Source organism: Phragmites australis, chromosome 8 (assembly GCF_958298935.1).
Source record: "Phragmites australis chromosome 8, lpPhrAust1.1, whole genome shotgun sequence".
Classification (NCBI taxonomy): Eukaryota; Viridiplantae; Streptophyta; class Magnoliopsida; order Poales; family Poaceae; genus Phragmites; species Phragmites australis.
In genome coordinates, this window is record NC_084928.1 from 6,006,190 (window position 1) to 6,148,538 (window position 142,349).

Here is a 142,349-nt window from a genome sequence, read left to right on the forward strand (position 1 = left end):
ATTCACGGTGGTGAATCCAAATTTCGGGAAACAAATTTTGTGTCTCCTCTTTTGTTCCTCTACTTTTGAGTTCTTACTCAATATTTGTGCATATTGCTCGATCTACTTGTTTGTGTGCATTTGCTTGTAGGTTCTCTGTGGATCTACGTGGAATCATCACTTCGAACACACGACATCACTTGGTTTGAGCTAGAACTCTCTACCCATCCTTTATATTCAGTTTCAGGCCCGAAGAATCCAGACTTTACCGGAAATTCCGGACCAGCACAACCCGGAGTACTATGGATGAACAGTGATTTCAGGCGTGTGAACAGTGTATTCAGCTTTTTTCATTTAATGTTTTCCTGCATATCTTTTGCTAGAATTGAATAATTTTTGTCACCTTAGGATTGTAACTTCCACACTTATTAGGGTGATTGTGCACTAATTGAGCCTAGGATATTTAGGTTTTTCACTTGTGAAAAATTCGTTAATTTATATTCCGCTGCAAGTTTAGGCCAACAGTAAAAGGGGATGATTTTTTGTAAAAAAACGCCTATTCACCCCCCCCCCCCTCTAGGCGACATCATTGTCCTTTCACTAGGTTGAAAGATGCCTATTTTCAACATTTTAGTCACCTATTTTTTAATTTCATCTTTAAGGGTTGGTGCATACTTGTATTGCCTAATCTTCACTGGTCTTGCACCTGAAATCGGTGGGATATGATGATCACAAGCTCTTCTTGGAGGCAACTTAGTTAGTTCCTCAAACACTGCAGAGAACTCCTGAAGAATAGCCTGGATAATCTCAGGTATTGCAGCTAGACTGGTAGCAATGTGTTGAGCACTGATATGGTATAATTCAATTATGTCACATTCTGGAATATCAAGTGTGATTCCTTATAAAATTATTGACTGCCCTTGATAAGGAATGAACAACCACTTGTGACCCCAATGCTCCTTCATAGGAGAGAATATCTCGAGCCAATCCATACCAAGAATTGGATCATAACTCTTTAATGGTAATATTTTCAGAGTAGAGTGAAATTTATATGTGTGAATATACCAATCAATAATGGACAAGTTCAGAGGTGCATATAAGAATATCCCCATTTGCCACATGTACTTGCATTGGTTAAGTGATAGCAAAAATACCTTGAAATTGAGAAGCTATTGCTGCACTGAGAAAGGGATGGGAGTTACCTGAGTCAATCAATATGAGAATAGGTTGGTGCTGAATATGACCATGGAGTTTCATATTTCTTGGAGCATCCTGTCCAGTGTTAGCAGCATCTGACAGAGCCATGAAAAGTTGTTCTTCAGGAGAAGTGGGTATGGGGTCATTTGATTGATCAAACTCGTCCTCTTGGAATAAATCCCACACTTCCTGCAGAACATGCAATTGCACAATGGGACCACATTTTTGCTCACGATTCCATCGTCCAACACACTGATGGCAAAGGCCCTTGGCACGTCGATATGCTCTCAGTGAGGCCATTATCCTCACTGCTGCTTGCACTACTTCAGTACCTCTTTTTTCATCAGCATTTGCTGATAGTTTAGGCACCGGTGGCACAAGAGGAAGAGGAAGTGGTTGTGGTCCTCTGGTGTTTGGCTTGGACCACAAGAATTCCTGTTTGCGGTAATCTCTATTGCATGTAGAGTCTGCCACTTCTTCCTGCAATGCAGCAAGCACAAAAGCAGAGTCAAGGTCTTGTGGATGTTGAATCAAAATAGTAGTTCTAATGTCCTCTTTTAAACCATCCATAAACCTCATTGTGTAATAGCATGGGTCAATGATCAACTCGTATGCATTGAGTTGATCAATTAGTTCAAAGAACTATTCCACGTATTCATGAACTGACCCTGTTTGTCTAATGTGAAATAGCTGGTGAATGAGTAGGTCATACTGATCTCTATCAAAGCAATCATGAACTAACATGCAAAATTGGTGCCAGTTTAACTATCTAACGCGGGGCTCAACTGATTGCAGCCAACGAGCAACTGTGCTTGAAAAGTGCATGGTCACCACTTAGATCCATATATCGAGGGGAATGTTATACAGATCAAAGTAATCCTCACTCCTAGATTGCTACAATTTTGGTGTCGAGCCATCAAATTTAAGGAAATGCAGTTTGGGCAATTTGTTCAAGAAATCGTGGCTAGGTGAGTAACGACGAACAACCGGTTGACTAGTGATATGAGATCCCAAAACGTGATCATCAAGAACAAGTGGCTAGGAGTGGTGAGAGTCATGCGTACCCGTGACCGAGAGATAAGAAAGGGTGGTGACACACCCAAACCCACGCTCCAAGTGGTGTGTGTCGCAGCGGTGCCCGCTAGGGTTGATGACCGTTTGCTCGGCAGGTGAAGAAGCCGCAGCCGTCTCTGGTGTTACGAGAAGACCTGGTGAAGGAGAATCTTACACGAGCAACACCCGATCGAGGTGCTTGCGGATCACCGATAGTGGCATCCGTTCGAGGCTTCCAGAGACCAATGGACCCCAAGTGTTTGTCAAATTGTTTAAACCGTTCTTCGTGCTTTATATCGGACTAGCTTCTGCTGCAAATGAGTGAAGTGGTCGTGGGACTCCAAGCACATTAGATCGTGTCTCTGACCAGTTGTTAGCACCTTCGATCGATCGGAATCACATAGCAAGATTAGGAATTGGGAGAAGGAGATCGAGATAGTATTAACCAAAACATGTTTCGAGTTCAGCAAGAGGAGGAGGTTGGATAAGAAGAAAGAGTTGGCAATTCTGTTACAGCTTGCTCGTCTCAGCCAATTGACACCGTTTATATCGCACCCAGCTACTCACGCATGCCAACCCCCTTTCTCACTCGGGCCTGCTACGTTGCACACATTGCACAACCATTTTGGCCCACTCACATGGTAGTTGGGTCGCTAGGCCCGTTTTCCGTGCATGCTGTCTGGTGCTCAATCTCCTCCCGCTTCTTTGTCCCGTTTGCCTCCAGTTGTCAGTTGATGGACAGCAGTGTTGACAATCCCCTAGCTCTCTGGCATTTCGTCGAACACCCCGCTAGGGAGGGGAGCTAGGTTGCTAAGAGGAGGCGATGGTCTAGGAGGAGCTACCGCTAGGAGACCCCCAACTCTAATCACCGCTGTTGGGAGTGGTCGAATGGCTGCAAGCTGCGGCTCAGGATGGGAATGGATTTGGTAGAAGCAGCCCAGAAGCAAGCCATTTGAGGGACAAAATGCGCTTTTTTTTTTCACCGTAAGATGGTGAGAAGCAATTCTAAACAGGGCCTAAAAATAGGGCAGTGTGTAGTTTGCCCAGATTTAAGAGTTGTGATGTATAATTTTTGGTTTTTTAGTCCAGGGAGGAAATCAATTTCTAGTTTTTTACTGACATATACTATGTGACATCTTCAGTGAATCTGCAGATGCTAATGTCAGTTCTGATGCCCAACCACACGCGGAGAGGAGCGGGCCAATGTTCTTTCAACGTTCTTTGCGTGTGCAGGAGTATGACAATGACGTTGAGCTCATCTATATGCATCTTTTGCAGTTTCTACAAGAATGGACTTCTTTGCTGGTGTGGTTTGTGGCCTTAGGTTCTAGATCTGGTGCTCCTCTTTGGCCAACATTGCGCCGTGGGGAGCAGCGGATGTTGTCAAACCTAAAGAAGATCGAAGAGAGTTCATGATGTGTGATGATATAAAGATAACTATATGATGATTTCTTTTTTCATCATAGACAAGCAATGGCTGTAGGAATTTTAGCGATGAAACACGAGCTAATAATGGCGTTTAATCTCGCATATTGCATGACAAATAAAATGTCAGCGAATAGTCTCTCTTCCAGGATGATACTATAATCATCCTAAAATGTAAGACATTTTATGATTATTTCGTCGACTTTATCACTAAGTACATTCTACGACACAGATTCTGTAACGAAGCAAGTGACAAAGAAAATACGTCATTATTATTATTTTGTGACAAAAATATCGTTATACTACGACGATAACATGTCATCATCGATGGTTATATTTTTTATAGTGAAAATAGAGATTTGTATATACGAAATTCAGAACATAATCATATAATTTTAGGAGAGAGAAGAATGATCAGTATTTAGATAAGAGAGTAGATAGAGACCGTATTGCCTAGAGTTGGCCATCTATAATAATGATATGAGGAGGATTAAGATAGTGATCGATTTGTGTGGGGATAAAAATAATTCTCGCTTAGTGTCTTAGGGTAAAGATAACGCAACGGATGCGATATCTGTGGTAGATGACGGTGAAGGTGACGTGCCAACGATGGCACACCCTCTCCAGAAAGGTGACATTGTAGACGAAGTGTGGGAGGTGGTGCAACTTCTGGAGAAACCCAAAGGTGGATGTATGAAAGATAAATATTAAACGTCTAGGTATGAAAGATAAATAATATAATATTTAATATATTTTAAATATATGAAAGAAAAATATTGGACGTCTTAGGTATGGAAGATAAATAATATAAAATATTATATTTATTTTTAAAAGAAGAAACATGATCTAATTTTAACCGATAATTATTTGATCAATTTAAATAAATAATAAAGATCAATCAAATCTACTGCAACCTACGTATTTTACGAGGATATAAATATAGATATAGATGAGAAGATCATTTGCTTCCCTCGTCATAGAGGGACAGGCGTTCCGTGCAACGGTGCAAGTACGTTCTCTTCAAGGCTGAAAGGCCAGAAGGCTCACAAATACGACATCTACCAGGCCCATAAAGCCCGCTCTGGTCATTCTAAGCAAGCCGCAGATGTGCAAAATTGCGCCCCGCAAATTAACCGAATCCCTCTCGAGTCCGGCCGTCCCCCTTTGCACGCCGAACCCACCAAAACCCGCACGCAGAGATGGCGGACGTCAGCGGCGGCGCGGGGGGCCGGCGGCCGCTGGGGCTTCTGGCGAACGCTGCGAAGCGCAAGGACGGGTTCGTGCAGCTGTTGCTGATGGCGGGCGTCTTCATGATGAGCCTGCGGTCCCTGGGCCAGAAGCACCGCCTCCGCGACCTCGCCGACGACGCCGCCGACCTCCGCCGCGAGCGCGACCACCTCTCTCTCCGCATGCGGGACCTCCAGGACGCGCTACGCCGCGAGGCCGACGCGGACGCGTCGGGCGCCCTCGCCGCCCACCTCCGCCGAATCTTCGCCGCCCACCCCGCCGCCGCCGCCGCGGAGGACCAGTAGATGGATCGCCGGAGGAATCTTCTCCTCGTTTTGGTTCACTGATGATGCGCTCGCCTGTTTAGCCGTGACATCTTTGCATGTGGGCGGTGTGGCCTGTTGCCGCAGCCTGGCGAGCCATGGTCGTGCACGCGATGTGTTTGTGGAAATGCCGCAGAGGCTGCCGGATTGCAGCGCGCTTGCAAAAAAAAAATGTTATTACCTGGAGCCACTACTCGTTTGAGACTTAAATAAAATACTTCTTCCTGATTTTATTGATCAGTACTCTTCTCCTGCTTGTTAAGTTGCTGTGTTTGAGTATTATGATGGGTTCTTGTGCTGGCTTAGAATTTTTTCGAGAAGGCGCAAAAGAGCTACGCCTCATTTTATTAAAGAAGATTAAAGAAGGGAAGAAAAAGTTTGTTAAATTACGGCCCTAACTACCTACGAAAACAAGTAACAAACGCGCCACAAACATTAAAAGGTACGACAAAAAACTACCTGCTCCTCGAGATCTTTGGCTCCGGCTGTGCACCACAAGGAGCCTTCGTTCTTCACAGCCTGCAACAGTTTGATCGGGTTAGGCGACGCAGCATTGAAAACACAATTGTTATGTGCCACTCCAGCTAGAGAAGGTGTCCCGCTGTGGCAATAGAGTCAGGAGATTGATCCCTTGGAGGACTGAGAACCAGACCTCTTGAGACGTGCTGGCTCAAAATTGAATTGCTGTTGCATCGGCTATCATGTTTTGTTAACAATACATGGCATATTACTAGTGCAGACAAGAATTGGGACCCATTAGCTTGCACAATAATCACACGAGATCTTGTTTGCACTCCCACTGTATGCCGTTAGTTAAAATGGATGATTCAGCCTCACAATTGATCACAAAAAAAACCATTTTTATCGCACATTTTAATTGCAATTGAAAATTCTGGCCTGATAAAGACTACCATTACATCAGGCAACACCAGCAAGGAAAACTACACGGCAAAACCCTTCCCCTACAACTAAGTGAGGATATTTTTTTCGAAACAAAGTGAGGATATAGTTGAAGGCTTATTGTGCTTCTAAATCAACCTAGACAATATGATGAAGGGCATCATCCATCTTGACCGGAGAGATAATTATCCAGTTGAAATATCTTCGGCCTCTGATGTTGTCAATCCCAGACAGCAGAGATATTATCCAGTTGAAAATTTGAAATGTCTTTGGCATCTGATGTTGTCAATCCCATGCAGCATCGTAGTTGGTCTGATGATTCACGACATCCCTTGGCCCTTGCATAGTTGTACTCATGATAGTTGCTTTCTCTTTAATTTTTCCTTGGTACATTTTGGGGTCAGCTACCAGTGGACTTCACTAACATAGCCCGTAGCAAATAGCAAGAATAGCAAAAAATCTAACTGCACAAGAATAGCACCGCAGTAGTATCGCAGTTAAGGAAAAAGAAAAAGAAAAAGAAAAGGATGAACAGTATGGAGCTTGGGAAGATATCATATCAACTCACAGTCATAGATGAATGACAAGAGTTTTGCTTGATCACTTTATAATAGTTACCAGTACTTAAATACCTATATGTTGCTAAGCATGAAAATAGTTCCAGCAAGATTGTAGAAGTACAAATAGCTTATCCAGTTACACCAGCTGGCTCCTTGGTTCGGTTCAAGAAACTGATGGAACCACAGTTCATTCATTATGATGTATGGATGCAAATTTAACATAACTTACGTCCTAGATTCTACAAGCTAATTTGAGGCCAGAGCTTGTTTTTCTTAGACATGACTAGTCATCCTGCTCAACCTTCAGGTTCTGCATCTTCAAGTCCAGCTCACTGTCATTTTCATTCCTGTCCTCTTCCTCATCTTCAACCTCCCCTTAGCATCATTGCCATCCAATGGGCGGAGCACATCCGCTGAGTTCCAACCACCCTTCATTTTTTTTTCGCCTCATCTATCCCTTCATCGGAGATGGCATTCTCATCGATGTTCAGTTGCACAAAGCCTGGCTTACCAGCGACTGTTTGGGCAAAACACAGAGCTCCAACCCTCTGCAACATATTTGAGCTCACATCAAGCTCATTCGGATTCGGGTGGCTTTCTTTCAATAATTTTGCAATCACCACGGCACCATCATCCTTCAGTTCATTCTCAGCCAAGCTCAGCTTCTTGAGTGATTCCATTGCAGCAGTCGGCTAAAGCTCAGGCTGCCTTCACAGTTATTTCATTTCTAACATAGTTGAGTCGATATGACTAACATGTTCGTCAAAAATATATATTAGTATATCTTATAGATGTAATATATGAAAAATCTACCGAACTAGTGACAAAGTTTGGTTGAATTGTAGAAGTCCCAGGAGTTTTGTTCTCATCGGATGGTCTGGTGTTGAATATGTTGCACACACCGGACAATAAACAGTGCATATAGACAGAAGCAATTTTGCCTCACCGAATGTCCGGTGTCAAATGGGTAGAAGCATCAGAGCAATTCCAGCAGAGGCAATTTCAAGAGTTGAAGTTAAAGATCAACTGGCCGAATGGTCCGGTGTTCGACAAGCCATATACACCAGAGCATTTTGTTTTAGGCAGAAGATTTTGAAGGCATTAGATAGTCCGGTGATGAAGCAAGAGTACAGCGGAAAAATACATCGGACAATGAACAGTACAAAGAAGCAGGCGAAGCTCAAACCATCGGATGGTCCGGTGATGAAGTTATGTATATACCGGAGCATATTTTCCCGAGAGGGTTGCATTTGGCTTGGATGGCTGAGGATTGCTCACCAGATTATCCGGTGATAGATTGATAAACACCGGAGAAGGCATCGGAGCAATTTACACGGAGAAGATATTGGCTCGGATAACTAACGTATACTTACTGGAATATCTGATGATGATGTTGCGGTATACACCAGAGTGTCCGGAGTTCACAATAGCTTGAGTGGGGTTTCAACGGCTAGTTTGTGAGAATGTATTCACCGGATGATCCAGTGTTAGTACTACTGTTCTCACCGGAGCATCTGGTGTTAATAACTTTTCAGAGTTGTTGGGTTAATAGCTAGTGCATGGGTTTAAGGCTATAATATCCCTCCACTCAGTCATTTGAAGGTGTGGCGTGCATCTGAAATCTAGAAAAGTCCTTATACATTTGAGAAGACATACAAGCCACCAAAGTGCTTAAAGTGATCATCCAAGATAATTAAGCACAAGATTATAGAGTGATTAATGCTTATACGCCTAGAGAGTGTGTTGCTAAGTGATTGCTGCCTAGAGAGTGGATCAAAGAGCAATCTAAGCTTGTACCTCCTGGTACGCCGGCGTCTTGGAGTCTTAGTGACTTGCTGACAACTTGAGCCAGAGTTGCTCAAACTTGTTGACCCTCCAACTTGGTGTGGAGCTGCTACGAGAATAGTGTATGGGGACGCGGAGACCCTTGCCTTGGTGATTCAAGCTCCGAAGTGATCACGGCGGCAAGGAACTGTAAGAGAGGATAGTGATGAGATCTTGCCTTGGTAGTTTGGTGGCTCATTTGGGTGGAGGTCTTGTCTTTGTGACTTGTTGCTCAAGAGCCATAACCGGATGCCGATCGGGAGCATATCCTTTGTGGAGCTCCAACGTGAACTAAGGGTGACATTCATGCTAACGATACCACAGAAAAAAATCCTTGTGTCGAGTCTTCTCTCTCTATCTTATTTATGTTTCTACATTTACTTACTTGCAATTTACCTTTTTAGATAGGTTGCAAGCACTTTGATCAATAAAGTAGACACATTAGATAAACTTAGGGCACATTTAGATAGAAATTGATATATGTTTATCTTGTGTTATTTTTAGAGCCGAAATAGTTCTAAATGTCCTAATTCACCCCCCTCCCTCTTAGGACATCACTGATCCCTTCACCTAGGAACTAGGAAGATGCTCCACACATCCCCTCCCTTATCGCACATATGTGGACTCATACATGGGTTGGTGGAACCCGCCAAACTTTACCAGGCATATAAATGGACTTGTGGTAGGCCGCAAATGCTTCACTGGGTAGCCTACACCTTACTTTCAGCGCCACCTACTATTTTGAGTGTTTCGCCAGCATCAACAGCATCCATGATAACGCCGACGTCATCGTCTTGAGCCAGCCAAAGAAGGTTTGCACTCGTCACCAACTGTCACGTCGTTAGCTTCCTCTTTCCAGCTGTGCTTTCCTCATCCCCAGCGAGCAGTAGCGATGTTACCTTGCCGTTACACCACCTCCGCACCCATGCTCACGTCATCGTTCCTGGCGAGCAGCAATAATGGTAGTTCCTTGCTGTCTCATCCACCTTAGCACCGCTGTCGGCTGGTGTGACACTATGATCTCCAGCATCAGTGTATCGATCCCCCTATACCTAGCTTCCACGTGCAGCAATCATGCTAGCAACATGCACAGCAGCCAGTTCGACTCGACTGAAATAACCGACAACTTCTGGAACACCAGCGAGCCGCCCTTGTTGTTGATGATGCAAAAGCTCGGTTCATCTTCATGGCGAAGCAACATGACTGTGCACAAAACCTAAATAAGTCAACAGTAGTAGATATCAGATGCAAAAATCTCAATTTAGATGACATACGTAATGATATGCCAGTCAAGCACATTGTTTTTCCTATCAAGTACCTGGGTCTACCACTCTCCACCCATCGACCAAAACAGATGGATTTCTAGCCTCTTATAGACAAAGCCATGGCCAAGTTTGCACCGTGGAAAGGAAAACTCATCGCCCCTAGCAGACACCTTACCGTTATCAAGCCGGTGCTTACCTCCTAGCCAATCTGCTACCTCACAGTAATTAAAAGCACCAAAAAGCATCCTAAAGGTCGTGGACAACAATACGAATCATTTCCTTTGGGAGGGAATGGAGGCTTTAACAAGAGGCAAATGCAATGTTAATTGGAGCAGGATTTGCCAGCCGACAAACGATGGGTCCTTAACCTCGCCAACTTCTCGAGAGCCCTCTATTTGTGTTAGCTATTGTAAGAATGGAAAGCACGACACAAGCCTTGGGTGGTATCGGAAGTACCATATGACGAATTGGATAGACTGTTGTTTGCGGCCTCTACCACCATCGCTATTGGAAATGGTGAAAGGATTTTCTTTTGGCACTCTGCATGGCATCATGGATAGTGACCACATGACTTTGCTCCCCATATATTCTGAGCATCAAGAGTGAAAAATCAATCACTAAGGTAAGCTACCGAAAACAACTCACGGGTATGGAGTGTCACTAGAATCATGCGACGCCACCTTGCGGAATTTGTGCGACTATGGCTAATAGTTCAACCGATTGAACTAAAGGACAACAATCAAGATGACATCTCCTGGAAATTCACCTGCATGGCGAGTACACGATGGGCTCGGCATATAGGGTGCAATTCCTTGGATTAGCATAAACAAATTTCTAGCTGTTGTTTTGGAAGGTGTGGGCTCCACCTAAATGCAAAATTTTCACTTGGCTCGCAACCCAGAATAGGCTGCGGACCTAAGATAGATTGGCATGCAGAGGGCTATGTGTTATGAAGGCACTCAACAGAGTCTGGACATCACCTCTTCGCTAAATGTAGATTCACAAAATGCATCTGGTCCAACCTATTGCAATGGGTGGGACAACCGGCTCTTCAGCCGAATTACTGGCTAATAACTTTAACAGTTCACCAATTGTGGACATTGATGGCCACAAGACCCAAGATTCCAAAAGGAGAGCTTAAATCGCTTATTATCCTGGTGTGCTGGGAAATATAGAAATAGCGCAATGTCAGGACGTTTCATCGCATGGAGCACCTGAAGAATTAGAAAAGGTGGCAATTTGGAATTTTGCTAGAGCATGGCCCCTAAGCAACCTAATTAAGAGAGAGTAGTTCTTCTTGTCACCCCGTTTTATTTGTTTTTTCTTTCTCGGACCATCCTATTGTCCGTCATGCTTTCTCTAATCAATATAATAGGCAACTCTCTTTCCAGTTCATTTCAAAAACAACTTAGATAAGACCCAATATACATACAACTAGCAAGATTAGACTTGTCTACTAAAAAATAACTTAAGCAAGGGCCCAAAAGAAGAAAAAGTGGGAATACGAAAGAATGTTTCGTATTCTTGATAAGCAAATCACATTAAAAGGCATGAAACCGAAAGGGCCATTAAACACCTAGAGAAATCCTTAAATAAAAAAAATTAGTATAGCCGGGGGACCTCTATGGTCTTAAATAAAAGAATCAAAGTAAAAAAGAAAAAGGGGACGACTTGTACTTATTTGGTAGAGCTATATTATAATTTTGTAAATGAATTAGAGCGGTTAAATTTGCATGGCAAATTTATGTTCAATTATAAATATTAGAATTGTATAATATGAATTAGAATTGTGTAACCAAAGATAATATACTCGAGTCTAGCTGTGCAATCGTGTGGGCTAATTAGCTAGTTGATTAAGAAGGCAATGCAGGCGAATAAGTTCTTTTATTTTTAGGGGAAGGGGAATAGGTTCTTTGATACGAGTACGTCGTAAAGAACTCTTTATCGTGCATGAGCCCGTTCCATCAGCATGGTGGATGGGCCAAAAGCAATGATGTTCCCTGCACCGTTTCTTATAGGCTTTTAAGCCTCTACCGTCCACTAACCATCCACCATTCCAATCAGAGGAGAGAATCCTAGCACCGACGCTATTATATCTCCAAGTTTCTTTGAGTATCTTTTTTAAATGGCCGACGGTTATAATTCTTTTTTAGAAATTTTTCTCAAATGTCTAAGGATTTTCCAGTCTAGTATTTAGATATTTCTCAAGTGTTATCTACTAAATGGCCGATTGTTGTTGGGAATTACTTATCAGTGACTTTTTTTCGCTAATTCGTTTTCACCGTCGTACGAACTAGCAAGACGATTGTCTTTGCTTTTTCGAATGGCCGTTCATTTGCAGTTTCTCACGCTTCCACCAACCATTCTCAGCCTTGTAAGTTGTCAGTACCCGTGGCTTCGTCCGTCACGATCCAGGCCAGGGTCCACCTAATTTTACTGGCTCGTGGTCTTCTAGAAGACCCCGGGCCCACCCACCAGCTCACGACAGGACGGCCATAGTTTTAGTCCATACCAATTGTTAGTGTGTATGGTTTGAGTGTTAACCCTAATGAGATTGGGCTATTTTTGTTTTTAGATAGATTAATTTTTTATTTGGTTGGATAGATGAGATGAATCGGTTTTCGGTTTGGTTGGATAGATGAGATAAGTTAGTTTTTTTTATTATAGTGAATAGAATGAGACAGTTCTTTTTTCTAAATTAGTATATCATATGCGAAGAATATTAGTGAATTTTTTAGATTTTTAGAATTTTTTAAAGTATTAAAAATTGCTAAAATTTATAAAAGTAGGTTTATTTGGAGAATTTTAGTTAAATATTGGTTTGGCTTTTTGAATCAAACCAATTAAAACGATTTGTCAGTGAGTTCTAGTTTACTCGTAAAATGTTTAGAATTTTTTGTCCACTTTTGTACTCTAAATAAAATCGAGAGTTAAATAAAAAACATAAACACATGTACAATAGCTTCTAGCTAGCTAGCTTTGCTACAAGCGCGGCGCACAACAACGGGTAGGTGTCTCGGTGCGGATGTGGATGGCCTCGTCCGCCTCTTTTCCCTGGCTCGATCCATCTAGAATCTGAACAAATATTTGGATGACTTACTATCCATGAACTAAACATGGCAAAAAAAAAACTTGGACGGGCCATCCCATCCACCCCTTACCATCTCCAAGGGGTTCCCTTTGCGGTTCTCGTTCCCTTCGCGATGGGAACGAGACCGTGAAGGGAACGAGACCAACGTTCCAGTAGCTTTCCGTCAAAGGCTTGCACGGGACTGGAGAGGAGAGAGGTTTCCAAGGCACACGAATCTCTCTCCTATCCCTTTGCGAGCTCCTGCGCGCGCGGGGTGCAGAAGGAGACGAGCTATAGGAGCAAGGGGAGCGCGCCCTCGTCGCTTAATGATGGGAGGAAGTCCATGAACACCACGATGTTTTGGAGCACGCCTATCGCGGCTGCCTGGGTTGCTGGTGTGTCGGTGACACACGAACCATGAAGTGCGGCCACCCCGCCGCGCGTCATGACGGGTAGCGGAAGCAGCACCACGGACATGTAGGGAGATACAACGAGCAGGATGAGGAGCATGAAGGCGTCGTGGTGGATGAGGTAGCATCAGTTAAGGAAGACGAAGAGCGTGGTGAGATGGTGCGCGATGAAGAGGTAGTTCCCAGGCAGGAAGGTGATGTAGTGGAGCAGGTCTGTGGACGGACACGTGGAGGTGGACATGCTGCAGCGACGAGCCACGGCGTGCCCGTCCTCATCCCTCGTAGTGACATCAAAATTGAATGTTTCGATTTTTGTCACACTAAATCCTTCATTTCAACGGAATTTGTGTCACACAAGCAAGGGGAGGGGGCCATGGCTAGGAGAAGTCAAGGAGATGTATAAGAAGGAGAGGAAGCTAAGGAATCATGGCAGGGTTCACCGTATTGCGTGCATTTTGCCGACAGAGCTATGGGTGCTGGTCGTTGACCGTGAGGAAGATGAGCCTTGGCGATGCTTTTTCGGTGGGGAGACGAGCAAAGAAGCAAGGGAATCGGCAAATGTGATCACGATAGAGCTTCCTCGAGCTCCAGTAGCTGGACGACATCGGAGGAGGTTGAGCGGTGGTGGATTTGCTCGTGTCCGCGAGGTGTGTGATGAGGTGGGAACAAAATAGTAAAAACAAATGGTGTTGTTTTATGTTTTTAAGTTGACAAAGTGTATTGTATGTGTCGTAACAGTTATGTAGAAATAATATAATATTAAAAATTTACTGTGGAAGAGAATAAGAAAGAGAATGTAGTTAGAGTGCAAAAACTAACAGTCTAGTAAGAAATACTTCCGGGAAGAAATTTTGGGTTAGAAAGAAAATAAATAAAAGGAAGCTGTTGGGATCCTCTTAGTACGGTGAACCAAAACTGCCTCACACTCCTTCGCACAGACACATCCAACGCTACTACGCTACAGCATCGCCACTCGCCACTCCTCGAATTTTTTTTAACCTATTTAATACTAATATTTTAATAAAAATAAGTGGGGATCTAAATTTTCAGGAACTAGTCTCTTTTGTCACGCCAAGAGCTTTAGCGTGACTCACTACTTAGTCATGCCAAGTAGCCTGGCGTGACCGAGGTGCCACGCTGGCGCTCGTCCGGCCCCGTGCCATGCGGCGTGCCGACGTGGCAGACATGTGTCGCGCCAGGGGGGCTGACGCGACTCTAGTCGCGCCACCCGGTTTGGCGTGACAGAGCGCCATACAGGGGGCACCCTGACCCTTCTCTCCCCACCGAACATTCTTCCTCCTCACCCGAGCGCGAGCAACAGAGACTCCAAACACCCCGCCGGCACCCCCTCCCTCCATTCCCAGCCGATTGTGGGTCCGATTTGAAGAGGATTTGAGGGGAAAGTGTCCTAGAAAGGTAGCTCCTCTAATCCCTCCAATTATTTTTGGTTATTTCGGTTTGCATTGCTAGTTCTTGGGTAGTTAGGGTTTAGACTTTGATTTTATTGATCTATGAAATTTGTACGTTTCGGTCTAAATCGGAGGTCATATATCGTGCTATATATGTATAGTAACGCATATGTATCGTGTGAAATTTGTTGCATGCAATTGTTTGAGCGTAGGAAATTGAAATACATATAGCTATACTTAATGTATATGAGCAATGCATGGTTTTGTGCGTATACAAGCGGTTTTACATTGTAGAGATTAATTTTAGTCATATTGAAACGTATAATGTGTAGGTTTTGTATTCGTGCAGTTTTCCGGTATGACTTCGAATTTATGGCATAAGCAAAAGTGGGCACATATCGGTAAGAAGTATCCCGATGTCAGTTGCAAAGATGCCCCTGTTCCCCCCGCCTTCCCCATCCCGACTTGTGACTGTGGTAAGCCAGCCGTGGTTCTTCAGTCGCTACACGAAGATACTACTGGTTGTGCTTACTACATGTGCCCGGACTATCGTGTGAGTGTATTTTTGTTATGGATTAGGGTAGAAGCATATGGCATTACTTTTACTGATGTGATGTTTTAATAATTTGCAGGAGTGGGAGATGTGCTACTTCTTCCAATGGATTGATGGGCTCGAGATGTATGATCAGAAGATTCTGAAGGTGAAACGGTTTAGTCAGTATCCGAAGCCATATGACAAATTTGTTCATTGGGTTCCTCCTCCACCAAATCCGCCAAAATTGACGGATAAAGAGAAGTGGCAATTGAGGAGTACACGTGTTGCAGATCCTCCGTTGTGCAACTGCGGAAAGCGAAGCGTACTTTGTGAACCTTCTGGGGGGTCCCCTTACTTCCGTTGCGAAGGGATGACAAGGGTAAGAATTGGGCATGGTTGCTTGTTTACAATTTGAATGAGGAAGAGTTATATGTCATGTAACATGTATCATGAATTGTAATGCAGCGCTATGGTGTTACTTGTGGCTTTCGAGATCTATTGTACGGTCCTGATGGTCAATGGATAGATGAGGAAAAAGATCAAGTGAAGGGGAAAATGGTGATAGAACCATGTCCTCCAAGAAAGTGCCCTTGTGGTGTGAATGCACAATACGGGATAGTGCCATCCGAACTTGGTGTGGGGTACTACTGCGGGCATGTGGTTAGCAAGGATATGGTTTGGTTTATGCGTATTATCTATATTTTCTGTTTCGCTATCGTATTGTTAATTGTTGTGCATATGTATTTTTTTTTAATAGAGTACGCGGAGATGTTCATGGGAGGAGTACCTCGATAAAGGTGTGGTTGATCATGAGATTGCATGGCGGAGTAAGCATCATCTAAATGTGCTGTCAAGCTATTTGGAGCATCGTAAGAAGAAAACTCGTGATTACTACCGTGCTTTGTACCCCCAACTGAAAAGGATCACCGTGGAGGGTCAAGATGTTGTGGCTACAATGGTGCAAATAGAGAAAATGAAGGCGCTAGTTGCTAATTTGCCCGTGGTTATCCCGGACGACGATGACGACGTGGTGCTCTATGATGGGCCTGACGATTAGTACTAGGGGCATATGGGTAGATGAATTAATTGTACTATGTGAACTATTTGTAAACGTGATGTGTAATCATCGTCGATGAACAATGAATATTTGGTATTTCAATCAAATTGGAATATGCCAACAAATTTGCTCCTCTTGGGGTCATATGTTTTAATGGATTTTATAGCATTATTATTACATAATGTCATAATGTAGCATAAAATTTGTAGAGTAAATCAACAACCAAGGAAACAATACACATGAGGAGTATCCTAGTTAACTACCAATTGAGTTTGATTTAAGAGTTCGAAACAAGTAGTTGTTGCTCTTCTCTCTCCCTCTCTGGGTGACTGTTAGTCACGCCAAAGACCCTGGCGTGACTAGTAGTGTTGTCACGCCAGGCCTTCGCAATTTCCAACACCCCCCGGGATCGTGGTGGGGGGGGGGGCAATGGGATCGGCGTGACCTAGTTGATGTGTCATGCCAAGGCTCCTGGCGTGACTAACAGTTTAGTCGCGCCAGGGCGTTACAATTTGCAGCACACGACCGGGGCCGAGGTGGGGGGGAGTTGGCCGGCGTGACTCAAACTTGTGTCTCGCCGAAGTTCTTGGCGTGATTAGGTACTGTGTCACGACAGCCATCCGGGCGTGACTAAGTGTTTAGTCACGCCAGCGGACATGGCATGACTAACTGGACAGAGCAGTTTTGCAAAACTAGTAAACTTTGTGTACAAACCACGGCACAAATACAAGACTGTGTTTAGCAGGATTTGCAAAAATATGAACAGGGTCTGCTAATATATCTTCTTCCTCTATCTCCCTTCATTATCAAATGCGAACTTGTAAATTCAAAGCTTAACATTATGCAACGTGGTAATGTCGGAATAGTACATATTAGGCATACAAAAGCAACACACGCAACTCACCGAGCCTAAAGTGTCATCATTCACAACCCTGGTGTGTATGGCTTCTTCTTCCTCCTTTCGCGGCCCGGATTGGACGGAAGGACATTGCCACTCGCAATGTCGGTCCTGTCTCGGCGACGTCGCGGTGGCTGTGAATGCTGTGTCACGGGGGGGGGGGGGCGCCTGCTAGCTGTGAGGTCCCCATCACATCCGTGTCATACGATGGGTCACCACCGTCCGAGCTGTGTTCCTCGCTCTCGGAGGTTTCCTCTCGTGGGGCCTTACCTCGTGCAGCCATGCCAACGGAAGTAGAGGCGGCTCCTGACCTACTACGCGACGACGTCCGCGCAACACTGGTACTGCGCTTGCGGGTTCGGGTACCGTAGTGCACCGGCGTCTGCTGGGTCGAAGCAGCCGTGTGGCCGGCAGATGGCTCCGAAGAAGGACCACCGTGTGCAAGCTCCACATCCAGGGTCGTCATGCAGCTCATCTTGTACGCAAGATGGCGACAACTCCTACGAACCCTCTGCAAACAAGTAGGTGAAACTATCAGAATATTTAAACAAGTAGGTGAAACTTTGCACAATTGAATATTTGTCAACTATTACCTCTACAAAAGCGCGAAGATGGCCGACCTCCTCCGCAGAACCCAAAGGGACAAGCAAAGCTTGCCCAGCCTCATTTGCAAGGCGTCCGAGCTGCTGTCCCTGCAAACACGACGCAATGCGTAAAATATGGTACAAACCTTGAATCAATACAATGTTGCTATCACAAATTACAAATACCATGTAGTTGTGAAGCGAGGCACGCTCAGGCTGGCGACTGTGTCAAGTGATCTGATCGTACTCATCTACCAGGTCATCCTCGTCATTGGAGTCCAGCAAATCCTCCGCTCCAATTGCAACTCAAGGTGGCTTGATTGTCAACCTGGAGTTATCGTGCAGCCACCTCAAGTACTCACGGTACGGACACGAGCGGTGGGCGGCAGCACCGTGCACGATTGTCTGTGCCCGGTTGCTCCACTGCACCAAGTAGCTGTGGTGGACGTCCCGCCAATCTCTAGCACCCCTTTGCTTCCTCTTGTCAATCCTGCAAGATGGAAAAATCAGAAACAAATGTAACCTCACATAAACGATACCTGGAACCATGCAACAAGTATTTGTACTCACTTGTGCAAAGCCACGGACGTGGGGGTCGTGTCTGGAGGCGTACACTGTAACCTCCCAAACGGACCGCCAATACTCACTGTCATGTGTGCACAATGGGCTAAGACCCATGGCAAAGATCTCATGCCGGTCATATGGCTCCCACATCACCTGAAAATGAACGACAATGTCAATTGACATATGCAAGTGTGTGAAAGAAATAATGCATAACCAATTGCACTCATGTGGCTTTGCATGATGCAGTCTAGCTCGTTGGTGTAGAAGAGGTACCGCCTGCATGCATTTTCAGTCACGGCCCGGACGTTCCTCCAAAGGAAAGCAACGGTCGACAGCGAACCCTCATCCTCGAACTGTCAAACCTACAGTGCAAACGCATCATATCACATTTGAAAATAACGACTAACAATATGAATTTAAGCATAAATAAAAATGCGTACCCTGGGAGAGAATCGGTTGGGTCTACCAACCGGCAGCCGCTCCCACATCCACATCTGCAGCAGGTACGCACATCCCCTAAGGTTGACATGGTCCCCACTACGCCTGCAAGCATCACATAGCTGCCGATACAGCCATGCGAGCGTGGCCGACCAAAAGCTTATGTTACAATACATGGTACCAGTCCAATTTATAGACTCTAGCAAACCGACACAAAGTCATTATCTATCTTCCTTTCTTTTTCTTTTGATCCAATTTCCTGAGCTTGGTTGGCTCAAGAGATGGATTGAAGGGTTGAACCTTTTGTGACCCTATTTATGTCGCTAATATCTCTGTTCGAGGAAGCAGAGAAGGGCGGCAAACAAAGCCGCAACTGTAAAGTCCGATGTTCTCCCATTGCTCACCAAGTATCGGCAAGTACATCTACGAGACTGTGTTCCCACTCCCGTCCGGAAACAAGTAGCCACCCACAAGATGCCACAACCACGCGCGAGTGTACCTCTCGACGACATGCTCCGCTGCATCGTCAGGACACTCCGTGAAGTTCTGAGCCAACCAGGCAGAGCTGACGCCAGAAGGTTTCTTGTCCTTCACGTCCTGCGCTGGCTTAGGTGGCCTACTGCCAACAACTTGCTCCACCATGTCTCTCCATCCTACAGGCTGCACATTCCCACACACAGGCTGCCCGTCCACTGGAAGCCCGAGAATCATGACCACATCCTGTAGAGTGACCGTGAGCTCGCCGCAAGGGAGGTGTAAGGTGTGTGTCTCCGGCCTCCAGCGGTCGACTAGCGCAGTCAGAGCTGCGTTGTCGAACATCGGCAACCCCGCTGTCGGAGGATTAACTCCTATTGCAGGGATCCCGAGAGACCCCTTTTAGAGATTCGGCCGGGGGGATGATCCTGAATAAGTTCATCGGAGAAATAAATGGAAGTGGATGTAGATGCGACGGCCGGTGATGGGGGATGATTGACCTAGTGCAAAAAGGAATAAATGCACCAGAGTTTAGACAGGTTCGGGCCGCACGGGGGCGTAATACCCTACTCCTGTATGGATGAATTAACTCTCCTGAGGGAGATCCCCCGAGGATGTATCTGGTTACAAGAATATCGTGTCTAACTAAAAGCTTGAGGCTCTTTGTTTTTCGGCAGAAGCTCTGCTCAGGCTAGCTCACAATGTCTTCGTTTGTTGGCTTGGTTCGTTATGGGGTTCGTCTTCTCTGTTTTTCCTCTTCTCCGCCCTCTTCTTGTCCCTCTGGTGTGTCGACTCTTTTATGCATTCGCCGGCTATGACATACCCCGAACGGGAAGGAAGGGGCACAAGTTCCAAGACGCCACGACTGAGAAAGGCGTCATCATTTCCTCTGGGCGAAGTGATAGGGGCGGTGGAAAAAAGCGCGGCGCGCGTCTGGTCACTCGTCACTGCGGACGCCCTGTCAACGGGCGCCGTTGAGAGGGTCCACCGGGCAGCAACAGAGGCACCCGGCGTGCCCGTCCTGTCTTGTTCATCTGCCACGGCAGGGTGGTAGGCGGAACACCTTGATCCTGACAATGCTATCTCAGGACCCAACGGGAGATACGGGACGGGACCCGCGCAATTAATAGCCCCACGCCCCTCCGCCAAAGCATGGCAGGAGCTGACGCTGCGGCGGGAGCAGTTGGATATGTCAGGCCACGCGTGCCCATTTAATGCGGCCTTGGACTTCTGACGGGCAGACACTTCATCGGTGGGCCCCTCGGGGGCCTCCCAGGGTCGTCGGAGAACCGAGTGCTCGGGGGTACCGTTGACCTCCCCGAGCACTCTCTCCCGAGCACTCCCGCACGTACCTTCGAGGAACCGAGTGCTCGGGGGCTGCCACGTGCAACCCCGAGCACTCTCTCCCGAGCACTTTTGCACTGACCCTTCGGGGAACCGAGTGCTCGGGGGCTGCCACGTGCAGCCCCGAGCACTCTCTCCCAGAATCTAGCTCTTCTGATCGTCGGGGGACTAGGGTGCTCGGGGGCGACCGAGCACTTTCTCTCCGGTACTTGGACTCTGCGGGTCATCGGGGAATTGGGGTGCTCGGAGACCAGAGGCTGTGGCCCCGAGCACCTTCTCCCGGAACTCATATTTTTCTCATCCCGCAGGAGGGACCTCGCGGGATGGTGACGCGTGACGGACGGCTGGCCTGGCCTCGGGACTCAGGGACCCCCGGTTCCTAATACACCGACACCCACCGTGACCAACCGGGCCAACGGTAGGAATCCTGCACGCCCAATGTATGGGGCGTACCTCTCATACCACCTGAGAGGACTGTGAGTGCGAATCCGAAGGGGTGATAGCACCTGAAAGGAACATTGTGATTCGAAAATGTTACTTACACCTGCATTTTACCTAGCACTTAGATGTAACAAGTACAGATAAATCTTACCTCACCGTCGTCGACCATCAGGTGTGCTCGGTGCTCCCTGTCGTAAAACGTCTCAAGGAGCGGGTAGTCGGGGTGCACCATCGCCCTGCAATGTAAGTAGTGAGAGAGTCATTAGATAACGAAAAAATATATATAATGGATGGCACATATAAAAATTTAAACATAGAACAAATAAACGATAGTGAATAGTTCACCTCTAGCAAACTGCGATTTACTTCCCCCTACCATAATTCCCCTTTTTCCTACGATTTGGCTTATTCTTTGGGCCCTTCTTGTGTTGTTCCATCCTGTGCCTGAACCGGTGGCATATAGAGCAACGAATTTTAATAGGCGCCTCATCAAAGTCGTCAGCTCCATACATGTCTTCACCGTAACCTTTACTGCTATCATCCATCTCATTCCGGAGACGTTTTCTCTTCCTTCTCCCCGCCTTTTGTTTCAGTAGACCACAATCGGACACATATTCGTCGCCATTGTAATCAGGCCATTGTGAAGCATCAAGTAAAGGCTCGAAGGTGGACTCCCAAGTCTTTAGAGCCATCCTTTTAGAGTACACTAGGGTCAAGTAGTCGGGACATGTGTGATCCACTCTTCTCATCCGGCATGCTGTGATAATATGAGAGCATGGGATATGCAGCAATTGCGGGGTCCTACACGTGCACTGAGCTGTAGTTAAGTCTACTCTATAGATTCTGCCGCTGGAGCCCTCACCCCCCACGCAGGTCCAAAAAGCAGATCTCACGCTGTAAACATAGCTCATTAGATCAAAGAGCTGAGCCTCCTGTGTAGCAAATATTTCCCCTTGCTTCGTGAGGTGCTTAGCGATAGCTTTTCCCCACACCTCACCAGCATCAATACCTGAATGTGCTTTCTTCCACCGATCGACAAAATAGTAGTTGCATTTGTGAAAGGTGTACTCAACGATGGCAGAAATCGGCATTGCACGGATGCCTTTGAGGACTCCGTGATATTTGTGGTCATGGTTCCATACCTACAGCCACCCGCATCATACGCTAGCGCCCATTTGGACTTATTAGCCATTGCGCTCTTCAACCACTCTGTCGCAGGCTCGTTCAATATCTTCTCCAATTCTATGAGCTTTTTGTCGAACTGTCTCTCCTCTTTAACTTTGCAAAGTATCTTCAGTTTGTTAAGTACCTCCTTGCTCTTCTGTCTTCTCCAAATGTTCACAGCAAAATGACGCATGCACCACCGGTGCACGAGAGGAGGGTAACCTTCTATTTGTTCCCTTACTGCATTAAGGAGACCCTGGTGCCGATCCGATATCATACAGACTTGGCGCCCCGCGCCAATTACGTGACGGCGAACCAGGAACAAAAACAAAGACCAACTACTATTCCTCTCTCCCTCCGTCAGCGCAAATGCTAGGGGGATCAACTGATCCTCTGCATCGATGCCAACAGTAATCATCAGTGCACCCTTGTACTTTCCTGTCAAGAAAGTGGCGTCAACACTAACCATGAGCCGACAATGCTTGAAGGCCTCCACGCATTAAGGAAAGCACCAAAACACACGCTGCATGACCGGCTTAATGACACCGCCATCGCTGCCCATCATGCCACCAGTTGAAATGAACTACTTTGTCCCAGAGCTCAAATGTGAAATTGCATCCAAGATCCTAGGGACTCTCACGTATGCCTCCTTCCAATCTCCCCATAGTAATGCCATGGCATGTTGCTTCGCTCTCTATGCCTTGTCGTACAACACGCGGTAATTTGTAAACTCAACTATAGACTCAATTAGAGAGGCCACAGTCGTGTCCGGGTCTGCCCAAACAATTGGGGCGATGCGCCGACCAAGGTACCTCGCCGTGCACTGGGAGTGCACTTGTTCCGGCCTCGCAGACCCGCAAATGTGAGGTTGTTTCACATTTGTGACCTTCCATCGTCTGCTGTCACCTGGGATAGACGGACCCATACACCCCATCCACAACCTTTCTGGCATTTTAAAGTGTACCTCTCCTTCGCATAAGAATGAACCACGTCGTACGACCTGTGGTGCCGAACTGAGTAGTCCCTAAACCAGAACTTCACTTCATCAAGACTATCAAATAACATCCATTTCTTAATCAACTCCTTCTCACTATCTCGTTCCTCCTCCGTCGACATTAAGCCATTATCACAAAGAGCATTCTTGGTCAATGAAATATCCTCGTAGCCCGGTACCTCGGGCACATCCACATGTACCGCATTGAGTGTCCTTATCTCCTGCTCCGTGTAAATTCCTTCCCACCAAGCTGCCTCCTCATCCTCTCCCGCTTCTCCTCCCACCTCAACACCCTCGTGTCGTTGCTTAACACCAGACACATGTTCCACTTCTTCGGCCTCATCATCTTCAACTTTATCCTCACTGTCCGAGGAAAATACTGTTGTTTCCTTGACATTTCCCTGAGCCTCCTCATCCTCAAAATAACCATCGTCGAAGTCATTACATACAACAGCCAGATCAAAGTTATTGGAACTACCGGCATATACCTCCTTAACAAATGCACGAGTTACTCTGCAACTATAACATCTGTGACTTTGGCGGCACCAACAACCTCTGCGACAATACATGGAGTTTCCTAGGTTAAATGCTTAACAGGCTCCACTTCCTGGCTACTACTGCCCAGCACATCCTGAACCGATGGCATCGAGCTTCCTCCGACACCGACATCAACTACCAACTCCGCGCAACAAACTTGAGAACCATTCACACATTCCTTGTACAGCTTCCAATCAATTTCTGACGCTAACTCCATAACAACATAGTAAGCCCTACCACCCCTGCCGGCATCAAACCTTTCCCGTACGGTTATATTACTTACATCCGCATCAACATTCAAAACCGCCCTAACCCGAGCAACAATTTCGTCGAAGCAAGGAGGGTTCCCAAATTTCAACACTTCATCCCTCATCTTATCGAACTCCCCATTTGTACTAACCGTGCCACCATAAAACATACGGACAATCCGTTCTATCTACACAAACCATCCAAACATTACACGTGTACACAAATATCATGCTATAACACATGAAAAACCTACACATTATACGTTTCAATATGACTAAAATTAATCTCTACAATGCAAAACCGCTTGTATACGCACAAAAACATGCATTGCTCATATACATTAAGTATAGCTATATGTATTTCAATTTCCTACGCTCAAACAATTGCATGCAACAAATTTCACACGATACATATGCGTTACTATACATACATGGCACGATATATGACCTCCGATCTAAACCAAAACGTACAAATTTCATAGATCAACAAAATCAAAGTCTAAACCCTAACTACCTAAGAACTAGCAATGCAAACTGAAATAACAAAAATACTTGAAGGGATTAGAGGAGCTACCTTCCTAGGACTCTTTCCCCTCAAATCCCCTTCGAATCGGGCCCGAAATCAGTGGAGAATGGAGTGAAGGAGGGCGTCGGTGGCATTGGAGACGCTCCTGCTCGCGGCTGACTGAGGAAGAAAGAGCTCGGTGCGGGAGAGAAGGGCTAGTGCGCGGCATGCATGCACCTATGTCACGCCCAAGGGGGTGGCGTGACTTCGGTCACGCCAGCCCCCTTGGCACGACACAGGTGGGGACAAACGACCCGAGCGCCCACCTGTATGATGCTCTGTCATGCCAAATCGGGTGGCGCGACTGGAGTCGCGTCAGCCCCCCTAGCACGACACATGTCTGCCACGTCGGCACGCCGCGTGGCATAGGGCCGGATGAGCGCTAGCGTGGCACCTTAGTCACGCCAGATTGCTTGACGTGACTAAATAGTGAGTCACGCCAAAACTCTTAACGTAACAAAAAGGATCGGCTCATAAAAATTTAAATCTCACATATTTTTATTAAAATATTAATATTAAATAGGCTAAAAAAATTCCCACTCCTCACACCCAACTACACGGCTACACCAACCGTTTGGTCTGCTCCACCCACCCCCCAGATTCCCTCGTGTCCTCCGACGCTACATAGCGCCGCGCGGTGAGCCTCGAAGCGACGCCAAGAACGAGGGTGAGGAAGGCGCCGACACGACGTCGCAATGGCAGGGACGGACGCGGACACGGAGGTGCAGTTCGAGTTCTTCCCCATCATCCGCCAGTACAAGAGCGGCCGCGTGGAGCGGTTCATGAACCCGGACCCGCTCCCGGCCGGCACCGACCCCGCCACGGGCGTCGCCTCCAAGGACGTCGTCATCGACCCGGCCACCGGCCTCTGGGCGCGCCTCTTCCTCCCGCCTGGCACCCACGGCAAGAAGCTCCCCGTCGTCGTCTACTACCACGGCGGGGCCTACGTGATCGGTTCGGCGGCCGACCCGTTCACGCACCACTACCTCAACGCGCTCGTCGCGGAGGCCGGCGTCCTCGCGGTCGCGCTCGAGTACCGCCTCGCGCCGGAGCACCCGCTCCCGGCCGCGTACGACGACTCGTGGGAGGGGCTTAAGTGGGTGGCGTCCCACGCCGCGGGCGGCGGCAGCGGCTCGGAGCCGTCGCTGGCCGAGCACGGGGACTTTTCCCGCGTGTTCCTGGCCGGGGCCAGCGCGGGGGGCACCATCGCTCACAACATGGCCGTGCGCGCCGGGGAGCAGGGCCTCGGGTTGGCCATCAAAGGGCTGCTCGTGGTGCATCCCTACTTCAGTGGCGCGGCGGACATCGGGAACGAGGGGACGACGGGGAAGGCGGCCAAGGCGCGGGCCGACGCGTTCTGGCGGTTCCTGTACCCGGGCTCGCCGGGGCTGGACGACCCGCTGTCCAACCCGTTCTCAGAGGCCGCGGGAGGGAGCGCGGCGCGCGTCGCCGCCGAGCGCATGCTCGTCTGCGTCGCCGAGAAGGATGACCTCAGGGACAGGGGCGTCTGGTACTACGAGAGCCTCAAGGCCAGCGGCTACCGCGGCGAGGTGGAGCTGCTCGAATCCATGGGCGAGGGGCACGTCTTCTACTGCATCAAGGCGCGGTGCGACAAGGCGCGGGAGATGCAGGAGCACATCCTCAGTTTCCTACGCAAGTGAGTGCGCGCCCGTGCAAGCAAGCAACTACGCAAGTGAGATAAAATAATTTTACTGCCCGCCATGTGGGCGTGTTTGAGCCTGAGGGCTCGTGTAATTTGTGGTCAAATTGATTGGTATTTTGCATCGTCAAGAACACCATGGCCAGCCTTCCAAGCTGCAAATCAGTATGCCATTCGTGTCACAGAATGAAACGATCCGATAGACTGAGAATTTCAATTAGGATCATGAATCAATGACCATACAACGTACGGCGCATTACAGATGACGCATCAAAATGATCAAGGACAGCATAAAAATCTTTGAAACAATCTTGAAGCCATCACCATCTCCTTGCCAACATCACCGGTCAAGGTCATTTCTTGATGAAAGCCACGATCCGCTCCTGCAGCGCGACACCCTGCTCGGAGTCTAGCATGTCGAAGTGGAACGCGTGGCCGACGTCCTTGGACTCGAAGAGCTCCACCTCGCCGCCGTAGCCGCTGGCCTTGAGCTCCCGGTAGTACCACAGCGCGCGCTCCTTGAGCAGGAAGTCGTTCTCAGCCACGCACACCAGCACGCGCTCGCACGGGATCCCAGCGGCGGCCGCGCGCGCCGCGTCGTCCACGAACGGGTTCACGCGCGGGTCGTCCAGCCCGGACGTCTCCGAGACCACGAACCGCCACGTGCGGTCCATGAACTCCCGGATCTCGGGGCCGAACGCGGTCTCGCTGCCCACGGCCTCCTTCCCGGTGAAGTACGGGTGCACCAACGCGAGAGCGCGGACGATCACGCCGTCGGGGAGCGCGCCGGAGGCCGAGGCGCGGACGGTCATGTTGTGCGCGAGGTTGGCGCCGGCGCTGCACCCCGCCAGGAACACGCGGGACAGGTCAGCGTGGTCGAGCAGCCACGGATCCGCGCTGTCGCCGAGGGTCGCCACCCAACGCAAGGCTGCCCACCCGTCCTCGTGCGCGGCCGGGAGCTTTATCTCCAGCGCGAGGCGGTAGTAGACGGACACGCCGATGGCACAGGAGCGGGCGACGAGGTCGTTGAGGTACGCGTGGGTGCTCGGCCGCGCCGGCGAGCCGACGGCGAAGCCACCGCCGTGGAAGTAGACGATGACTGGGATCTTGCCCGTGGCTCCGGGAGAATCATTTTAAGAGTTGAAAACTGTAGTTTAACAAAACTTCTGCTGATTCCACTCTAAGAGTTAGTCTAGAAGCTCTACCAAACCGGTTCTTAATTTTGTTCGCCAAGAGAAATTACAGGCCTATGAGCTCATCTATCTTAACAAAAGAAGATGCACGAATTTATGTGTAATTCTAAAAGCAGGTCTTGCCCATTTTATTTTTTGAGGGCTGTAACGGTGTTACCCAGTTTTATTGGAAAGCCCAAGTCTAGCCGGGGAAGCGAGTAAGAAATATCGAAAATAATATTGGCCAATTGCAACGGTTTATAAGGGTCGCCTCTGCAAATATCGTAGTTCTTCACTTGTACAAATGCTTACTCTAGGAGAATAGCAGCTTAATTGAAAAGTATGCTACAACTATTTGACAAGATCTTCAAATGCTTACATAGTATCGATCTCAATTTGTTCTCAGTTCACTCGATTCTGGAATTGACAGGTCAAATACACCCGACAGCCGTACATTATGAGCTTGTGAGCATGTTACTTACTGCATTTTGCAGAGGCAAGTGAATCGATAGCAGTCTTTGTGAACCAGCTGATTCCAACCTTCACCCGGTGTTCATCTGTGGGCATTCTGAGGCAGTACACAAGCTTCCTAGCTGTAGAGAAAAGTTCAATTTTATTCGTGCACGAAGCGTAGGCGAAAGTGAAAGAATATGCTTGGAAGTGTTCATACCAGCATGTCCTAGAGGTCCTTCCAATGTCAGTCCCTCAATGAAACTTGCTGTTATTGCAACGTCATTTCTACCAAGTGTCATCATCTCATCGAGATTTTGGAACCTGCAAAACATAAAGTAAGTTTCAGGTCACCTATGGAGTTCAATCCTTTCTACTTAGATGATGGAATATTGGCAAGAAAATGAACAAAATAGCAATGCTTAGAATAAATGAACAAAGGCAAAGGTGTTGCCAGATTTGAACCTGAATGGCAAAAGAGGTCGATCATTGATTGCTGCCCAGAGATTCCATCCAACAAAATCTGCTTCTTGAAAAGCAACCTGGGAATGAGAGTTTCATTTGTGACATAACTACCAATGTAGCATCGGCCTCAAGCAAATCCAGCAAATCTCTTACCTGTGCAGTGGCTGGGAGGAGTTTGCCTGATGAATCTCTTAAAGCTGCTGAATCACCAATTGCAAATGTTCTGGGATGGCCTTTTACTTGAAGGGTTTCCTCTGTCTCTACCTGCCCCTGCCCGTTCAAAGGAATCACATAGGGAGCATCAGGAGGCTGTAACAGAGGAATCTGAGATGTTGAACCCACTGTCCACAGCACCAAATCAGCCTCCAAAATCTGGCCCTGGAGGCCTCTTTCAGCAGGTTGAAGGTCCAAAATTAGTTTCTTATGATCACCGTCAACTTCTGAATCTGTAACCGTGCTACTTGAATCATCAGATGTAGAAGCCTCTCTAATGCACGTCACAAAATATCCCAGGAAAAGTTGAATATTTCGAGACTCAAGAACCTGTTGCGAAAGCAGTGGAACCAAAATTTCTTTGGTGATTAGCTGCTAGCTCAGAATATAGGATTTCCTCAACTGATGGAGTTCAGATATGAAAACAATACCATCATGGGCCAACACTACTACGTGAAATAGTAAAGCAATAACATGACTTCTCCATGTTGTATTACAAAGGATCCATAAATAACCCAGTGGAAATGTACTGTTTGGTGACACGTTACAAATGGATGAAGGATTTGCATCATAAGGATAGCAATGTTACATTAAAGCTGCAGCAGTCCTTCAACATGATCAAACAGGAGACAACCCCAGAGCATAGTTTAAATGAATTCGAGTCTCATATAGTTATACTGCACTCATATAGTTGTACTGCACCAGCACCTCTATGCCAAGAGGAAACAAAGTTAACATTAAAAAACTTATATTATGTTCATATCCTCTACTCAAGAGGATCTCCTCTCTTTCAATTACAATTTTTAGATGAAGCTGATTAAAACAGTTTGTTATGTATAAATTCTTAGTTTCTCGCCTTCAGGGAAGAATCACAATTTCCTGGCGGGGCAGTGGGGCATATGGTTGCTTGAACATTTATTGCCTTTACAGTACCAGTGTTCTTTAATCTCTCAGATATAGTAGCAGCTAATTCAACACCAGAATAACCCAATCCCACTATTGCTACCTCAATAGTAGGGGAGCTCTTACCAAACCTTTTCCTCTAGCATTTTCAACTTGCTTTCAACTCTCTGCAAAATAACATTTTAGAAAGGACAATAGGACAAAATTGATGGTCATGGACTCATGGTTGAGCAATTAAGCTATATGTGCACAACAGGACTTATAACCCTAAAAACAGCTAAGAGCAGCCACAATGTGGTCATTTTTAGCCTCCAAGTAGGAGAGAGAATCCTTAAAGGCTGCCTCCAACCACTGCTGCCTCAGCCTCAGTTTTTTTTGCTAGAAGCGCTGTTTGGGTTGGACAGTTGGAGGCTGCTGCCAACCATTAAAAAAATATTTTTTCATGTGACCGTTGCTTTATCTGATGCTCTCTCCAACCTTTGCTATAAAGCACATATATAGAGCATCCAAGAACAAAGTTGAGCATACAAAATATTGCCATTATGCGTGGTCCAGTTCGTCTTTGGAAGAGGCAAAATATTGCTGACATAATGTATGCATGTGTTATATTGCACAACATGATAGTTGAAGGCGAGCGGGATTCCTATGAGATTCGCCATGATTTTGACTATGACCAGGGGCCATCTTCTGAGCCAATAACAAGATTGAGGCAAGGGCCAATCCATGAGTTTGCTAAGGTGCTTGAGATAAACAAGGCTATTTGTGATCGAGCTACACATCAGCGTCTGAAGGCTAACTTGGTCAAGCATATATGGCAACGATTTGGGGGTGGATAGCCTTAACATGTATTAAAATGTCAAAAAAAAAATATTGTATTCCAAGTTTTAGACTAAGGAGGTCTAATATTCTTGTATTCCAGGATGTGCGAAGGCGAGAAAGCCACCATCTTGCAGCTAATCGAACCCGTCTAATGCAATCTACATATAAATTAAGTAAAGAGAGACAGATTTGACTAAGACAAGTAACTACTATATGATTGTATTTTTTTCTAGAATTCAACGCAATGAGCCCCAGATCCGACGCGCCATGAGCCCCAGGATGTGATTGGCAATCAAAGCAACGCTATCGAAATCCAACAACCGAAGTAGGGGCGTCCTCACCTTACTCGTTGGCCTGGTCCGACGCGCAGTTGGCGCCATGCTTCTCGCGGTTGATGATCAGGTTGCTCATGGCGAGTGCCAGCCCAGATTGCGAGGGATGCGAGGATCTACTGAGGCCTGGCGGTGAGAGCGCATCTGGCGACGGATCCGATTCGAGAGGCGGTGGCCGACAGATTTGATTTGGGGCGGAGAAATTGATTCGAGAGGCGGCAACAGGTTCGATTCCAGAGGGGGCAAGTGGCAGATTCTACAGCTAGGAGGATTGGGGATCGCGGGAACGATTGGGGATCGGTTGAGGAAGTATTGTCCGTGGGGCCAAGGTTTAGAGACAACACATTGCAAAGAAAGGTGATAAGGTTAGAGGTTAAAGGTGGGTCCCAGTTTAGAGGCAGAATTGCCTCTACACATTGCGGATGCCCTAATAAGGCCAGCTCTAGCAGCGGCGTTATTCAATCGGCAAAACACTGTGCCGCCAGGAATTGCCGATCGGGAGCCCACATCGTCACTCCAGCAAAGGCCGTATCTAGCGCTACAGTGATGAGGGCGAGTCACTGTAGCGCCAAGAGAACAACAAATTTGCCGATGGAAATAAAGATCCGTATTACTATTCGCAGTGTATGCCTGTGGGTCCGGAGAGAGAAGGAGAGTAATAGAAGGTAAGAAATAAGTTAGTTGTTGGAGATGAAAAAAATAGAGGATGATGTAATAGTGTTAGGAGATACTGTAATAGTATTATACGGGATGAATTTTTAGAGTATCTGCTGGAGATGGCCTAAGAGCTGTTAGGGGAATGGCCCAATAACTTGGTTAGAGGCCCATGAATGAAAACAGCCCAACTATATACTATGGCAGCATTGTAATTCTTGTATCCCACCAGAGGGCAAGATATATGTATGACCCCCAACAGGTATTGAGCCCTCAAGCTCATGCATTTCCTCCACTTCCATTCCCTCTCTTTGCATAGGTCCCACAACCCTAACTTTGGGGCTTCACATAGGTGAAGCCTCAAGAGTAGGGATGACAATTTAACCCGATTACCTGTTTACTCACGGGTAAATACCCTAATAGGACCAGGTATGGGTAGCATTTGATACCCGTGGGTACGTTCGTGGGCGAAATATACTACCGACGGATATACAGGTACGGGTATGGGTAAGACATACCCATACCCGTGACACCTGCTTACCCGTATAGATCTATAACAGGTGGGCATTTTGCTCCAAATCCTAATCTCTCATAAACATATCCACATCCAATGCCCAGATCAGATCACCCCCCCCCCCGGCTGCCTTGCCCCGCCCGGCCCCATTGCGCCACTGCCCGCGGGTAAACAGGTATACCCATGGGCGAGGGGTTTGGTGTCGGGCCTTCGCTCACAGGCGTTCGCGGGTAAAAAACCAGCAGGTATGAGTATGGGTGAGCAATACCTGTACCCACCATACCCGATTACCATCCCTACTCAAGGCCCATTCTATTCGAGGCAATTCCTCCTACCCCAACAAGAGCTATAATCACCAATTCATGATACATATCAAATAGTGGCCCCTAATTCTTTTAATAAAGAATATTGAATTAGTTCAAAAGGTACTATTCATGTGTTACATAGATTGTCAGAGCATGTTGATAAAATATATCACTAAATATTAATGAGAAGCATATAAGAATGTAGATGCAACTGTCTTTTCAATTTTACTGGTGTACTGGCTAATATTAGTAGTTCAATAGCAGATAATTTTGAATGCGTATCTTTAAACAATTTCACAAGGTGATGTATGCTTACCAAAGCATCCTCTAATGTTGTGAAAGGAAGTGCATATTCGGCAGATCCTGGAACGACATCAATTTTAGCTTCAGCCCCTAAAGCTAGAACGAGCCTGGCTGCCCATTCCAAAACAAATGTCAACAGGAAGCTTATTTTAACTAAACCGTTAAATTCGAACAGCAAGAAATCTTAATCTAGCCTTGTACACATTTCAATTCCACTAGCTAAACAAAGTAGTTATACATGTTACGATTGTGTTCTAAGGTTCCATCTTATGAATTTCTGACATAATATCACTCTTGAAATATTCAGGAATGGCCTGCCCTGAAGGAATGAACCAATGCTACATGACAATCAGGAAAGACGGGCATAGTACAGGTAATTCCAGGCTTACAACATGGGTCTCTGCACCCACATGTTAGTGAGACACGCGCTGGTATTTACACAATCTCAAGACTTTGTGGCAGCATATAACAACTTGCTTCTATGTTTCACAATATTATTTAACATTAAATTATATGAGAAAATTGAACGATAGCAAACTACTCTAAATTTGTTCCTTAAAGAAAGCCTTGACCCCTAGAACTTGATAGCCATTGAAATTCTGTAGAATTTGTTATTCTTACCAATCATACTCAATGACAGTGCCACTTTCCAGATGAACAACTCCGCCAGTGCATGATTCTCCAGGTGCTCTTCTGAAGTGATCAGAAGGGTGCAGAAGCTTTACACAGTCCCTCACGAATTGAATACTAGTGTTTTTCAGCAACTCTGTAAAAGATGGAGCTATCTCCCAAACATCCACTTCTGGCAACAAAATCAAACAAAAACCGTTGAAAACATGAGATCATGTGAGAAGGACAATAAATTATACACTAGCAAAAGCATTGTACACTTGAACAATATTACCTCCTGATAAGAGCTCATACAACATGGGCTTAAGTACAAATCTATCAGATTGATCAACCAGCACAACATGAGAATTTGTTTTTCACTATAAGTAAAATGCCACTCCCTCCGGTCATAAATACTTGTCGCTTTGACCATGATCCGGTCAAACTTTTAAAACTTTGACCGTTAATAACTTCCAAAATATTTAGTTTGGAAACATAAAAATCACACATGTAGATTTGTCTTGAAAAATACTTTCATAATATTATATTTTTATTAGATAGTATAACTATATTTTAATAGAAAATAATGGTCAAAGTTGCACATCGAAAACTATGAAAAGTCAAAAGCGACAAGTATTTATGACCAGAGGGAGTATATTTTAATAATGAATATAGAATATTGCAGAAGATGAAACTATAATATGGGGTTACATCGAATCCCCTAAAGGAAAATTGTGTAATTTATAAGGGGGCAATATCCACCACTTCATCTAAAAGAATAGGATATATATAGGAGTGCAGTATCCACCACTTCAAGTTAAAAGAATATCACATAGCAAGTTTGAAAGAGCACCCTTGCACAAGAGCATCATCATTTACCTGAGGCTTTTTATCACTGGGCCATACAAGAGAGTCTAATCTTAGAGCAGTGTACAAACCACCAAAGCCACCACCCAAAATGCACACTCGTGGTCGCTGAAAAAAAGAGAGCATGTTCAGTAACAACAAAATAGAAGTTATAGCATAAGCATATTATGAGTCTAATATTCCTAACACTCAACTATCCTGTTTGACTGGCGCATATAAATGAAAGCAACATATGAAAGCACTTGAACCCTCCTAAAGAGAAACATAGATACATGCACTTTCATGCAGATGCAGAATGTCTGTAGATTATCAGAACAGACAGTTAGTGTATAGAGCTTAGTGTACATCAAAACCATATTTTGTAAGTTATCTATGCATGAGAACTAAAAAAATACAAGATCCACCTCAATTTGTGTCTGAATGAAGTATGCCTAAGTCTATTTTCTTGTGATTCAAACACTTCCCCTAAAAGTAGCAAACACTAAGATAAGTCAAAAAAGTCAAACTGCAGCTCATCCCATAAATATATACTATGTTGTGAAACAGATGAAACAAATATCAGCAAACAGCAAGGGAAATTAAGTTGTGGATGGTCCAAATTCAGTTGACCTGCTTATCTGGCCAAGAGTATAACGGCAATGGTGCTACTGCTTCCTCAGTCGATGTAGGCCGAGCAAAACTGTCCCCAGATCCACTTGAAGCCATGCACCTGATCAGTCTTGATGGCAGTCCAAACATTATTGGTACACCACCAAAAAGTCTCCATGAATTCTTAAGGATTGGATTCTTCCACAACTTCCTACTTCCTGTAAAAAATCAAGGCTAATCAATTATCCTGACGAACAATATTCACCTAGCTAATCCACCACTTCCTACCATTTCAAATTGGTACACAAAAGTACCACAAAATGCGAGTGTATTGTACCAGGGGATGTCCTGCCCTATGAATGTGCAACAAAGGTACCACAAGAGAAAAACTACACTGCAGCTCTAAAATTACCAGTCGTGCCCATTTAATTCAAATATTTCAAATCATATTCTTCCAGTTAGTTTGAGATTGGGGATATTGTTTGCACATGCTTCAGAAACTTCATTGCCAAACAGGATAAGGTGGCATCAAACCCAAACTGTTCTGATAACTAAGCTATGCAGTGGTCCGTTGTCCGCACAGAAGGTATTTCTTACTGTTAGATTTGAACCATCCGACGTAAGCCCTATCCAAGCAGCACGAGACTAGGCGGTAGCTAAATCAAATAATCACGATTGTTAGACGCGAGCGAGAGGAGCTCGTGTGCCTCACCGGATGCAGGGCGCGGCCGCGGCCGAGGCGGGGAAGGACGGGACGCCGGGGAGTCGCGACAGGCGGCCCCACGGCGCCGTGCGGCAGCTCATCGGCGGCGAGGGGAGGGGACGAGCGCGCGAGACGTGGCGCTTCTCCGGTCGCAGAAGCTAGAGGGAAGGCGAGCAAGGAGAGCCGAGCCGAGAGGGGAGTGGTAAAAGAAGAAATTTTTTATATTTTAAATTTCAAATTTAGTATTTTTAGACGACAGTTTGAAAAAAAAAATTAGCACGGATAGGTGTTCCTATGATATTTTCAGTTGAGTACGTACTAATTTCATCATCCTTAAAATTTATCATTTTTTCTCGTTGTATAAATAATTTTTGAAGTTGAAATTTTTGTAAGAATTAGATAATAGCATTCTTATCAGAATTTTTCATAATTATTTACATAGTATTTTGAATTTAAAAAATAATAAATTTTATATTTTTATTTTTGAACATGTCGATAGTTACTATTTTTTCATAATACCACTAAAATTGTTAAATTTAAAAAAATTGAAATTAAAAAATAAACCTGGGACTGATTCGCCGGGACTGATGGGCTTGTTGGGCCTCACCAGAAGCTACAGATGAGAAACCTCAACTCTGGGTGGAGGCCCATTTGTCAATTGGAAATTTCCATGGTTCGCCAGTAGCCAGAGGTGGAGGCCTGGAGGGGAGAGAAGCTCACCAGTCACCAGTGTCCTTATGCTCAACCTTTTGTTTATGTTCTTCTTTGAGTTACAGTTCTTTTTAGAGAGTGTAAGTTAGATGTACACATATACTTATACACGTATATTATATTCATATTCACACATTTATATAAATATATTCTAATAAACATTTTAACAAGATGAGAGATATAATCTCACACAGTGCGGACACATACTTTTAACTACGGAGCATACTCATATGTGTATATACTATTTTTTTAGAATTTAATTTAAAAAATTATGAACATCCCTGCCGAATCTACAGTTCTTCGTTCTGCAATCCGAATATGAAGCTGGGTTGGTTGCTGATCTTCACGTTCGTTAAAACTCAAAAGAAATGTGGCCTGCAATGCATAAGAAACTCGTAGCAGATTAGGTGCTTATCTAAGCTGTCTTAATCCGCCTTGGAAACACCTTGGAAGCAGGCATGACGAGAACAAAAGAAAAGGACACCGACACGTCAACGCTTCGCAGTCTTCCTCCACGCGCTCACGCAGGACACTTGGACGGGACTGAGTACAGCCTTCCAGGACAAATGCTGCGCGATGCGATCGTTAGCTTCCGTTGGACCACCGGGAGGGAAAATTCCACTCCTGACGTGCAAACCGTTTATTTACATTAAAATTTATATTAAAAATAAAAAATATTAAATAGATAAAAAATCAATAAAAATAGATATTAAATAAAAAAATGAACAGATAAAATAAGCCGTGTATTCATACCAATCGTGGGTTGTCTTTCCTCGGGCCAACTTGTCTTGCCGACTCCCCTCTACGTGCAGGCGAGCTAAGGCAGGTGCAGACATGACGGCGCATTAATGCATGCCGGCGCGTTAATGCTTTGGCACTTGAAACGTACTGTTTTTTTAATCAACCGAAAATTAACACGACATGTGTTCAGAAAATGCGCAAAAGGATTAGTTAGAAATTTTTAATTTTTAAAAAGAAACGAAAAACTTTAACATCTCCCTTTTGAGTAGACAGGAAGTCAAGAACCAGACACAATGCAGTACAGCTTTAGCTCAGAAAGTTATGAGGCTAGGACCAGTGTTAGATGAAACAACTAGAAGATTAGTATTATGTCTGCACAATGTTTCGGCAAAAACATCATGTGTTAGATGAGAAGTTAAGCAGTCGTCTTGGTCCCCTGTTATTCATCATGTAGGCAGATTCACGAAAATTCTACTATTGAAGCAGTCTTCAGTTGCAGTTGCACGGGATACTATTTTCAGCTAAAAAAAGGCTGCAATTTTCAGCTAAAATAGGCTGCAATTTGCATGACATTAGCTGTGCCCATGTATAAAAACATTTTATTTTGTCAAATATTCAACAGCCCTATTTTATTTGTCAACTCCTCAAATTCGAGCAATACCTTTTCCTTCAAGCAAAGGTCGAAATGCTTAGTCATCTTTAGAACCTTCCGTTTTCAGATCATGTTGATCTGTATGCCACTAGCACTAATATCTTGTTGTATTTATATTCAGTCTGAACAAACTAAAGCTTTTAACGATTCTTGCTCCACGGAATGAAAATTTTGCTCAATAGAAAGCAGGATATCGTTAACTAATAAAGGTTGTAAAATGCCTTCGACGCAGGGGAAAGTCTTGTGCTCAATTTATTCAAGCAAAAGGTTGCATGAAGATATGACAGCGAAGTACGCAAATTTTTTTGTGAACTTCCAAAGGGAACAGGCGATTTTGTTCGGCCAAAAGTATTTCATTTTCCTTGACGTACCCACGAAGTTTACTTCTGCTCTTGCCGTTTCAACGGATCAGTGGCTTCAACTGTATCCAAAAAGAAGACACAGATTGACCCTTGAGTTTAAACATAGGGCTTTTTTTTCTGTTCTACAAGAACTTCATACAAAACAATTTGAAATCCCTAGGAATCAAGAAAAATTCCCGTATTCTAAACTAGGTTCGTAGAATTCTTATCTCGCAAAATTCCCCGAAAGTGCTGCGTTACAAACAGGTTCGTAACAGCATAACAGCGAACTAATGATTGAAGCTAATGTTGATTCAAATTAGCATTGCGTCATTAGCACACCAAATCAGACGTTATCTGTGTAGTACAGAGCACGAGTTTTCTTTGACGAGAAAGGGGCCATCTGTTTCCTTGCGGATCCTAGTTTATCTCCAGCCCGTGTCGTCGTCGTGGAAGGCTTCAGAAAAGGCATGCATTAGTCCACCAAAATCACGTTAGATAAAGCGATGTTTAATTATTTATAGCTCGCAAGAGCCGATCACTATCACCAGCCATTATCCTGTCATGGGTCCTGAGTCCTGACAAGCACCAAAAAAAACATGCGTAATTTGATCTGAACTTACCTTCGTCTATACTTCCAGAATACGAAATTTGTCGGCAATATACAGAAGACAGAACCAATAAAATTAGTAAAAATAAGGTTTCATACCGAGGCAATTTTCATATCAATATCGAGGGCTTTGAATTTTCGGAGCATGTCTGAACGTAAGAATTTCACATAAAATAATACATTTCCTATTATGTCAAGAATTATCCGGATCCGTGTTTCAAATGGGGCTTCATCAGTATATTTGCTCAATTTTTTTTAGATTTATACCATTATAAATATCACGATTTTAAAATATACAACTACACTTCCGGTATTTAGAAATATACCATTACAAATATAATAAAATTAGATACATGCCATTTCATATGTCTCCAGCTCTATATACGGAAGTAACAAACGGTACAAAAATATGACAATGAGAAATGGTACAAAATAGTGCTGTCGACGTATGAAACAGCATGTATTTAATTTTATTAGATTTGTAATTATATCATTTTAAATACCGAAAGTGTAGTGATATATTTTAAAATTGTGATATTTATAATAGTATAAAGTAAAAAATATTTGCTCAAATATAATACTTCCTATGAATCATAGTTCTATTTTTTTCCACGCCCACGTTTATATTCAGTACGTCTGCAGTCTTGCCCTGCTTCCTCCCTGTTTCCTTGGCTTCCCTCCATCTCCATCCTCCACAGCTCTTAAACCCGTGATCACCAGTAACCACCACAGAGTGTCGAAGTCCAAGAAGCCAACACAAGATCAGCGAAATGGAACTGAGGACGGCTCCCGCCTCGCCGCCGCTGAAGGACTTCCGGATCGACAGCTCAGCCACGAGCCCGTACGCCACGGCGCCGTCCAGCCCGCACGGCCGCCTGGGCACGAGCCCGTTCGGTGCCCCTGCTGAGGGAGCGGCCAATGGACAGTTCTCGACGGCGCCGCCGTCGCCGAACCCGTTCGACCTCCTGCCGCCGACCACCTCGCGCCTCACCGGCGACAACCCGTTCGACCTCTTCCAGCACTTCGCCAGCGCGCCCGCCAGCCCCCGACGCGCCGCCGCCATATACGCGCACTTCGCCGAGGGGAACGGCAGCGTCGGCGGGCGCGACGGCGAGGAGGAGGAGTTCCAGCCGCGCGGTTCGTTCGCCACGGGCGCCTGGGCCGTGCCGTTCGACTGGGAGGAGAGGCCCGGGACGCCGAAGGCGGGGCTCGGCGGCACCGCGGCGTCGGACTCGGACTTCGAGTTCGGCACGCTTGTCGACAAGACCGCGCCGGCAGAGAACCTAACGACGGCCGACGAGCTCTTTGAGAAGGGCAAAATCCGGCCGTTGAAGCCGCAGCTCTGGACGGCTGACGAGCCCGTCGACAAGAGCAAGATCCGGCCGCTGAAGCCGCCGCCTGGTCTGCTCGATGGTGGAAGCGTCGTGTCGTCTCCACGGTCACCGATGGCAAGAGCTGGCATGTGGTCGCCACGGAGACGGGGCAGGGTCGGCTCTGGCGTGGACTTCGACCCGTTCACCGCCGCCCTGCTGGAGGCGACCAAGGCGCCCTCCCCGCTCGACGGCAAAGAAGCCAACGGCGGCGGCGCCCCAGGCTCGCCGCCCATGAAATCGACCGCCCGTCCCGCCTCGAGGAGCGCCGGGTGGAGAAGGTGGCGGCTCAGCGACCTCCTCCTGTTCCGGAGCTCGTCCGACGGCGGCCGCGTCAACAAGGACCCGATCTTCAAGTGTTCGCCGGCGCAGCAGCCGGAAGCGCCCTGCAAGAAGGCGAGCGCGCAGCCCACGATGACAGCCAAGGCCAGCGGCAAAGGCCACGACATGGGCAAGGCCAAGAAGCAGGGCAACAGGAGCGCGGCCGCCGCGGCGGAGGGCGTCGCCGGGTGCGCCCGGCTGAGCCCGCTGCAGCGGCTGGCCAAAGGTCTCGGCGCGTACTCGTGGCACTACGGCCGGGGCATGGCGGCGCTGGGGACCAAAGGGTGAAGAATCCATGGCGTTAGCAATATTAATTTGCCAATGTCGTTCATACAAGAGGTTTTTTTTTTTTTTTTTTTTTTTTTGCAAAATTTTGTGAAACCATGTACAAGTACAATTTGCTGCCAGTTCTGTTCTTGGTGTTGGTTTCTCCCTTTGTGGAGCTTGACAGTACTATCATGTACTACTATTTGGGTATAGAAGAGATTATACGACGACAGATTGTTAATTCCTACGGGCAATGTGCCCTTGATCATTGGCGTGTCCAAGCTTTTTCTTAAAACTTGTGCTAAAGTTAGATTCTGCCTTCACACAAATGCTTCAATTATCAGACTGTAGCATGCCTAACATGCAGATTGTTAGGAAAATAAACCACGGTGTGTGCCATGGCCTGACGAGTTTGCTGGGCGGCAGCAGGGATGGTCGAGTCGGAGGCCGTTGGCGACAGAAGCGGAGGAGCGTGACGTGGATCGAGATTAGCTCTGGAGACCGAGTCTCATGGAGGAGTTCGTGGCTCGAAGCGTGAAGACGGCCGGGTCGCCAGGAGAGCGCGTACGTGCGCGTGAGGCTCGACGGAGTGCGTTGCGTGGGCGCTGCGTCGCCGAGAGGCTATAAGAGGCCATGTAATCCTTGTGTGTCAGTTTGTCCGAGTTCTTTGAGTTGAGTAGAAGCCAACATACAGGCCGTTCGGCGGCCGGGGCGTTCTGCGCCATAACCAAGTGTCTACTGTTCATCGTCTTCAACCTCCGTCCGGCGAGAGAGAGAGAGCGATCCTAGGGCTCGGTTCTAACAATTGGTACCAGAGCCACGTCGGCAGGGACTGGACTCGATCGCGGCGCGGTACCGCCGCTGGAATCGAGATTGTGCTATCCGATTTGCGCTCATGGCAGGCGACGATGGCAATAAGACCCCTCCCAGTTCTCCCGGCAAGAGCGCCCACAGCAAGGGTGGCGATGGTGCTGGTGGTAGCGGCAAGGAGGAGGTCGTGCGCGTCGTGCAGGAGATCGGCGGACCGGCGAATTGGCCACTCCTCACCAAGACAAACTACACCGACTGGTCTTTGCTGATGAAGATCAAGATGCAAGCACGAAACCTGTGGGACGCCATCGAGCCTGGCGGCGTCAGCCTACAGGTGGACCGCCTGGCACTGGACGCGATCACCAGCGCCGTGCCGCCGGAGATGGTGTCGTCTCTGGCGGTGAAGGACACCGCGCAGGAGGCGTGGGAGGCGGTGAAGTCGATGCGCATCGGCAGTGAATCGGTGCGCAAGACCAAGGCACAGCGACTGCGACGCGAGTTCGAGTCCATCCGCTTCAACGACGGCGAGGCTGTCGACGACTTCACGCTACGCCTGTCGAATCTGGTCGCGGCGCTCGGCACGGTCGGGGAGACGATCGAGCCCGTGAAGGTTGTGGAGAAGTTGCTGCGCGTCGTCCCCAAGCGCCTCTCCCAGGTGGCCGTCGCCATTGAAGTCACCGCCGACCTCAGCACGCTGATGCTGGAGGACGTCGGCGGACGGCTGCGCGCGGCGGAGGACCGCGCCACGGAGGACGACGAGCCGCCCCCGGCACGGGCGGATGGCAAACTGTATCTCACCGAGAAGCAGTGGGAGGCGCGCTGGCGTCAGCGTCGTGGGAAGGAGAGCGCGCGCAGCGGCGGCGCGCGTCATGGCGATGGCAACAGGAAGGGAAGCCATAACGGCGGCCATGAAGACGACGACGACGATGATGGGGGGAGCAGCGTCAGTTCGGGCGCAAGCAGGCGCCGACGCAGCTCCGGCAAGGGCAAGTGCTTCAACTGTGGTGTCCGCGGCCACTTCTCGAGGGAGTGCCCCAAGCTAAGGAAGGAGGAGGCGTTGCTCGCCGACGCCGACGATGAGCCGACGCTCCTGTAGGGCAGGCCGCGCGGCGACGTCGTGGTTTAGGGGGAGAATGTTAGGAAAATAAACCACGGTGTGTGCCATGGCCTGACGAGTTTGCTGGGCGGCAGCAGGGATGGCCGAGTCGGAGGCCGTTGGCGACAGAAGCGGAGGAGCGTGACGTGGATCGAGATTAGCTCTGGAGACCGAGTCTCATGGAGGAGTTCGTGGCTCGAAGCGTGAAGACGGCCGGGTCGCCAGGAGAGCGCGTACGTGCGCGTGAGGCTCGACGGAGTGCGTTGCGTGGGCGCTGCGTCGCCGAGAGGCTATAAGAGGCCATGTAATCCTTGTGTGTCAGTTTGTCCGAGTTCTTTGAGTTGAGTAGAAGCCAACATACAGGCCGTTCGGCGGCCGGGGCGTTCTGCGCCATAACTAAGTGTCTACTGTTCATCGTCTTCAACCTCCGTCCGGCGAGAGAGAGAGAGCGATCCTAGGGCTCGGTTCTAACACAGATTGCATATAAATACTACAGTAGCTATGCTGCGTAGATGTTTCTTTCACCACGGGAAAAACTTGGGTTTCACACCTAGTGCAAAAACAATCATGTATGATGTCTCATTGATATGGAACTTTATGCCTGTAATGGTGACCATGGACTATGTGGGCAATAGCCTGACAATTGTTTGTGATACAATATGGAGTCTGTAGTTTAAAATAAAGCAGTTTGAGTCTTTATTTTTAATCTAAAATAGTACATCTTCAGCTCTACGAAATCTTGGATCCGTATCTCTCGCAAACCAGCCTTTAATTAGTATAGTTTTGCTCTCTCCATTTCTCTTGGTGTGTCTCATTTGTTTCTTTGCTTACTATGATACCACTGACCTACCTATATATTGTCTCAACAATGTCTCTCCTTTGCATTGAATCGCGTGACACTGATCCGTTCAAATACTCAAATAAATTCCTAACGAAAGGACCCAAATTGATGTTCATTTTAGCGCAACTGTATGTATTCACTTGTCAATATTCTCTTTCTTCTTTATGAATATTCATACTTTTGCCTTTGAAATAGGCGAATGACACCTAGCTACTCGGCACGAATCCTACAATCGATTCGGGTGACCATCTGGTCGTGTTCCACTCCTTATTTAGTGAATAGTTCTGTCCAATTTACAAAAAGAAATATTCATTTGTTCCCTTTTCATTTTGCACTCCTAGTCCTAGCTAGTGCCAGCGTTGATGCTGGATATGAGAATCAGAATCCTCAGCTCTTTTATTCACTTCCATTCTTTTTAAAGGCACTCCCACTGAAATTCCTTCCTTCCAAATAAAGGAAGGACTAAGTAGTGGCAGAGCGTAGTGTGACCCAAGATCAATGGCCTCCCCTTCTGTTTCGTCACTTGTATGACTGCGATGCCAAAATGCCATGAGTTTAGTGCCCTCCGAACTATCAACTTTCAAGTCCAAAAGATATCCTGTAAAAAGGTAATGTTTCATCACAGTGATATGTCTTGCGTTAATTCTTCTCAAAACCCCACTGATGGAGGCACGAAAACCATGCTCCTGGTGGTTCGGATTTTGGCTACTACTATATGTAGGTTCAGGTTCAGTAGCAACGAAAATTCTCATGGACCAAACCATCAAAGGTGTTGAAGCATAACTGCGAATCGCCTATATATTCTCATCAGCTTATGCTTTTATGGACGAGCAGTCGGTGCACAGTCGCTCAATAAAAAAGAGCTACTTCCTCTTCGTAGAAAAAGAAAGGAAGAGAAGGTGAAAAGGGTAGTCTTCTCGGAAGAATGTCACCTTAGTACGATCTGTATAATCCCATCAGCGAAATAGCAGAATATATATCGTGTTTTGTAGTACGTGAAGATGCAAAGAGAATATAGACTCGATTGATCGATCGCCAGTGACAATCGGCTCCCAGAAACTATATTTGTCATGTACTACCACGGGCATCCGAAATTCTGATCCTTTGATCCTAACAATCTAGCAGAAGGAAATTGGCATAAGCTTTTGTTCTTACGATGCATTAATTTTGTGCATTTGTAAGTTGTTGGTTGTAGCCATTGGTAGTGCTAGTCATATTCTTCTTTCTTAGATGAGTGATAGTAATATTCTGGTCGGCAGCCTACTAGAAGCATGTTCGCATAGGTCCAAATTAGCTAGAAAACTAATCTCAATCTTCTTATCCTAGTGGCACTTTTGGGCTACTCATTACGTCGTTAGTGGTGTCCAAATCGGCTTAAGCAGGCCATTTTCCTTGTTCAAAACCATCGACATCAATTGAGGAGAAAGACAACAAGGAAAGAAAGAAAGAAACGAGCTATATAGTTGGTGAGAAACAGTGACGAATAACTATAGGCTTATAGACAACAAGCTTGTCCGTTCAAAATGGCATAGCATCAGTCATCAAAAGAAGAAAAAAAAGGCATGAATGGATGAGAAATTTTACTGTATAACCGTTAAAAAACCAATGTTAGAAGCCGTAAAAAATTCTGACAAAAACATAATAGTATAAATATGCTATTATCTACCATATCATAAATTTTGAGCTCACGCAACAACTTGTATAAAGAGAGATAAAAAAGACAAAAATACAAAAATCATCAATGAATAGCATCTTTGTATGGATCACTGAATTTTCTCTTTTTTTAATTTCTCCAAGCTCAAATTTTATAAGATGATAGTATTCTCCACACTATCATATTTTTGTTAGATTTTTTTTCAACTTATAATATGAGCTTTGTTTGATTAGTTACGTAAATTGATTTGTGTAACTGTTACCCAGTAAAAACTTCCTGCATTGAGACCCCACCTTGTCAACCGTGGTATTCTCCCCCCCCCCCCCCCCACCAAAAAAAAAACTGAAGTGTGCCAATCGTTCGAAGCTCCCAACCCACGCGTGCTCATTTTGACCGGACCAGTCTCCATCCGGTACCGGTGGTGCCTGGCCCCTTCCCCGGTCAAAAGACGACGTGACGTGACGGCCCCATACGATCCACGGGGGCAAACCAAATCGAACCCTTCTCTATACGCTCGCGAAACCGCAAATGCTTTCGGAACAGAGATGCAAATCAGTGAATCTAATAGTACTCATGGATTCTATTTGTTTACCTAATAATATTAATTTTTAAAATTAAATGAAATTTTAGAAAACTAATATAATTAATTAAACTAAAGAGGATCATGTTCACCAATTTGCACCACTATCCCGCAATAAAAAGGCCGCCTACATGCGCTGCGCAAACCTTGCGTGCTGCGATCGAAGGTGCGGAGCATCTTCTAAAAAATCACAGTAGATGCGAGCACGCTTCTCGGCGGCACAACGCTCGAATCCGCCACGGTTTCCGGGCGTGTTGGGGCACCTGGGCTAGCTACCAATCGGTCGGTTTGGAGCATCAATCTTCCGTTCGATTCGCGGCACCGCCGTGACCTGCCTTGTTGCCGTGTTGAGTGTTATAGAATGTGTTCAACTCAGTGGACCGGTTGGTTGCTTCTGCCTTGCCGACCGCGCGCCCGGATGAGGGCCGCCCACGACGACACGTACGTGGTCGCTTGGCCAACATTGCGTGGCAGAGTCGCGGGTGCCCGCCTGCCCGGCACGGCATTTTTGTGGCGTTGGGGCTGGCTGGCGAGGCTGAAAGCTGCGTGCTCGATTGTTTGGGCTAGGAAAGAGGGCGCGACAGCTCGGTTCTTTTCACCGCGGTCAGTTCGGATTTTGGTTTTCTGTAGAATTCTCGGGCCAAGGCAAAGTATTTTTTTTTTTTGGAATGTGCACAGTACCTACCTTGGGAACGTTTTGGTACGGGCACGTTAAATTTCTCGGCACATGTCGTCTCAAGCACAGGATAATCCATTCGGGCAAGAAACAGAGAAGCCACTGATGAGAATGTTCACCATGTCTCTCAAGTCCCAGCATACCATATACGCCATTCAGGAAAAAACAATATGAATGAGCACTCTTTTACATGTTTAGGAAAAGGAACTTAGTCGAGTCAAGAACCACTGAGGTATTGTACAGACACACATTGCTGATGCAGAAGAGCTCTGAAACCCAAAGCCACCAATCTTGCCCTGTGTTCTCTGAAGGGATCAGCTAGTGCGATTGGCAGGCCCATAACGAAGGGTAGTCTTCTCGGAAGAATGGCACCCTAGTACGATCTGTATAATCCCATCAGCGGCTTCTCTCGATCCTCTACTCTCTTTCTTGCTGCCTCCCGCGCTTTAAGGGCCGTTTCCTCCTCCTTGGAGATCACCTTGGGCTTGCTGTCCTCTCTCTTCCTCTTGTTAACACCAACAGCAGATGGAGCGCCCTTAATAGGTCTCATCGGGTTCAATGGTTTTGTGACAACCCGACCTGGAGCTGGACCTCCTTTAATAGCAGGAACAGCTGTGTCTGCAGCGGGGGGTTTTGATTGTGAAGTTGAGGACTGACCAACATCTGTTTTGGAAGTTTTCACAGACTTGTAGGCCTCTTCTTGAGTAACCCATTTTCCTGCTCAATGAAAAACATAAACATGAATGAAAAATGAAAAGTAGCAGCTCAGAAAAAGACATGATGGAACCAATTACAGATTCAGAAGTGTGTCTGCTTGATGAAATTACCTAAACCATCAGAATAATAGAAGCCGGAGTTTGAATCGTAGTAAAGTCCAGTAGATTTGTCATAATAATATCCTGAAGTTGAGTCGAATACCCATCCTGCACAAACCAGATTTAAAGAAATGTTACCAAACAGAGAGAAAATATTCAGACAGACTATGATTTGTTGTAGTCAACAGTATGATCAGCTCTATGTGAACAATGTTGCGTAGTTCATATCACTTGGGATTATAGTTTAAGGCAGTAATTGGCTGTACTGGCAGATAGTCACTAGAATCCAGTGATCTAGCCAGCATATCTGCTAAGATTGGTAAATAACCGGAATTCATATACCAGCCAGGTCAGATAGGAACAATTTGTTGAAGTGAGGTACAAACTTCAACTGAGGTACAGTCATGAAAGAATCTAAAATCTTTCACTTAATTGAAATGCAGATGGATAACATTTTGGTACCCAACAACAAATTTGTGGGCTGACAGGAGAATTTTATGTCTTCTTCTCCAGTAATGACATTTAACTTGCAAGAACAGAAAGTAGCAAAGCAAGGATATAGTTCTGGGCTAGAAGAAAGAAATGCTTGGATGGGTGTTTTAATTGTGTAAGCTCTATATCAAACAAGTGGGGCTTTAAAAGCTGACAGTAACTAGGCCAGTACTGCTAGTTATCAGGCTACTTCTTGGTTCACCAATGTAAGTCTGGCAGTGTGAGCTGGACGGGAACTAGGTTCAACCATACGAAGTTATGAACAACTAGCACCAGCAGGAAAAAGTTAGGAACACGGGACTACTATAACAAGTTACTGAAAGCTCAAGTTAGGAGAATAAGGGAGATGCTGATCATAGATATAGTCTATTTCATGTTATGCAAATCAAATATGACTGCAGAAAGACACAACAGAATACAAACTATGCATTGCACTGGGTACTAAAGAATATACTAAACTGTTGATATATAGAAAACACTCAAACAGTAAACCGTACACAACCATCTCCAGGTGCTGCAGAAGTGTCTCCATCCACATTCCTCTGGCTATTCTCCAAATCTTTTTGATAGCTCTTTTTAGCTTTCTGTAGTGAAAAAAAAGTTTAAGCATAATCAGGCATGCTTCTGTAGTTCATCAACCGATTGTACGACTTGCATACAAAAGCACAGCTAAAAGGCACAAGATAAAGCCGAAAAGGACGTCCTAAATATTGTATCAATGCAGTAAGGTCTTCTGTTTACAAAGCATTCTAGTTTATGTGAGATAACAATATGCATCACATATGGACTTTCGCTGATGGATAACAGAAAACAGAAAAAAAGTAAATTTAAGGACTTACTGCTTCTATTTGCTGAAGGGCTCTGGCAGCTTGCTGCTGTTCCTTATCCTTTGCATCACTCTCCTTTTGCATTGTCGCCAATCTTTTGGTGACATTGTCCTTGTGGCGCTTACCAAGTTCATGTGTTCTGATGCTGAAGGGATTGTTAGAAATATAAATCTTGCAGAAGTCGCACCATTTGTTTCCTTGGCTCACCCAATACTGAAACAAGGCAGGTAAAGGACAAGTTATAAATCACAAAGCTAACTTGAACGATTGGATGTTTGCAATAAAAGAATTTGACAACATAATAGTCAGAGATGATTAAAAATCCACTTAACGTCACTACAGATTCAACCACAATTGAAAATTAAAATAAAATAATGGCTAAAATTCACAAAAACAATTAAACCCTAATTGGCAATTCTGTCACAACCTACTGAACCTAAGATACCTGACGCACCACCGCAGAACCACATCAGAGGATCTTAATCTCCGCAGTACTGCCTCACGAAGCCACACCTTGTACCCTACCGTGGCACTGGATGCTACTAGGCATGCACGAGCACAAGCACGCGGAGCTAACCCTAATCCTTCGAGACCAGCGAGACAGAAAGCAAGACCACGCGAGGTCCAAGCTGTCGCCCAGCCCTGCAGAAAACTTGCATTCCTTTGGCGACGGCCATCGCTAACAAGCTAAACAGCACAGCGATTTTGCCCAAAATCGGGGCTCACGAAACACGGACGGGTAATTTGACGCGGCCTCGAATTTCGAAGGAAGCGGAGAAGGGGGCGTACCTCCGTCATGGCGGCGGGCAAGGGATCCGCACGATTGGGACACGGAGCTTCGCCTTTGGCGGTGGGGAATCACCGGAGCAGGCGAACAGGATGCGGCTCTGGTGCGGAGTGGCGCGGCTGGTGGGGTGCGGCAGGAGGCGCGTTCGGTTATTTCTGCGGACGGGCGAAAGGCCGCAAGGCCAAGGGGCGAGTTGAGCAAGGATGTCGGCTTCAGACTTCAGGCTTCAGACTTCAGACTTTCAGAGTGACTCGGACGGCTCCTGCACTCTTGCTTACTTATTTACTCACGCTATCATATACCGTACTCATATAATATCTATTAAAAATCAGAGATATGAAATTTAGAGATCGATAAGATTAGCACATACGTCTTAATATCGATGGATATATCATCTATTACTTTTAAAAAAATTCCACCTTTATAAAACACAATAAACAAATCTAGAGTTTGATCCTTGGAAGGTGAACATATTTCTCTACTAGCTCTCTCCTACACACTGAACGGAATGCATTGCTTTTACCCTAGCGGTTTTGATTTCAAATGTTCTTTTATTCTACTTATCAATCAAATTTGTGACGCCAGATTTTTCTTGATATCAGTAGATTTTCGCTGAATCCAGAAACAGAACAAACACAATAGCGTAGAAGAAAATTTGAGCGATACTGGTTAAAGCTTTTTCACTCAGATATGCTTAGGCACTCTCTTATCTTTAACCTGTAACGCATCGTCGGTTGATTTATACGAGTGCGGAATCAGTATTCATGTGTCCGAATTTGAAACATTGAAGCTACTTGGCTAATGCTATTTGAATTTATTTGAAGCTTGCAACCCATAAGAGTTCAAAGCCCCTTTCTACTACTACCCAAGAAACTAACTTGTTCGACGTAGTTTCAGCTTCATGAAGCGCCTAGGCTACAACTCTATAACATTAATCTTGGTCAAACAGACTATACACTGCAGTACACAGTGAAGGTTTTCGCTCCGAAGAACGAAGATGAGGGTACAGGCGTATAGCACAGGCGTATAGTACACAAGCAGGCTGCGGGAAGACGAGAATCCCAGGCCAAGATGCTATAGTATTCAGAATACATCGGCAAAACGTCAAACCAGACACCACCAACAAAAGGTTATGCTCCACAAAATGTAAACTGCTGCTATACTTGCTTCTTGAAGAGATCAATCGAAGTTTTCAATCTTGATTGGAGTTATATCGTCCGCCACCTCAAATTTCCCAACTAATCGGGCAAAGAACACCATCTGCTGCTCCAAGGTGAACTTGATGTTCTTGGCCTGTTCAAAATTGTGAAAGAAGTAACAATCCATGACAACCATGAAAAAATAACAGGATTTAAGGTGTAGACCGATAAGTAGTGGTAATACTACCTCGCGGAATCCGTGCTGCTCCCCTTCGTATTCCACCAAAGCAACAGGCAAACCTTTCTCTTTTAAGGCCTTGTATATTTTGCGTGCCTGATTTGGTGGCACGACCTGGGAAATATTAAAGTGGATCAGAAATTTTCCTATAGCACCCTCTTCATGTAATTGTGTCATGTCATAGAAACATCAATATACCACCAACTGATGCAGTCAAGATATCTATTACGTTGATGGTCAGCACATACCTTATCCTCCAACCCTTGAAACAAAATCACCGGACATGTAAACTGATCAACAAAGTTGATTGGTGATCTCTCATAGTAAGCTCTTTCATTTCCTGAAGCAACGGAGCCGCATAAGTAACTATAAACCAGACCAACAAATTGGGTTAAACATCTTGCAAAAGAAATGATAATACCCTTCTTACCTACAAGATTGTCGATATAATAGGACTCAAATTTGTGTGTCTCCGCTCTCATCAAAGTCAAGTCACCAATCTAGTCATTAATTTGGTAACACCACAATACAGTTAGTTCTTATGATTATGTCTGTGTAAACAAAGACTAAAATGACATAACTGCAGTAAACAAACAAATGCTATTTCACCAAGCCAACTGTATATTTTGATCATCCTAATAATGCAAATTACCAAGCATAAACATGCATTATTGCTTTAGCACCTGCAGAAAGTATGTCAAGTTTATTATATTCTTAGTTCCATCTATCAAGCAATATCATTTAATGATGTGCATAAGACCAAAAGTATGTTCTTGAAAACCAGGTATCTGACACTTGACAAAAGGATTAAGGGGGTGAATAGTAAGTTGCCTAGCATGAATAGAAGATAAATATCTGGGGTATATTTATGGCAATCCAGAAACAGTAGAATTCTAGAAAGCAAAAACTTACACCATACAAAGAAGCTCCAGCCTTGAATGTGTCTCTGAATGCAAGTGAAGCTAAAGTAGTGTATCCACCTGCTGATCTACCAGTAATACAAAGTCGTTGTCCATCTACTTTCCCACTCTCCACCTGGATAATAAGAACAATCAATGCATTAAGGTGCATTCATCTCTCAAAATGTTAATTTGATATTTCAATCATTGCTCAAAGGATGTACCAGGAATCTTGCACAGCTGCAGCAATCATCAACATCAACAACACCCCATTTCTCCAATAGCCTCTCCCGATACTCTCTTCCATAACCTTCAGTATAATAAAGTTTAACATTTGGTAAGGATATGGTTATTAAAATGACCCGGAGCCTTAAGTGCAATCAATCGCAGCCCCATAACAAACAGACAAAGCTTACACATCATTTTACGTAAAGGGTGAAATCTAAACTGTGGAAGTTTAGGACAAACCAGTGCTTCCTCCATAGTTAACATCAACATATGCCCACCCTCTACTTGTCCAATATTGGACACTGAGGTCCAGAATTGCACGTGTTTCAGCTGTAGGTCCTCCTGAAAATTGTTAAAGAGTATCAAAGTATTATGTGGTTTTCGTCTAAAAACACAGAATCCAATAACCTACTTAACAAAACCATTTCTTAGTTAAGTAACCAAAGAAAATAAATTAAGCTGAAAGGTCTGCGTAAATATTTTTGGGGGTCAAAGTGCATAATTATTTCAAGACATAGAAAAGTTTCAGTAACTCACTTACCATGTGTTTTGACAAGCAACGGAGGTTTTTCATCTGGCAAACCTTGAAAATTGGGATTTGAAGGTGGGTAGAAATAAGCATAAGCTTTCTGGCCAGGCTTGGATGTAGGGAACTCAATAAATTCCGGTGTGCTGAAGAAAGGTTTATATTGTACGACATCTGTCGAGGAGGACCAGACTATTGAGAAATCAATTACTTCTGTTTTGCTCTCATTTAATGTCACCTGGAAGAAACAACAGATGTGTGCTTCACCAATTGATATTCGATACACAAGATTTGCACATCAACACATAGCCAAAAATGTGGATTTCACATCCAATAAACCTTTGCAATTGATAGTGGAATACTTGCAGAAGCACCTTCGATGTAGAAGTAATCATCTGTAGTGACCTGCCAGACCAAGCAAGTAACAAGCCAATATAGATCAAGAAAGAAGCATATATACTTCAATTTTCAACCTGGAGCAATGACGATTTTGACACATACCACATTAGATAAATCGGAGAAAGGTATGTCAAGCAATGAAACGGAACCTGAATCACAATCAAGCACACCAAGATATGACCTTCCCTGCTGCCTGCGCAACATAGTTATTGTTATGGTATTTGAAGATGTTTCATTAACAAAAGTGACAACAACAAAAAAAGCTCTATTATCAAAACCTGTAACTGAAAATGATGTGATTGCTGTTTCCATAAAAATCGTAAGAGCTGATGCCAAAAACCCACAATGGTCTTGTAAATTCAGCATCTAGGGCATACACTGGAACAATCTCATTGGTTTGTTCAACCTGATGACAAACAAGTGTAGAGAAATAATATGGCAAACAGAGTTCAGATGACGAATTACGATAGAAAAACGGAACATGATATTAGCTCGCTCATGAGTCACATGTGTTAGGATTTATCAATTCTTAACTCATTGCTTACAACAATAAATCTCAATCGATATGTAGAACCAAAATGTAGTTGCAGCATAGTATTACAAAAAACTCAATAGTGGAGAGAAAAATAATTACCCATTTGTGAATGTTCCAAAATCCACTCCCTCTGTCAGTTACAAAAAACAGTTCGCCTGCAAGTTTGAATGTATTAAATGGAATCTGGTATATGATCATGGTACTCGCTAGACCCAGTATTGTAGACAAAAATATGTAGTCGTTAGTGTTGCTGTTTTGCATAGGAACATCTGAACATAAAACACTTTAATCACTAGGCAGCGTGAACTACAAACGAAAGGCCCCTAAAACAACAAATCCACATGGCCAGCTAGTTAATACCAAAGCACTTTTTCCATCTTTTTAAAGAAGAACATTTTGTATGTGTGAACAAAATCACATAGCATGGGATGAACTATGCCAGTACATTTAGCTGGAGCAAAGATAGCTCCAAGAACTGTTGAGTGCAATAAAATGTATGACTAACTGAAAAAACTGAAATAAATTGTCAATAGAGCATATTTAGTTCTGAGGTCCAAATCCAATGGACGAGTTGACTGATGGAGATGTACACCAACAGAAAGAGTAAGATAAGAATTGATAATATCTGTCTCTTCTCTCAGTCGCCATTTAAAAATACTTGCCCAAGTAAGAAAAAAAGACTAGTTATTGCAACATTTTCACTCTCTACCCCTATTTTAATGATGTAAACGAGGTTAGGTGATTATAGCATGTCATTTGATAGGGGTATGTGTGTTCAATTCTCTTTTCCCCCACTTTAATTCAGTGCTTGCTTGGTCTGTGCGCATGATGGTTACATAGGATGTGAAACAGAGGTAAGTCACAATATTAAATTTCATATTATCTCCCCACATAAATTTGTTTGCATTCGTACAAGCATAAAAATTTCAGAAACATACTAAACGAACAAAATATTAACCTGATGTTATTATCACTCAACCACAGTCCACAAGTAAGTTTCTTTTTTATAAGATAACGGATAAATACAGCAGGCAAAATGATACCTTTCGGAGACCATTTAGGCTCAGTAGGAGATTCCACTAGCAATGGGTTGCCACCAGCAACACAAACCCGTTTGGCCACATCTCTGCAGAATCAAGAATGAAGAATATGTGGGGCTAAATCAGCACCAGTGAACATGTTCAATGGACTGTAATGCTAGAGCTTACTAGCCAAAAAGAAGCACAGTACCATGATTTAAGCTCAGAATAACAGCATCACATAATCGCTATGGTCTTGGCAATTGGGTGTTTGCCAATACAAAAATCATGTCTCAGTAATTTCTCCCTTGATTAAAACAAAAATATGCAAGTCCTAGTCAAACTGACGAAAAAAAGCAGACAATACCTGGTTTTCTATTGCTAGTTCTTGAAATGTGTTGTGTTCCTTAACTACAATGTGATGTCCAATCTTTTGGAGATTTAATACATGAAGTGCACAATCAAACTCCTTATCAGAATTGGTGGAGATACAATTTTAGATGTGCACGGGTATCATCCTGATTCATTGCTTAATTGTGCTTTTTTGTATAGATTAGCAAGTTCTTTTGTTTATGACATATCCAAATGCAATAAACGACAACATGTTCTAATATGTTGTTCAAAAGATGATGTTATTTACCCAGTTTCTGAAAAGTGGCCAACCCAAAGTTCTGATTTATCCCAGGGCATGTTTGGATGACTCCACTCAATCCATGCCATCTGTCTTTTGTTTCGATCAATGCGAGGAGAAGCATAGAAATCATTGCCACTGATCAGCACCTTTGGTTCTTCAATATAGAAAATATGTGAGCTACTGTTATGAGCAAACATGAACAAACATCAAAAGCAAGCATAATCTAACTTGGTACTTGTTGTCACATTTTCGAAAATCTTACCATGAACATCCTCACCGCTCAAGGTTATAGCAGCAATTGTTGTTGTGGGATTCAAGCTACTCTTTCGACAGTCTATCAAGAAATGTGAGCAAGTTAGTAGTTTATCATGTAACTAGATATATTGGAACCAAATCAGATGCTAAGAACCTTCCATCACAGTAACATAACGGCTGAAGTGAGGATCAAATACACCATCAGCATAACTGATGTTGGGCGCACCATAATCAGGTGTAAGAGGAACAGGCTGACTTCCAACTGACAAGGAAAAATAATCACGTGAAATAATTTCAAAAAGAAAAAAGATAATATTTAATATGGAATTGCTTCTTATTATATTTGAAGTGACGAAGGCTGTTCTAAAAATCAAATAGCTCATTTAAGTTAATGTGATAACACTAATGAGTAATGACTAATGAGCCCGTACCATGACTAGTAAGGACAAAGAGATTTAGCTAGAATACCTATAGATTTACATGCTGGATGAGTGGATGCTCTCACAGATCAATATTTTTAGATACTCAATCTTGTGCTTTGGATTTTTTTCCTTTTGTCAAGGCACACTGGTATGAACTCTATGCAGTAGCCTACAAACTGGTATGCAATGGAGTGTAAATGTACTGCATTTGCCAAATTACTTTGGACAATGAAAGTAAAAACCATAAGTCCACAGCATTCCAACTTGGGTATGTATCTTTATGGGCAATTTGATTGATTTATGTTGGCTTAACCACCCCAGTCTCAAAACCAACAGTGCAGTAGCCTACTTACTTCCAATTGCTTGCTTGTATAGACGTTGATCCTTGTAATTCGAGAACACAACAACATTCTTATTAACCGCAAATGCGCCACCTCCATATTCTTGTGCCAGGGTGCGTGCTGCAAATTCCTGAGGTATGACATCCATAGGCTTATCATCCTCCTTCACAATAACCATACGCCTGAATACAAAATTGATTTAATATAATAACAAATATTAGTACAAACCCTACAAAATTGCTTTTCACTTCATAAATCCTTGCCCGTATAATCTCCATGCACAAACAGACACATCCACTTGCAGCATAGTAGACAGAACTAGTTAGTAGTTACCCTTTCTCCTCGGGGCGGCCCTCGATCCAGAGGAGGCGACCGTCCCCAGCGAGGGCCATCCCGCCGAGGCGCCTTTCGGCGCCGGAGACGACGTCCGCGGTGATGGGCGACCTCCAGGACCCGTACGGCGCCGCCGCGGGCTTCTCACCGCCACCGCCGGCGGCGGCGGGCGGCGCAGGGTTGGCGGATGAGGTGGACATGCGGGGCGGCGAGGCGAGGGCGCGGCGGCGGCGGACGTGGGGAAGGGCGCGGAGGAGGAGGTGGGCGGGGGCGGAGGTGGGGCAATATGCTGGTGAGATTGAGAAGAAGGAGGCGAGGCGTGTCGCCATTTGCGGGCGTGCGGACTCTGTTTTATAATGAAAGGTTTTGGTGGGGTTTTTCCGGCTTAGTAGCAGCAGGTGCTGGAGTCAGGACTGCTTATCTTTTGGTACGCTATAATGTGGGATTTTCTTGAATCCAGCATATTCTTTTTTCGATTACAAGATATACGTACGTACATACTATGCATGCACAAGCTGCTATTTTTTAAACTATAATAATATATTTGAACTTATCTAATATTTTATTAGAGAAACTCTATTATATTCGGTCTTGAGGTAGGGATGACCGTGTGTAATATATACTACACATATCAATTACTATTGCGAAAACAAAATCAGCAGTTATAAAGAGCATATAACTGACAATTCGTAACACAAACCAGCAGTGATGATTCACTGTCAGTTCATACCACAAACCGACAATGGAACTTCGTTGCCAGTTCGTAACACGAACCGTTACTGAAAGTGGATATCACTATCCATTCTAACAGACTTATTGATGGATTTGATAGTTGGAGGGTATGAATCAATAGTGATACTCCATCCATTTCGTAATATTTGTTCATAGCCTCGGGAGTATTTGTCTCAAATTGTTTGTCCATTGCGGTAACTAAGGATGTTTTATGATCCATTTTCCTGTTATGCCCTTAAGTGCATGCATGCATTTACTCTAATGCTGGTGAGTTACTTGCTCTCAATCTTGCATTAATTAGGGGTAGCATGGTCATCTCACTACATTTTTTCATTCGATTTCAGTACTTCTTGGTTTGTATATAATGGTGGGCGTGGATAAACATTACGAAACGGAGGGAGTACCATATTAGTACCAGTTCTAGACAAACTGATACTGATAACTGGTCATCGATTGTGAGTTCTAGAGTAGTGATCTTTTCAATGACATAACCATGTAATGAAATACATGCATTGTATGCTTGAGAGGAAAAAGGCGACCGGCAAAAAGAGCTCAGTTAAACCTTATCCACTTGAGTCGTTTCCCAACTACAGTAGCACAAGACGAACTCAAGGTGATTTCCTGATCACAGCGTCGGTCCGGACGATCCCTTTCCTTCGATAGGCTCTCAGGCCTTAGAAGGGGAAGCAAACTGGCGGATTGACGTCTGGTGTAGCTAGTAGGGTAGTTCTAGAGCTCGTATGGTGTAGATTTTGGTCTGGTGGGTGTAGGTCTTGGGTCTTAGGTGGCGTCAATGGAGATGACTTCTCATACTGGTCGGCTCGGATGACGGCCATGGTAGACTACTTGTGTGGTATGTTTATGTATGTGTTTGATATTTGGGGGATGTTTTTGTCCCTAGTTTTGTGTTATCTCTGTGTATGTGCTTCTGGGTTGCTGTTGCTCCGGTCAGTGGCCGCAGAGATATGTTCTGGATCGTCATCTTTGACGTGGCTGAGGGTAGCGATGCTGGACTTGTGCTTCCTCTACCAACTCCAGTGGGGACGCTGCCGATGCTTTTTCAATGCGAGAGATGTGGCTTGGAGGAGATTTCGAGTCGTTGGCTTTTGCGACTTCACAATGATTGGGCTTCCTCATCGTGCTCAGTAGGAGGACTTGTCGATCTAAGCTACGCGGCTTCGACTTGGTAGCATGGCGACTGGCGGACGACCTCAGAGCGGAAGAAGATTGCGAAGAAGTCTTCGTTGTACTTTTTTGCATTCTCTTTTGTTGCCGAGGTGTTGGTTGTAAGATGGCGATGTACTGTATTGACAAATTAATGAAATTCCTCCCCTTTCACAAAAAAGGCGGCCGATAAGGTATCGCATGATGCCGAAAAAATTCCGACAAAATCCATGTTCCTCTACATCACAAAGTTTTTTTTATAGAAATTTTCATGATAAATTGGATAGTGTTTTGAATTTTAAGAGCAAGAGAACGAAGCATTTTTTGTTTTTAAATATGCCGCCTGTTGGAAGGGTGATATTTTTACTTTTTTAAATAGGGTGCTTCTCTCTAAATCGTTAGCCATCGGGATGCCGACCAAGGGCAGGGATGTGGTCATCTGCCGATTCCCACCCGACCTGACGGTGGCGCTGTCCACACTCGTCGCCGCGTGCAACGCGAGGCTTGGTGCCCTTGCTGTCTTCTTCCCCTATGGCGACAGGCCCGTTCCGAGGAAGACACTCCCTTTTATTTGTGTATATGCTATCTTTAGTATTTTACTTGTTTTGTGAGCTCGTGATGAACTAAGTTTAAATATATTTACTCAGTCTAAGTACTGTGTGAGCTTGTAATAAGCATAATCATGTGAGCTTCTGAAATTGCGATGAACTAAGTCGTGTTGTTTATTATCCAAGTGACTAAGTGTATGAATTATATTACCTCAGTTATTATGTAGTAACTTCCTATATGAATATGCTTTTTGTTTTTGTTACGGTCTTACATACAATTTAAGTGATTTTTTATATTCCGGTAAATATTCACCGGTCGTATTCATTTATGACATTATCCTTAATCATATTTGTATCTAAACTATTGTATTCGAATTTATTTCCGGCAAAAAAAATGTGATTTCAAATACAGTGAAACCTTGTTCTGACCAATTTCATTTCTTTTCACCCCTAATCCCATCCAAAATTATCCCTACAACCAAACACACTCTAACCTAAAGAGACGGCCTGTCCCGTGAGCTAGGCGCCCTTGCTTCGATAAATGTTGTTTGGCCCATATGGACGCCCGTACATTGACTTGAATCTCCGATCGAGGTCGCCATTGAAAAGCTTAAAGCTTCAGCTCTTGCTTCGCGTACGTAGAGAAATTAAATTGGCCATTTGGCCATTGCATTGCTACCAAGAAGACGTAAAGAAAGAGCGCGAGTTCAAGCACCCAAAAGAATCACGTTCAATGTACCTTCGGACTTTAGTTTGATTTTGCCCATTTGCTCAAACACGACTAAAATATTTCAACTTGGCAAAACACCGCAACCAGCTGGTTCTGAATGGGACGTCGACATTGGTGTAGCCAAAGAAAGAAGCGGCAAAATTACCAGGTAATGGCATTATGATTTCCTTTGTCACAGCTTCCGCTCGTCAAAATTCAGCTTCCTTTGTCGCAGCTTCTGCCCAATCCACATTTCAGCATTCTTGCAACACGAATTGTTGAAAGCATCCATTGTTGCGCAATGTCATACAGATACATGAAGCGTTTGGGTAATACGCTTATCCACAACCGAGAAAAATCTGGGGAAAACTAACCAAAGCTTGCTTCCGTTATTGCTCATGCCCCATAGGCACTGGCCGATAGTCTAAAGTTCAGTTGAACTGTTGAAGAACAGGTTTCTGCCTTTTAAAATGTCTACAAGGGCTAATCGAAATTCTCGATCTTGATTGGTGTTATGTCATCAGCCACCTTGAACCGCCCCACTAATCTGGCGAAGAACACCATCTCTTGCTCCAAGGTAAATTTGATGTTCTCGCCCTGTTCCAAAAAATGCATCAAGCATGAGCTACCCGCAGTGTATATTTGAGTTTATTCTACTGAAACTAAAGTTTAAATTGGCAGAGAGCAACAGGAGATAGTCTGGTCAGCTTTCATAGTATACTAGATATTCAAGCTAGTTGAGGACCTCAGTATATTAGGAGATAATTAAAGCAACAGAGTGAACATTAGACCTTGCGGAAACCATGTTGTTCCCCTTCATACTCAACCAAAGCAACCGGAAGCCCTTTGTCCTTTATGGCCTTATATATTTTTGTTGCCTGATCTGGTGATACAACCTGAAGATCATCGAAATGAAAGCTGGTAAGATGCGGAATACTGACACACTGGTAAGCCACTCCTAGCAGATATTTATTCCCTCGTTATTCTCTTGATTAACAGTTTGGATTTGATTCATCACTAGATAGTTGATGATGCCATAAGTGGACATGTTTCTTCCCATACTGCTGATGAATAGCAAAACATAACTAATAAACTAAATAAATGATAATAAATAGTTAGAACTTTTCTGCCATATCCTAAAACCTAACATAGTGGGTAGCATTAGCATATCCTCAACTATTTAAGTTCAGGTCACTTTACCGTGTCCTCCAATCCTTGAAACAAAATCACGGGACATGTAAATTTGTCAACAAAGTTTATCGGTGATCTCTCAAAGTAAGCCTGTTTATTCCCTGGAATATTGGAGGTACAGTGATGTTGTTAATAGAATCACGAATAAGAACTGGATATCCATTTCCAGAATAGATGAGCACAAGCTCCTTACCCACAAGGTTGTCAATGTAGTATGCCTCAAACTTGTGCATTCCTTCTCTCAATGAAGCTAAGTCAGCAATCTGCTTATAAACATAGCATAACCCCCATATGTATAAGTTCTTAGCTGTATTAAGCTGAAGCCAAAAGGAGAAAATTCTATGACAACCGAAACTTGCCCCATATAAAGATGAACCAGCCTTGAAGGTCTGTCTGAAAGCAAGGCAAGCTAAAGTTGTGAATCCACCAGCAGATTCTCCTGTAACACAAAGCCGTTGCCCGTCCACTCTTCCAGTTTCCACCTTAACCATCAGCATGGTATTAGCATGTCCGTTCATCTTTTCTTAGTACCAACTGTAAATGCTGATTACAGCCTCTACAAGAAATAATGAACAGGGTTTGTCAGTCTGAACAAACCATACCAGAAATGTAGCACAACTGCAGCAATCATTTAGATCAACGACGCCCCATTGCCCTAAAAGCCTCTCTCGAAATTCTCTCCCATAGCCTTCAAGAAAGCGAAGAAAACGTTAATAACTATTACCACCAAAATTTTTGATAGTAAACAGATTAAGGTGCTTGTAATAAGATGATGGACATTCATCATTGAATAATTAATTAATGCATCAGATCTGGAAGTACAAAGAATGTGCGGTCCATCATCAGATATATAAGCTGAGACAAGAAAGAGCCAAAGACCTGAGCTGCCCCCATAGTTAACATCAACAAATGCCCATCCTCGGCTCGTCCAGTACTGCACACTAAGATCCAGAATGCCACGTGCTTCATCTGTAGGTCCACCTGAAAATTGAAGATGTCAAAAAATTACAGTAATGTTAAGAGACGTTTTTACTTGTGATGCTTTGCCAAGCAATTGGGCAAAAGATTGATTTTACTACCCTTAGAAATTCATTGAGTTGGTAAATCAAGTTATTTAGAACCATTGTATGCTCTTTTATAATCAAAGTGCACAAACAGTTTGTTTAAATGGAAACACTGAAGTAACAGACTGTTCACTAAAAAAAAAAAAAACTGAAGCAACAGACAAAGAATTGTCACTCTTATATACTACTACAAGTCTACAAAATACATGAAACCCAACGTAACATATTTCCTCATAAATTCTGCTATGATATGAACATAAATGACATTAAAAATAAGAAAGGATATACATAGAGAGTCAATGAAAAAGACAAATAAAAAATTATAACAGAAATGAGCATGCGCTGTGCTTTGGCACCTTCAAGAAAATAATATAAGCAAAGATATGACTGATTACCATGGGTTCTGACCAGTAACGGAGGCTTTTCATCTGTTGGACCTTGGAAATTATGATTATACGGAGCATAGAAATAAGCGTATGCATGTTGACCAGGGACTACGGTTGGAAACTCCACAAATTCAGGCAAGCTAAAGTAAGATTTATATTTTGTAACATCCTCTGAGGAGGACCAAACTATAGAGAAATCAGTTGCCGTAGTTCTGTTTTCATCAAGTGTCACCTGGTGGAAAAACAAAGGATGAAGCTCAATTATGCACTGAAAAAAAATCAATTAAGGTAGTTAAGTGAACCTTTGCTATTGATACTGGAAGACTAGCAGATGCACCCTCAACATAGAAGGATCCATCTCCAGACACCTAAAAAATCAGCAAGATTTAAGTAAAAGCATTAGCAGCAAGTTCCTAATCTTACAAAATATTAGTTCTTAAGGTAACTCATCAGATATTGTACTTACTATGTTAGTTACAGCAGAGAAGGGAATGTCAACTTTTGAAAAGGATCCCAAATCATGGTCAAGCACCCCAACATATGATCGTCCATTCTGCCTGGATAAGAAAAAACTGGTTTATTCTTCTGAATTACATAAAATAAAACAAGTATCAGAAAATGCGAAAACCTGTAACAGCAAATGATTTTGTGACTTGAGTCATCCTTTCCAAGGAAATCATAGGAGCTAACACCAAAATTCCACATTGGCTTTGAGAATTCAGCATCAAGTGAATACAGTGGCATTACCACATTACTCTGCTCATCCTGTCATACACAAATCAGCACATAAATATTCATACAGGAAGAGTTAAAAGTTTTTTTTATCGCATGAATAGTTGTGTTCTATGTTATGTGGATGTAATGATCAAATTTTGTGTGTTGGTGATACTTTGAGAACCAGCAGAAAATGTTGGGCTTTTAACTGTCATGGACAGGGCTAAATTGCTGTTGAATAGTTTCAATAAAATTGGAGCTGGGGCATCAAATTGATGTCCCATTGAGCTAAAAAACATAAATAGAGATAACAAGACAAAAAGGATAATTACAAAAAAATGACAATATGTGTTCAGAACACTATTTTTAGCTACCATCATCCTAGTCAGAGAGAGTAGGCTATAACATAAATAATAACTGTTGCCTATACAATGGAGTTGCCAAAATAACAACTGTTCCTGTAAAAGATACAAATTGGACGTAAAAGTGTATAACGAAATTAGGCTGGGAAAAAGTAGATGCAAGTAATACATATAGAACAGATGAGCAATTAGAGGGTTGTGGGCAACAGATAGATATTCCCCAATGGCAATGCAGACAGATATGCATTTGCCAATCTGGGAACGCAATCAGATCAATAAACAACTGAATAGAAACAAATAAAGGTTCCAGGGAAAATTATACCCATTTATAAATATTCCAAAATCCACTCCGTCGATCTGTTATGAAGAACAGCTCCCCTAAAGCAAAGTCGATTGAATTAAGTGAGAATTTTAAAATGTAGTTTGTGTTTATTCTAGTGAAATCAAAACCAACTAAATAATTTCAACAGCAGAAAGTCAACTATTCATGTAGAAACAAATACCAGATAAGTATAAGCATGAAATTATAGTATGTCCTTGAATCATTGCACTTAAAATGCGTGTAAAACTATGAGAAAAATCAGTATTAAATTGCAAATACCTTTTGAAGACCACTTGGGTTCAGTAGGAGATTCCACTAATGTTGAGTCTCCACCAGCAATGCAAATCCGTTTTTGTACCTCCCTGCGCATAATAAACACTGCAATAAATCTGTAAATCTTGGAAGAAGATCACGAAGCATAATGCATGCTTGAAGCAACAAACAACTCAACCATTGATCCTTTTAAAGGAAAAAAGGAATTGGAACAAATAAATACCCTATCAAATTGATCATCAGATCTAACGCCAAATACATCTAATGTTACCATATCCTATATCCTAAATAAACAATAACTAGACTATGTTAAGTACAATCTTGAACAGCCATTGGTGGAGCTAGGCGGTGTTCCGGGTATGCCCGGGCACCCCCAAAAATCCTAGATGTCACCAGTGAGTAGTTTAATGTTAGGTATAAATTTGTATAGTATTAGTCAAATTGCACGTGGTTAGTTCTGTTGTTATGCTTGTGCACACCCACTGCTCGTTTTCTAGCTCCACCACTGCGAACAGCTAAACATTTGCTGTAAACTAACTACAGATATGGAGTGACATAGAATATAGACTGATGCTGAAGATATGTAGCTAGTAGGCATGAAAGACTTCACGCTCATTCGCAAATACACAGTGATAAAGGATGTAACAACACCTATTATAAAAAAAAAAGACTCCACCAGCTGGTGAAGTGGAAAACACAAAGCATGGAATTAAGATATTACCCTTTCTCATTGAAATATCCAACCCATAGTTGTGATTTATCCCAAGACATGTTCGGGTTACTCCATTCAATCCATGTCATACGTTTTTCAGTTGGATCAATACGTGGGAAGGCATAAAAGTCATTGCCGCTGATCAGCATAGTAGGTTCTGAGGCAAAAAGATGAACAAGTTACAAATAAGCCTAAATATCTTAACTCTTAAGAACAACCTGATGCATTAGGTATGTAACCCAAGGGTTCCTTACCGTCGACATCTCGTTCACTGATTCTTACAGCAGCAATTGTTGTGACGGGATTGGAGCTATTGTGGCGATGATCTGCAGTCAAATTTGAACTTTTTCCCCCTTCTCAAAAGAATAAATGTAAACAAAGCAGCACTATTGACATGCTACATGGAATAGGACTCATCACCTTCCATTATAGTTACAAAACGACGGAAGTGAGGATCAAATACACCATCCGCATAGCGGACTACTGATCCAGCATAATCTGGTGTCAGTGGTAGTGGTGAGTTATCTGAAACCAACAAAAAAATATTTTGGAAAGGTCAGTCACAGAATATCCCTTTCTGACAAATGAGATTAAATAAACACTGTAGAGTGACGCTTAGTAATCAAGACTTGAGACCAAAAAGGTTCACAAAATCAACCTTCTGATAATCAAAGTTAGTTTACAGTTCAAATCATGGGAATAAGCATCCATTGTTGTGTGATGTCATACAGATACAAGCAGCATTTGGGTAATGTGCCTATCCATAACCGAGATCGCACAAAGGAGACTGCACTGGATCTGGCCTGTCAATTCAGCGATCCCAAGGGCCCTGATCAAGTGCCACGCTAACCCAAACAATGCACATGCTACAGTGTTTTCAGCTAAGGTCAATGCTTAACAGTGCCCCCAACGAAGCTAGGCCTTCGATTTTGATCCAACTATTGGTACCGACTAATCCAGTCACCTACAGCCCTATTATACATTCGGAAAATGTGGTGTGACAAGTATTCATGAACGGAGAAAGCGACGGCAATGCGCCTATGTAATGCTTATAGCCATAGCTAAACTTAGCTTCAACTCCGTACCTCCTATGGTTTGCCTGTACAGACGCTGGTCGCTATAGTTAGAGAACACAACAACATCCCCTTGCACGGCGAAAGCCCCACCGCCGTACTCCTGGGCGAGAGACCGCACCGCGAACCCCTGCGGCGTTACATCCAGAGCCTCACCGCTGGGCTCTGCTGATTCCTTCACGAGAACCGCGCGCCTGACGACGAAAATTTCCACAGCTTCAGACCAAAAAAAAAAAAAAAAAAAAACCACCGGACACGACGATGGGTTCTAAAATTTGGGTGCGGTGAAAAGGGAGCGGATGCTTAGGCGTACCCCCCTTCCTCCGGGCGCGTCTCTACCCAGACGAGCCGGCCGTCGCCGGCGACGGCGAGCCCCTCTGTCGTCCTCCCGGCGGCGGAGACGGCGGCGGCGCTGATCGGCGACTCCCAGGACCCGTATGGCGCGGTCACCTTCTCGGTGGCGCCCGAGGCGTGGAGATGCATCGCTGCCGTCAAGTCGCGATCGAGCCGGCGACGGGTCGTGACTCGGGAGAGAGGATGAGAGGAGAGCGGCGGAGCTGTGGAAGTCAGTGTGCTCGCTGGTAAGTGAAGTGTGCTAATATAGTACTTTATCAAAAAAAAAAAAAGCTGAGCTAATATAGTTAACTCTGCCTGGTCAGAAGAGATCAGGAGGCAGACTGCCTCTTTTGGAAAGCGAGCTCGATAGAATATGTCAATATGATTCTAGTTTTGGGAGATGACACATTCTCTGCAGCTACAAATAAGCTTTGGTTTGTGCTGGTTGTTTCGGGTTGCGTATTGTTAATTATTTTAAATTTTAGTTAATACATGGAAAGTATTTATGGATAAAAAATCATTAAATAATATAATTTTGGAAGATTACACTTAAGATTTCGAGTATATACATCCCTGGCCCGGATTATATAAGGAGAGGAGGCAGTAAGTAGAAAGAGGGGTAAGAGGTTAGAGAAAAATATGATAGAGAGGATGAAATAGACAAGTCAGAGAGTCAAACAGAAAGAATACGAAGTTGAATAGAAGCAGAGATCCATAGCACATTCAAGTCATGATCAGATTAATTTGACAAGAACTTTAGGATTTAGAATAAAAGAGAACTCACTAAGATTCATAGAAGTAGATCTAGACACACCACATTGTAGTTATCTTTTTATAATATTAATCAATGTAGCACACGATGTATTGTTATTATCCTTGAGAGGTTTGAACATATATAAAATCTATATTCTACTCTTCGATATGTACAATTGATAAACACATATTCTAATTTTAAATAAGTATTTGTATAATTGATTTTACTCATGTCGACATTTTGTGTAAAATGGTTAGACCACTTGAGTCTATAAGCTGACTTCAACCAACCTAAACTCTTAATGTGGGGGTTAATCCTACCACGTCAACACATGGGTTATTACAATCTATCAAGTAGTATTGGTGTAAATCAATAGTTAGATGTACTTATTGACTTCACGAATCAAATATATACATTCAAATGTTTTTAGGCAAAAATAGCTAAATATTAAGGTATTTTGCTTAGTCATATCAAATTTGTAGGAGCACTGAAAATAAGACTCATCCAAAAAGATAATAGGTGTGGAACCATTCATGTGCTTGACCCACTTGTTAAGACCACACGATGCTGAAGATGCTATTTACTCGTACTAATTGGTGCTAGAGTAAAAAGTCTACAAGAGTCACAATCGGTGCCTCTGCATCCTAGTTTTTTTTTTCTTCCGAAGAGGTTGGATTTATATTAAAGCAGGAGAACAATATATCCCTATTTTACAAAACAAAACATGTAGAACAAAATACATTTGAATTCAACTAGGGACTTCTTCTTCTTTCTCCGTGGATCACCGTCGTCGAACACCTCGCTTCGCCGCAGGGACGCAATCGAAGCAGCTGACGACATAGGAGCTCGGTCCACTGGCCGAGCTGGACGACAAGCCCTAAACTCTGGAAGACGCCGCAAAGTCCAACACCCCGCGATGTTTCTTAAGGGCTTTTTGTTGCTCATGGATCAAATGAATGAGTTCATCGTAGGAGGTAGAATCCTCATCAGATTCATCATCACTTACATCGCTATCCATATCTTTGGCCATAAGACACTTGTGAGATGGCTTGCGAGACGACTTGTGTGATAATGACTTTGAAGAAGAGTTTCTTTTGGAGGAGTGGATGGTGATGCTCTCATCACTTGAGCTTAAATCTTGATCGTCACTCACATATCTTTGTATGCTTGCGAATGCTTTGGCTCTTCCCCTTGTCTCTCTCTCTCCTGTTCTTGGTATTTTTCTTCTCCTTCTTTATATGATCAATTGTTTTGACCAAGTCTTCAATGGAGATAGAATAATCAACCTTGGCATTGATCTTCTTCATATTTTTCTCTAACATTGAGAAGAGCTTGACCATCTTAGGATCAATTTCTTCATCACTTAATGTGCTGTGATCATCCTCTTCATAGCTCTCTTCATCGATCACCATCATCTTCGCTTGAGCTTGACTCTTACTCTTGTTTCCTCATCCTTACCTTCATGTGTTAGTATTGATCTTTTTTTGCTTGTGAGGGTAAGGTTCTTAGTGTCGGATGAGGAAGAAGCTTCCATCATCATATTCATTGTCATATCATGGGTAGTGATCTTGCCGAACACTTGACCTGAAGTTATCTTCTTAATGTCATTATTGTCATAGATGATACAGACTATCAACTTGTACTTCGGAAGATGAGTATGAAGTATTCTTCTCGCCACTTGATCATCTTCAATTAGCGTTAAACATAACCAATTGATCTCATTAACAAGAATGTTCAAACGAGAATACATATCATTAGCATTTTCATAGGGTAGTTGCTTGATGCCATTGAGCTTAGTAATAAGCACATGATATTTCTCATTGTGCATATCCTTTATGCCTTCATGTATTTCAATGAGACTATTTCAAATATCATATGCATTGGTGAGAAAATAAATAAGATTAAATGCATCAACACATATAGATGATAAAATGATACTCTTTGCCAATGCATCTAATTGCCTCTCTTTGTTGGTGATGCGATGTTTCATACCTTTCTCGGTGATTCTCCAAAGATCTAAGCCTCTAGCTTGCAAATAACAAGACAATAAAATTTTTCAACGCGGAAAATTTATACCATTAGAAAGTAGAGCACTATAGGAATCCATCCCAACCCTGAATGTCACAACTCTACGATTTTAAGTCTATCAAGAGTACGAGACTCTGATATCAATTGTAGGGATCGGTGATATCCTAAGAGGGCGGGGGTGAATTAGGACACTTAAAACTATTTCAGTTCCAAAAATAATACAAAATATTTCTATCTAAATATGCTCTAGGTTTATCTAGTGTGTCTACTCTACCGATCAAAGCGCTTGCAACTTATCTAAGAAGGTAAATTGCAAGTAAGTAAATACGAAAACGTAAATAAGGTAAAGAGAGCAAACTCGACACAAGAATTTTTTCTCGTGGTATCGATGGCATGAATACCACCTCTAATCCACGTTTGAGCTTCACAAAGTATATGCTTCCAATCGGCACTCGATCATGGCCTTTAAGACACAAAGTCATAAAGACAAGGCATCCACTCGGATAAGCCACCACTAGCCTCTCTTCTAGTTCCTCATAGCCGTGATCACTTCGGAGCTTGAGCCACAAATGCAAAGGTCTCCGTGTCCCCGCACAATCGCCTTGCCGCCGCTCCACACTAAGTCGGAGGGTCAACAAGCTTGCCGGCAAGGTATCACATGATTCCGACAAAATCCATGTTCCTCTACATCACAATTTTTTTATAGAAATTTTCATGATAATTTTGATAGTGTTTTGAATTTTAAGAGCAAGAGAAAAGAACATTTTTTTTATTTTAATGTGCCGCTGTTGGAAGGGTGACATTTTTACCTTTTTAAATGGGGCGCTTCTCTCTCAACCATTAGGATGCTGACCAAGGGTAGGGATGTGGTCGTCTACCGATTCCCACCCGACCTGACGGTGGTGCTGTCCACGCTCGTCGCCGCGTGCAACGCGAGGCTGGGTGCCCTCGCCGTCTTCATTCCCTATGGCGACAGGTCCGTTCTGAGGAAGACACTCCCTTCCGTTTGTGTATATGCTATTTTTAGTATTTATTAGTTTTGTGAGTTTGTGATGAACTAAGTCTAAATATATTTACTAAGTCTAAGTGTTATATAAATTTGTACCAAGCATAATCATGTGAGCTTTTGAAGTTACGATAAACTAAGTCGTGTTGTTTATTATCCAAGGGACCAAGTGCATAGATTATATTATCTCAGCTATTGCGTAGGGAGTCCTACATACAATTTAAGTGATTTTTTATATTTTGGTAAATATTCGCTGATCGTATTCGTTTTCGATCGTTTTGTATTCGTTTCCGATACTATCCGTGATCATAACTATCCATATTTAAATTTGATTTAAAAAAATGATTTTAAATACAGTGAAACTTTGTTTCGACCAATTCCGATCCATTTTCACCCCTAATCCCATCTAAAATTATCCTTACAACCAAACACACCCTACCCTAATGGGACGGCCTGTCCCGTGAGCTAGGCGCCGTTGCTTCGATCAATGTTGTTTGCCCATATGGACGCCCGTGCATTGACTTGAATCTCCGATCGAGGTCGCCATTGAAAAGCTTAAAGCTTCAGCTCTTGCTTCGCGTACGTAGAGAAATTAAATTGGCCATTTGGCCATTGCATTGCTACCACGAAGACGTAAAGAAAGAGCGCGAGTTCAAGCACCCGAAAGAATCACGTTCAATGTACCTTCGCACTTTAGTTTGATTTTGCCCATTTGCTCAAACACGACTAAAAAATTTCAACTTGGCAAAACACCGCAACCAGCTGGTTCTGAATGGGACGTCGACATTGGTGTAGCCAAAGAAAGAAGCGGCAAAATTACCAGGCAATGGCATTACGATTTCCTTTGTCACAGCTTCCGCTCGTCAAAATTCAGCTTCCTTTGTCGCAGCTTCTGCCTCAATCCACATTTCAGCATTCTTGCAACACGAATTGTTGAAAGCATCCATTGTTGCGCAATGTCATACAGATACATGAAGCGTTTGGGTAATACGCTTATCCACAACCGAGAAAAATATGGGGGGAAACTAACCAAAGCTTGATTCAGTTATTGCTCATGCCCCATAGGCACTGACCGATAGTCTAAAGTCAGTGTGCTCGCTGGTAAGTAAAGTGAGCTAATATAGTACTTTATCAAAAAATAGTGAGCTAATATGGTCAACTCTGCCTGGTCAGAAGAGATCAGGAGGTTGACTGCATCTTTTGGAAAGCGAGTTCGATAGAATATGTCAATATGATTTTAGTTTTGGGAGATGATATATTCTCTGCAGCTACAAATAAGCTTTGGTTTGCGCTGGTTGTTTCGGGTTGCTGTTAACTATTTTAAATTTTAGTTAATACACGGAAAGTATTTATGGATAAAAAAACCATCAGATAACATAATTCAAGAAGGTTACACTTAAGACTTCGAGTATATACATCATTGGCTCAGATTATATAAGGAGAGAAGGTAGTAGTAGAAAGAGGGGCAAGAGGTTAGAGAAAAATATGGTAGAGAGGACGAAATAGACAAGTCAGAGAACCAAACAGAAGGAAGACGAAGTTGAATAGAAGCAGACATAACTTATTGAGATCCATAGCAGATTTAAGCTATGATCAGATTAATTCGATAAGAACTTCAGGATTTAGAATAAGAGAGAACTCATCAAGATTCATAGAAGTAGATCTAGACACACCACATTGTAGTTATCTTTTCCTGATATTAATCAATGTAGCATATGATGTATTGTTATTATCCTTGAGAGGTTTGAACATATATAAAATCTATATTCTACTCTTCGATATGTACAATTGATAAACACATATTCTAATTTTAAATCTTTTACTCATCGTCGTCATTTTGTGTAAAATGGTTAGACCACTTGAGTCTATAAGCTGATCCTAACACATGTGGGGGCTAATCCTAACACATCAGCACATGGGTTATTACAATCTATGAAGTAGTATTGGTGTAAATCAATAGTTAGATGTACTTATTGACTTCACGAATCAAATATATGCATTCAAATGTTTTTAGGCGAAAATAGCTGAATATTAAGGTATTTTGTTTAGTCATATCAAATTTGTAGGAGCACTGAAAATAAGACTCATCCAAAAAGATAATAGGTGTGGAACCATTCATGTGCTCGAACCACCTGTTAAGACCACATGATGTTGAAGATGCTATTTACTCATACTAATTGGCGCTAGAGTACAAAGTCTACAAGAGTCGCAGTCGGCGCCTCCGCACAATAGTTTTTTCCCCGAAGAGGTTGAATTTATATTAAAGCTGGTGAACAATACATCCCTATTTTACAGAACAAACCCTGGAGAACAAAATACATTCGAATTCAACTAGGGACTTCTTCTTCTTTCTCCGTAGATCACCTCGCTCTGCTGCAGGGACGCAATTGAAGTAACCGACGACGTAGGAGATCGGTCCACCGGCTGAGCTAGACGACAAGCCCCAAACTCTGGAAGATGCTGCAAGGTCCAACGCCCTAGGATTAGCTAGGGCGCATGTAGCACGCTGAACGAATATCGGTAGGCACATCATCGAGCTCAATCGAAGAAGATTAGATCATCAGTTGCCAGAGCAAAGTCTGGTGACCCGAAGACAGGTCAGACATCGCCGAAACAACACTGGCGACCCGAAAGCACAAAAACATGAAGGGGATGTAGAGTATCCCCTGCAAACACACGATGAACACATACTATACCTTCCCAAATCCTCGTCGTAGAAGACGTCATCGCCAACGTCGGCACCGGAGAAGCCAAGTGAGGGACAAAATCCCCATATGGACACCCAACCATGGGAAACCTAGAGCTAATACTAGCTAAAACTAGAAACCTAGCGCTAATAGTAGCTAATCAACATTCCAAGTGGCAAAATCCCATCTCCCCCTCCTCCTCCGATGGCAGACAGGACGCCAAAGGGAAGAGCCAATATTATCTAGGAGGTGAGGACTCACCGGCGTGATTTATCTGGGCGCTTGAGGTGGAGATCCGATGTCTAGAGTGTCACTAGCACAGATCCAGTGACCTCCCTCCCCCGGACGCCGATGAGGGCGTTGGAGGGAGAGGGAGCTGGCGGATGATCGGTGGAAAATGAAGTCGTCCTCGGTTTTGCCTCTCTGATACTGTAGCAGGAAGGGGGAAAAGAGTAGCCTCGCACTCCCTCCACACTGCAGTTGGTACGGCAAGAAAACACGACTGGCACCCTGTCACGACTGATGTTTCAGCATGATGGAGACCACCTGTATGATGGAGAGGATGACAAATGACATGGCAAAAAAGGAATGCAAAGATGGTAGAAGGGCACACTCCTACACCTATGCATACTCCTTCGATGCCTACCCTCTTGCGGTGCCATGACTAATGTTTTTGCACGATGGAAACCACCTGTATGACAGAGAGGATGACGAAGGACATGGCAAAAAAGGAATGCGAAGATGGCAGAAGGGCACACTCCTACACCTATGCATACTCCTCTTATGCCTACCCTCTTGCAGAAGAACCAGAGCTTACAGAGTGGAAAATTCCATTAGCCCACGCAGACGTATAACTTATTATAATCGTTTATTTGCGTTGAGATTCATACTAAAGAGGTAGGTGAAAAAAATCCTAAGATAAATGAGAGAATCAACGAATAGATAAGTATCAAGTAGAAAAAATGAACGTCTAACATAGACCATGCGTACGCAAAGACATATAAAGTTGCATTTACCAAGAGCTTACTCGCAAGTTGCAAGCAAGAAACACAATGAAGCAAAGCTAAGCTAGGTAGCGATTGCCATGATCCATTGCAAAGAGGTCAAAATTAAGATGGGGCACAGGAGGTGAATGAGGTGATCCCGCCGCTGATGCCGTAGAAGATGGGGCGGTTCGAGCTGTCCCACCAGGTGGTGCTGGTGCTGCTGACGCGGTGCTGCTCCTACGGGAATGTGCCACAGCCGCACGTGGTGGTGTCTCACAACGCGCCACCAGGGGTGGTCTGCTCATCTCGGAGGCCACGGATGTGTCTGTCATCGTGCGGGGGTACCGGGAGAACCTCGGCATCTGGACATAGGAGCAGGTCAAGGCATGGAAACTCTTCATCGACGATGTGCACCACAAGGGTGCACTCTTCTTCTACCAGATCTGGCACCTCGGGAGGGCCTCCAACAACAGTACGTGTCCGATGCATGTTTATTAGCTCAGCTGTGTGATTAGTTGATTGATCGGTTAGTCACTAAGATGATCCTTTGCGAACCAACTCCTTCGGTTGTGGCGGAAGTGGTAGAAGCACGTCCTCTTGTGGTTGTTGTCGAACGACCATCTCTTTCACAGCAGCTTGAACCACCGCCTCTTTCACAACGGCATGAAGGTTCGAATGACCACCTCTGCATCTCCAGTTATGTACAGGTGCACAACCATCACCGAAGAGTAGATGCAGCCCTAAAAAATTCCTGATGGGTTTGTTCAACAACTCTTCATTACGAGGGAATACCTAGTATAAAAAAGAGCATATGAAAATATAAATGTCTCTTAGAAGTGCTACATAACAATTAATTGGGACATGTAATAACGATGCACGTACCTTAATGTGCTCCTCGTACTACTAAGGGTGTATAAATATCTTATGTGCTCGCTTGCTAAAACACTTTACTATGTCGGCTAGTTCGCACACCCTGATATATCTCTAACGGCACTCTAACAAGTGTATCTTTAGATCCATGGAGGTCACATAGCTTACCGTTTGCTGCCATTCCTCCGTGGTGAAACAGGGACATCAGGTCATGATCTGCCATTTCGATAACACTTTATTCAAGTTCTCCTCCTTGAACACATCATCACCTTTTGCCTGGGTCTCCCTCATAGTCTGTAGAGCTATCATTGAGAAATTGGATGTCCACGAGAAATGTTTGCTTGATGAGGCAGCCATGGTTTGGTATTAGGTATCAGATGGTAGTGGTGTTTTAGAAAACTGCGATGTCATGACCTTCTTGTTGCCTCGACCTTGCCTTTTATAAGCAGGGATCAATGGTATATGCACCGAGTGTAGGTATGTAATTTAGAGATAGTGCATGCATTGGATACCTTCTTGTAGCGAGTTGTCACTGGACTATGAGTAGTTGGCAGCGTGTGATCACATCGGTCTAAAAAGGTGGTTGTGAGCAGCTTTTTCAGTCTGAAAAGATAGCGAGGGGTCGTATCTCCTTGAAAAGGTGGCAGCGAGAGGTGACTTCACTCTGAGAAGCTAGTACAGTGATGTCACATGGGATTAAGAAATGCATTAATGACACTACTGTCTGAACTTCTAATACATAGAAAGTAGACATGTACAAATATGTAAGACTAGATGTGTTGTATATGACATTCGTCATGTAGCTGATGAAGGCATATCATCGAAGGGAGATACGAATGTGTGAGGTAAAAAAGGTTTGTAGAATAACGGCCGATGATAATTCATTCGAGTACGGTTACATAACACAGTTACATTGTCATACGACACACACATAGGAAAGTTACAATTTTTTTGGCGTTAGGTATAATGGTCGATACAAAATGTAAACATAACATGTTAACACACCTTAGTGAAAGTAAATAGCCGGCCTACAGTGAAGTCGCACCAGAGTCAATCCTCGGCACTTGATGCTTCTTTCTTACAAGCTTGTGAGCAGGTTTCTTTCTAACGCCTCCAGTTCAGCTCGTCCTCATCCCACTTCTTCCTTTGATCTACTCATTCCTGGTCCTTCGGGGGATATGAAGTCATCGATCCACTGGTGAAATGCACACACTCCTGTTGGTGGCTGGATGCCATTTGTTGCCTGCGGAGGAAATGTGTTAGTACAAGAAGTGAACAGAAAGTTGTGTTTTCTAGGAGTGATTACCTGAAAAGATTCGCTCTCTTTGGAAAGCGCATCTATGTTTGAACAACAGAAGTACCGCCGACCGAATAAATCCAAGTCAAATGAACACCAAACACTGCATGTCTGTCGACAATGGCATTCGGGCATTGGCATACCTTTGGCGGTAAGCAGTTGGCATATAGTGAATGCATTGGATGCCTTCCTGAAGTGAGGGGTCAGTGGACATGGAGTAGTTGGCAGCATGTAGTCACATCGCTCATAAAAGGTTGCAGCATGCAGTCACATCACTCATAAAAGGTGACAGTGTGCGGTCACATCACTCATAAAAGGTGATTTCATTAATCTAAAAAGACACTAGCATGCGGTCACATGTAGTACAAAGAAAGTAGACACATTCGAATATATAAGACTACTTTGTGAATCGAACATACATCATGAAACAAACATCTAAGTTACGAAAGCAAAGATAAAATCATACTACTGCCTCCCCCGTTGTCATTGGCTGTTCCCACCATCATGGTCCCGTCACCGCTGCCATTGGTTCGCCCTCACGTGACCCCTAGAATAGGTCAGGTTGTCCAGTGGAAAACCTTCTGGTAGGCCTCGTAGCAATCACAGGAGTCGAGGCCTCCTCCTTGGTCTGTTGCATCGATAGTGAAGTAGTGGTCAACTAGGACTGCGTGATGACGTTGTAGCCCGGTGTGCCCCCAAAGAAGTCCCTCACGAGGTTGAACAGGGGGTTTGACCCAGACTCATCCTCCTGACTCGAGTAAGATGACTGCGTTGGTGCCATTGTCGCCATGCATAATCACTAGAGAGGCATGTGAACGGATGAATGTATTAGATACAGTAAATGGGGAAATGGATGTATTAGTAAAAATACAATGTTGTACCTGTATGGTATATAGGGGCAGCTATAGATGGCCAGACTTGAGTGCCTAAGTAGGGTACAAATGGTGGAGGTGCGAACGGTGGAGGTACAGATGAAGACATCCCGACTTCATCACCGTAGTAACCTACGGAAGGATGATTACATTAGATATACTATTAAATATATTAAATGTAGCAGTATATCGGCGCCCATTACCTGAGAGGCCTGTGAACAGTGAAGGTATCAACACTGGCCATGGTCTAGTTGCCAGCACTGATAAGTGTGTAGGTGCACCTAATATATTTTTTGAAATTAATGCATCAATAACAAAAGGATATCGCTAAACGCAATGCATATGAAAAATGCGTACCTATTTTTATCGGTCCTGGAGGCTATGGTTGAGGTTGCGGTGTGGATGTCGGTCCCGGTGGAAGTCGTTGCACATCAGACATCCTGGACGACTCTGTGTGGACCCCACCTAACCTAGAAGGAGCATCAACGACGTCTGCGGTGAATCGGCATGAGGTAAGCTTCAGGGCTCGAGCAGTCTAGTCGAAAACCTGCTACATCCGTTGTACCAAGCTGAATCCCTTGCCTGAGACGTCTCATGGCTCCAGCCGCGTCCCTATGGATATCGCCTGTTGAAACAGACATGAAATGAGAACTTCAGTTCATAGCGGCTCATATGGGATTATACAATGACAAAAAGATATGTTAATTAAACATACCACTAATACAACGTCCTCGTCCCAATAGCCCGGGTTGGCCTCCATAGACGAAGCGACGTGTGGCCGGATATTACCTAGGGTGTAGGTGACCCGTGTATGTGTATACAGGACGTACCACCGCTGGTACTCTTCGAAGCCAAGGTCGGCGAAAGGACGAGGCTCCTCGATGACATCCTCAAGGGCACTATCCCACGCTGAGATGTATGGCGCCAAACGATCTACCCATAGGTTACCATCCGATTGGCCCTTATGTGTATACCTGCAAATCAACCATGTTAGATAGACTAAAAATGAGATTAAGCATGCTATGGATTATGTATTTGATTTTAGTTATCTGTGAATGTGGGGCGGAACCGTGCGAACGTTGATGAGGGGAAACGCTTGGAAGCGTCCGAACTACCTCATCACTTGGTGGGGTGAGTAATCCTCGACGTAGATGTCGAAGATGAGCGGCGTCTTCGTAAGCCAGTAGTTCTCGTCGTGGTCGCACAACAGAGACAAACCGAAAGGCGCACAGTCTTATATCATCAAGTGGCTGTAGGGCCCTCGTGGATCTAACAGGAATTCAAGCAAGTAGGCGGTGCGTCGTCCGTCCATTGAACTATGGTGAACCGTGCGAGTATGACGTTCATGCTATTAGTACTGTTTAAATTTCGCTCATCTCATGTACATATTCTATCTAACATTTAGTGTGGTTTTTCATTTCACTTACATGTATTTATTCTATCTTTATTTTAATATTTTTTTGGAAATTTTATTATTTTTATCTTAGATAACTTTTAGGATTTTTGTTATTTTTATAATAAAACTTGGCTAACTACCTCCTGAGAGGGCAGTAGGGGCGCTAACTACCTTCTCAGAGGGCTGTGAGGAGCGGGCACGCAAAGTGGGTTAACCACCACTGGCAGGGGCGCTAACCAGCCTCTTAGAGGACGATAAGGGGAGTGTGGGGCCTAACCACCCTCTGAGAGTGCGGTAAGAGGTACCCGTACTACCGTGGCATATTAGTCATCCTCTAAAAAGGCTACAACTCTTACAAATAACGGTAAGTGTTTATTTATATAAATCTTTCCATCAAAATCTATTTATTTAAATATTAATGTTAGAAAATATAAAAATAAAAACTCCCGGAATTGGCATGGGCATTACCATGCGTGAGGTGGGCTTTGACCGCGCCCGCGAATGCGGTTCCCCTGCCTCCCGATGCGACGGCCCACGACCCGAGCGTTGCAAACCGAAGCCAGTTCCTTAAGGATTGGAGCCGCGACCACCAAAGGACCCACGGCCACCAAAGCCGCCCCCAGGTGTCCGTGCAGATTCGTGGTTGCCATCGGCGCCGGCACCGAACCGAAACATTCGGTTAGGAGCACCGTCGCCTGGGCCAATACCGAACCCTCCACCATTGCCGCCCCTCTGTTGCCTCCGGCGGCAAGCAGGTCCCGGTCGCCCTCACGTCACCCTCACCGATCCAATTAATAATCTCACCTAGGCTACCATGGCCCGGCCTTGTCTATTCTGGCAATTTTTTTGTGCCCTTACACGGTTGCTACTCCAAGTCTCCAACAAGGCAACGAGTCTTGCAGGAGCAGGCAACCGAAGATTGTGCACTAAGCGAAGGCTGTGTCCGCGACTGTCACTGTCGATGTCCAGTCTTATCTGCTGTACATTGCTTCGCTTAAATGTTCAGTACTGCCCTCGAACTAGAACTCTCACCAATCATCGGCATATTAACAGAGGCGTCAACGATCCAAGGACCCACGGCACGACATTGATAACACTCGTTTTGATCGATGCATGTACCTGAGATTAATTAAGCTGACGTTTTCCTTTCGTACAAGCAATTCTGCTCGTGTATTTTCCACGAATTTTTCACAGGCGCTGATTGACCGACTAGGGAGCTAGCTATTGGTTACGGAGTATCAGCTCAAGCGAAGCGGCGCCGAGCCTGGTGGCGTTCACGTAGTCCTGCGGCGAGTGCGGCGGCAGGCCGGGGAGCAAGAGCCCGACGGCCCTGGCGGCCCTCATCACCCACCCTTCTGCGTACTCCGGCCCGTCCACGTACCCGATGAGGAGGCCCCGGACGAGCTCCCACGCCGCGTTCGCGTACTTGGGCACCACGAACAGCGGCGAGAAGTAGTTCTTGTTCGGCTCTTCCGCCATCGCCCGCACCCTGTAGAGGCTGTCGAAGTAGAGGCACCGCCCGAAGTGCTTGAACAGGAGAGCGGCGTCGTCGTACGGCACCCTCGGCACGACGTCGTTGCAGTACACGAACCGGAAGTACCGCCTCGGCTTGTCCAGGTACCCCGCCATGAATTTCCCGAGCTGGGAGTCGCCGACACGGGGCTGCCCGTACGTGTACACGCCCGCCAGCCGGCTTAGCAGCGCGTCCTCGGTGTGCAGCGCCAGCACGGTCGGGAACAGCACGGCCAGGGCGCCACCGAGGCTGTGGCCCGTCACGACGAACCTGGCGCGCGGGTTCGCGGCCAGGAACGCACGCAGATTATCGCGTATGGCGTAGTACGCGAACCGCCGCGTCTCGCTCCCGGCCCCGGCGCCCGGCGCCCGCTCGTGCTCGGTGGCCTCCGCCGGCCACCCGGTGTTCTTCTGCAGCCCGAGCGCCCTCATGAAGCCGCCGTGGACCTTGCCCACCCCGGGGATCTCGTACCACGAGAAGTCCACGTCCGTGCACCACTGCTCCGCGTCGAACGGCTGCGTGCCGCGGAACGCGATCACGGCGAGGTCCGCATCCGCCGCCTTGTCCGCGAGCATGAAGGCCTGGGTGGTGTAATCGCCCCTGAATTCTGGGAAGCACATGAACGCGTACGTGTAACCAAACATACCATGCATTAATTAATTGTGCAATGCAACTGAATGAACTACTGATCGTACCATTCCAACAGTTGAAGAACTCCAAGAATGTCATCTGCATGCAGAATCACGAGCGTTGGAGGAGAGGTGAGATTCTAACAGCATGAACACAGTGCTCACTTTTAAACAGATTATAAAATTTTTACTGCAGTTTTCACACCTGCCAATGGTTTTCGACAACGCTTTTGATGACGAGCTCGTTCTCGTAGGCTACTTTTGCGGCCATGATACCCAGAGCTGCATGGTAATTGCTATCCACTGTCTTGATATTCTTGTCCAGATCAATTCTCGTGTCAATTAGTCCGATGAACGACCGGTAATTTGGAGATTTCCTGTCCGGAGTTCGTACTTTCCCTGCAATGCATGACAGGAATCAATGAATTATTGCTGTTTCAGTACAGTTGTTCCTTGAAAACCAATGTCATTATCGTACTAGTTTGGAAAACAGAGTCAGTGTTCTTTGAACTTGAGCTGATAAATCCGGAACATGCATGCATGTACAGATGTTGCAGAGCTGTTTTGAGACAACTCTTCGACTTCTTGCGGAACAATTAGACATTTGTTTTACTTTCAAAAACCACATGAATTGGGTGTTTTCCACACTTCCACGAATAAACCGAATGCAAAGTTTGAAACAAGTATGGTTGAACATATTTCAAAGTCCAAAAATGACTCAAACATTTCATGTAATCAAAATCTGCACAGCAACCTTGCTCCTTTTATGAACTCATGCTTGACTTCTGATTTTTAAATTAAAAGCAAGCTACATCTCCAATCCAAAATACTTGTCATCCTAAAATACGTGCAGCCAACCTTACAATACTTTAACCACTAATATACATAAAAATATTTGGATTTGTCACATTTGAATTATATTAGTAGATTTAAGAACATCGATAATACCACAACTTCTTACATTCTAAAGAACTTTTGCTACCATACAATTAATAACCAAATGCGCGCATTAGACACTTTATATGCCCTAAGCGACTATCTAAAAGAAACAAGAGGGAGTAATAGATAACGACAAGGCGTGTATCATGGAAATGATTGTCACAACTAGTGCCCCCGGTAGAAAGCAAATGACAGTATTCAACTTGGTTGCTTAAAGCATCATGACAACCAACTCAACATATTGTTAAGAAACTAGCAATATCCTTGCCTTTAGAGGCAAGAATTATTGGATCTACTTTTGTCGCATATTCACCAGCAAAGTTTGGATACTTAACTCCACCATAACAACTTAGGTACCCCTACACCAGAATGTCTAATCTAGAAATTATTTTTTACGACTGCTGCAGCTGTGTAACACGCATGAATAATCATATGCTGCCAGTTGTTTTACTTATTTGTAAAACCATACTAATTATCTTCTTAACCTGCACTGGATTGGACAACCAGAACAAATTAACAAAGGGCATGCTGATCTCGCAGCGCTGTTTAATATAACCAAAAAAAAAATGAACTTTATAGCTCGGTCCTTTTCAGACTAACTGTACTATGTGCTTACTTGTAATGGGCTATTCTTTCAGGAAAAAAAAACCTTTTAAGTCTTTATTCAACTTATTTGTAAACAACTCGTGTTTGTTTTTCATCTTCGCAGATCAACCAAGGTATACATTAGTTTCTTCATTGCACTTTGCATGCTTAACATGTTCATTAATAAGACAAGTTTGTTTAGAGGACAAAAAGAATAAGAGAAATATTCTCCATCTAATCTCTTCGTACGTCAGATTTTTGTTAACATTTGGATTGGGTAGAGAAGTTTTATCTTTTTTGTGTTCACAAATAGGTGCTCGTTTAGGTTTCATGCATGTTCTTTTCTGTGAAATTCATTTGTGAACTTATGTTTATCTACACCCATTATGTGTAGATGAAATTCCACGCTTCAAAAAATTCCCCAAACTTTTGAACATGTACACCATAACAAATAATGGACATGTGCATAAATTCATGCAACTATGCTCCGTTTCTGCATTGCACAAGAAAACAAGAGATACGATCAGGCGTGATTTGGACAAAACATAAGCCTTATCTCTTGTTTTTTTTTTTTGGCACAATACACAGTTGCAAGTGAAGAAAGCCATTTCAAGGAAATATAGGGTGGAAATCAATGCAAAACTGCACGAATATTTTTGTTCCATCTTTCCAGAGATCAATTAGTACGTCAAGAAAAGGGAAAAAATATTCTATGAAGGCGTGCTGCATAACCCTCCTACTGCATACCTCGGATGCCCACCACCTGTCCATATGTGTGCATCTCAAAGCTACCGAGCCGGGCGAGCTTGTCTGGAGCACGAGATGCACGAGCGAGCATAATCTATAAACTGACGATGCATCATATTAAATATATGGCACCCTTTTGCATGCTTATGTTAAAAAAATCATTTACCTTGCATAACATTCCTGATAAGCCCGAGCACCCCACCGCCGTTGTCCGTAAGCATGTTCATCCAGTACTCGATCGCCTTCCCGACCGCGGCCATGGGCCTCTTGATTGACAGCAGCAGCATCTGCGCGACGAGCGAGACGACGATAGCCCACCTCCGCCGCCGCTCGGCAACCTCCGTGCCGATGGGGCAGTCGACGGCGTCGTTGTCGGCAACCTTGCTGGAGCACAGCAGGTGGAGCAGGCTGCGGAGGCCGCCCTTGTCCGGCCGCAGCACCATGAAGTCGCTGAAGAAGTCGTCTCGGCCGTCCATGATCGACGACGCGAACAACACGAACGAGCTAAGCAAATCTATGAACAAACTAAAGGAAGAGCACAAGGAGGCAAGCTGTGTATGCTCGGAGAGTGCATATATAGGCAGGCTCGCCGTGGTCGTCTCATTAGTCGTTGTAAACAATAGGTTGGTGTCTGGTACTACTAGAGGAATAATTTGTACCGACGATATAGACGTTTATAATTATAATTTATAACTGTCTGTATTATATATCATAATAAATAGATTATTTAGTAGTGTAGGAGGAAGGTACTGCTTAATACTAATGTACTAGGTACGGTGAGGACCAGCTCGAAGGTGGAACCGACTACAGAGCTAAGGAAGCCGTGTTCTTCTCACGCAACGAGGACGAAGAATTAAGTAATGTTGGTCGGTACGCTAAGGAAAGGTGATCCTCTGACTGCTTTGCCTCCGGTACACTGCATGCCTATGTCTGCTGGTGACGCAGGATCAGGTTCCTGCTGCGTTCGTATCGATAAACATATATGATAGTGTTTGGCTCAGGGATTTGTAACCTAATCCAATTACAGCGTTACCGTTTACGTTAGATCTTGTTTGTTATTTTAGCATCGGACGTAATTCATTCCCACGTAATCAGATATCGGTCTTAACAAACCTGATACCACTCCCTTCCGGCCACAATCAAATATCGATACCCATTGTCGTCTCCGTCTGCCCTCGACTGCACCGGTGGCCACTCATCTTGTTTCCTCCTTTCCTCGTCACGATCGTAGTTGTCCCCGCCTTTCTGGCATCCTCATCATGATTCCACCCTTCCTTGCATATCTGCCTCTGCCGTCTTCACTTCCATCTAAAGGTAATATGTTCTAAAAATAATCATAGAGATAATTATATTACGTTTATATTTATATATTTTTGAATAATATATTATTTTAAGAATGACTATCATTTATATTGATTGGTAAGTATACGACTGGTTTGTGAAACTCTTTGATTTTATTATGATATTATTCTAAATTGATCTCTGATCACGTATCATTGTGATGATTCATAAGAGCAGCGTATGTATTGATTGATGGTCATGTTTATCATAGGTATAGAGATATCAGATCAATAATGCGGGTATTTATGTTAGAGAACATGATATCGGATAGAACCACCTTGAGATACTGTTGGGATTGTTATTTATGATATTTCATTATTTGCTATCTCAGATGGTGTATCTACAGGATCCTTAAACATGAGATCGTCATTGATTCTTAAAATGTGTAGTGACATATTTTGAGGTTGTCAAACGCTATTCCGTAACTGAATAGTTATAAATGTAGTTTTCGGGTTTATCATGAAACATGTCGCGGGGTGTGAGCCATTAAGATAGAATTTTCCCCTCCTTGATAACAGAAGAGATATCTCTGGGTCTCTCGAGGTAGTTGGATTGAGAAAGTACATGATCATACCAATATGAATGGTCGAGCTATCACAAGGGTGTCACGTATCCTATTTTGAGCTTGATTGGTATCGTGAGGTGAAGGGATTGGTGCACATGTATATCAAGGTTCAGCCGATATAATCTTTGTAGGGGTCAACATGTCCTGCTAGGAACCGCTATTGACTTTGGTTTAGAAAGGATTTCGGAGTCGTAGCCGTTTATACATGAACCTAATGAGTCAAACACTTAATGGGTTGGAATAAAACATACGAATTGAATTCGTATATAGGTTTAATTAGATTGTGATCTATGAGATGTTAAAGTCCTCAAGGGCTTCCAACGTGGGAGTTCATTAGCGAGCTCTATATAAGAAGAGGCATAGGATGTGGCATGTAGAGGCGAGGTACTTTGAAACCCTAGCCGCAACCCTCCACACGATCTCCCAAAACTCTAGCCGCACGCGCGGTGCTAGCACATCAGCGCTCGGTGATCCTGCCCAGTACGTGTGGATATTGTAGATGCATTGTTGCTACTGCGACGCTGATCTCCTCGGCGTGAAGATTGCGACGCTTCTGTTCGACTGGTTAAGAACCTACTCAGCTGGTCGATATACCTACTCGCCTGGTCGAGGAACTGATCGAGAAGTATGACCATCTACTCGGAGTTGGTCAAGGACACAATAGACATGCTCGAGGAACTAGTCGAGAAGCACAACCACCTGTTTGGAGCTGGTCGAGGAGCATGACCACCTGCGCGGGGCTGGTCGTGGGTCTGATCGAGAAGCTGCTCGAGGAGTTTGACGCGCAAGACGTTGGATCGGTCTACTCTAACTCTTCTTCCGCTGCACTATGCGTCAAGCGATAACGATTTATGACCTCCTACTTGCATGGTTTCCTGGGTTAATGTGGTGATTTTTTTTTGTTTTTAGGCTAATGTAGTCAATCTATTCCCCAATAGTGGTATCAGAGCCTACATGCGTAGTTTTTATCTGGATTGGTCACATATAGATGATATGTGGTAATAAAAGATTGGATCTTGATCGGTTCATATGATAGATAGGTTGTTGCATGGTTTGTTGTAATAGGGGTCGGATGAGGTGTGAGTCGATGGAACCATATGACCATAGGATTAGCTCGATCTCCCACCTGACCATGCGTGCGACTTGCCCCTACCGGCTGGAATCACCATCTGGGATAATAGCACACCCTACTGCATGGTTGGATGAGCAACAGACTGAAGTTGTGTGTGTTATTATCATTTCTGGAAAACCTCATGCGATAATCAATATGATTAATCTAGTGGAAATTGAAGCATTGTGAATGACTCAGAATCGGCTTGATATGATCAAACCGATGAGATTTTTATAGCGATTTCATATATATGATCTATGCATTTCCGAGAGGTTTTAAGGGTGCTGCCTTGAATCCCGCGGGCGGCGGCTTTCTCGTCGAACCCCCCCCCCCCACACCGTTGTGCTGACTAAGCCTATGACTTTTAAGGATAACATGTTTACATCACGGCACTAGAATTTGATTATGCGCTTAACTTGTTTTTCAGGGAATGATGTGAATAGTATGGCCATTTGTGTATATGATGCGTGTTTGTAATTATCATGGATTGCATGTCATGGTTAATTGCAGTCAAGGCTATCATGTTATTGTATAATAGCCTACGTGCCAACTTGTAATACTTCATATTCTCATGTAATTCATTGCCAGCTATTAAGAGTAGTAGTCTAGTACATGATCATGAAGACTTGAAGCATGATGACCCGGGGACAGGACCGTGGTGATGGAGATCACCATGTGAAGGGGTCATACTATGTCACAGTTAATATGATTACCTGTGATGTTTATCAATGTTCCTGTCATGCTATTTTATTCATATTTCCTATGAGATGGATATGTTTGTATGATAGAATAGCTTCTCTCAAAAAAATTAAGAGTAATTGATGCCCTTCCAATAACTACACCTACATAGGTTTGGATCATTTCTTTAGGTCTACCAAAGCAGGGTGCCACCATTTATCTTAACCAGTTAGGTTGGATGTCAGACATCCACACGCATAGTATTTTCTTAACAAAGCTATCAAAATAGTTTTAGGCTTTGGGGCATAGTGTTGGATGCTAGGGCATTCGATGCCACCCAACAAACAAGAGTCATATGTGATATGATTAGCAAAGTGTTGCTTACCTATGTTACTAGGTTTCTAAAATTGATGCTAAAGCTCATTAGAACTTAGTTGAATATGGATCTTGACCCATTATATGTCGTTATAGGGAGACGGTTTCATATAATGGGAGTATCTATTGTTAAATTGTTTAATAAAATATTTACTTAAACATAGTGCTGAACTTTACATGTTTATTTTCTGTTGTAGATCATGGCATCGGCAATTAACGTCAATTCCAGTTTTAATTTACATTCAATTCTTGAAAAAGAAAAGCTTTCGGGAATAAACTTTATTGATTGGTACAGAAATATGAGAATTGTTCTCAAACAATAGAAAAAGGAGTATGTTCTAGAGGTTTCCTATCCGGATGTACCAGCTAATAATGCATATGTTGCTGATAGGAGGGCTTACAAGAAGTACACCAATGATTCACTTGATGTTAGCTATCTCATGCTTGCCAGCATGTCCTCTGAGCTTCAGAAGTAATATGAGAACGCGGATGCCCATGATACGATTGTGGGACTCTGAGGTATGTTTGAGAACCAAGCTTGGGCCGAGAGGTTCAACACCTCTAAGTTCTTGTTTGCGTGTAGGTTGACAGAAGGGAGTCCAATTAGTCCTCATGTGATCAAGATGATTGATTATATTGAGAGCCTAGAAAAACTTGGTTTCCCCTGTCACACTCAGTTTTATAAAGGAACAAAACCAGATGTAAACCATATGTATGTCAGGATCAAGTTTTATATATACAGTGATGTCATCAATGTATCACACACAATGGCATTATTACAATGTTTAACTTTAACAAGAATAGAAAGTCATCAAAGTCTTTAACTAAAGCATACTAGCAAAACACAATGAAGCTCTCATCTTCTACAGGCAATTGACTGGGGATCCATCAGCCTAGCAAACTTTATCTTCATTGATGTAGTAGTCGGGTTCTCCTTCAGTGTCTAAGCAGCATTTGATGTATATTTGGATAGAAATAGCAAGTGTGAGTACATGGTGTACTTTGCAAATGTGGAAAATAAATGACACGCACGCTTAAATAAAGGAACATACTATAACAGGTTAAATTGGCATAAATCCCAACTATAGTAACATAGAGTTATAAAAGTATAATATTTAACTATGTGATTTATCACTAGACTTCCATCTCCTAGAAACATCTCCATATGTTTCCCAACTACTTGAAAACCACATCAGGTTCCCAAGATCTTCATGCGTGAAGGGACGGGAGGAAAGAACCAACCGACTTGATACTTATCACAAGTAACAACCCACCAACCAACCAAACCAAGCCAAACCTAATCAACTAATCATGTAAGGATCCAAGTCTCTCATGACCGTGAGTACGGCTTATATATTAGATTTTACACTCTACAGAGATTGTCAAACTTTCTCCGCGAGTCATGATTTCCATGTTGCTGTGTTTGCAAGACACTTAACACATGCCTATAGTGTGTCACCTGGAAAATCACTAAAAGGCCATTACAAAGCATCCTCCCAATAAGAATAAGCCCGCTAAAGTTTCACTGCCATCAAAGTGGTGTCACACCACCCAGAAGCCTCCTCTTGAACCTTATAGCTCCAGAAAGTTTCATTCTTCCCTTCCACTACAACATCATTGACTCATTCTATTCTGAGGATCCGTTAATTAATAGGCTAGACATGTCTCATACCAGGCCTCGTGGTTGGTACGATACTTCTTGTGTTGTCGCTCCACGAACCGGTTCTTAGGATACCGAGCAGACACTACCACCAACCTGAGAAAAAGGAGAAGAGAAGGAAAACTGACCCGAGAAGGAAAAGATGAATTTTCTTTTATAGAAACATTTTTCAAGCTTTTCCGAAACTCATACGGCGCGCCTCGATGTTTTCAAAATTCATTTTTCACACAATAAAACCCTAATGCCTAGTTTCAGCATGAATGCAACATAAGATATAACCTATGGCCAAATAAATTTATTTTAGAAAATAGGTTTTTAACGTATTCTATTTATTTAAACCCTAATTAAATTCTAGGTTAATTTTAGAAAATTACGAAATTAAAAATCAGGGTGTTACAAACCTACCCCATTAGAATGAATCACCCCGTCGAGATTTGGAAGGATCGGGAAAGAGCTGCAGAAACTCAATTTTCAGATCTAATTCTCTTTCTCATGTCACTTCTTCTTCAGAATAGTGTCTCCACTGCACCTTGCACATACGGATCCTTCCATTCCTGGTGATTCATTCTGACGTCTCTAGAATTTTGACAGGATACTTCATGTAGGTGAGATCCTCTCTAGCTTCTATTTCCTCTAGGGTCATCTGCTCTTCAGAAACTCGTAGGCATTTCTTCAACTATGACACATGAAAAACATCATGAACATCTCATAGCTGAGGCGGTAGCTCCAAATGATATGCTACTTTTCCATGTTTTTCCAATACCTTAAAAGGTCATATAAACTTTGGTGCAAGTTTTCCTTTGACTTAAATCTACGAAAACCTCTAATCGGTGAAACTCGTAGATATACGAAGTCACCTGCTTCAAAAGTCAACTCATGACGTCAATGATCAGCATAAATCTTCTGTCGTGATTGAGCTATTCTCAAGTTTTCCCTGATATGTTGTACTTGTTTTTCTGCTTCCCTTAGAATTTCTGGGCCAAACACTAGACTTTCGCTAGTATTATTCCAGTACAACGGTGTTCTACATTTTCTTTCATACAAAGTTTCAAACGATGATATCTTCAAACTAGCATGATAACTATTGTTGTCGGAGAACTCTGCATATGGAAGATTTTTATCCCAACTAGTCTTGTTTTTCAAGACATAAACTCTCAACATATCTTCCAGACACTACTATAGAACTAGCCTTTTATGCCAACTCGTCACTATTGGCCCATTAGGAGCTGGCAGTGATGGGGCATCACTACTAGTTTTTAAGCCATGCAGGAAGAATCAGCCATTGTGGCTTATGAACCGACGGTAATAAGGGTCACCACTGTCGGCCAATGGCTTGAGCCGACAGTGATGACCAGCTCCCTCATTACTGCCGGCTTAAGCCACTATCCGGCAGTGATAACAGGGCATTACTGCCGTCTGTTTATATGAGCCGACAGTGATGTCTCGGCTATATAACAGTCATCTTCTCCTTCCCTAAGCTCTAGCACAACAAAGAGGAGCTCTATTCTTGCTCAGTGGAAGCCATTTTTGGTCATAAAGTTCTTGGTGGCTTAAAATTTTTGAGGAATCCTCATGCCCTAGGTGTTCCGAGGTATGTAACTTCATCTTCAATCTATTTCTAGTAGAATTTTTTTTGATAAATTGCTCTAGATTTTGAAATGATGGAGATGAACTTATGGCCATGATGTTTTGAGACAATATAGATGCAATTATACCTCATTTATTATATGGAAGCTTCAAGTAGCAACTTATGGTGGAAAGTGGCTTTATTATTGATTTACATTAGCTATATGTATGAGCATATTTATTTTTATTTTTAATGAATTAGAAAATTTAGCCATGATATTAAGGTATATAGCAAACTCCAATTATATTTTTTATATTTTAATTAATAAGCAAGCTGCAATATAGGAACTTTAGGTATGAGCATATTTATTGTTGATTTTTAATGAATTAGAAAAATTAGCCATGATATTTAGGTATGTAGCAAGCTCTATATTTTATATTTTAATTAATTAGCATGCTCCAATATGGAAACTTTAGGTATGAGCATATTTATTTTGATTTTTAATGAATTAGAAAATTTTGTCATGATATTTAGGTATGTAGCAAGATACAATTACATTTTTTATATTTTATTTAATTAGCAAGCTCTAATATTGAAACTTTATGTATGAGTGTATTTATTTTTCATTTTTACTTAATTAGCCCTACATAATTGTTGAATAATAATAAAATTTCTAGGGATGGCACCAACAAACACTCATTGGAAGTGGACGCGAAAGTATACAAAAGGCGGCTCCTCTAACCTGAGCCAATTGCCGGTAGGAGATGGCGATGTAGTTTATTTGTTGGTGATTGCAAAATCTTCTAGATGTTATGAATTTGGATTTACAATAATGATATAATTGTAGATGGATAGAATATGGATGTACGATGCGAGCCGTGTGAGCTCAGAGTATAAGAACAACATGGAGTGTTTCCTGGTAGCAACCGCGGTGCACAAGTCAAATACATAGTCTCAATACATGTGATATCCATGCGTCGATTGCGAGAACAAGAATTAGTTGTCCACCACCCAGCAGATACATTACCACTTGATGCCAAGGGACTTTATACCTGGCTATACCCGTTGGATCGAGCACGGTGAAGCTGAGATCGTACGGGAAGGGCAATACATTGGCATAGAAGACGAAGACTTGTACACCGATATGCCGACCGACAAATACACCGATATGCCTCCTGCTGGAGATACGTTGGTCGATGATGATCTAGGGGAGATGTTGGCCGATGCTGACGCCGATGATCTGGAGCAGATATTATGCAATGGGGAGGGAAACTTTACCAATGAAAGAGAGTTTCAAAAGTTGCAGCGTATGACAGAGGACTCTTAAACACCATTGTTCTTGGGCTGTGAGAAGGAGCACACAAAGTTGCATACCATGCTTTCACTGCTACAATTGAATGCAAGCAATGGATGGTCTGATACAAGTTTCACAGAGTTGTTACTGTTCTTGAAGAAATTGCTTCCAAAGTAAAATGTGCTGCCAGAAAACATGTATCAGGCCAAGCAGGTTGTGTGCCCATTGCGGTTGGAAGTGTAGAAAATGCATGCATGTCCAAACGATTGCATGTTGTATCGTGGAGAGCATGCAGACTTGGAAGCGTATCTCATCTGTGGTGCAACATGGTACAAGCGTCACAATGATGATATCGGTGGTGAAGGAAAGAAGAAAAAGCCTCATGTCAAGGTGATGTGATATTTTTCCATAGTCCCCTGTTTGGAGCATTTTTCGCAAATAAAAGGCACACTGAACTGATGCGATGGCACGCCGAGGAGCACAAGGATGATGGAATGCTGAGACACCCCGCTGATTCTACGCAGTGGAGAAACATCGATAGGAAATACAAAGAGCTATTTGTGGAAGATGTGAGGAATATAAGATTTGGGCTGAGTACGGATCTGATGAATCCATTTGGCAACATAAGCAGTAGTCATAGCACTTAGCCTGTGACTCTATGTATCTACAACCTTCCTCCTTGATGGTGTATGAAGTGGAAGTACATTATGATACCGATGTTGATATCAGAGCTGAGGCGACTTGGCAATGATATCGATGTCTACCTGAAACCATTAATGAAAGATCTTGTAGTACTATAGAACAATTGTGTCATGTATGGAATGCATACAAATGAGAGAACTTCACCCTACGTGCAATACTATTCATAACAATTCAGGATTGGCCAACTCTTGGCAACCTATCGGGCCAAACTGTCAAAGGCTATTGTGCATGTATGCATTGCTTAGATGAAACAGAGAGCTTGTGGCTGAAAAATAGTCGAAAAATGGTATACCTAGGTCATCGTAGTTTTTTCACAAGGATCATCCATACCGCAGCAACATGAGAGCTTTTGATGGGAAAGTTGAGACTCGATCACCTCCTAAGCATCACACTGGGAGATAGGTACATGAGATGTTAAAGGGACTAAGGGTTATACTTGGAAAGGGACGCGGGAATACACCTATTCCGAAATCTAATCTTAGAGCTCCTATGTTCAAAGAGATCTATTTTTTATGACTTAGCTTATTGGCTGGATTTAGTAGTTTGACACACAATCGATGTCATGTATATTGAGAAGAATATGTGTGGTAGCTCAATTGGTACATTACTAGACATACTTGGCATACCTAACAAAACAAGGGATACACTCCAAGCACGGAAGGATCTGAAATGTTTGAACTCAGATAGGATCTACATCCCGAAGATATGGAAGAAGGTGACAAATATCTTGGTCCCGCTAGCTATAGTCTGAGCAAGGCGGAAAATTGCAATGTGCGAGTGCTTACATAAAACCAAAGTTCCATCTGGTTACTCCGCCAACATAAAGAAACTAGTAAACATAAAAGATTTGAAATTAACTAGCATAAAGTCTCATGATTATCATGTGATTATGACACAGATGCTTCCAATTGCAATTAGAGGTATTCTGCCGCCAACGGTCCGAAACTCAATCATAAAGCTTCATTCATTCTTCAACACGATATCACAGAAGGCCATCAATTCGACCGAGCAAGATAAGCTACAGGAAGATTTGGTTCAGACTCTATCCCAGCTTGAGGCGTTGTTCCCTCCATCATTTTTTGATATTATAGTGTATCTCATTGTTCTCATTGTGAAAGAGATAAGGATTCCTAGCCCTGTGTTTCTGCATCAGATGTACCCTTTTGAGAGGTTCATGGGAGTTCTGAAAAAATATGTTCGTAACCAAAACCGGTCAGAAGGTTGCCTGGCCGAGGGCTAGGGAACCGAGGAGGTCATTGATTTCTGCGTCGACTACATGAATCTCAAATCGATTGATGTGCTTCTATCTCGCCATGAGGGGAGGTTACAAGGGAAAGAGACAATAGGTGCAAACTCATTTCACACTAATGACCCTGTTTCATTCACGCAAGCACATTTCACAGTTCTGCAACAATCAGTTGTAGGAGACCCGTATGTCGAAGAACACCAGAAGATGCTACGCACCAGAAATTCAGGAAAGTCTGATGTTCGGATCGTGTGAGAGCATCGAGATTATTTTGGTACTTGGTTACGTAGACAGGTGATGGATAAGTAGATAGAGTGTGGTCAGTTGAATGTGTTGGCTTACGGACTGTCAACTACAATCCTCACAATCCAAGGATATGACATAATTGGCTATATATTTTATACGAGAGCTCAGGATAATAAGAGCGCCAACCAAAATAGTGTTGTTCGTATAGACGCCTACGACTGCAATGAAAATAGGAGGATCTACTACGGATTCATAGAGGAGATCTAGGAGCTTGACTATGGGTTGTTAAAGGTTCCACTTTTCCGGTGCCAATAGGTCAGACTCCCATGGGGTCTGAAGATCGACAAGTACGGTATGGATCAAAAACTCGTTGGATACAGAGAAGAACCATTTTTACTTATGAATGATGTTATGCAAGTCTTCTATGTTAAGAACCCGGACCAAGCTAACAAGGAGGAGCATCACTTGGTTCTTCAAGGAAAAAAAAGGATTGTCGGAGTGAAGAATATTGTTAATGAGGAAGACTACAATCAATTCGACGCGCTACCTCCTTTCAGAGAGGACGTTAACCTAGGTCCCATGGAATACACCGATGAACCTCTATATGTACGTCGTGATCATAATGAAGGGCGAATCGTTAAAAAAAAGTAGCTAAATTGTATTAATTACTATGTATGAATTGTTTTTAGATGCAATTATACCTCACCTACATTATGGAAGCCTCAATTTGTAGTTTACGGTGGAAGATATCTTTATTATTGAGCATATTGATTTTTCATTTTTAATGAATTAGCAATAGCACTAGCATATTGCTATTTTCATATTACATGATTTACATTAGCTATAGTTATGAGCATATTTACTTTCAATTTTTAATGGTTTAAATTATTTATCGATGAAATTAAGATATATAGCAAGCCCCAATATAGAAACTTAGGTATGAACATATTTATTTTAATTTTTTATTGAATTAGAAAATTTAACCATGAAATTTAGGTATATACAAAACGTAATTTTGGTATATAGGAAGTTCAAATTTAAATAAATATGTATTAGTATTTTAGGTTAACAAAATGTTAATAGTTATAGATAGTACAAACTCAACTGAAAACACTTGAGTAGCGTAGTGGTTTAATTGTTCGGTCTTACTTGGGGCAGGTCGTGGGTTCGAGTCTCTGCGTGCGCAGCTAAATCAAATTTTTTGCACCCCGCACCTACAGTGAAAGAGGTTTCACAGCCGATGAACATACTCGACCGACAGTGAAAGTTGTTTCACTATCGGTGAACTTATTTGGCTGGCAGTGAAATATGTTTCACTACCGGTTGTCATATTGAGCCTGCAGTAAAGATCCACTTTCACTGCTGGTCATCATCTTGAATCGTCAGTGAAAGTCCTCCCCTATAGAAGTGCTTGACTCCCGCGTCCTATGACACTTAGAAAATTTTTCCCCTTCTTAGCATGTGCCCTCCGCCAAATCACCTCCTGTTGCCGAGGAGCCCATGCTGCCATGCCCTGCGCCATCGTCAACCGCCGCTATTGCTGAGGACCACCACTCTAACACCGACGAGCTCGCTACCTCCTCCCCAACAACGAGGAGCCCGTGCAGTCGTGCACTGCACCCTCGTCCACCGCCGTGTCACCGAGGACCATCACTCTGACATCGAGGAGCCCGTCGCCTCCACTCTGATGATCACCCCAATGCCGAGAAGGCCGCGCTACCATGCCCTGCGCCCTCGTTCACCGCTACTGTCATCGTGGACCACCACCCCGACGTCGAGGTAGGTCTCCTGACTCCATCTCCTTCTCCCCTCCGATTCCTAGGGTTTAAGCGCAAATTTGTACTGATTCATGGCCGGCTGCTTGTGTGTTCAAATAATAAGAACAGATGCTTGTGTGCTGGTCCTTTTATGTGTTAAAATGATAAGAACACTTGTGGTCGTTTTGTGTATTCAAATGATAAGAATAGATGCCGCTTGTGGTCCTTTTGTGTGTTCAAATGATAAGAACAGATATGCTGCCTCGGTTCTTTTGTGTGTTTAAATGATAAGAATAGATGTTGGTTGTAGTCCTTTTGTGTTCAAATAATAAGAATAGATGTTGCTTGTGGTCCTTTTATGTGTTCAAATGATAAGAACAAATGTTGCCTCAGTCCTTGCTGGTCTGTACTTGTATACCGAGACATATTTCTTGTGTTGTCTCTGCAGTGGGCTACCTATTATAATTTGATCCCTGGATGGTGTGCTGCTGTAAGTTCAGTGATAGATTAGCATATAAGATTCTAGATAAGAAAGTTGATTCGTCCTTTTTGTTCTGTCGTTACTTGTTTGAATCCTATTGTTCAGTCTCTATTTTTGTCCCGACAGAAAATTTCTTGTCCTTTTTAGAATCTGTGCTCTCTAATTTGGTACACCAGCAATGTCCAGGTTCTAATAACTAGATGAGAACTTAGTAAATTATCCATTTGTTGATGTACTCAATAGAACAAGTAAAGGGTGCGACCTTGATTGTCATAGGGCCAATTGTCATCCATTTCTTGATAGCACTGTTATACACATAATGTCCAGTTCTTGTTGTACACATGTCATTAGAAATTCTTGATTACAAATTGCTGTCATTTCTTATTATCGCATTATTATTTACAACACTTGTACATAATAGTGGAAGAAGAACGATTTGTCCAAACTGTAGTCAATGTCCTTCATCTTCCTTATTATGTGTGCCTAATAAGACCATTTTCTATAGCCACTGAGGTCGTATTTCTTTTTTACTCCTATTATATGTTGTATTAAAAATTGCACTATTTTCATACTTATTTTTCTTTTTACAAATGATGAAATTGGAGACCATACATATGACTGCAAAGCTTGACTGGGGTGGTTATTACACATGCACCTTGCACTTCTTTTCACTATCCCAGTCGAGCTTTTAGTCGTATATAATTATCTCCATAATCTGATGCTAATGCTGTTTTCATATTTCTTTTTACATATTTTTTGGTGTTAGTGTGGTTTTTAGCATATCATTTTTTGGAGTTAATGGATTCAAATGAGCATGTTACAAAGGATACAAGTCCAATCAAGAAGTTGTTGCAGCATATAACGGTCAAGTCATCCAAGCCGAGCTAAAATTGTCTACCTTTGAAAATAAGGAGAAGAAATTTGATTTCACGTGTAAAGATGTTGTAATCCTAGTTCTTGTCATAATTATTATTTTGCTATATAAGATGATGCGACTTGTAAGGTTAATGTGTCACTTATCAGTACCTTTGTGCATATTTGTGCCTCTTTTACTATGTAAGATGTGATTTTTTTTGTTAAATGTGGTCGTAATGTACTCAATTACAATATTGTATGTGTATGCATTCTATCTATCGACGCTTTCATGTTTATCTCACTCTTTTGACAGTCTCTCTCCCTCCATCGTCGGCTTTATCTCTATTCCTCCTTCATTAGCTCTCTATATGTAGAATACTCAATCGCTCATCTACATCATATACAGAAGTCGCAGGAAGGGATGGCACAACCAACTGCCAATCCGGCTCAGGTGCCAGAAGGAGATGTAGTGCCGCCGTCAAATATTAAAGAAGGTAGCTTGAGTTACTACCTCAACCTAGACCAAACAGACACATGTGGAGGCAATGGGGTAATTCATAAGTAGATGAATGCATTTGTTATACATATTGTCGTATAGGTTCTCAATAGTTTTTCACTTATGCACAGATGCTTGATGCTTCGAAGGGTCACCACAATGAGTAATCCTAGGAGCAACATTGTGTCCGAGGTCCCTCGAAGATTCCTATGAGACGATTTGTGATCATGGAGGTCTCACCAGCAAGGGAGCCAACTGCACCAGAGAGAGTTTTGTGGCCATACAAGTCAGTCTATGGGATTATTGTTAAGGATCACATGCCCATCAGCTATAGATTGTGGACTAGCGAACGAGGTGATCCGCACGTGATTCCTGATACGATCAAAAATGACATCTTGTGGCCCTTAGAGAAGTTCGACTTCTCTAAAGAGACAGATACAGAAGTAGTTAAGAGTGAGACGCTAATGATCATGGGCCTTTTAGTTAAGAATTAGAAGGGCACACTGAATAGGACCTATATGCAAAAAGGTACAACATCAGATTTCCACAAATGGCCGCAACTGAAAGATCATTGGCAAACCTTTGCTGAGTACAAGTTCTCGAAAGAAGCACAGAGGTTGAGTGAGGTGACCAAATCAAACTCAAAGAAGAACATCTACCCCCACAAAGTCGACAGTCGTGGCTATATAAGTGATGGGTCGTATAATGACTCGTCACTAAATTGTGTCTCCTTTATCTTTTTTTCACGTAGTGGATTGAAAAAGTGTATGGTCATGTCAATATAATTAAAGAGTTAATCATCATGAATCCACTACTTGATCGAGTGAATGGTCAAGCTATCACAAGGGTGGCACGTATATCGCCTTGAGCTTGACTCATATCGTGAGGCAAAGGGATCGATGCATGTGTGTATCAAGATCCACCTGATATGATCTTTGTGTATACTCAGAAGTCAACATGTCTTGCTAGGGACTGCAATTGACTTCGGTTTGGAAAGGGTTTTTGAGTCGTAGCCGTTTATACATGAACCTAATGAGTCACATACTTAATGGGTTGGAACAAAACATACGAATTGGATTTGTATATAGATTTGATTGGATTGTGATCCATGAGGTGTTAGAGTCCTAAAGAGCTTCTAATGTGGGGGCTCATTAGCGAGCTCTATTTAAGGAGAGGTGTGGGGTGGGACATGTAGAGGTGAGCCACTCTGAAACCCTAGCCGCAACCCTCCACACGATCTCCCAAAACCCTAGCCTCGTGCGCGGTGCTAGCACATCGGCGCTAGACGATCATGCCCAGTATGTGTGGATACCATAAAGGTGTTGCTGCTATTGCGGCGTGGATTTCCTCTGCGTGAAGATTGTGACACTTCTGTCTAACTGGTCGAGGACCTACTCGGCTGGTCGACATACCTGCTCACCTAGTTGAGAAGTACGACCATCTTCTAAGAGTTGGTTGAGGACACGACATATATGCTTGAGGAACTGGTTGAGAAGCATAACCATCTGTTCGGAGCTGGTTGAGGAGCATGAGCACCTGTGCAGGGCTGGTCGCGGATCTGATCAAGAAGCTGCTCGAGGAGTTTGACGCGCACGACATTGGAATGGTCTACTCCAACTCTTCTTCCACTGCAATGCACGTCAAGTGGTAACGATCTATGATCTCCTACTTGTATGATTTTCTGTGTGAATGCGGTAGAAAAATTTTATTTTTAGGCTAGCGTAGCCAATCCATTCCCCAACACCGTCATCTCTACCGGCGATGGTAGCCACCAGGAGGCTAAAAAGGTCGGCGGCGCCTGCAGTAGGTTGGTCTCATTGTAGAATCAAGTCTTAGCTTGGATGGTTAGTGGAGATGGTTGTACCCCTACCCATCAGGATCAAACTCCAAGTTTGCTCCTTGTGTGTCTCACTAATACATAATTTTCTATCAGTGGTATATGATGTACTCGTCGACAGGGAGGCACATGTAGTGACTTTTTCAATCCCCAAGCTCTGCATCTCTGATATTTAGTAGGCATTATGTGAATACATGCATATGGTGATGTGAGTGTTTGCGTGTGTCTACAACTTGTTCTGGTGTTTCTAAAAAAAAGGCTGGTCTCATTGCTCCACCTATTTGCTTTTATTGGGACCAAACAACACATATCAAAGAGAAAGAGACCTGATTTGGTTGGATTATGGAGGAATGTCATGGAGTGTCTTACACATTCTAATTTGCTATAGAGTGTGGAATTTGATCTAATATTGGTATGGAATTTCACTACTATAGAAAATGTCATTACTATCGGTTTCAAACTAACATCCCTACCGGTTTTGGAACCTGCAGTAATAGAGTTATCACTGCCGATTTGTGTTATAAACCAGCAGTGATAGTCGATTCCAAAGTTGATATTTTTAGGACAAAAATAATAATTTGTTTACACTCGACGGACCCCAGTGGCTTTGCTTTTGTGACGATGAACCCTCACAGCTTTTGTGAGAGTCGAACCCACAAATTTAGCAAATTACGCGTACGTGTAGTTTGTGGGAGTCGAACCTACGACTTCACCCCTCGCGCGAAGGTTACTTACCATCTCACCTCATAATTTTAGTTGATGGCTACTTGGTAATTTATTCTTTGGACGATTATTTGAGGGCATTTATTACTTCAAATGAAAATATTATCAACTACAAAGTTGTAGATCATGTCAAGAGATACAATTTTCATCTAAAGTTTATCTCCATCCGACTCTATATGAAAAAGTTATGATTTTTGAAGATGAAATATCTACCATTATCATTGTCGATTTATATCAAGAACCTTCAAAGATGATATATCTATCATTTTCACTGCCGGTTCATATCAAGAATCAGCAGTAATAGTAATAGTATTAGTTCTGGTTCTTTTTTGGATGGATTTTTAGTGCAGGTTCTTGATAAGAAACCGATAATGATAGGGGAGCAAGGAAGTGTATTCCTGTAATAGTGTTTGGTTCCAATTTTGATCTTTTGTTCAAAATTTTGCATGCATCTCATGATTGTATAATTGGGATTTGTTTGCTCCTCTTTTTGAAATATATGTTTGACTCAGAGAGATAATCCTATTTCGTTTTGTGAAAGAGATAATTCTTCAGCTTTGCTTAATTCAATCTGTTGTGAGAAAAGTTCTATTCAACATCATAGCTTTAAAATGTCGGTTTGGAACAATTTTGCGGTGCTGTTTACCTAAAAAAAATATGTTGTGTCACTTGAGTTACCGTTACCTGTTTGAACCAAACACATTGCGCTTTTGCTTATTCCTTTCCCATTACCGGCGTGTTTGGATACCGTTATCATTTGTGATTCCAAAGTTGAACCAAACTTCATGACGCCCGATCGAACCCATCTCAAAAGGCGGAACGAGCTACAACTTCATGACGCCCGATCGAGCCCATCTTCCCTTTGCACGCAACGAGGAAGAACTAAGCAATCTTGGTCGGTAAGAAAACGCTAGTGACGACGTTGGTGTGGGATTGCGTTGCCCCCGGCGCATGCATGTAGGTGCATGCTAGCATGGCGAGACCTGGAGGTGTCTCTTTGTGGCTAGGGTTCCAGTTATAGCAGACTAATAGATACTCTAACTAATTTGCACAGAAGACCATACCATACCTTAGTCTACGTATACAGGAGGAAACAAAATTTTCAAACTTAAATTTTAGTGTTTGCTCTGAACTATGAACTATGCCTGTATTTTTCAATATACGTCCTCTTCTCCTGCAAAAGTAAATGGCAAGACGTACGTTGCTACGAACGGTCAGCAAGCGAAACTCATGAAAAATGCGGGGCTTAATCATCCGGTCTCTATCATTCGGCATCGTGAAATTGTATTCACATAGTAATATACTAGTGTCCAGATGGTCATTATCTGTGCCTTGTGGTACTTTACCGACCAGATGCTAAATAAAAAAGATGGCTTTGGACACAAGTACGTTGACGCGCGTGGCCACACAGCGCGTGCGTCAACATTTGCCCCTGTCACTCTACACCCCTTTAGCATTACAAAACTACGTACAACCGTGCTAATCTCCATTGGTCCCAAGCATTTGATACTTTCAAGCTTAGTTAGGACATCAGTTGGTCCAACTCGCATCGTCCAAATTTTACAGTGCATACATATCCTCAAAAGAGAAAAAAAAAGTACAGGTTCCTAACGTATGACCAGGTCAACTGCATGGACATTTCGGGGCAGAGGCCCTAGCCTAAAAATTAAGCGATGGCATATTCGACCGAGTCTTTACAACTTCACTTAAACTTTACAAGGCATATCTCCTAGCCGGCCTCTCCTGGTCCTGGGTCACCCCTGTTTGGGGCCTCTTTCCCTTCCCAACACGTGCTTGAATGTACTACTACGAGATAGCGACCTAAATATGTACCGATATCAATTAATTAGCAGAGTTTGTATAGGTAAATCATCTCCAATCATATTCTATTTATTTTGTTTTTTTTTTAATTTTTTTTCTATTTACATTCTTTTTATTTTCTCTTATCTCCGACAGCTTCTTTTTAAGAGAAATCGTGAGGGAAAGGAGAGAGAATCCTGTCCTGATGGGAATAATTTTGAGAATCTCTTCATGACGAAAACCGTAAAAATAAACCGTTAGAGTGCTGAAGGGAATAAAAATCCCTACACGACGAAAATCTAGACCGTGAAAGAATTCCTTGAGCATAGTCTTAATGATAATACTGTGTAGCACTGTGGATGAGTGGCCAGCCATTGCTTGTTTAGCTAAGCAGCTAGCTAACCCGGTTGTCATTCCGGCTAGGACACTCGAGATTGAGATAGAGATAGCCAAAAATAGGCGAGGTTGGCATTGTGTGATTGGAACGATATCTAGAGGCAAGCAAGACCAAGCAGGAGGATGTGGCCTGGGAAAGCCCGTGCTTCCAAGCTACTCCCCCGTGCGTGCAACAGTGTAAGCACTAGTGCAGGAATGGACAGGAAGCAGCAGCAGGTAGTACCTCACTACCTCGTAAGAGCATCTAGTTAAATTTTATTTTTTATATCTTTATTTAGCTATTTATTTTAAAAGATTTTATCTTTATATTTCTACTCACTTTAACAGACTAGTCAAAATCCACTCTCCATATCCTATTTACATATATTTTATTCGTATGACTAGTTTTTTCAAATGTTTATTTTTGCAAAGGTGACTAATTTTTTGTAACGTGTGTTTCTTACTACGGCTATATTTATCCTCTATATACGTGCAGTACACAATAAAACTAAAATTTTCTATGTACCTTAGGGTTTTCAATAATTTTAGAAATTAGTACATTAGTTTAGATGAATATTCATGAATTTTTCTAATTTGTGGAAATTAAATTTATGCCATAAATATTAAGCAAACTACAATAGAACAAATTAGGGAAATTTTCATTTAAAATTTGTAAGCAATATTTAGTTGAAACTAGTTAAAATGAGTTATCTGTTATTTATTCTATAAGCACAAAAATTGATATGATTTTAGGAGCTCTAGAAATTTACCTTTTGAATTTATAAAAGAGGGTTGAAGAGTAAAATTTTGAATCACTTAGTCAACTTGCTGTCTATGTGCGGACACACGCGGGAACAGGGAACGGTGGCGGGAACTGAGGTGGGCAGGGATGGTGAGCCGTATGGGCGAGGCAAATTTGGCAATCCTCTTCCACTAGATAGTGAGCCTACAGTGATGACCATTCCATTAGCTATTATGTTAGAGCTGCTTTTTTACATGAGATGATTAAATATAGAAATGGCGACTCAGATGGCCATCCTGCAGAAGATGCTCTACCTCGTACGTCTTCTGCTCAGCCGGTCGCTGCTGGGCTTGCGTGTCTTCTTCGCGGCGGCTGTATATACCGTTCCAAGCTAGCGACGGGATCGCCCGGTGGTGGTGGTGATGGTGGTTGCGTGCGAGCAACGTACGCGCAGTGCAAATTTTCCAGCATCGTTCGGTCAGTGCCCGATCCGAGCTCGCGTGAGCGTGCGCTCGTCGGTGGGCTCCGACCGTGGAATGAGACGAGGAGAGGCGAAAAGTGACCGCTTTCTGCGTGCACCCGGCCGGGCAATGCCGCCGATCGGCCGTGGCCGTACCCTGTATGCGTGCGCGCGCGCGGTGCAAGCACGGTGACTGGTGGAGTAAAAAAGGTGGCCTGGTCGAAGGACAGGGTCGTGCACGACTGCACGTTATGAACTTGTGACTTGTCATAGCCTTGCGGTCTGCCCGCGGGCCGCGACCATGGTCGCCATCGTACGGCCATAGTTGGGCCTAGTTATAGCCAACGGGATTTTCATGCAATTGGCTGGGCTTAGTTATAACCTAAGCAGACACGCTAAATTACACCGCGATAATTTTTGCTATAGTACAAGAATCAATCCGCAACTCGGAGACTGTCCATTTGACGTGACTCATGTCAATCCCATTTGCAAGATAAAAAGAAGACAAATTCTAGGTCTAAAGACGAATTTACATAATTTTCAGGAAAAATGACCTATTTCTAGCTGATATGCACCTTAAATGACCTGTTTTCAGACTACCATAGTACCTACCTTTTTTTAGTGAAATGGAACTAAAATTAGATTTTTGGGAGGATGTGGCTCGTGCGAAGATAGCTTAAAGAGCTGCACCATGTTCTGTATTATACTGGAAGGGAAAAAAAATGCAACGGTAGAGGTATTAAGTTCTGAACCTCTAAGTGCCTCCTTCTAGAGAGCACTTGCGGGGAATAAACTAACTACTTGACATCCAATTGGTAGTTGATGAGGATATATAATTATTTTATATATTTCGTATATCTCTAAAAGGTATATAAGGATTGTACGTATCTTACTCAATACAGGGCTAATCGTAGTCGCCACGGAGTAAGGTATGAAGATAAAATACGAGGAAGCTGATGTTTCTAAATTAAGAAATTGTAACATCCCGAGTTCTAGCGTTTTATAATTTAGAATAATTCACTCATTTTTAAAAAATCCAAATATTTTTAAAACAACATAAAATCAAGAAAATATATATTTGAATATATATATATTCAAATGTACTATTTTGGCTAAGTATTTCAAAATGCACCAAATTAATTTCTAATTTAAACCCTGTAATAATTTGAATCATATACATTTTGGTTTATTTGTTTTTTTGTTATTTGAGTGGGGATTTGAATTTGAATGTCTGTCAAATTCAAATCTTTTCTTAGATTCAAATTCAGTTGAAATCCAATTTGAATTCAAATCCTCTACCTAAGTCGAAGCTTCAAATCCAAAACCCTAATTCAAATACTCTAATTTGAATTTATGCCAAACCCAAATCCAAATCAACCCCAAATAATTCTTTTTCTTTTCTTCTCTTCGGGCTGCCCTTTTTCCTTTTCCTCCTCCGCATGGCCCATCTCATTCTTCTATTCTCTCTCTCTCTCTCTCTCTCTCTCTCTCTCTCTCTCTCTCTCTCTCTCTCTCTCTCTCTCTCTCTCTCTCTGTGTGTGTGTGTGTGGGTGGGTGTTCTGGCCCACGGCGGACCAGCCCGGCTCCACCCCCTCTCCCCTGTGCACGCCTGGGCCACGACGCCTCCCCGACCCAACCACGCTCGCATCAGCCCAGCACCGTGACACACGTGCGCGAGCAGTAGCGGCTCGACACTCCACCCTGCTCTGTCCTTCTCGCTACCGCGTGGGACCAATGACTAGAAGCATCCCCAACCTCCAGCTCCGCCCGCGCTGTTCATAGTCCAGCCACCGTCGTCTCACATTAAACCACGACGACTTCACGCCCTCTCTCTTTGATCTTAGCGCACGCACCAAGAAGCATGGCGCGTCGCAACTTTTGGTGACCACGGCCCGAATGGCTGGCGCAGAGCTTCTACGCACCGCGCCTTTCCCGAGCGGCGCCGCAATCCACCATCTCCCCCCCCCCCCGCCGCGCTGTCCAACCGAGAGGAAGAGCCACACCCTCTCATCACCCCTCTCTCTCTCTCCACTATGCTATAAATCGAGCACCCGGTCCTTTCCTTCCCCTTTTACCCAATCTCCTCGCCGCCGCCCAAATCTTCACCACCGCCACCCATTCGTCACCACCGTTGATCCCCGCTGGCAGTAGCCAGGGAAGAAGGAGCACCACCCGAGGAGCTCGAAGGAAGCCTTCAAGCCGTCCCCAAACTGTGCCACGCCGAAGCCCCGCGGTGCTAGGGAGCGGAGAAGGGATAAGACTGATGTCGGCCACTCCCCGTCATCCTTGAACCACGGTGAGCTACCCCATTCCCCTACCCTCATCCGTAGCATGCTAGGCTTGTTGTAGCTCGGTGGTGAAACTACCTTCGCATGGATTGGGTTGTCTGAGGGGAATCGCCACCGCTGTTGCGGTGTAGTCGCTGCCGACGCCCAATCCCCACTGTTGAGCTAGCCTTCGTGTCGTGGGACAGCCTAGGAGACCGTAGAGGTAGGATTGTAGGTGCCTGGAGCCATAGAAGTCTAGGGGAAGTGCTGCCCGTTTCTACCACCACCGTTTCCACCTCCAGCCGTCGTCTGTGCACGTCACGACTGTCGGCCGATGTCAAGGGCCAGAAAACAGAATCCCCACCTCCCTTAGTTGCCCAGACCTCGCTTCCCTTGGTAGCCCATCACCCATGTGTCCCTTCTGGCGTGGACTTTGACAAGGAGCCACCATGGACCCTCGCTGCCGGCTCCCTGCTCTGCTCCACCGGTGAACACAAGCACACGAACGCCCCGTGCGCGTGGCCTGCTCTGGGTAGCTGCTCTGAATAGTAGCATTTCATAATTTATTGATTTAATTCTAGGTTAAATCTTACAGGAATCATAACTTCTCTATTTTGACTCCAATTTTGATGTTTATTTCATCTAAATTCATCTAAATTTGATATTACCTTTCTATCATAGTGTGTTATCTATTAGGGCTCTTTTGGTATTCCATTTGATGTTAATTGTTTCTTTTCTAGTATAGGTTGTTGTTGATCATAGTCGTGTTTGTAGAACCGGAGAATTTTGACTTTGACTAAGGTTTAGAAGAAGACTTCAGAGAAGACAAGTTCTGTATCTTTGATCATTTTGAACCCATGTTTTGCGAGAATCTAATCGATCAAGTTAAAACAATAGTCATGCCTTAAATGTCTTATCCAGAATACATATCATCTTATGATTTACCTGTCGTTATCTATATTATCATCGGACAACGTCTTGATATCTAGCATGCTTATGATGAAATACATCTCTTCAGAGATGTCGCTAGTGGAATACATCTCTTCTGAGATGTCGCTTCATTGTTTAATCAATTCAACTCACATGTCATGAATCTTTAGTGATTGTGGAATCCTTGATGTGGTGTGGGATATGGCGGGTGATGTGTAACATGGGTGAAAACTATTTTGGCGGGGCAAGTAGAGTAGTCCTCTAGTAGAGTATGCTCTTTAGGGGCTTGAGTTACTTTTGTGGTATTCATTACCAGCTGAAAATGTCTGCCCCGACCGTATAAGCACCAAATCATTGCGCCGCCATGCTGAGCCATCCCAGTGTAACCATGCATCGTGCATGGGCATGACTTGATTTTTCTTTCTCCTGACCAAAATGGGCATCCTACTAGGAGAGTCGCGTGAGCAATGAGAACCCAAGAGTCTGTTAGGTACTCGTGGAGATGTTTACCGACCCAGCCACACTACGAGGGTCAGTGGGGAAGTGCACCTAGTACGAGACCTGTAGCACTTGGTGTGTCTTGTGGTATGGTCTAGCAAGGGAATGTGATTGAAGTGTATCGTCATGATTCGCTCCTCCGCTTGCAACGGTTGGAGGCTGAGCATATCGTGTAGGTATGATGTACAACATTTGCATAGTGTAAATCTATTCGAATAGTTGTGTCCACAGTCATAGACATACAAAGCAATGACCTCACTGATTAGACTTAGGGGTGTGCGTGTCCTCGATGAGTGAGTATGTGGACTAGATGCTTGTGTAATGAGGTTGCTAACTCAATCCGCTAGGAGCTGTGTAGTTTTAAAAGTACAGTAGATATAATGATAGTGACTGTAGAGAGAGGGGTAGCTCCTTCTAGTGAAAGGATCAAATGGCCCAAGAGGTGGGGGGTGAATTGAGCAAATAAAAACTTCTACCGAAATCTAGAACAAATAGCAACCTTAGCCTAAATGAAAAGAAATACGACTATACGAACAAGCTAGGATAATGCAACAAAACAAGCAAGCAAAAACACTAAGAAAATGCAAAGAAGAAAGCTTGCAAGAATATAAATGCTCAAATTAAATTATGGAATAGTAAAGAGAAGGACAAGAGAACACCAGATTTTTTTGCCGAGGTATCGAGGAGTTGACACTCCCCCCTGGTCCTCGTTGGAGCATCCACCAAGGATATTGCTCCCCCTTGAGTCACCAAGACTCAAGTGCTCTCTCATGATTGTCACTTCTCCATCTCCGAATTGACGGGCATCAAACCAAGTACATATCTCTTCTCGGGGTTCCCACAAGAACTCCAAGAGCTCATCGAGACACCTCCAATCACCAAAAACCGGCTAGGTATTACCAACCATCAAGAGTAACAAGCAAATAGCTTCACTTGACCAGGATCAAGTCTAGACTACAGCTAGATGCACACTTGCTACTCTCCAAGCACTAATAATGTCCTTAATCTTCAATTAGGGACTTGGAAATCAACTTAAGTGCTTTCGCTTGCTACTTGATGACACACACGATGTATGAACTCCTCTGGGTCGCTTGTGTGCCAAATGAAATCAAGTGGAGAGGTATTTATAGGCTAAAGATCCAAATTATAGTCGTTGCCTAACCACCCACATTTGCTGTTATCACTAGATGGTCCGGTGAGTATATCCTTACTCACACTGGACAATCCAGTGAGTACGATTTTCATACCCAAGTGTCAGCTGTCACTAGCCGTTACTGCTAAGAATTAGTCTGGTGATAAGATCCGATGTTCAATACACTAACACCGAACCATCCATTCTATTGAACCAAACCAAAACTTCACTTTGCAAGCCTCTCTGTTAAAAATGCTCCGGTGCTCATACATATCCATCACCGGACAATCCGGTGAGTAGTCTACTTCATACTGTCCGAAGAACCCTCTCTGTAGATATTAGTCCAGTGATATCAACATTCAATCACCGGATAATCCAGTGAATACAAATCTCTTTGGTCACTAGAATAGCCTCTCTGCAAGAATTAGTCCGGTGAGTACACCTTCCCATCACTGGATAATCCGGTGAGTTCAAGTTCATTTTTTCCTGAAAACTTCTCTTCTGCTGAAATTAGTCCGGTGCATTAAACACACTGGCATCGGACCATCCGGTGTAACACTTCTAAAAATTTTGTACACGTGTCAACTAAAAAATTATCTGGTGATACCTTGACCTTGATCATCAGAGCATCCGATGAACATAAAAGTGATTTTCTGACTTGTGCAAATAATGCTCCGGTAAGGCCAATAACAGAACCACCGAATCATCCGATGAGGTAAGTTTTTCTAAGCTCTTCCAATTCAACCTTTCCTTGATATCTAACTTCTCAACATCTCAACCATGGACTTTTATGAGCTACCTGGTGTTAGAATTTCACAAGTGTGCATCAAACCAAGTCTAGACTCAACTAGATCAACCTACTACTCTTAGCCCCTCTTTATAGTACGGTCAAAAGACTAAGAAATGAGACCTATACTACTCTAAGTGTCATTCATCTCCTTTGTGACACTTAGAACTAGAAGATCCTTAATCTTGATGCACATGACCTTTGATCGACCAGATTATCACTTTAGAGACCAAGAGTACCCAAATATCATTGTATTTTAAATTTTTGATTCCCTTCAAAATAAATTGTTAGTCACAATGATACGATTATCATTAATCACCAAACACTTACCAGTTACCTAGGGGTCTAGATGCTGCTACACCTAGGATGGAACCCCCCTCCCCCATATATACATTGTTACATTGTTTACATTGTTTTCAAAGTTAATAGTAGAGAATATAATTGGATAAATGCATAAAATATTTTACGCTTAAAACTAAACTTGTAAAACCTTTATACATCTATCAACATCTTGAAGTAGTATATGGCTTACTGAGTATCTTTCGTACTCATTCTTGCTATCATTCAGATGAGGAAGCAGATGCTGAATTCATGGGAGATGAAGGTGCAGATGAGGAGTAGATTTAGTAGTCACGTTCACACCCTAGATGTTTGTGGTTTTGGGTAGTTGTTCCGTTGTGCTTTTGATGGCCGGTAAGCCAGGTTTGTAATATATCGTATGGTTTGAAGACCTTTTGTACCCTGTAATCTAAATACTTTTATGTACAATGTATAACTGTGATGCCATAATTGTTGTAATATACGTATCAGCTATTTGATTCAAGAATTGATAGAAGAGGCATATGAGATCCCGGGGAAAGGGTCTTATAGAAACTATCTCTTATTCAGTAAGAAATCCTAGATATTCGGGAGTTCCACAGTTCGAGTAGATTATGTATAGAGGAGTCTAGATAGGTTACGCTCGAGTACCCGCTGACTATATAAGGCGGAGAGAGTGACACGTCCAAGACATCTCATCTCACATCGAACCAATCAAAGCAGAAGCAAGTCATGCATTCAGATCTTCAAAGTCGCGAAACCCCTCAAGACTAATCGAGTAGGAGACCAACACTCATCGAAGATCCACGACAGAAGCAATGCCCCTAAAAATAAAGGTGTTTTTATGATACTTGCACAATGGAGTAATCCTTACAAAAAGGAAACTTAGTAAAACAGCAATGGAAAGGTACGGTAGTGTTAAATGTTATTTTTGCAATGCTAATGAAACAATCCAACACGATTGCCATTTTGTTAAACTTATACGGAGAGCGATTCAAGTGACTTTTGGTTTTCAACCACCTAATAGTGTTTTTAACATATTTGGAACTTAGCTAAATGGTGACTCCAAAATTCAAGAATCAGATTTTAGTTAGGCCAGTGCCAACACCTAGTGCTCCATGCAACTCGGGACCCCCGCATGTCACACCGCCGTGCACAAAGCTGTCAGGAATATGGGATATCTCAATCATCTCCGTTTTGTGCAGCACAAGAGGGATGCAGGCACAACGTGCGCGCTGGTGAAAGAACGAGCACGAGAAGAGCAAAACGAAGATGTCCGTCCGGCCCGCGTGCGCGGTCAATGAGTGAAGTGAACACAGCCAGCCGCCGGAGAACCCGACATGCCGCCGCGCGCGGCCCAACCAGCAGCGGCCACAGCAGAGGCGGAAAATGCAACTCCCCTCCGAGATGTGCGTTATCTGTGTTATTGGTGTGCTTTGAGATTAAAAAAACAGAAAAACGATAAAAAGCTATCCCATTAAAACAAACTTATGAAAAATCAGAATATTTATACATCATACAAAATAACCGAAAATTATGATCATCCTATCAGAAAAATACATAAGAACTAGAACATTAAAAAATAGGAAATTGTGGTCGTCCCACCGGAAAACCAAAATATTTACATATTATAGAAAAACCGTAAAAGTATGGTTGATAAAACCATACAGCTATTGCATCCCATATGAATATAGTTGCACCGACATATACATTTATAAATATGATATTTTTATATATTTTTTAGTTTGCTTCGAGATTAATATATGAAATCTACATATGATCCAGAGAATCGATGTGTACCTACCCAAAATTTCCCAGTGAAGCAGAGGCGTACGTCAAAGTTGGCTGGCAGGCGGCGCCACAAGGTCGCTCCCCGGTGCATGCATGCACCCGCGCGACGGCATAAATCCGCGCGTACGTGTCATTTTGATGTCCTATACGCACATCGATCGTCAGGTTCATGCGGTGCTGGAGCCCATGCACTGCAAATCATGCAATGTGACGTACTACAGCTCTTCTCGGGTTGTTCGGGACCTCAACTTCACGATGATGTATAGTAGAGCTAGAGGAAACATGATCGTACAGACAAAGAAATGATGGCAGCCTCCGAATACTGCATAAACTAGTGTGTACGTCGACGCTTGGTTCAGGAGGGATGTATCGACGATAGAGATCAGCCCAATATCCCTTTGAAATGTTGTGGCGGTCCCTACTGCTGTTGGACAACGCGTCAGAGCGTGCTTTGATGTGCAGGAACAAAGAAACCAGCACTGGTACGTGTCGACCTAGCGTTCATGCAGAGGGCAGGTGGACCAAGTGTTCATCAGTTCATCACATGGTTCGTGGGTTCCCCTGCAAATGCATGACTGGCTTTGTACATTGCACATCTGCACTGACTTCCAAACGAAGAGTGATGAACGGGATGTGCAAGTTTATTTGCACGATTAACCGTGCATTACCATTACATCGAACGTTATATAATTATCAGTCAATCGCACTATCCATCCGTTTACGGAGAGCGTATATCCTGCGCCCTGTCACAAGGATCTACGTTCCATCACAAGTACTTGCACTACAACCGTCGACTCGACCCTATGAACAATGTAGACGTACACGTACAAGTATTTCAGTTTTCATCTGATCTCCCCATGCATCTAGGCAAGAAAAGGCAGCGGTAGAAGCGTCCCCCATCGATAACGACGTCGACGCGGCCGTGCATCGCGGCTTGCTCCAGCGACCGGACGTGGCTCTTGAGGAACTTGACGTAGCGGATGGCCTCCTCCAGCATGGATACCGTGTCGAGCCTCGAGCCGCCGGGCACGAGCTGCTGCAGGGTGCGCATGCGCTGGCTCACGCGCTCCCGCCGCAGCCTCGCCGCCACGCTCTGCGGCGCGCTCGAGACGTGCACGCTGCGCAGCCGCGGCCGCGGCCGGGGCCGCGCCGCCTCCATGACGTCCGTACCGACCGGCACCAGCTGCTCTCCCGTCGCTTGCGCAGCGCAGTACACCGTCTCGCGCGCCGTGGCGTGCTCCGAGGTGATGGTGGCCGGTGGCGCCACCGGCGTTGACTCAACTGGAGAAGGCGTAGTGCCAAGGAATGGGTGTGATAGAACTGGAGCTGGTAGCTCAGGCGATGTGGATGGAGAAGGCAGGTTTGCCAGTGCACCGTCGAGTTGTGAGATGATGTGCATGAGCTCTTCTTCTTGGATCATAGCCATTGCCATGTCTAAGTCCATTGAGAAGGATCGACCGCAGTGATGTGGTTCTTGTGTGCAGGGGCTACTTGTGAGTTCAGGTTGGTGTGTTAAGTAGCTTCACTTTGGCACTTCCTCTAGTCTGCAGTCAGAGTGGATGGCTACTTATACTGGATGTTTGGCTGCTTCCTGCTGACAATTCATCAGCATAGGGGGAAAAGTCCAAATTACGGTGATGGTGAAGCAGAAAAAGATGTTCATCCATTTGTGTACCAAAATGAAAGAAAACAAGGCACGAGCTAACGCATGTAATAGCGCATGCACAATTTAGAAAACAGTATTGGCTTCTACCTGAAACAGAACACTCCACAAAGCAGATAAGAGTTGAGTTGTAAATTAAAAGTTGTCGATGTAGCAGCAGGAAGAACATGAGCATGTTTGCAACCAGAAACTAACCGATCAGGATGTAAATCTAGACTATCAGCATCGCACAATCACCACTTACTGGGGAAAACAGCATGATATTGAACCAGTGCTTGTATCTTGTCATCATTCACATGGATGACCAGGGGTATCACAAAATTGACAGAATAAATTGAGGTACAGTTTCAGAGATATGAAGGGTAGTGTAACATGAATATACCTTGGCGCAGGTCATAGCAAAACCTGTGCTCCTAACGGCGATGTGCACCTAAAACTTACTATATATCAAGCACTAAGGTTACACTTGGCAAAAAAAAAAAAAAAGAAACTACGATCGCGTACTTAGCGAGTTCCTCTCGTTCAAAAGATGGCAGCCATCCTCTCAAAAAAATTAAAACATACGGAAGCTCAAACTCATGTAACTGATATAATTGTCATCAGCAACGAATGATCAATGCATATTCTAGTTGTCTTGATACAAAAATCAGGCACTAGCCTTCAACGCATCCTCTGCAGCAGGGGCTGGTGCTGGCGTAACACCACCAGTAGTTGGCCTGTGTGATTGCAAAAGGAATATCAGTTTTTTAATCCTTTTGAGTGCTAATGTGCTCTGATAAAAGTAAGGAATACACTTACAATCCAACCATGACTTTAAATGCATCATAAATTCCCCACTGAGCTCCAGTAAGAGTACCGATCATGACAATGCGAAGGGGCAAACCACGAGTGAAAAGGCCCCAGAGGCCAAGCTTCTTAACAGCCTGAAGAAATATATACAGTGGGTAGCCAATGAACAACACAACAAAAGCAACAACAGCAGCAAAAAAAAACATCTTAAGGAGGCATAGGTATAATACTGTAATGTGCTTACATCACCCACTGTAGCACCCTTGGCATTGTTCAGGAAAGAGACCAAGTTATCTGCCGGGTGAGAAACAATAGCACAGAAGACACCAGCAACATAACCACCAGCAAAGCTGATACCCAATTGGAAAGGTTTGCTACACTCTGACTTTGGAACAGGAACAGCATGCTTGTAGATAAGTTCAACGATGGTCTCAAATGAAGCAAATTTCATCATCGTATCTGAACAAAATCATGGAAATATGTAAGAATGTGAGACAAATAAACAGCTACCAGAAGCTCGAAGTATTCGACACAAATATCAATTCGATGCACAATTGATGATGTGGTTAAGAAATAGGAACTACACATTAAAAAGGTTTATCTCCTAAAGGCTATTTAAAAATTATTAACAAGAAACATCAACAAAGTTTCCATGTTAAGAGTTCACAACCACAACCAATGCACATATATATATCGTGTGTCAAAGGAATGAAGCATCTGAAAATGTAGATTCTAATACATTTAATATATCTATGGTATAAGATCAGGCAATGCCACACTGTAATACCAGGAGAGCCTATTTCTCGTCTTGAAAGTACAAAAGGACCTTTTCTACTTTCTTTAAGAAGCATTTTAAGAAATCATTGTGGGGGTTGATTAGGTTGCATTTAGTTGTCTCGACATAGTAGAATCATATTGATGATTGCTCGACACAGAAAATAATTGCAATGAGAACATGTGAATCACAACAATTGTTGCAATTCAAGAACAATATGCATATGTAAATCAAGCCTATAAGCATTCATACAAAAGCTGGTCCAACCCAATTTGCTTTTATAAAAAAGTGATAAATAAAAATGGTCAGCTTTAAACTCACTGAAATCAAACTAGTAAGACTTATCAAGGCCAGCTTTCAACTCTATGGATAACATATTTATCAAGCCCATTCCAAAGGGAAATATACCTCACATTAAAAAAAATACTAACTAGAGGTGAACTTTGGCAAGTCATCAAAGAGGACTAACATGAACTATGAAGTGTAAATGTGTTACATCATAAAGTTTGAAATGGGAGGGACAAGGCAGATTGGACTAATATATGAGGGTACCTAAGATAAACACGTCATGTAGGTTTCAACTGGGTTTGATTCCAATGAGCGTAATTTGGAGCGGACAATAGTTGCCAAATCAAAGAGACCAATAGATATTCAGATTTCAATCAGTACAACATTAGATTTAGAATTTAAATGACAAATGGGAGGGTGTCCAACCATATAACAGAGTAGGCAGCACATAAACAAAAGTGGTAAAGCAACATTCTCATTCTGATGACTAGAAACAGCACACATTAATAACTACAGAAAGCGAGAGCCATTAGCATGAACGGTCGCTACAATATACAACTGCAAAAAAGATTAACAGCACATTTTAAAAACAAATAAGGTAGCTAGATCAGATTTACTTACAAGGAATCTGACGACCCCAGAGAGGGACAATTCCCTTGTAAAGCCTGCAGGTTTGGAAAGTAAGTGTTGTTACACCACAGACGTGAATGATGGAAGACATAAATCAACTCAAATTTAAAGAAAATCTGGTGAAGGTGAGTTACTAACCCCAAGGCACCCTCAGATTTAATGAACTTAGGGAGCCCATCGCTGAGCCCACGAGCAAATCCAGGCTGTGTCTGCACGCGGACCTTCACGGCTTCAAAGGGGCAGAGAGCCACATCAGCAATTACCTCAGCAGAAGCCGACCCAGCAAGGTATATCAGGGTCTTGTATTTCTGAGCATACTCAGGCCCTGCAATATCTGAGTAGTACTTCTTAAAGAATTCATAGAATCCAAACTTGCAAGCTCCCTGAGCACTGTAACCAAGCAGGGTGGGCACCCATCCCCTGAAGAAACCCCTCACTCCTTGTTCCTTGGCCAGTATTCCAAACCCAGATGTGATGCTCTTGTATTTTGCTGGATCGATCTGGAACATTTATCAAAACGCTAACGTCAAAAGTCATATACCCTATTTTTCTACTGGCTAAAAATTAACCAATCAAATGAAACTTACTATCTATCTAAGATATATCTATCAACCTAACGACCGCACAGTAAATTACAAAAGCATGCATTACAATTGGAGGCACCACATTACCAACATAACCATGTTGATTGCACTTCCAAAATAATCCAAGAAACAATTCCACAGGATATGTTCTTATCGTTAAACCAGTTGGTTACTATACACCAGACAGGTGAACGTGCACTAATTCAGTCGTGGTTCAACTAAGCAAGAGGTCAAATGCCAAAATTACACCAAATCACTAATATTACTCAACCTATGGATCTAATCATGAACGACTGGCCACTGCATAACGATAATGGGTTCATCGCTAACATCGGTAGATCACACGTTATGTAAACACTACCCACAGCGACGGCATAGAGAGCAAAAATGGCTATCGGAATTAGGGATCTACGGGAAGTAAAGTCAGCGCCGCCGGATCTAGCAAAAAAACCATCCCGATTCGAAACACAGGGCAATAGCCAACACCTGGATCTACCTCCCACTCACCTGCATGTTGCACTTGACGAGGTCGAGCGGCGTGACGGTCATGTGGGTGAGCCCGCAGCTGGCGATGCCTCCGGCCGTGCAGGCGGCGTAGAACGCCGGCGAGTACATCTCGATCTTCTCCTTCGGCGCCTGGATCGTGAACGGCGCAGGCGTGCCTCCTACTCCCGGGGCCGGTGCCGCCGCGGCGGGCGAGGCGGGGAAGCGGGAGACGCCGGCGAAGGACCTCGCCACCCCCGGGGAGTAGAGGAAGCTCGGGAGGAGCGACTCGCGGGAGCGGTCGGAGAGCGCCATTGCCCCCGAGATTCGAAGGGTTTGCTCGTTTGGGGCCTCTCGGTGGTGGCGGTGCCCTCCTCTCCGCTCTCACGGTCGCGTGGATTTGACGAGGGGGAATGGGAGGGGAGGCGGCGCGGAGTGCAGGTCTCCGATCTATTTCGGCGGCCGGGACGATGCGCATTCGCTGGGAGTGGGACCCAGCGTAGAGTGGACCCCGATGGCAGTGTGTGTCGGTTTGCATGCAATGGAGACATGTGATTGGCCCGTGGAATCCGCCTTTCTAAGCAGATTTATTCTCAGGTTCGAACGTAAATCACATGAAAATAAAATATGAATTTGAAATGGATTTATACTTCATCCAATTCAATTTAGGCTCGCGTATCGAGTTAAAGGTTAACATGTGTGTTTGAATATGCCTTGTCCTCCAGAACCGCATTTGGAAAAGCTCATCAGTTCCAACGTGCGGATGGCAAAACTCATATTTGTGTCCGATGTGCAGCGCAATTTGGAGATAGCCATCACCTCTTCATCGAGTGTACGACCAGGCGCGGATCCACCGTGGTGACATAGGAGCCTCTACCCCTCAATTTTTGACATAAAAGAAAGGTAAAAATCTAAAAATAAATAATAGACGTAATTGTATTTACTAAAATAGATAATATATCGGTGTATTTATAATTTTAATATATGTATTCGACACTTTAAACACTGAAAAATCGATTCTGATACTTAAGTACTGAAAACTCTTATAGTCGATACCTCAGGTGTTGAATACAGGTCGAGTCAAAGTGACAGTCATGTTGATCGGTGCTTTCAACGTGGTAGGTCACGTCATGTTGTTTTTGCCGCCTCTTTGAACGTGTGCGCTGCTGTGTTTCGCTATAAAATACGAGCGTGCTGTCGTGTTTCGCTATAAGGAGCCGCAACGTGACTAGAGAGCAGACGAGCATCGCGAGCAAGGGAGGAGAGGAGAGAAGAAGCAGCATCACAGCGTGTGGAGAGGAGAAGCAGCGCGAGATGAGAAGTAGCAGCAACGTGAGGAGAGGAGAATCAGTCCAAGACGAGGAGGAGCAGTAACATGAGTTACAGTAAATACTTAAATTATGTATTTAATTAATACTTGCAGCAATAATAGTAATTAAAGTAAGTAGATTGTTTAATCTGTTCAATTACATTTGTATAATTATTTGTTTAGTTTAATTATATGAATTTGGTTATTTGCGTAGTCAGTGTAATAGTAATTACTATTAGTGTGAATTTATATAATAGTAATTATTTGATTAGCTAGAGTAAGTAGATTGTATAATAGTGATTAACGTGAATTTAATTAGTCAGTGTAATTAGATTATTTAATTAGTTTAATAACATGATGACTTAGTAGTAGCATTTTATGCTAGCGGTGGCGTAGGATGGTGATCTAGTGTATGCATGCTCTTCATAGGTGGAAGTAAGGTGTCGGTGCAATGAGAGGAAGAGAGAAAAAGAAAGGAAAAAGAAAGGGTAAAGGATAAAAAAAATAATTTTTAGGTTCATTCAAAAAAACTTGGGTTGCACATAAAAATTTGATAAAAATCACAATACACCAAAATTTATCAAATTGAATTTTTTTAATTAATAGTGGTGTGCATATGTTTAATTAGTATTTTAATTCAATCTATTAAAATAGTGGTGCACACAAGAACTACTGCCCCTAGTTAAAAAAAAAAAAGAAGCAGCTATGAAGTCAAATAGAGCAATATTCTCAGTGTCTTCTACTCACCGTAGACTAGTCCATTTCTCTCTTCAACTCACTCAGTATAAACAAATCTATAAATAGGTTAATAGTGTATTGTTAAATGTGAGTACTGAAATTTTGCTAGAAACTATAGGCATAGTAGTATTCACCGTAAAAAGGAGATGATTACTCGGGTTGAGAGCAATGTGCTGATGCTTCTAACTTCTAGAATAGTAAATATGGTGTAAAGAAAGCTAGCAAAACTAGCTTAAGTTTTAAAGTCAATTTATAATGAGATTGAATATTTGGTCAATATAACTTTCATGTTAGTTTAATTAATATTTTAATTTAATATTAATTATTAATTATTTTATTTGAATTCAATATTGATTATTTAATTAGCATTGTTAATTACTTAAATATTTAGCATCGTTAAGTATAGTACTATTTAATTTGTATTGTTAATTTATTTATTATTTATTGAGATACATAATTAGTTGTGTATCATACATATATCTAAGTAGTTGTTTTATTAAATGTAATTTGTTTAGCAGATACGGTATGACTTTACATATTTATTACTAAGAACATCCCGCAGTTTTATACGGGAGGCTCGTAACAATTCAGAACTTCCAGTACATATAGAGTTCGATTGAGGTACATAATGACCTGGATTGTGTGTGAATCAGCAATCTCGTATTGTTGTTCTGGAGGGTGTGCGGTAACAACTTATTCCAAACAATTCAGTCATTGTCCATATGTTGTTGGAGATGAGAAGGAATAACATATGGGCTTTGTACTCACGCAAGGTATTGGAGGAGAACTTTGATATGAGGGTGTACGTAAACGTTGATATGAGGGTGTACGTAAACGTATTGCCACGACTGATGCAAGGTGATGTAGTGACTACCGTAGAAGGATCAGGCCAACAGGTAATACGTTAAGAGGATGGAAGGCGTGTCGGGGAGGGCAGTTCGGATAGAGAGGGAGGTAGAGTGGACCCTTGTGAGGTAGATGTAGGATGCATGAATGATGAAGCCGGTGGTAGCGGGGATGAAAAAACTGCTGATAATGATGACCCGGTGTGTAGCGAAAATGACCCTATTAGGTCATGATTATGATTTTGGTGATTAATGACAACATAGTCAATGGGATTAATATGTTTATCAAGAATATATGTTAGTAGGTCTCATGGATAGAATACATAAAAAAGTCACCATAGCCGGGACAAAGTTTTGTCGAATTGAAGAAGTCCCAGGAATATTTGCCTCACCGAATAGTTCGGTGCTATGGATGTTGAGCTCACTAAAGAATATTTGACAAAGGGAGAGAGAGGCCTGAAGACCTCACCAGAAAGTCCAGTGATTAGCATGTGTACTCACCGAAGCAATTATTCTAGAGAAAGGTGTCATACTGAAGAATGAAGGCTAAACCTCCCGGATAGTCCGGTGATCAAAGCATGGCAACACCGGAGTGTTTCTATCCAGAAGGCAAAATGTAACAATCCACTGGATAGTTTGGTGCTCAGAGGAAAATACACACTGGAGTATTTCCACCAGAGAAGGTTGCGGTTGTGGAAGATCGAAGATCAACATGCCAGAAGGTCCGGTGATGAAGCAATGCTACACCGAAAAATACACAGGATAATGAACAGTGCAAAGAGGCAGAACGAAGTTAAAGGCATCGAATAGTCCGGTGATGAAGTGATGTGTACCTGATGCTTTCACCAGAGCAATTTACACAGAGAAGAAGGAAATGCTCGGATGGCTCAGGATAACTGACCAGATGGTCTAGTGATGGAGATGAAGTATACACCAAAGTGTCTAGTGTTCACAGAGGCTTAAGTGAGGGTTTCAACGGCTAATTTGTGAGAGTGTACTCACTAGATGATCCGGTGTTAGTACTATTATTCTCAACAGATTATCCGGTGTTAATAACTTTCATGAGCTGTTAGGTTAACGGCTAGTGCGCGGGTTTGAGGCTATAAATACCCCTCCACTCAGTCATTTGAAGGTGTGGCATGCTGTTGAAGTCTAAAGGAAGCTCATATACACTTGAGAAGACATCCAAGCCACCAAAATACTTAAAAGGTGATTATCTACGGCAATTAAGCATAAGATTAGAGAGTGTTTAGTGCTTATAGGCCTAGAGTGAGTTGTAGCTAGGTGCTGCAGCTTGAAGAAGGGATCAATGAGTGATCCTAGCTTGTACCGAGTGGTATATTAGCGCCTTGGAGTCTTAGTGACTTGCTGGTATTTTGGGCTTTTGTGGCTCAAACTTGTTGACCCTTCGACTTGGTGTGGAACAGTAATGAGAATCATGTACGGGGATGTGGAGATCCTTGCCTTAGTGGCTCAAGATCCAAAGTGATCACCGTGGCAAGGGACCAGAAGAGATTCTAGTGGTGAGACCTTTCCTTGGTGGCTCATCTGGGTGGAGGTATTGTCTTTGTGACTTAGTGGCTCAAGAGTCGTGATCGGGTGCCGACCGGGAGCATATCCTTTGTGAAGCTACAATGTGAACTAGGGTATGGCATTCATACCATTGATACCACATGATAAACATCCTTGTGCTGAGTTTGCTCTCTCTAACTTATTTACGTTTCCGCATTTACATTCTTGCAATTTACCTTCTTAGATAGGTTGCAAGCGTTTTGATCGGTAGAGTAGACGCACTAGATAAACCTAGAGCGTATCTAGATAGAATTTGATATAGGTTTATCTTGTGTAGTTTCTGAAGCCGAATATATTCTAAGTGTCCTAATTTACCCCGTCTCCCTCTTAGGACGTCATCGAGCCCTTCAATTGGTATCAGAGCTGAATAGACTTAAAGCCCAAAGCGGCTATGGAGATTTGGAGACTTGGCTCATAAAATAAAGTAAAGGTTCAAGGAAAGAAGTCAAGTATACAAGTTTGTGTGCTTTGATAAAAATCATGATCGTCATATATCCAAATCTTCATCCAAAGGTAAAAGAAGTAAATAGTAGCTAGACGTATCCAGGGACTCAGTGGGCCATGACAGATGAGTCAATCAAGCTAGAGAGCTAGAGGATGGTTCATACATCACCACTAGCTGATACCTCATTAGGTTATTCTGGTCCTTTGGACAATGCATTGAAACGTTCAGACATTGCAAGCCGATTGTATGTGTGGATGCCACATTTCTGAGCGGCAAGTACCATGATACCCTTATGACAGCGATACGACGGATGCAAATAATCAAATCATTCCTCTCGCTTTTGTAATGGTTGAGAGTGAGAAAAATGATAGTTGGATGTGGTTCCTCATTTTGGTGAGGACACGTGTCGTGGGAAATAGGGAACAAGTTTGCATCATCTCAGACCGCAACAAGAGCCTTCTACATGCGTTGAACGTGTTGCTTGATAGCACAAACAACTCCATTGTATGGTCTAATGTGGAGAGAAGATGATGCATGCGACACTTTGGAGCATACCTATACACAAGGTACCGCAGCAAGTCTCTTGTAAAGAGATTCAAAGGGTTGTGTCTGCAAAACCAGCAGACAAAGTTCGTTGAGATATGGAGAGAGTTAAATAAGACCACTCGTAAGATGATGGCAGATCAACAAGCATATGAGGACCATCTGCGAACACAAATGATTAGAGGATAAACTATCGTTAGCTGTTCATGTGCTATGTTTAGCCAGTGGATAGCAGGGAAGCCAGCAGAGTGTTGGACCCTAATCCATGACACTCACGGTGCCAGGTTAACACATAAAATTTAAATGATAATATTGTACCATTGTTTTTGCAAATAGGTCTTCTAAAATTATTGTATCCCATATTAGGTACACCATTATAACAACGAACATAGCGGAGGCGTTCAACAATGTCCTAAAGGGAGTACGGAGTCTCTTGTTATGTTCCATCATTGAGCTCATATTCTATAGAATGGCAGACTACTTTTGAGATCGTGATAATGCTGCTATGAATTCATATCCAGAAGGAGGAACAAGACACACTTTCATCGGATGAGGATCTACAACCTGGCCAACAATAAATTCGAGGTCATATGCTACCGTAAGTATGCTTCAGGGTATAGCGCAGGAGGCACCATGCAACAATGTTAACTTAGGCCTCACGAGCTGAAGTGCACATGCAATAAGCCAAAACTGCATCATATCTCGTGCTCGTATGTTGTCGGTGTATTCAGAACCAGGGGTCCCTAAGTCCCGAGGCCAGGCCGGCCATCCACCACATGTCACCACCCTGCAAGGTAAGAAGAAGCTAAGTCCCGGGAGAAGGTGTTCGGGGCCGCCGCCTCTGGTTCCCGAGCACCCTAGTTCCCCGATGATCCGCAGAGCCCAAATACCAAGAAGGAAGTGCTCGGGAGAGAGTACTCGGGGCTGCACGTGGCAGCCCCCGAGGACTCGGTGCCCCGAAGGTCCCACCGAAGTGCTCGGGAGAGAGTACTCAGGGCTGCACGTGGCAGCCCCCGAGGACTCGGTGCCCCGAAGGTCCCACCGAAGTGCTCGGGAGAGAGTGCTCGGGGCTGCACGTGGCAGCCCCCGAGGACTCGGTGCCCCGAAGGTCCCACCGAAGTGCTCGGGAGAGAGTGCTCGGGGCTGCACGTGGCAGCCCCCGAGGACTCGGTGCCCCGAAGGTCCCACCGAAGTGCTCGGGAGAGAGTGCTCGGGGCTGCACGTGGCAGCCCCCGAGGACTCGGTTCCCCGAAGGTCTCACTCAAGTACTCGGGGGAGAGTGCTCGGGGCTGCACGTGGCAGCCCCCGAGGACTCGGTTCCCCGAAGGTTCGCGCAAGATCATTCGACGACCCGAAGGGTCCCGTCGTCAGGGTGTCATCCAGTCAAAGGCCCAATGCCGCATTTAATAGGCACGCGCGGCCTGACATCCTGACATCCTGACATTCTCAGCTGCCCACGCCCCAGTGTCAGACCCTGCCATACACTGGCAGGAGGGGGGGCGTGGGTCCATTAAATGCACGGGTCCCGTCCCGTTTCATCCGGGTGTCTCGGGATAACGTTGCCAAGATCGAAGTGCTCCGTCTGCCACCCTGCCATGGCGGAAGAACAAGACAGGATGGGCGCCCCGGACACATCTGAGGCTGCCCGGCGGGCCCCCTTTATGGCACCCGAGGGCTTCCACAGTGGCGGGTGGTCGGATGCGCGCCGTATTTCTCCACCGCCCCTGTCACTTCGTCGAGATGAAATGATTACGCCTTTCTCCGTGGCACCTTGACATTCGCATCCCCTCTTTCCCATTCAGGATATGTTGAGGTCGGCGCGCCTATAAAAGGAAAGGATGGAGAACACTAAAAAAGGGAGGACCCCCCGACGAACAAGACCAAAGGAACCGAAAGTGTGTGAAGAAAAGGACGCAGACGCTCGAACCAGCTCAAGCCAAGCTAGAACACGAGAGCCTCAAGCTCTTTGTAAACGGCTCTCCCCTTAGAACCAGATACATCCTTGAAGAATTCCCTTCAAGGATAAATATAGCGCTCACACAGGAGTAGGGTGTTACGCCTCCGTGCGGCCCGAACCTGTCTAAACCCCGGTGCACCCATCTTTTCCTCGCATTAGGGCAATCATCTCCCGCCAGCCATCGCATTTATTTCCGTTCCCGCTTATTTCCCAAACAAGCTTTTCCAGGATCATCCCCCCGGCCGAATCTCTAAAAAGGGGTCTCTCGGGATCCCTGCGACAGGAGTTCACCCTCCGACAGCTGGCGCGGGTAGGGGGGAGTATCCCTGGATTGTTTGTTTTCACTTTTTTTTCCAGGAAAAGATGGCCGGCGGGCACCGTCTCCAGCGTTCCGGCTCCACTTCCAGTGACGGAGCGTTGCCCGACGACCGAGAGAGCCCCGTCGCTGCTGCGTACCAGCGGCAGCCGCCATCCACGTGCGCGGTTTTTCCCGCGCAAGGGGATCAAGGCGCTGGGCCCAGCAGGGCCGCCGCCGCCGCTGCCGACGTACTTTCCGACCCCCAGCAGGTGGTCGGATCCCCGGCCGCTAGGTCCGCCTCTGGACCACGTCGGGTGCCGCCTCGGCGCAGGCTCGCTTTCAGCGAGGCCAGCCCAGGAAGCGCGCTGCTTGCAGCACATGCTCTCCTCAGGCACCCGCCCGTTCAGGCCACGCCAAACACTCCGGAAGGCCGGTGGATACAAGATGTCGTCGCTTTGGTCGGCACTGCTCGTCGCCAGGTGCAGGCCGGGAGTCCTCGCGCCACTTCTCAGCATGGTGCCGCCAGAGCCGGCTCCTCAACGGGCAACACCCGCACGGGCCGAGGGGTCTCCAGGCGGAGCGCCGTCCCCCTGGCCGTGTCTGAAGCCCGGGACCTTCGTTTACACCTTGATGAGCGGAGGGGCCACGAGGATGCCCGAGTTACTCTCGAACGTCAGCGGGAGACCCGGCAGGGGGTTGGGGCAGAGGACCAGGCTTCCTCTCTCCCGGCCCGCGGCCACCGGGGATCCCCGGCTCGCCGCTTCTCGCCACCGAGGACCCCCGCTCGCGCTGCGGGGTACGGCACCGGTTGCCGTGCCTTCACCACCGAGCTCCGCCGGGTTAGGTGGCCTTCCAAGTTCCGCCCTGAGCTGCCGGAGAAGTACGATGGGTCCATCGACCCCGTCGAGTTCCTCCAGATCTACACGACGGCCGTCCAAGCGGCCGGAGGCAGCGAAAAGGTGATGGTAAACTATTTTCATGTTGCCTTGAGGGTATCCGCCCGCTCTTGGCTTATGAACTTACCCCCAGGGTCTATCGGCTCCTGGGATGACCTGTGCCACCAGTTCGTGGCCAACTTTCAGGGCACGTTTACGCGTCCCGGTTTGGAGTGCGACCTCCACGCCGTCCAGCAGCAGGAAGGGGAGACGCTACGGCGATTTATACAGCGTTTCAGCCAGGTTCGCAACACTATTCCGCGAGTGGCCCCCCATGCTGTTATTGTTGCTTTCCGGCAGGGCGTCCGTGATGAGCGGATGCTCGAGAAGCTAGGTACGCACGAGATCGAGACCACTGCGGAACTCTTCGCACTGGCCGATAAGTGCGCCAAGGCTGCGGAGGCCAGGGCGTGGCATGCTCCTCGCCCCGCTCCCGACCAGCCAAGTTCTTCCCGCTCTGATAAGCGGGAAAAGAAAAAGAGAAGGAAGCGCGAGGCCGCTCCCGTCGAGCCAGCCCAAGTCCCCGCTCACAGGGTGCCGCAAGAGCCCGATCACCGGCAAGAGCGTCGGCCGGGTGTCGATCGGCGCCCCGTCCGGGCCCCTGCTCGGGCTCCTCCTCGGGCCTCTGTGCCCGCGAGGGCCCCGGCACCGGCTAGGGCGCCAGCTCCAGCAAGAGCCCCGGCCCCTGGCCGAGCTCCTATTCCAGCGAGGGCCCCCGCTCCCGCGGGGCCCGAGCCAGGTAAATGGTGTCCCATACACCTGACCAGATGGCACGACCTCACGGAGTGTCGTACGGTCAAAGGACTCGTGGAGCAGCGCCAGAGGGAGCGCGACGAGTCCCGCGGAGGAGGCGATACCGAGGTCTTCCCCAACAACGCCGAGCTCGGCTTCCAGGAGCCCGAGCATGCGGTCGCCTTCATCGACGGGGGCGCTTACACACCCTGCTCGCGCCGTGGCATCAAGGTCATGCGGCGCGAAGTGTGCTCGGCAACCCCGAGCGAGGAGGCCACAAAACCCCTGAGGTGGTCGGATGCTCCGATCACGTTCAGCATGGCTGATCACCCCGTCAGTACTGCAGCCGTGGGACGGCTACCTCTGGTAGTGTCTCCCACTATCTGCAATGTTAAGGTCGGCAGAGTGCTGATCGACGGTGGTGCCGGCCTCAACCTCCTTTCCAAAGAGGCTTTTGAGAAGCTGCAAGTATCTTCCCGACGCCTAAAGCCGTCACTCCCCTTCTGTGGAGTAACTCCCGGGCACTCCCTGCCCCTCGGGCAGGTTGAGTTGCCTGTCACATTCGGGAGCCGGGACAACTTCCGCACGGAGTGCGTCCTCTTCGATGTTGCGGAGCTCCCTCTCCCCTACAACGCCATCCTCGGGCGTCCGGCGCTTGCCAAGTTTATGATGGCCGTGCATTATGCATACCTTACGGTTAAGATGCCCGGCCCCGCAGGCTCTATCTCCGTGATCGCCGACTCCGGCGGCGCCGTCTCCTGCGCTGAACAATCATACATGGCTCTGGTCTCAGCGCAGGCCGAGGTTGATGGCTCTACAGGGGGCCCGGGACCCTCTTCATCCAGACCCCGACTCGCCGCCGACACCTCTGTTCCAACGAAGGAGGTCGAGGTGGGCGAAGACGCTACCCAGGTTGTCCGTATCGGCAGCGACCTGGGCAGCAAATAGGAAAGCGCGCTCGTCGCCTTCCTCCGGGCTAACGTAGACGTGTTTGCCTGGCAACCGTCCGACATACCCGGGATCCCTAGGGAGGTGATCGAGCATCATTTGGCCGTGCGTCCGGACGCCCGCCCAGTGAAGCAGAAGGTCCGGCGGCAGGCGCCAGAGCGCCAGGAGTTTATCCGCGAGCAGGTCCGCAAGCTCCTCGACGCCGGATTCATCCGAGAAGTCCTCCACCCCGACTGGCTAGCAAACCCAGTCATCGTCCCGAAGGCCAACGGCAAGCTTCGCATGTGTGTGGACTACACCGACCTTAACAAGGCTTGTCCTAAAGATCCTTTCCCCTTACCTCGCATTGATCAAATTATAGATTCAACTGCGGGATGTGATCTTTTATGCTTCCTAGATGCAAACTCTGGGTATCACCAGATTCGCATGGCCGTGGGGGACGAGGAAAAAACTGCTTTTACTACCCCGGTGGGGACTTATTGCTACATGTCAATGCCTTTAGGCCTGCGCAACGCTGGATCCTCTTTCCAGCGCGCTATTCGTATCACTCTTAACTCGCAGGTTGGCCGCAACGTCGAGGCTTACATCGACGATCTCGTGGTCAAAACCTGAGACCGCGCCACCCTGCTCGAGGACCTTGCCAAGACTTTCAACAGTCTCCGCTCTACCCGCCTCAAGCTCAACCCGGAGAAATGTGTCTTCGGGGTGCCGGCGGGCAAGCTCCTTGGTTTCTTGGTCTCTGGCCGAGGGATCGAGGTCAATCCAGAGAAGATCCGGGCCATCGAGCAGATGCGACCCCCGGTTCGACTCAAGGAAGTCCAGCGCCTCGCCGGCTGCATGGCAGCTCTCGGGCGCTTCATCTCCAAGCTCGGGGAGCGAGGGCTCCTCCTCTTCAAGCTTCTGAAGAAATCCGGTCATTTTGACTGGACGCCGGAGGCCGAGCAGGCCTTCCGCGATTTAAAGAAGTACCTCACTTCGCCACCCGTGTTGGTGGCTCCCTCTCAAGGTGAGCCCCTGCTACTCTACGTTTCGGCCACTCCTCAGGTTGTGAGCGTAGTACTGGTGGTGGAGCGCGACGAGTGTTCGGGGCCGGGTGCTGGGTCCCAGCTCCCAGAGGCCCCCGACCACTCACTTGTCCTCGTGGCTCCCCCTGGGCAAGGGGTCGAACCCGAGCATGCTGCTCTTCCCAGCCAAGGAATCGAGCCCGAGTGCCCGGCCAGCCCCGACCATACCGCCGACCCTGGGGGCTGTGGCAGCCCCCCGGGTAGGGCCACCATCCGGGCCCGCCGGGTACAGCGACCGGTGTACTTCCTCAGCGAGGTCCTCCGGGAGGCCAAGACAAGGTATCCCCAGGCGCAGAAGCTACTCTATGCCGTGCTCGTCGCCTCCCGGAAGCTGCGCCACTACTTCCAGGCGCACAAGATTTCGGTGGTTACCACTTATCCACTAGGACCCATTCTCCGGAACCGGGAGGGCACCGGGCGCGTTGTCAAATGGGCGGTCGAGCTGGCGGAGTTCGACTTACACTTCGTCTGTCGCCAGGCAATCAAAAGCCAGGCACTCTCTGACTTCTTGGCAGAGTGGACGCACGTCCCCTGCGTCGTCCCAGAAGAGATCTCTACCTATCCCGGGCGTGACGCGCCTGGGTACTGGGTTATGCACTTCGATGGCTCCCTCTCGCTGAAAGGCGCAGGGGCCGGAGTGGTTCTCACCTCCCCAACGGGTGAAGAGCTCCGGTACGTCGTACAGTTGCAGTTCCGCGCATCCAACAACATGGCGGAGTATGAAGGTCTCATCGCCGGCCTCCGGGCTGCGGTGGGGCTCGGGATTCGTCGCCTCCTGGTCAAAGGGGACTCTCAACTGGTCGTCAACCAGGTATCCAAGGAGTACCAGTGCACGGATCCTCAAATGGCGGCGTACGTAGCTGCAGTCAGGAAGCTCGAGAGACGCTTCGACGGCCTCGAATTGCGGTATATCCCTCGCCGCGACAATGCTCCGGCCGACGAGCTCTCTCGCCTGGCCTCCTCACGTGCGCACGTCCCTGCCGGAGTCTTTGAAGAAAGACTCGCACGGCCTTCTGTCCTGCCTGTCGAACAGGATGAAGGGGAAACCTCGAACTCAATTCAGGGGACCCCAGCGGTGCCCTCAGTGGGAAGCCCCGTCAGGGCGCCGCCGTCCGGCGAGTGCGCTGTGCTCGCCGAATGTTCTCAAGATGCCTCGTGGATGTCTGACATCCGAGGGTACTTGAAAGAAAAGTTCCTACCCGAGGATGAGGCGTCTGCCGAAAGGGTTGCTCGGCAGTCCAAACGCTATGCCATGGTAGATGGGAATCTCTACCGACGTAGCGCAGGAGGTGTCCTCCTGAAATGCATCTCTCGGGCAGAAGGCGGCGATCTTCTCGCTGAGGTCCACGAGGGCGAGTGCGGTGGCCATTCATCGTTCCGCACGCTGGTCGGGAAAGCCTTCCGGCAAGGTTTCTACTGGCCTACAGCCCTCCAGGATGCTTCCGAGCTGGTTCGGCGCTGCAGGGCGTGCCAGTTCCATGCAAAGCAGATTCACCAGCCAGCTCAGGCTCTCCATACCATTCCCCTGTCATGGCCTTTCGCGGTCTGGGGTTTGGACATTCTGGGTCCATTCCCCCGAGCAGTCGGGGGCTATGCATACCTATATGTCGCTATCGACAAATTCACCAAGTGGCCGGAGGCGGTCCCAGTCGTCAAGGTGACCAAAAACACGGCGCTCCAGTTTATCCGCGGCATCACCAGCCACTTCGGTGTCCCCAATCGGATCATCACCAACAACGGCACCCAGTTCACTAGTGCCTTGTTCGGGGACTATTGCGAAGATCTCGGCATCAAGCTTTGCTTCGCTTCCGTCGCTCATCCTCGGAGTAACGGGCAGGTCGAGCGCGCCAATACGGAGATACTGAAGGGCCTCAAAACCCGGACATATAACGTGCTCGCTAAGCACGGAAAGGGATGGGTAGACGAGCTGCCGGCCGTGCTGTGGGCCAATCGGACTACGCCAAGCCGCGCCACCGGGGAGACTCCGTTCTTCCTCGTCTATGGCGCCGAAGCAGTCCTCCCCTCCGAGCTCACTCTGGGCTCCCCTCGAGTGCATGCATACTCCAAGGGTGAGCAGGAACATCAAAGGCGCGACGACGTGGACTACCTGGAAGAGCGCCGGCGGCGTGCTGCTGTCCGGGCGGCTCGGTACCAGCAGAGTCTGCGGCGTTATCATCTGCGCCATGTCCGGGCCCGGTCTCTCGAGGTGGGGGACCTAGTTCTCCGACGCATCCAGTCACGCGAAGGAATGAATAAGTTGTCCCCTGTGTGGGAAGGTCCCTTCACCGTGATCGCGGTCCCCCGGGCAGGTTCTTTCAGGTTGGCGACGGAGGAAGGACAGCCACTCCCGAATCCGTGGAACATCGAGCATCTCCGACGCTTCTACCCGTAGATGGTCGTGCTCGCGGCTCAGGTCAGCAAGGCCGGGGGTTTCTCCCCGCCCGAGCAGTCTGAAGGCTTCGCCCCGTAGGGTAAGTCGTTGTCGCCCAACCTTGTAAATATTGCACATTAAGTATTTCAATAAGCAATCGCTATGTCAAAATACTTTTTCTGGATTCCGTATGTTTAATCTGTCTGGTGAGGAGCTCGGTTGTGCGAGAAAAAGTCCGCTCTCTCTCTTTTTTCCCCGCTGACAAAAGAATCCCGATCGGTATGCATGTGAGCAGTCGCTACTGACTTACGTCCGCCATGGTAGGCTGTGGTGTTCGGTGTCGTGACAGGCTCCCGGGCACTACCGAGTTTCGGGGTGCTCCGGGTAATCCCATCGCTCGAGCTGCTCGAGTAGTCCGGAGCTCGGGCCCCCGGAGCGGGCTGTCGGTGCTCGGTCTGGTCTGTCATACCCGGGCACCACCAAACCATAGGACCTCTGGGTTATGCCTCTGACCGCTCTTGTCCGCCGGTTTGGGTATTCGGGAGGTCTCGGGTCGAAAACGAGAGCAGTCTATAGCAAGTACCGCACTGACAGAGCGCACCAGACAAAGAAATCCTATTTTTTTCTCTTAAGTCACAGGCTGGCGATCACGAGCAGCTCGGCCGCGAGGGCTTCAATGCCCCGGTCTCTGGTCGGCTCCAGGGTCCTCGGGCGGTCCTACCACTTAGGCATGGGTGGTCGAGATCACCCGACCCTAGGAGCCTCGTATGCCTCTGGGCACTCAGGCGCTCCGTTAAAAGAATCGAGTCCCCGGGCACCCGAGCTCGGAAGCACATCCCTCCTGGATCGATGAGCCGGAAGGCCGACAGCTGTCCGGTGAGTGGTTATATTCAGACAAGTCTGCTTTAAGTAAATTTATGTCCTCGAGTCACTCTCGGGGGCTCTCGCGGTTTAATCTGTTCGGCGAGGTGGCCTCCTCGCACGTAAAACCCTGCCGCGTGACTACTTTTTCCCAGAACGACAGAACGGTCTGCAGAAAAGAGTAGCGTGCTTGCGATAACGTCTGACCGAAGCCCTTCGTGGTGATCGTGGTGTTCGGTCCGCTTTTAAGGACCCCGAGCACTACCGAGTCCTCGGGTGCCCTGGGTAATCCTATCGCTCGAGCTGCTCGGGTAGTCCGGAGCTCAGGTCTCGGGGGCGGGCTGTCAGTCCTCGGCCTGGCCCGTTTAAAGCTCGGGCACCACCGGACCGTGAGGACTCTTGGTCACATTCTCGCCCGCACGCGTCTCCCTTCTACTAACTGAGTGGTCGCAAAGTGAAAAAGTGTTCATCAGGCACGGCGTGTTCCGAGCGGGATCGATCCATCTCCCGGGCAAGGAAGTCTGTGTCTTTGTTCTTAACTTAGGCGATGCGGATTCGTGAGAGCTTGAAGGCCGACTGTGCCAGCAACAGCGATCAAGACAACTTCATCCTCAGGGACGGGAAGGTCGGGAACGGCCTGACTGAGTACTCCCCGGGACTTCGAAGTAAAACATCGGAAGAAGCATCGAACACACAGATAAACTGGAGTTGCGAGCCCAGGGAAAAACAGCCATTTAATATTCACAGGATATTCCCAAGGCATTTTCTAAGGGTTCACTCCTACATCTACAACAAAAGAAAAGAGGCTACAAAAGATCTAGTCGGCGGCAGAGGCGTCGGCTGAATCCTCTGAGTCATCCCCGGGGACTGGCGGCGGCGGCACCTCTCGCCTGAAGCCGGCCGCCACCTCGGCGGCGGTACTCCGGACCGCTGCCCGGGCAGCCTCCCCCTCAGCCTCGACCACTCCCTCCCGCGCCGGCTCCAGTGGGAAGTTCGGGTCCCTGCTTCGGTAGCAGGCCAGGACGTGCTCGGCCACTGCATGCGCCAAGCCACGTCCCTCCCGGGCGGCGAGTTCCTGGACCGCCCAAGGCAGGGCCTCGAGGCGCTCGCAGACCTGCTGCAGCCCCAACACTTGTCGTGCGGGGCCGTCACCCTTCGTGTCGTCGACAAGCCATCCAAGACCACCCTTCTCCACGGCCCGTCGCATCCGCCGGATTATGTCCTCCAGCATATGCTCGAGGTTGACCCGCGAGACAAAAGAGGTCTCGAGCTTCTCCTTGGCGGCCCGCAGCTGTGCCTCGAGTCCCTGGTCCCTGGCCGGACCGGAAGAACCGCCAGCCGCGGTGGAGGCGGCAGCCTGCTTCGTCTTGGCCACCATCTCGGACAAGGCGCGTTCGCGCTCGGCCAGTTCCGCCTCGTGCTTCGCGTTCTCCTCCACCCTGGTAGCCGCGGCGGCCGACGCAGCAGCAGCTTCGCCCTCTCGGCGACTCAGTTCGCCTTCTCGGCAACTCAGCTCATTCTCCCGCCGGGCCAACGCATCCTTCTGCTGGGCCACCGAATCCTCCCGGGCACCGAGATCCGACGCCGATAGCTCATTGTCCACTTCCCTGATGGAGACGTCCTCCTCCCAGCGCTTGAATTCTTCTCTGATCTTCCGGAGATCGTCTTCCCAGCGCTGGAGGTCGGCGCGCGTCTTCTCGGCCGCGCCCTCCCGGCGGACCAGCTCGGCTTGCCACTCCTCCGCAGCCTGCTCTCGGGCTACGACAGCCACCTCCCTCTCCTGCGCCTGCCCCATCCTGGCAAGGGCCTCGGCAGCTTGCTGCCTCGACGCCTCGGCCAAGCGGGCGGCGTCTTCTCGTTCCCGCGCGGCCTCTGCCCGCGCGGTCTTCAGAGTTTCTCGTTCCCGCGCGGCTTCCGCGCGGATGTCTTCTAGGAGCTTCTGCTCCCGCGCGGCTGCCGCACGGGCCTCCTTGTAACACCCTACTTTACAACCAAGCCTATTTATATAAAAAAAAGGAAATTTTGGCAGTATTTCCTCTATAGAGAGGTATAACTGACCAAAAGAAATATCACAGGCAGGCAGAAACAGATATAACCAGCATATATATAGAGTCCACCACGACGCTACCAGCGTCGTACCACAACATAAACAAAAACAAACGACAGACCATCAGACACACCACTTGTATACACCGGTTGAGCTATCGACATCGTGATAAGTTAGTGTGTGCAGCTACCGAGATCCATCCCCAAAATGCACGTCAACATCGAAACATACCTGTAAAAAAAACACGGGTGAGATTCGAAAATCTCAGCAAGTGAAAGGTACTTTAACAAAAAGCTATTTAGCCATAGTTGAATGTGCTAACAATTCTAAATAGAAACTAGTAATGAAACAAACCGCCAACACTAGGAGAAACAGTTATGACTAAGCAAGTCCAACGATAACATTAAACATTTTAACATTCGGTTGGTATAAGCCTTCAGAGCTGCATATATATCTATATACACGCTAACTAAAGGAAATAAGATTTGATATGAATAATTCATTGAATTTCATAAGAAGACATAACCATGCACATGACATGCTCTTCTCACCCTTACCCCTCCTCGGGTAACGTAAGGGTGTGCACCGTACCCCTCCTCGGGTGACATACGGTACTGTACCGGTACGGTCGCGGCCAGAAGACGACGACAAACTTCCAATGCATGAGACGTATATGTATGACGTGCTTCAAGCATAACCAACATAACTTCCGGAATATGCTTGAGACTTCAAAAAAACATTGCATACAACACTAATGAACAACTGCAGAATGGCATATCGTGCCTACTGCACTTCATAAATCAATCGTCGAGTAAACTTCTGGAAACGTAAACAACATAGTACTCAGCCCAGAATCAGTCATTCAGATTAGATGAATGCACTGTAATTAAAGAATATAGGCAACCCAATATTAGGTTAAAGCATAGTCATACAATACATTCACTTGCCTTTACCGACGATGAAGAAAATTCGATCAAGAACGTCCGAAAATAGTACCATCTGTACAAGCATACTATTAGAACTAAAACACATTTATAACACATAAAATATGAAGCGTCAATTCTACGTCTGAAAACGTCACGTATACGCCTACATTCCGAAAAACTGAACATACAATTGTATCACATAAAATGATACACTATTTTCAATTCAGAGTCGAACTAAAATCTCACTAATTAGACTTCGCTCTGATGATCGAAATAAATACTTCGACTCGGATATCGTATCTTCGAATCAATAATGATTATCGAAACGAAACAGACTATTGATCACATGAAATAATACGACAGGAATTGATTGATTTGATTTAATCAAATCACAAATATCCAGAAATTACCGAGAAATCACCTTCGAAAGATTGACGATGAATCCGACGAAAATCCGAAATTTCCAACTTTTCCCTTTTCCTTCTTTTTTTTCCCTTTTTTTTTCCTTTCTTTCTTCTTCTTTTTTTTCCTCTTTCCTTTTCTTTTCTTTTCTTTTCTCCTTTTTCTTCCTGGCTTCTTTGCTCTGCCGGCAGCTTGCTTGCTTCTTCGGTGCTGGCTGCTGCTTGCTTCTTCACGGCGGCCAGCACAGAGCAGGTGGCGGCAGCGCGCACGGCGGCGCGACGGCGGCGGCGCGGCGCACGCGGCAGCGGCGGCGCGGCGCACGCGGCAGCGGCGCGCAGGCGCACGACGGCGCGACGCTAGCTCTGGCAGCGACGGTCGGCGCGGCGGACGGCAGCGCGGCAGCAACGCGAGCGCACGGCGGCGCGACGCTCTGGCGGCGACGGCCGGCGCAGCGGACAGCAGCGCACAGCAGCGATGGAGAGAGAGAGTGTGTGAGAGAGAGAGACACGCGAGAGAAAGACGCGAAGCACGAGCACTGAAGAGTCTGGATGGATCGGGTTGAGGACCGATCCATCCAGTACTTATCTCTCTCTTTTTTTTTTATTTTTTTTTCAAAACAACGAACGGTCTAGATTTATTGGGCTTGCTACGGGTTACAAAATGCCCGGAACAGACATATGAATAGCAAAATGGGTTCGTCTCGACGAGATGAACGCAACCGCGGTCTCCGATCGTCCATACAGGCAACGGATCAAAAAGTAAAATTTTTGGTCAAATCTCTTTTTATTTTTTCTCCAAAAATTCGGTATTACATTCTTCCCCCCTTAAAGGAATTCGTCCCCGAATTCTACCGCTTCCATGGCAACTATGGAACAGAGGTAAAATATTTCAAAACTTATGACTCACCAGTCTCAAAGAGCTCAGGATACTCCTTGCGCATTTGTTATTCGAGTTTCCAAGTTGCTTCTCGTTCTGTTTGATTTGTCCAAAGGACTCTCACAAACTTGATAGTCCTCCCCCTCATAACTCGCTCTGAGGAATCCAGAATACGTACCGGGTGGCACTTTACGATCAGATCTTTCTCTATCGTGATTGATTCAACATCAATTTTATGCTCAGGGCCTCCCAGATATTTTCTTAGCATAGAAACATGGAAGACATTATGTACTCTACTCATTGAGTCTGATAATTCAAGACGGTACGCCAAACTGCCTACTCGGGCTGTGATTAGAAAAGGACCAATGTATCTCGGGTTAAGCTTCCAGACATACCAAAACGTACAACACCTTTGGTTGGTGATACCCTGAGAAGAACATGGTCGCCAACTGCAAATACTAAGTCTCGTCTCCGGACAACTACATAGCTCTTTTGTCGACTTTGAGCAGCCAACATGTTCTGACATATTTGGTGCACCTTTTCTGATGTTTGCTGAACCATATCCGGACCAAGAAGTGATCTCTCCAACAAAATCCCAACACAAAGGGGAAACACACCTTCGGTCATATAAGGTCTCAAAAGGAGCCATCCAAATACTTGCTTGATAGCTATTATTATAAGCAAATTCTGCTAAAACTGGGATACAAATTTGGAATCCCGATCTGAAATGATCGATTTTGGCATACCATGCAACCTCACTAGTTCCCTGATATACAAAGGAGCCAACTCATGTGCCGAACTGGTTGTCTTCATTGGAATGAAAAGTGCGGATTTGGTAAGCCTACCCACGACAACTCAAAAAACATCTCTGCCTCGAGGTGAACGAGGCAACCCAACAACAAAGTCCATAGTGATATGTTCCTATTTCCATTCTGGGATTTCTAAGGATTGCATTAATCCTGCAGGTCTTTTATGCTCAGTCTATACTTGTTGGCAGACACCACAAGCTGCAACGTACTTAGCAATATCCACTTTCATCCTTTTCCACCAAAATTTTTGGTTTAGGTCTCGATACATTTTGGTTCTACCCGGATGAATTGTATAAGGAGTCTAGTGGGCCTCTCTCAAGATATTCATTTTCACATCTGCCTTTTGTGGTACACAAAGACGTCCTCTGAAGCGTATTGCGCCATTATCAACAATGGTAAATTCCTTTGATTTTTTTTTCATCGAAGTCCTCTTTCGAACTTCTAAAAGAAGACGATCATATTGTTGAGCTTCACGTACACACTCAAGTATAGCAGATTGGATGATCATTTGAGTTTCTTTCTGCACAGTGCCAGCCAAGCAAAAAGATATCCCCATCCGATCCAAATCCGAATGGAAAAACATTATTGCTTTAGGTACACCTGTTCTGCTAAGGCGTTAGCTACAACATTAGCCTTTCCGGGATGGTACTAAATTATCAGATCATAGTCTTTGATTAATTCTAACCATCTTCGTTGTCTCAAATTCAGATCTCTCTGAGTGAAAATATACTTGAGACTCTTATGATCCGTGAAAATATCACATGACTCACCATACAGGTAATGCCTCCAACTCTTCAAGGCAAAAACCACTACAGCCAATTCTAAATCATGAGTGGGATAATTCTGTTCATGAGTTTTCAATTGTCTGGAAGTATATGCAATTATTTGATCTCCTTGCATAAACACACAGTCAAGTCCAATTCGGACAATATCGGTGTAGACTGCGAAACGCTTGCCACTCTCGGGCAAAGCCAGAAAAGGAGCGTTCACTGACTTATTCTTCAAAGTTTGGAAATTTATCTCACATTCATCAGTCCATACAAATGGAACACACTTCTCAGTAAGTCTAATCATAGGCTTTGCAATAAAGGAAGAACCTTGTATAAAATGTCAGTAATGGCCAGCGAATCCAAGAAAACTCTGAATCTCGGTTACATTGGACGGTCTTTACCATTCCGTTGCCTTCTCACTCTTAGAAGGGAAAACGAATCCAAGAACACACAACATTTCTGCTAATACTATACCAGCCAATTATGAGACACTCTCTTCGACTAGTTCTAAAACCAAGGCATTAATTGCCCAGAAACATCCTTTTTGGTGAATGCAATCACACCAAAAAAAAAATATTATTTGGCTAACTCCATAAACTCGGGTCGAAACCCCCCCAATAAGAATATAAACCTTCTTCACTTCAACTTCAACTCCTTCACAGGAAGGATCAATTTAAAACCTTTATGGTTCCAGATTAAAGAAACATCAACACTTCACCTCTTCTACCAACATCACTAACTCCCAAAAAAATACAAGTGCGGGTAGATCCACGCAAGAGACAGTCACAACGTTAAGATATAAACCTACAGTTGGTCACTCTCATCCCGATGTATCACCAAGTCTAGAAGGGGTGATCAGGAGATTACAACCACTTACCTAATTCAATCCTTCCAAACATCTAACGACTCATCCTTCATGGTACAAATTTAGATTTGCACTTTCCAACTTGAATACCAGAACACTTCCATCCAGAGGCACTTGGACCAATAGGTAAACTGTGTTGACCGGTATATTCAGAAACATGCCAAACTGGCATACTAAAGAACTTCACATCTTGCTCACATTCCCAAGACAGTCATACTATCGGTAACCACGCCACAACTTCTTCAAAGTAAAATTGCATGCAAAAACACATCCTCCTCAAAAGTTGAAAAGACATCGGTTAATCTAACCGACAAGATGATCGTTGCGGAAAGCTCATGGAGAGCGTTGAAAATATGACTTCTGCAACCTCAACCCTGTTAATCCAACTCCAATTTAGTTATTTTGCGAATTTAGTTTAGCAAGCACCATTTGCAACACCAATTTACCGTCAACAGGTTGAGCGTTAGCATACAATGCTTCTCTCCGGGTCCTTAGAAGGCATACCCTCTCCTGATCAACAACAAAACTACGGAGATACACCCCAAATGTTCATCCTCTTTCACAAAACTCCTTTAAACAGGGGAGCAACCCTTAGCTCCCAAACATAATTCTAATCTCAGCACTTAAATTCTGGAATAAACTCCACTATTTACAATGCTCTTCCCTCAAACCAGAGTTTAGATAAAAACTGATTTTAAGCTATTCTCAAAACACGTATTGACATCTTAGCGACCAAGTACGTAGAGTATCGCTTTATGTAACAGCAGATATTTACTCCCAATAGGAACAAACTTCCAGTATGCAAACCTACCCAGACATTTCCTGGCTAAAACTTCAGCTTAGAGAATAAACTGGAGCAACAAACACAAACCTGCTCCATTGCGGGAAAATCTTAAGCCAGGATCTAGCCACTTCTTCAGATCCACTCAATTCATGAAATCTAAGAAAGAAAGTCTCAAAGCAAACCACATACCAAGAACCACTCGAAGAATTGCTACAACAGGCTCTAGTGATACCTCCGGTTACTTAGCCAGGAAAGATTCAAATAACCCTTATCTTCGGAATCTACTCGGCGAGTAGAATTTATCAAACTCAACTACCAACTCCCATAACGACACGCCAACATAGCACCTCATAATGATGTTATAGGCCACAATTTTTCCGACAACCTCTAAACAACACCAACGCCCTAGGCGTCACTCCACTAGCGTCACTATGACGCGAATCAGTCGCTGCAACGCAATCGATGACTCCAACTCCCATAGCCAGTGGACTCTTCCACAAAGGCTAACTTAACAAAATAACTACCTCAAATAATCATTTCAAAACATGCATAGATATTCCAACCATAAAAGATTATTCTCAGATATTAAAGAAACTGACACATAAGGTATGTAAACATTTCAACTTAAACACGAGGTGTTAACTAATCCTCAAAACATCAACAACTAGGGTACAAGTCTAGCAAAAGATTAGAAAAACTCCCAGAACCCTATTAGGATCTCACTGTCAACACATTTTCACACAATCGGCAAAAAGATTGCCCCGACTCCATGGGGAAAAGAAATCCTACACCATTCTAATGGTTAGGTTGAAAACATTATCACCTTATCTTATATGGTAAGGCACACATCGATCCATTTCTCCGACATTTCGAGAACGAATAGTTAGGGTCAACGACATGGGGGCCAGTCCATCTCGTACCCCAAATATTCGCTCTGTATGTGGATAGTTGGATCGCAAACCTAACTCTTGGTCAACCTCACCTGACAATGCAGAAAAGGCATCATGGGGGCCCTCCACTTAACCTATCTGCAGTGCCATACAACAATTATACTATTGATCCTCTGAAGCTTCTCAGGTTCTAATGGCCAAGGTAACAAATTTAACGCCCTGACAATTTCACCATTCCAACGGAACTGACTCCAACAACTTAACAATATATATCAATGATAAAACACTAAAGAATATGTGGACAATCAAACAAACAACTTCAATAGTACTTATATGAGATAGTGAACATAAGCGAACAAAGATAAACAAGACGTATGCAATGCAATGCATCCCATACCCATCCTATTTGTGCAAGTGTGTCAGGTTTATCATTCAATTACCTAGGATCTAAAGCCTAGGCTCTGATACCAAGCTGTAACACCCTACTTTACAACCAAGCCTATTTATATAAAAAAAAAGGAAATTTTGGCAGTATTTCCTCTATAGAGAGGTATAACTGACCAAAAGAAATATCACAGGCAGGCAGAAACAGATATAACCAGCATATATATAGAGTCCACCACGACGCTACCAGCGTCGTACCACAACATAAACAAAAACAAACGACAGACCATCAGACACACCACTTGTATACACCGGTTGAGCTATCGACATCGTGATAAGTTAGTGTGTGCAGCTACCGAGATCCATCCCCAAAATGCACGTCAACATCTAAACATACCTGTAAAAAAAACATGGGTGAGATTCAAAAATCTCAGCAAGTGAAAGGTACTTTAACAAAAAGCTATTTAGCCACAGTTGAATGTGCTAACAATTCTAAATAGAAATTAGTAATGAAACAAACCGCCAACACTAGGAGAAACAGTTATGACTAAGCAAGTCCAACGATAACATTAAACATTTTAACATTCGATTGGTATAAGCCTTCAGAGCTGCATATATATCTATATACACGCTAACTAAAGGAAATAAGATTTGATATGAATAATTCATTGAATTTCATAAGAAGACATAACCATGCACATGACATGCTCTTCTCACCCTTACCCCTCCTCGGGTAACGTAAGGGTGTGCACCGTACCCCTCCTCGGGTGACATACGGTACTGTACCGGTACGGTCGCGGCCAGAAGACGACGACAAACTTCCAATGCATGAGACGTATATGTATGACGTGCTTCAAGCATAACCAACATAACTTCCGGAATATGCTTGAGACTTCAAAAAAACATTGCATACAACACTAATGAACAACTGCAGAATGGCATATCGTGCCTACTGCACTTCATAAATCAATCGTCGAGTAAACTTCTGGAAACGTAAACAACATAGTACTCAGCCCAGAATCAGTCATTCAGATTAGATGAATGCACTGTAATTAAAGAATATAGGCAACCCAATATTAGGTTAAAGCATAGTCATACAATACATTCACTTGCCTTTACCGACGATGAAGAAAATTCGATCAAGAACGTCCGAAAATAGTACCATCTGTACAGGCATACTATTAGAACTAAAACACATTTATAACACATAAAATATGAAGCGTCAATTCTACGTCTGAAAACGTCACGTATACGCCTACATTCCGAAAAACTGAACATACAATTGTATCACATGAAATGATACACTATTTTCAATTCAGAGTCGAACTAAAATCTCACTAATTAGACTTCGCTCTGATGATCGAAATAAATACTTCGACTCGGATATCGTATCTTCGAATCAATAATGATTATCGAAACGAAACAGACTATTGATCACATGAAATAATACGACAGGAATTGATTGATTTGATTTAATCAAATCACAAATATCCAGAAATTACCGAGAAATCACCTTCGAAAGATTGACGATGAATCCGACGAAAATCCGAAATTTCCAACTTTTCCCTTTTCCTTCTTTTTTTCCCCTTTTTTTTTTCCTTTCTTTCTTCTTCTTTTTTTTCCTCTTTCCTTTTCTTTTCTTTTCTTTTCTCCTTTTTCTTCCTGGCTTCTTTGCTCTGCCGGCAGCTTGCTTGCTTCTTCGGTGCTGGCTGCTGCTTGCTTCTTCACGGCGGCCAGCACAGAGCAGGTGGCGGCAGCGCGCACGGCGGCGCGACGGCGGCGGCGCGGCGCACGCGGCAGCGGCGCGCAGGCGCACGACGGCGCGACGCTAGCTCTGGCAGCGACGGCCGGCACGGCGGACGGCAACGCGGCAGCAACGCAAGCGCACGGCGGCGCGACGCTCTGGCGGCGACGGCCGGCGCAGCGGACAGCAGCGCACAGCAGCGATGGAGAGAGAGAGTGTGTGAGAGAGAGAGACACGCGAGAGAAAGACGCGAAGCACGAGCACTGAAGAGTCTGGATGGATCGGGTTGAGGACCGATCCATCCAGTACTTATCTCTCTCTTTTTTTTTATTTTTTTTTCAAAACAACGAACGGTCTAGATTTATTGGGCTTGCTACGGGTTACAAAATGCCCGGAACAGACATATGAATAGCAAAATGGGTTCGTCTCGACGAGATGAACGCAACCGCGGTCTCCGATCGTCCATACAGGCAACAGATCAAAAAGTAAAATTTTTGGTCAAATCTCTTTTTATTTTTTCTCCAAAAATTCGGTATTACACTCCTCCTGGGCGCCCGCCAGCTGCGCCTTCTCCAGTGCCAGGCGGGCGCGCTCGGCCTCGAGCTCCCCCTCCTTGGTGTTCACCACTGCGCCCAGCCGCCCAACCGCTACTTGGACACCTTTAATGGCGGCCAGGAAAGGATCGGCGGGCTGACCGGGCACCGGTGGGGCCCAGGCTTCTCCGCAGAGTGCCTCCAGGGGGGCCGAGCTCTCCGCAGGGCCTTGCACCGCCATCCGCCCCGGGCTCTGCCTGCCCGGGGTAGGCTCCGCCAGAGCCAAGGTCTCGGACGGCGGCCGCATTCCCGCATCGGCCGCCCTGTCCACCGGCCCCGGCAGAACATCCACCTCCACCGTTATCCGCCCCGGGCTCTCCGCGCCCGGGGTAGGTTCCGCCGGCGCCCTTCTCTTGGCCGCCGCCTCCGCCTCTCTTCCAGGGGCCACCACGTCAATTGGCGCCTCCGCCGTTCCTATGCCGGCCTCCGTTGGCGCAGTGGGCGGGCTCGGCTCTAGCCCTGGCGCCTGTTCTCTCTCCGTCGCAGCAGCGCCTGCGGCCGGCCTACAGGAGACAAGTGAAAATTGTCAAAACTTAGTTCGGGCCGAAAATGCCCATGGAAAAGCAAGAAAGAAGACTCACCGATACCGCCATTTGGCCGCTGGGAGCCTGATGTCCGGGTCCGGCGCCGTCGGTCCGGACTCCTCCCGCCGCCTCTTCCGCTGAGGGCTCGGCTGAGCCACTACGCGGGCCACGGGCGCCGTCGTGCGGGCCTCGGGTGCCGCCGCACGGGTCTCGGTCTCCGCCGTGCAGGTCGCGGGCGCCGATGCAGGCCCCATCCGCACCAGGCGCGGCTCCAGCACCGGAAATGCCGCCGCTGCCGTCGGTGACGGCGGAGAGTCCGGCACTAGGATCAAGGCCCGGGGACGCTTTCCCCGATCTCCCGGTGCCAACTCCTCAACAACTTCAGTGGCGCCCTCCTCTCTGGCACGGCGGCTGCCGCCTGCGGCGACCCCTTCACCAGCCTGCGCCGAACTACCAGCAACCTCATCGCCAAGTAGTTCCTCCAGCCCGGGGAGTTCGGAGGCCTCAGGACTCTGGCTTCTTGGCCGGTCCACGGGCCCCTGGGCATCGAACTCCGGCAGCCCCGCCATAATGGCCACCCGGCTGGGGTTGGCACAGAGCGCCATCTCCGGCCACGGGAGCTCCGTCCGGCTCATGTCCTCCGTTCCGGTGATCACTCGGGTCATCCCCCGCAACTCCGCCTGCCCCAGATCCCAGCTCACGCCAATCTGGGTCCTGGTGATGTCCTCCGGCCCGGTGTAGAACCAGCTTGGCCGGGCCCGCTCTCGCAAGGGTGCCAACCGACGGCGCAGAAAGTCCACAACCACCATGACTGAGGTCAGCCCGCCCTCGCGCAGTTCCAGAATGCGCTCCAGCACCGGCTTCAGTCTCGCATCTTCTGGTGGCGGCGCCTCCCACGTTGATCGCCGAGGTTCCGCCGCCTTCTCTGGCAATTCGAGGCGCTCGTGGGGGTCGATGTCGACGAAGAACCAGTCCCGTCGCCATTCCTCCCACTTGCTGCGCATCACCTGGGGAATGTAATGGTCCCCCAGGCCTTCCCGGAGCCGAAGGTTGCAGCACCCCGCGACGTCCGCCGTGGAGTGCCCCCTCTTCTTCCCCACCGGCCGAAGGACGAAGAAGTGGCGAAGCAGCGTCGCCGACGGCATCACCCCCACGAACATTTCGCAGAGATGCGCGAAGACCGCCAATGCCACGACGGAATTGGGGCTTAGGTGCACCATTTGAATGCCGTACGTCTCCAGCACTTGCAGAAAGAAGGCGGAGAACGGCGGCACTAGCCCCGCTGCCGCGAAGGAGGTGAAGAGGACGGTCCACCCAGGGACGGTCGTCGCCGGCGTCAGAGTCGCTGGCCTCACCGCCACAGCACCCTCCTGAC

General features: G+C 45.1%; 10 protein-coding genes, 1 long non-coding RNA gene and 2 pseudogenes across 19 annotated transcripts; 3 read left to right on the plus strand and 10 right to left on the minus strand.

Annotated features, from left to right (window-relative positions):
* Positions 1-4,759: 4,759 nt before the first annotated feature.
* On the plus strand, positions 4,760-5,444 carry LOC133925802 (uncharacterized). Its single transcript, XM_062371552.1, has one exon. It carries the CDS (start codon positions 4,854-4,856, stop codon positions 5,184-5,186), a length of 333 nt encoding a protein of 110 aa, XP_062227536.1. The 5' UTR covers positions 4,760-4,853; the 3' UTR covers positions 5,187-5,444.
* A 1,503-nt stretch (positions 5,445-6,947) lies between these two features.
* Positions 6,948-7,344, minus strand: LOC133927552 (RAN GTPase-activating protein 1-like; annotated as a pseudogene).
* Positions 7,345-25,041: 17,697 nt separating this feature from the next.
* Positions 25,042-26,313, plus strand: LOC133926441 (2-hydroxyisoflavanone dehydratase-like). Its single transcript, XM_062372384.1, has one exon. The coding sequence runs from the start codon at positions 25,181-25,183 to the stop codon at positions 26,144-26,146; it is 966 nt and encodes a 321-aa protein (XP_062228368.1). The 5' UTR covers positions 25,042-25,180; the 3' UTR covers positions 26,147-26,313.
* A 32-nt stretch (positions 26,314-26,345) lies between these two features.
* Positions 26,346-35,143, minus strand: LOC133927559 (alternative NAD(P)H-ubiquinone oxidoreductase C1, chloroplastic/mitochondrial-like; annotated as a pseudogene).
* A 3,610-nt stretch (positions 35,144-38,753) lies between these two features.
* Positions 38,754-40,323, plus strand: LOC133926443 (uncharacterized). The gene has a single exon (XM_062372385.1). It carries the CDS (start codon positions 38,868-38,870, stop codon positions 40,074-40,076), a length of 1,209 nt encoding a protein of 402 aa, XP_062228369.1. The 5' UTR covers positions 38,754-38,867; the 3' UTR covers positions 40,077-40,323.
* Positions 40,324-45,833: 5,510 nt separating this feature from the next.
* Positions 45,834-48,858, minus strand: LOC133926444 (zinc finger protein ZOP1-like). The gene is made up of 5 exons (XM_062372386.1): positions 48,636-48,858; positions 47,859-48,059; positions 47,522-47,603; positions 46,540-46,635; positions 45,834-46,429 (listed from the first exon to the last, which is right to left on the minus strand). The coding sequence occupies exons 1-5, from the start codon at positions 48,642-48,644 to the stop codon at positions 46,086-46,088; spliced, it is 732 nt and encodes a 243-aa protein (XP_062228370.1). The 5' UTR covers positions 48,645-48,858; the 3' UTR covers positions 45,834-46,085.
* Positions 48,859-49,524: 666 nt separating this feature from the next.
* On the minus strand, positions 49,525-55,976 carry LOC133926445 (uncharacterized). Of its 2 annotated transcripts, XM_062372389.1 has the most exons (18): positions 55,602-55,972; positions 55,281-55,450; positions 54,660-54,767; positions 54,513-54,584; positions 54,257-54,404; positions 53,641-53,723; positions 52,697-52,752; positions 52,341-52,468; positions 52,165-52,255; positions 52,003-52,068; positions 51,679-51,901; positions 51,378-51,479; positions 51,134-51,219; positions 50,923-51,045; positions 50,441-50,510; positions 50,259-50,350; positions 50,020-50,124; positions 49,525-49,926 (listed from the first exon to the last, which is right to left on the minus strand). In XM_062372389.1, the coding sequence occupies exons 1-18, from the start codon at positions 55,928-55,930 to the stop codon at positions 49,813-49,815; spliced, it is 2,166 nt and encodes a 721-aa protein (XP_062228373.1). In that variant the 5' UTR covers positions 55,931-55,972; the 3' UTR covers positions 49,525-49,812. The 2 variants fall into 2 exon arrangements, with proteins under 2 accessions (XP_062228373.1, XP_062228371.1); XM_062372387.1 differs by having other exon boundaries at positions 49,525-50,124; positions 55,602-55,976.
* Positions 55,977-58,904: 2,928 nt separating this feature from the next.
* Positions 58,905-65,442, minus strand: LOC133926446 (uncharacterized). The gene is made up of 18 exons (XM_062372390.1): positions 65,165-65,442; positions 64,864-65,045; positions 64,199-64,303; positions 64,033-64,104; positions 63,788-63,935; positions 63,073-63,155; positions 62,794-62,849; positions 62,024-62,160; positions 61,862-61,952; positions 61,698-61,763; positions 61,405-61,627; positions 60,825-60,926; positions 60,548-60,633; positions 60,305-60,427; positions 60,139-60,208; positions 59,955-60,046; positions 59,546-59,650; positions 58,905-59,351 (listed from the first exon to the last, which is right to left on the minus strand). The coding sequence occupies exons 1-18, from the start codon at positions 65,332-65,334 to the stop codon at positions 59,238-59,240; spliced, it is 2,025 nt and encodes a 674-aa protein (XP_062228374.1). The 5' UTR covers positions 65,335-65,442; the 3' UTR covers positions 58,905-59,237.
* A 12,687-nt stretch (positions 65,443-78,129) lies between these two features.
* On the minus strand, positions 78,130-82,101 carry LOC133926447 (triacylglycerol lipase OBL1-like). Of its 4 annotated transcripts, none has more exons than XM_062372392.1 (5): positions 81,663-81,806; positions 81,497-81,590; positions 79,431-79,624; positions 79,292-79,325; positions 78,130-79,203 (listed from the first exon to the last, which is right to left on the minus strand). In XM_062372392.1, the coding sequence occupies exons 1-5, from the start codon at positions 81,672-81,674 to the stop codon at positions 78,305-78,307; spliced, it is 1,233 nt and encodes a 410-aa protein (XP_062228376.1). In that variant the 5' UTR covers positions 81,675-81,806; the 3' UTR covers positions 78,130-78,304. The 4 variants fall into 4 exon arrangements, with proteins under 4 accessions (XP_062228376.1, XP_062228377.1, XP_062228378.1 ...); XM_062372393.1 differs by having other exon boundaries at positions 78,131-79,203; positions 81,497-81,597; positions 81,663-81,794; XM_062372394.1 differs by lacking the exons at positions 81,497-81,590; positions 81,663-81,806 and adding an exon at positions 79,704-81,255 and having other exon boundaries at positions 78,131-79,203.
* A 28,042-nt stretch (positions 82,102-110,143) lies between these two features.
* On the minus strand, positions 110,144-111,384 carry LOC133926449 (transcription factor HEC2-like). Its single transcript, XM_062372396.1, has one exon. The coding sequence runs from the start codon at positions 110,972-110,974 to the stop codon at positions 110,366-110,368; it is 609 nt and encodes a 202-aa protein (XP_062228380.1). The 5' UTR covers positions 110,975-111,384; the 3' UTR covers positions 110,144-110,365.
* A 120-nt stretch (positions 111,385-111,504) lies between these two features.
* LOC133926448 (mitochondrial phosphate carrier protein 3, mitochondrial-like) lies at positions 111,505-115,196 on the minus strand. The gene is made up of 6 exons (XM_062372395.1): positions 114,767-115,196; positions 113,814-114,175; positions 113,667-113,710; positions 112,227-112,441; positions 111,992-112,116; positions 111,505-111,909 (listed from the first exon to the last, which is right to left on the minus strand). Exons 1-6 carry the CDS (start codon positions 115,055-115,057, stop codon positions 111,840-111,842), a joined length of 1,107 nt encoding a protein of 368 aa, XP_062228379.1. The 5' UTR covers positions 115,058-115,196; the 3' UTR covers positions 111,505-111,839.
* A 16,148-nt stretch (positions 115,197-131,344) lies between these two features.
* On the minus strand, positions 131,345-136,342 carry LOC133926451 (uncharacterized). Of its 2 annotated transcripts, none has more exons than XR_009911096.1 (2): positions 132,755-136,342; positions 131,345-132,406 (listed from the first exon to the last, which is right to left on the minus strand). It is a non-coding gene; the product is annotated as an uncharacterized LOC133926451 (long non-coding RNA). The 2 variants fall into 2 exon arrangements; XR_009911095.1 differs by having other exon boundaries at positions 132,744-136,342.
* A 540-nt stretch (positions 136,343-136,882) lies between these two features.
* On the minus strand, positions 136,883-140,175 carry LOC133926452 (uncharacterized). Of its 4 annotated transcripts, none has more exons than XR_009911098.1 (3): positions 139,627-139,973; positions 138,837-139,278; positions 136,883-138,510 (listed from the first exon to the last, which is right to left on the minus strand). XR_009911098.1 is itself a non-coding variant. In XM_062372398.1 (3 exons), the coding sequence occupies exons 1-3, from the start codon at positions 140,157-140,159 to the stop codon at positions 138,466-138,468; spliced, it is 630 nt and encodes a 209-aa protein (XP_062228382.1). In that variant the 5' UTR covers positions 140,160-140,175; the 3' UTR covers positions 136,883-138,465. The 4 variants fall into 4 exon arrangements, 2 of the variants coding, with proteins under 2 accessions (XP_062228382.1, XP_062228381.1); XM_062372398.1 differs by having other exon boundaries at positions 139,227-139,278; positions 139,627-140,175; XM_062372397.1 differs by having other exon boundaries at positions 139,212-139,278; positions 139,627-140,175.
* Positions 140,176-142,349: the final 2,174 nt, after the last annotated feature.

Bases quoted from the DNA above. Each gene is read 5' to 3' on its own strand.
- LOC133926449 (XM_062372396.1), bottom strand. From the start codon at position 110,974: ATGGACTTAGACATGGCAATGGCTATGATCCAAGAAGAAGAGCTCATG.
- LOC133926445 (XM_062372387.1), bottom strand. From the start codon at position 55,930: ATGGCGACACGCCTCGCCTCCTTCTTCTCAATCTCACCAGCATATTGC. The intron at 50,511-50,922 runs GTAAGTTTTTGC...ATTAATGACTAG, and splicing joins CTGGAGCTTCTTTGTATGGT to ATTGGTGACTTGACTTTGAT. The intron at 50,125-50,258 runs GTATGTGCTGAC...AATATTTCCCAG, and splicing joins TTCAAGGGTTGGAGGATAAG to GTCGTGCCACCAAATCAGGC.
- LOC133926446 (XM_062372390.1), bottom strand. From the start codon at position 65,334: ATGCATCTCCACGCCTCGGGCGCCACCGAGAAGGTGACCGCGCCATAC. The intron at 61,953-62,023 runs GTTTTCGCATTT...TTTCTTATCCAG, and splicing joins AAAATCATTTGCTGTTACAG to GCAGAATGGACGATCATATG. The intron at 60,634-60,824 runs GTCTTTGGCTCT...GCTTTCTTGAAG, and splicing joins TAACTATGGGGGCAGCTCAG to GCTATGGGAGAGAATTTCGA.
- LOC133926441 (XM_062372384.1), top strand. From the start codon at position 25,181: ATGGCAGGGACGGACGCGGACACGGAGGTGCAGTTCGAGTTCTTCCCC.
- LOC133926447 (XM_062372391.1), bottom strand. From the start codon at position 81,972: ATGGACGGCCGAGACGACTTCTTCAGCGACTTCATGGTGCTGCGGCCG. The intron at 79,625-81,662 runs GTAAATGATTTT...CATGCATTGCAG, and splicing joins TATCAGGAATGTTATGCAAG to GGAAAGTACGAACTCCGGAC. The intron at 79,326-79,430 runs GTGTGAAAACTG...TTCTGCATGCAG, and splicing joins TTGTCGAAAACCATTGGCAG to ATGACATTCTTGGAGTTCTT.
- LOC133926448 (XM_062372395.1), bottom strand. From the start codon at position 115,057: ATGGCGCTCTCCGACCGCTCCCGCGAGTCGCTCCTCCCGAGCTTCCTC. The intron at 114,176-114,766 runs GTGAGTGGGAGG...TAAATGTTCCAG, and splicing joins TCGTCAAGTGCAACATGCAG to ATCGATCCAGCAAAATACAA. The intron at 112,442-113,666 runs GTAAGTAAATCT...GATTTTGTTCAG, and splicing joins CTGGGGTCGTCAGATTCCTT to ATACGATGATGAAATTTGCT.
- LOC133926443 (XM_062372385.1), top strand. From the start codon at position 38,868: ATGGAACTGAGGACGGCTCCCGCCTCGCCGCCGCTGAAGGACTTCCGG.
- LOC133926444 (XM_062372386.1), bottom strand. The intron at 47,604-47,858 runs GTAAGTCCTTAA...TTTTCACTACAG, and splicing joins CCCTTCAGCAAATAGAAGCA to AAAGCTAAAAAGAGCTATCA. The intron at 46,430-46,539 runs GTAATTTCATCA...TTCATTGAGCAG, and splicing joins CTATTATTCTGATGGTTTAG to GAAAATGGGTTACTCAAGAA.
- LOC133925802 (XM_062371552.1), top strand. From the start codon at position 4,854: ATGGCGGACGTCAGCGGCGGCGCGGGGGGCCGGCGGCCGCTGGGGCTT.
- LOC133926452 (XM_062372397.1), bottom strand. From the start codon at position 140,159: ATGGATCGGTCCTCAACCCGATCCATCCAGACTCTTCAGTGCTCGTGC. The intron at 139,279-139,626 runs GTGATTTCTCGG...ATGCCTGTACAG, and splicing joins TCATCGTCAATCTTTCGAAG to ATGGTACTATTTTCGGACGT. The intron at 138,511-139,211 runs GTATGACTATGC...TTTTTTTTACAG, and splicing joins TAAAGGCAAGTGAATGTATT to GTATGTTTAGATGTTGACGT.